The 144,179-nt window shown below is 39.3% G+C and overlaps 5 protein-coding genes and 1 pseudogene across 11 annotated transcripts in view; 1 reads left to right on the top strand and 5 right to left on the bottom strand.

The window, feature by feature from the left end:
* The window catches only part of CATSPER3 (cation channel sperm associated 3), a 22,047-nt gene extending 14,328 nt beyond the window's left edge, over positions 1–7,719 (bottom strand). The window contains exons 1-2 of the mRNA XM_019740351.2: positions 5,045–7,719; positions 3,427–3,580 (exon numbers count right to left, since the gene is read on the bottom strand). Coding sequence (XP_019595910.2) covers positions 3,427–3,580; positions 5,045–5,142 — 252 coding nt within the window. The 5' untranslated portion in view covers positions 5,143–7,719. The remainder of the gene's footprint in view (positions 1–3,426; positions 3,581–5,044) is intronic.
* A 2,195-nt stretch (positions 7,720–9,914) lies between these two features.
* PCBD2 (pterin-4 alpha-carbinolamine dehydratase 2) lies at positions 9,915–56,678 on the bottom strand. Of its 2 annotated transcripts, XM_074313533.1 has the most exons (4): positions 55,632–56,622; positions 52,685–52,816; positions 12,196–12,276; positions 9,915–10,163 (listed from the first exon to the last, which is right to left on the bottom strand). In XM_074313533.1, exons 1-4 carry the CDS (start codon positions 55,713–55,715, stop codon positions 10,068–10,070), a joined length of 393 nt encoding a protein of 130 aa, XP_074169634.1. In that variant the 5' UTR covers positions 55,716–56,622; the 3' UTR covers positions 9,915–10,067. The 2 variants fall into 2 exon arrangements, with proteins under 2 accessions (XP_074169634.1, XP_074169635.1); XM_074313534.1 differs by lacking the exon at positions 52,685–52,816 and having other exon boundaries at positions 55,632–56,678.
* A 3,160-nt stretch (positions 56,679–59,838) lies between these two features.
* On the bottom strand, positions 59,839–73,611 carry TXNDC15 (thioredoxin domain containing 15). 2 transcript variants are annotated; one of them, XM_019740377.2, is made up of 5 exons: positions 73,173–73,601; positions 65,859–66,346; positions 64,433–64,596; positions 62,181–62,311; positions 59,839–60,669 (listed from the first exon to the last, which is right to left on the bottom strand). In XM_019740377.2, the coding sequence occupies exons 1-5, from the start codon at positions 73,375–73,377 to the stop codon at positions 60,473–60,475; spliced, it is 1,185 nt and encodes a 394-aa protein (XP_019595936.1). In that variant the 5' UTR covers positions 73,378–73,601; the 3' UTR covers positions 59,839–60,472. The 2 variants fall into 2 exon arrangements, with proteins under 2 accessions (XP_019595936.1, XP_074169632.1); XM_074313531.1 differs by lacking the exon at positions 59,839–60,669 and adding an exon at positions 60,700–61,459 and having other exon boundaries at positions 73,173–73,611.
* Positions 73,612–84,745: 11,134 nt separating this feature from the next.
* Positions 84,746–100,589, bottom strand: LG10H5orf24 (linkage group 10 C5orf24 homolog). 4 transcript variants are annotated; one of them, XM_019740360.2, is made up of 4 exons: positions 93,879–94,164; positions 88,746–89,175; positions 87,042–87,113; positions 84,746–86,197 (listed from the first exon to the last, which is right to left on the bottom strand). In XM_019740360.2, exons 2-3 carry the CDS (start codon positions 89,170–89,172, stop codon positions 87,073–87,075), a joined length of 468 nt encoding a protein of 155 aa, XP_019595919.1. In that variant the 5' UTR covers positions 89,173–89,175; positions 93,879–94,164; the 3' UTR covers positions 84,746–86,197; positions 87,042–87,072. The 4 variants fall into 4 exon arrangements, with proteins under 4 accessions (XP_019595919.1, XP_019595917.1, XP_074169633.1 ...); XM_019740358.2 differs by having other exon boundaries at positions 84,746–87,113; XM_074313532.1 differs by lacking the exons at positions 84,746–86,197; positions 87,042–87,113; positions 93,879–94,164 and adding an exon at positions 100,454–100,589 and having other exon boundaries at positions 87,796–89,175.
* DDX46 (DEAD-box helicase 46) lies at positions 98,850–141,682 on the bottom strand. Of its 2 annotated transcripts, none has more exons than XM_019740343.2 (23): positions 141,421–141,682; positions 140,535–140,717; positions 139,024–139,167; positions 136,578–136,674; positions 133,917–134,082; positions 132,211–132,362; positions 131,328–131,441; positions 130,282–130,447; positions 129,455–129,575; positions 128,677–128,852; positions 127,633–127,754; positions 125,901–125,979; positions 124,093–124,175; positions 118,659–118,823; positions 117,994–118,156; positions 114,920–115,113; positions 113,135–113,272; positions 112,221–112,370; positions 108,953–109,129; positions 107,328–107,546; positions 106,868–107,012; positions 101,705–101,778; positions 98,850–100,659 (listed from the first exon to the last, which is right to left on the bottom strand). In XM_019740343.2, exons 1-23 carry the CDS (start codon positions 141,435–141,437, stop codon positions 100,612–100,614), a joined length of 3,093 nt encoding a protein of 1,030 aa, XP_019595902.1. In that variant the 5' UTR covers positions 141,438–141,682; the 3' UTR covers positions 98,850–100,611. The 2 variants fall into 2 exon arrangements, with proteins under 2 accessions (XP_019595902.1, XP_019595903.1); XM_019740344.2 differs by having other exon boundaries at positions 108,956–109,129.
* A 953-nt stretch (positions 141,683–142,635) lies between these two features.
* Positions 142,636–142,765, top strand: LOC141567388 (U4 spliceosomal RNA; annotated as a pseudogene).
* Positions 142,766–144,179: the final 1,414 nt, after the last annotated feature.

The following is a 144,179-nucleotide window of genomic DNA, read 5'->3' as shown; positions in this document are numbered from 1 at the left end:
ATGAAAAGAGTTCAGAAGTATTCCCTCCTATTTTTTGGAAGAGTTTGAGAAGGACTGGTGTTCTTTCTTCTTTAAATGCAAGGTAAAATTAACTAGTGAAGCAATCTGGTCCTGGGCATTTCTTTGTTGGGAGGTTTTTTATAATGACTCAATCTTTTTACTTGTTATAGGTCCGTTCCAATATGTCTGTTTTCTATTTCTTCTTGAGTGAGTTTGGTAGTTGGTTTATTTCTAGGAATTGACCATTTCATCTAGGTTATCTAATTTTTTTGCATACAATTGTTTATAGCCTTCTCCTATGATCCTTTTTATTTCTATAGGGTCAGCAATAATGTCCCAAATTTCATTTCTATTATTAATTAGAGTCTTCTTATTTTTATTAGTCAATCTAACTAAAGGCTTGCCAATTTTGTTGATCTTATCAAAGAACAAAATTTTGATTTTGTTGATTTTTCTCTATTGTTTCTATTTTTCCCCCTTCTTCCGCCTCACCCCCCCCCCCTCCAGTTCAAGACGTTGTTTCTCCTTCTAGTTGAGTAGGACACAGCTCCCTGGCCCATGCTGGTATTATGAGCCTTGTGCTGCCGCCCCTCCCCCCCCCAGTTGGTCTCCTCCAGTCATTGGTCGCCAGTCGTTGGTCAGCCGCTCATGGCAGCTCTCGCAGGCGGCTAGCCGCTCACTCTGGCTGCTGTTTACTCACATTGGCTGGCCACCAGCCACTCACAGCAGCACACAGTAGCCCACGGCAGTACACAGCAGCACGCAGCAGCACGTGGCAGCCTGCACCAACCTCCGGCTGCTCATGGCAGCCCAGCTCCAGGGAGAGCTGTTGTTCACAATCTTAGCTGTAGAGGGCGCATGTGGGCATCGAACCTGCAACTTCTGCATTAGGAGCATGGTGCTCCAACCACCTGGCGACCGGGCCAGCCCTCTATTGTTTCTCTAGTCTCTATTTTGTTTACCTCACTCTAATCTTTTTTATTTCCTCCCTTTTGGTAACTTTGCGTTTAGTTTGCTTTTCTGTTTCTAGTTCCTTAAAGTGTAAAGTTAGGTTATTAATTTGAGATTTCTTCTTTTCTAATGCAGGCACAGAGGGAAAAATTTCCCTCTGAGCATTGCTTCTGCTGCATCCTGCACATTTTATTATGCTGTGTTTTCATTTTCATTTGTCTTAAAATATTTTCTAATTTCCCTTGTGATTTCTTCTTTGACCTATTTGTTATTTAAAAGTGTGTTGTTTAATTTCCACATATTTGAAAATTTTTCCAGTTTTCCTGCTGTTACTGACTTCTAGTTTCATTTCATTGCTGTCAAAGAAGACGCTTTGTATGATTTCAATAGTTTTTAATTTATTGAGACTTGTTTTGTGGCCTAACATATGGTCTATACTGTAGAATGCCCCACATGTACTTGAGAAAAACTCGTATCTTTTTTATTTCTGGTGGGGGAAGGGGAACATTGGGGAACAGTGTGTTTCTCCAGGGCCCATCAGCTCCAAGTCGTTGTCCTTCAATCTAGTTGTGGAGAGTGCAGCTCAGCTCCAAGTCCAGCAGCCATTTTCAATCTTTAGTTGCAGGGGGTGCAGCCCACCATCCCATGCAGGAATTGAACCAGAAATCTTGTTGAGAGCTCATGCTCTAACCAACTGAGCCATCCGGCCGCCCCTCCGGAAGCTCAGTGCCAGGTCATTGTCTTCAATCTAGTAGTGGAGGGCGCAGCTCACTGGCCCATGTGGGAGAACCGGCAACCCTGTTGTTCAGAGCTCGCGCTCTAACTAACTGAGCCATCTGGCCACCCCCTCTTATACCTTCTTGATGAATTAATCCTTTTATCAATAATATAATGACCTTCTTTTCTCTTGTAACAGTGTTTGCCTTAATGTCTATTTTGTCTGATATTAGTATAGCCAACCCAGCTTTCTTTTGGTTTCTATTTGCATGGAATATCTTTTTTCATTCTTTCACTTTCAACTGATTTGCATCTTTGGATCACAAGTGACTGTCTTGTAGACAGCAAATATTTGGATGTTTTGGTGACCCATTCTGTCTTAATTGGAGAGTTTAATTCATTTATATTTAAGGTAATTACTGGTAAGGAAGAAAATACTTCTGCCATTTTGTTATTTATTTTATATTATATGTCACATCTTTTTTGTTCCTCAATTCTTCCATTACAATTTTCTTTTGTGTTTGATTTTTTTGTAGGGTACCATTTTGATTCCTTTCTCATTTATTTTTCTGTATACTTTTAGTTATTTTCTTGGTGGTTAACCTCAGATTACAATTAACCTCTTAAATTTATAACAACCTATTTAACTAATATAACTTTAGCTTCAGTAGTACAGAGGGTACCAAAAAAATGTATACACATTTTAAGAAAACTGTATTAAACTTGTAATAATATATACCAATAACAAAAGATGAATACAGGTCATGTTTGACTTCTGCAATTATAAGAGGTGCTCAAAGTGGTTACCATCAGCATTCAGACACTTCTTATTACAGCAAACTACTGCTTTAGCAACGTTGCCCAAAGTGTCCACTTGTATACATTTTTTTTGGCACCCCCGGTATATAACAATTCTATTCCTATACAGCTTCATCCACACTTTTATATTTTTGTTCTCACAAAATACATCTGTATAATTGCGTGTCCATTAATTATCTATAACTATTGTCCTATGCATTTATTTTTTAAACCATGTAGAAAAAAAAGGAGTTACAGACTAAAAATACAATAATACTGGCTTTCATATTTACCTATATAGTTATCTTTATCAATGTTCCTTATTTCTTCATATGGCTTAAATTATATTTCCACCTAAAAGAGACGATCTTTAGCATTTCTTGCAGAATAGTTCTACTAGCAACAAATTTCCTTCGCTTTTGTTTATCTAGGAATGTCTTAATTTTTCCTTCATTTTTTGAAGGATAGTTTTGCTGGATATAAAATTCTTGGTTACAATAATTTTTCTTTTGTACTTTAAATATGTCTTTTCACTGCCTTCTGCCCTCCAGAGTTTCTGAGGAGAAATCAGTTATTAATCTTAGTGAAGAGTCCTTGTATATGACAAGTTGCTTCTCTCTTACTGCTTCCTCTCCCACAGAGGCTAATATTATATAGTTGTGGCTCTTGGTAAGGATAACTTATTGACAAGTTTTGATGTAAATGCCACCTATGTGTTTTTGACTTTGCTATCTAGTTGCTCTATCTTTTTCAAAGAGGGGATTCGGGGAAATTAAAAAGCCATGTCACCATTCCTACTGCTGCCACCATCTTCTCAGATTTTAGAGTATATTTTAAAAGCCCTTAGAATTGTTTTACAGAAAAGTTTCTTGAACAAAATGCCTTTAAAAACCTTATAACATTTTCAGAATTAAAACAAGTGAAACAGGAAAAAAAAAAGGATCCCTTTTGTTTGCTTACCTCATAAAGTCTGAACAAGTTGTATCTTGTTTCATAATCAGTCCCCAAGACTACCAAAAAGGCATTCATTGAGATGGTGCTAATCATAATTATCTTAAAGAGACGACTCATTATGACTCTTTTCACAAATGCCCGACACTGAGTATCTTTCCTCCTGTCAAAAGTTAAATAAGCGGTACGATTATCTTACAACAGCACTAGATCCCCAAACAACACATACTTTTTCTTTTAAGGAGTAGTGTTTGCTTTCCCCATTCTGTGAATATAAGTTTATATATACTTTAAATTTCCAATGAAATGCTAACTGAATGACCAGTAATTCGGTATGTATGATGATATATGTATATGTATCATACATATGTATTAATATGTATGATTATTGAGTGGCTCTGTCCCTTAGTTTCTCAGTTATTTCTCTCTAGATCTCTGAAACAGAACAGTTATTACTCCTTCTCAAGCAAAACAAAGCATCATCTTCACTACAATTCAACTCTTTCATTACTCATTCAACAAGTTTTTATTCAGTGATGACTACATGCCAGACATTACAGTGGGCACTGAGGCTATAATGTAAGCAAAACTAAATATTATCAGCCTAGTAAGGAAAATGGATAATAATTAAATCATTACCCGGACAAGCACTTACAAATCAATGGTAAAAAAAAAAAAACACTCTAAGAAAAAAATGGGCAGAAACAGTCACCTCATGAAAGAAATACAAATGGCAATGAACTTTGCCTAAAATGTTCAGTAGCACTACTAATCAGGGAAATGGAAATTTCCCAAGTGTGTTTATCCCAGCATTATTTACAACAGTGAGAACTTGGAAACAATTTAAAAGTCAACCAAAAAAGACTAGTTAAGTAAATTATAGCACATCCATTTCATGGACTATTACGCAGACACTGAAAAAAGTCTGTGCATTTTTCATAATTTGGAAAAATGTTTATGATCCACTAGATAGCAAAACACAAAAACAAAACAAGATATAAAATTCTCTACTCAAAATTACTTCAACTGTGCAAAAACAGGTAGAAAAGTACTTGGCAGTAAATATGCTAAACTGTTGCTATTGGTGAGAGTATAGGTGATTGTTTTTCCTGTTAATTTATATGTATCTGTACTTTGCAATTTTTCTCAAAGAAAGAGTATTACTTTTTTCCCATTATATGTAACAAATGAACACATTCTCATGACAGTAAAAACAATAGAATGTATACACTTTTATAATCTATAAAAAGAAAATGTCTGATTTTTATTATCTGATTTGAGATAGGGTCTATTACAAAAAAAAAAAAAAAAGCCTTGAAATTATCTAACACAGTAACAAAAAAAGGCCAAAACAAAGTCGAACTAATCATTTAGTCTACAGGTCAAATAAGAGTGTGATTGAATGTTTGACTTAACCAGCCAGTTGTGATATTAAAGCCAAAGAAGCAAAATGTTTGGCTGAGCCTTCACTAACCTCAGTCAGAGAAATCAGATTAGCAAGGATGTGCACCTCAGTCTGAGAAGTGGATGGGTGCCTGTGGGAAGGGGCCGACAGAGCACTGGCACCCTGCCGCCACACTGCCATTGGCACATTTCCTAACAAGCAATAGAAGTAGATAATACGTACTGAAATGTCCTGAATCTTGCACATAACATCGACGATCCACTATCCAACAGTGAACTAGAAATGACTCTTGTGCGGGTCTGGTGATAAAATTGAGACATTTTCCAAATTTTCAGTTTTTATTCCTTTCTTTTATCATCCAACAGAAAATCTCTGCTTAGGGATTTCCTCGGCGTCTAGATTCCAGAAGCCACAGAGAAGAGTCCATGAGGGGAATGCTTGCTTTATGAGGTCACTATTGGGCATTCCAGTCCCTTACAAGCCCCTGGAGGGAAGAGTTATCCAGCTGATCAATGCACAGATCATCTTCCCAAGGAACTGAACATCTCAGTTCAGGAAAAGGGGTCATGAGCACCCGTGACTGTGAAGCTTCGGGTTACAACTGGGAGACACCAGAGATAAGCCAGATGGAAGCCCCTCCTTCTTCAAGAAATATCCTCACCTGACAGATAAAGGTCCTAATAATATGTTACAGTAAGTTAGGGACATAGAAGAGGGAAAAGCAAAGTTCTCTGGGGTTCTAAGAGCACACACTTAGGGCACGACACCAGAAACAGCTGGAAGGACAAGGAGAGATTGTGATGGGTTTGGAGCTAGAACACAAAAAACAGAAGGAACAGAGGTTACCTGTGCCCAACATTGGCCAATTGGGGGCATGGAATGTACACATATGAGCCACTTAAATAGAGTGTAAGGGATGAGCCCGTGGGGCAGAGATGTTTTAGGTACAAGAGCAATAGGGATTTTTGCTCTGCGCAGTTGTTGGGATTAATATATTCTCCTTCTCATAACCCCTTTGGCTTTCAAGGCAAATCAAAACAGAGGGATCTGGATAGCCCTGTGTTGTACTAAATATCTAGTCGCTAAATTGATCAAATTCCTGGAAACCTACTTTCTTGGGTCCTAGGAAAAGGAGGTAACCACCCACCACCACTGCTGTCCTGGGTGTTCTAAAACAATTGTGTATGACCATTCCTTGTAGGAAAATACTCTTGTAGGTAACCAATATACTGAACTGGGAAATGACACCTTGTTTACTCAGTTTCTCCATTTAAAATCATCAAATGCCACGCTGTAAGAATCACTTTGATTAATATCCCTAAGATTCAAACTTTAGTCTCATCTTCTCACTCTACATCCTCTCCCTCAGGGATCAGCTCCCTCTATATCTCCTACTGCTTCCTTTGCTCACATGCCCCCCAACACCTTCTGAGCGCCTGCACAATATCCTCCCAGTGGCCTCCGGGAGCAGCAGTTCAGACAGAGCGTGAATCAGTTCTCTGTTTCTGTTTCGGGCTGCCCCAAATATCGATGTGCCTAATCTCGCTTGGGGCACAGAGAAGGCTCCCAGTTAAGTGTGTGCTATATGAATATACACACGAATGGCACCAGGGATCCTTATGCTCAAGTAGTTGAGCACAATGGAATTCCATCTCCAGGATCCTCAGTGGTACACTTCTATGCTTTCCCTCTTTAAGCACCAAGGCATGCTTTTGGGGAGAAATGAAGAAGAGGTTAAGAATGTAAGGAATTTTCCACGAGGCCTGGAGGGGGGAGGATGGCCACTGAGAGCAGCAGAGGTTGTTCCTAGTGTCCAGTTGCCTGTGATTTCTGAAGTCCTTGAAGACATGTATTCTGGGAATGGCATTCTGGCTGGTGAGTGGACTCAGAGGTGCTGAGCTTATCCAGGGCCTACTGAAATCATCCAGACTGTCTCATGAAGAAGTGGGCATCCTGGGATGAGAAGCTAAAGGGGCATCTCCTCTGCCCTTCAGCAACAACTCACACTCTGGCCAGCTTGCCAGCACTACCTCAGCTGTACCCAGCTGGGAAGTCGGCAGTCAGCAGGTATGCATGGCAGCTTGGTGACTCAAGTCTTCTGGCCAAGAGTCATTCCTTACTGGTCCCAAGTAACTGGCACTGAAACACAAAGCTCACATATTACAGTCAAACCCTATTACTGTTCTTGCCATTTTGTAGGAAATTTTACAAAATTGAATGTTAACAGAGTTCAACTAATACATTTTTGAATGCTGGGTTAGAAAGTATACAGACTGCTTCATACCAACACTAGTAGTCTAATGCTTCAGTATACTTACGGAGGTCAGGTTTGTGTCCAAGTACAGTATACATGCTGCTTTTTGTCTAGAGCAAAACCATAAAACCATGCTGATTCTATGTATCCAAAGATTTCCTGAATCTTATGAATGTGAGAAAGTAACCATTATTTTCACAACTTTCATTAACTTCGCTTTAGAAAAGAACACTGTCAAACATGCTGGCCCTGGTTTGTTATCTATGGAGGTCATGCAATGGGTTATAGGTCATGTCTATTTAATTCCTCTCTACTCCAGTGATCACTCAGAAGGGAAATGGAGGGAAGCCAAAGCTTACCACATCAGAGACACCACTGCTATCACACAAAGATTTGGAACAGAGGGGAACTTGGGGGCCTTCAAACTTGCCAATGTCTCTTCTAAGTTGAAATGTCAGTTGCTCATTCTGTTGGAATTTACTACAATGAGTATTTCCATGGGCTTCTGATATGGGACCTTTGATTCTCTGTAGTAAAGTCTGTGAGTTCCAGCAGATGCAACGTCCCTTAACAGGGACCTTACGTCAAACCATCATGTAGATGTTACTTACCGTGTTTCCCTGAAAAGAAGACCTAGCTGGACAATCAGTTCTAATGCATCTTTTGGAGCAAAAATCAATATAAGACCCGGTCTTATTTTAATATAAGATCGGATATAATATAATATAATATAATACAATACAATACAATATAATAATACCGGGTCTTATATTAATTTTTGCTCCAAAAGATGCATTAGAGCTGATTGTCTGGTTAGGTCTTATTTTCGGGAAACACGGTAGCTACATTCTCAGGTCTTCGCCACTGCGATTATAAGCCATATCCTGCTTTGTTCTTTACTGCGCTATATGTGGTATATGCTACCACCCATCAAGTTTAGCCTCTCAGGCTTACATTCAATACAGGGGGAAGGTTTCCATCCTGGGTACATGAAACAAGATAAATGACGCCACAAGGGAGCAAAAAAAACAAATCCAGAAGGTGGAATATTCAAAAGGTCCGACCCAGTTTTTACAATTGATCAGTGACACAGGGGAAAAGGGAAGAAGGGAGGAGAACTTGCTTGCTCTACATTGAAAGATTAAAAAAATAACTGGATGTGATGGTTGGATCCTGATTAGAACAAAATTACAGTCCAAACACATTCTTCCCCTTCAGGGCAATTTGATGTTGCCTAGGTATTAGGTGGTAGCAAGAAATCATGGTTTATTTTGTTAGGTGTGATAATGGCCTTCTGGTTTACAAAAGAAAATCACCATGTTTTCTAGAGATGTTTACTAAAGGATGTCAGGGTAAAATGAAATGCTATCAGGGATTTGCTTTTAAACACTTTAGCAAAAAAAAAAAAAAAAATGTGGGATTATATGAAGTAACTGGGGCAAAACCTTGGTAATTGCTAAATCTAGGTTATCAGTACATAAGGGTCCAATGTACTATTCACTCTATTTTTAAAATATATTAAATTTTTCATGTTTAAAACCCATGTAAAAAATTGAAGCATTGAACTAAAAATCTTTGGTAATTAAGTGCATAAAAGTCCATCCAAATCTATAATATAAGAGATTAAAAAACACGTAGCTTTGCCTTTTCCTCTGAAAAACTTCTAAGAAGCACAAGTCCTGGTACTCAGGCTCTGGGTCTCCCTGCAGCCACAGAGCCTGGGGGGCTATTCTCTCTCTTCCCTCCCTGCACACTTCATACCCGCAGGGCAAATTGACCAGACCTGCCTCTCCCAGGCCAACAGAACCAGCCAGGAACGAGCTTCAGAGAACTCAGCCTCCTTGGCATGTTCCTACAGGGCTTCTCAGATTGGAGGCTGGGGTGACGTGAGGAGGGGAAGATTTGCTTGGCATAACACAGAATGGTTTTTCCAGCCTCTGAAGTGAGGTGGGTTACAAAGATGATCCCCATTAAATTCTACCACAGTAATGCTTCCGGGGATTAACACAGGTTCTTAGATGGAGATACACACACACACACACACACACACACACACACACACACACACACATTCTTTTAATTTACATTTTAAGCTCATTAACAAGTACATTCTTGAGTTCCTTCAAAGGACGCTGTTATCGCAATTTTTAAATAACAGATTACTTTATATTTCCTTTCACTCCTGTCAGTGATACACAGAGTAAACAGAGCTCATTACTGGATAATACCCAAGTAGCTTTTAGCTTAATGGCTAGAGACCTCCAGTTCAGGGGTCACAACATGTAAATGATGAAAAAAAATGACCCTTGGATCCTCCTTAACTCAGTAAGTCAAATAATGAATGACCTGGCAAGTTGGTCACTGTGACTGAGAATCCTGATATTGCCACACCTTGCAGGAAGCCAGGGACAAAATACTTGTCCTCGCCTCCAATTCTCTGTCTGAAAAGTAAGAATAAAACACAAGATAGCTCACCCAATTTTTGTCACTTTGTAATCTAATTACTTACATAATAACAGCAGCTAAAATCCAAATCATCTTTAGCTTCATAAGAATTGTTTAGACGGTTAAATTGTTTAGACGGTTAAAACCCTTTACCTACAGAGTTCGTCATTCTGTGTCGACCTTATAACTATTCTCCAACACAATGCATTTGTAAACTCACCATGATCACTTGAATTTCTTGGTTATAAAATGTGTGAATGCTCCCCTATCCCAATTTCTGGTCGTTGTAAGAATGCTATTTCTCTTTTTGAACACTGCATTATTAACATAATTCCTGGGTTGGGTTGCCTTACATATATGATTAGCTATAATGAAAAATATCTCAGGCTCAAATTTAAATCTTTGAATTTTGTATTTAAGCACTGATTTTATAAAATGTAGTACAGAGATGAACTAAATTTACAACTTAATTTGTTCATGCAAATCGCCTTCAAAATACATTGCATCTAAGATGCATATAAGATTTTACAGGCATTTTGGAAGAAGTCACACAGAAACAGCTATTTTTTCAATAAACTTGGCCAGTTTCACATCTCTTTTGGTCAGTCCACCAGTGTCATGCGAGGTGAGAGTTATCTGGACCTAAGAAAGAAAGAAAAGCAGTTTTTAAAATCCTGACCTGTGATTCATGGTATTCTCCTTTAGCGGTTCAAAAATCAATCTATTTATTTAACATTCATACTTGAGAATTGGGGAGATTAAATGTTTTAGAAAATACTGCATTATGAATAAGCACAGCATTTCCAAACCCAGTAAACTCCAGGGACACAGTCTGCTTCAGGCTGGGCCCAGCAGCTGCCCACAGATAAAAAGGTTCTCGCTTAAGAAGGGCAATTCAGCTGTCAGAATCTCAAATCTTGTCTCTTGAAAAAAAAAAGAGACTGAGGTTCCATTTGAACTCCTATCACTTTAATTACACCAACTATTTTCAGGCCCCTGAGAAAAACCAAGTTATCAAATATAGTATCTTAGCAACATTTAAAAAGTCCATTTCAACCCAGCAATTCCACTCTTAGGTATCTATCCAGAGAAATCCAAGACACTAATTCGAAAAAATACATGCACCCCTACGTTTACTGTAGCGCTATTTACAATAGCCAAGACTTGGAAACAACCAAAATACCCATCGGTAGACGACTGGATTAAGAAACTGTGGTACATTTATACAATGGAGTATGACTCGGCTATAAAGTAGAATGAAATCTCACCATTTGCAATGATATGGATGGACCTAGAGAACATTATGCTAAGTGAAATAAGTCAGACAGAGAAAGACAAATACCATTTGATCTCACTTATATGTGGAATCTAAAGAACTGAATAAATGAACAAACTAAACAGAAATAGTCTCAGATACAGAGGAAAAACTGATGGTTGCTAGAAGGGAGGGGCATGGGGATGAGAGAGAAGGGGAAGGGATGAGACAGCATAAACTGGTAACTACAATATTGCCACGGGGATATGAAAGACAGTTTGGGGAATATAATCAATAATGCTGTAAAGATTTTGTAGGGTGTCAGATGGGCACATGTCCTATTAGGGAGACCACTTCATGGACTGTGTAGATGCCTGACCACTGCACTGTACACCTGAAGCTGCAGCTGAATAATACTGTATGTCAACCATAATTTAATATATATAGTCACGGAATATGGAGTACAGCATAGGGAATAGAGTCAATGGAACTATAATAGATATATACGATGTCAGAGGGGCAATAGATTGGGGGAGGGGGATTATCACTGTGTGTGGGGTGAAATGTCTAACTATCACATTGTTTTGTACACCTGAAACTAATAGTTTTTTAAAAAAAAGTCCATTTCCAAATTAGAGAAGTGGTGTGGGGGTGGGATGGAGGAATACTCTTGCTTCTTGACAAATTGATAAAAATGGGCAAATAAAGGCAACCACGAAAGAAAAATTTATCATGGTATCTGCATGCTCTGAATTATTCCAAAAAAATCACAAGAATAGCATGACATTTTCTCTTTATTCAAAGTAGACTTTCAAAGAGAAAAGAACCCCATGGAAATCTAGATGATTAGACATTCCAAATGGCATGACCATAAATAAAGGCAGGGACACTTTTTGAGGGGCGGGGCATGAGTCTTCTCACTGCATCCCCTTAAAATTACTTAAGATTAAGTCTTTTCACTCTTTCTTTGTCTTAAGCAAGGTTAGCTCCCACTGAGGAGACAGCATTTAATAAATAGTTATTATTTAAACCACAGTTCTTGAGCAAATTTATCTCAATGAGATAAATAAGTCCCTACTTTTTATTTGCTACCATTTCTTTCAATGGTTTACCTTAAGAAGGTTTAAAAATTTATCTGCATGATATTCAAGTTTAATTCAGGAGCCTAATTGGCCCAACTTTCATATTAGTTTCAGTACAAGACAAGCATGAACATTAAGGGCTTAGTCACTGTTCTCTTGAGCAAATCTAAAAGTATGCTACTAATTTGCAATAATACACAGGATGCTGAGAGAAACAAACGAGAATACTTTCCGAAGCACCATGACACTTAGCTGCATGGATGACAAAGATGGAAGAATGAAATTGATTAAACTTCATAATTATGATGATCCCAAAAGAAGGCAATTTTGTTGTTACCTTGTTGTACACATTGAACCATTCTGGGTGATGATTCATCTTCTCTGCTTGTAGGGCAACTCGGGACATAAAGCCAAATGCCTGCATGAGATGAAGTGGAAAGTGATTACCAACACTGCCCTTTGCCCTGGGCCTGAGAGCCACCAGAGCAATCCAACCAGATCAAGACATAGATGGCTAGCATCCTTGGGGAAGCCTGGAAAAACCAAATATGAAAGGGATTGCTCTCCACAGAGCTGGGATAACAGTGTAGCAGGACCATGACCTTCTGCTTGATGGTGGAAAACAATCAGCCTCAAATAAACAAAGGAGGAAATTGGTCTCACCCAGTGACCTGTCTGGACTGCTTAATTGTCCTCAGGACTAGACTCCAAAACAGCACGGGAGTAATTTCCCGTCAACCCAGTGCCCTGGATCTCACTATCTGGCTCCAAATCCTGGGAGCCACTTTTCTTGCAGCACTTCTCTGTTTGTTTTAGGTGATTGGATTGCTAACAAGGCATCAACCACAAGACTATGGAAGAATGTCTTCTGAGCGTGTGCTAAGCCGAAGTACAGCCAGAAATGAACAGCTTTGCCATCCCATCTCTCAGGCTGGATAGGAGGGGACGAAAGACTATTTTCATTGACATCTAGAGCGAAACAGAAAAGACTGGTTGGCCCATTCGGTTGTATTACTGCCCAGCATTCCCAGCCACAGGTGTCAGTGTGGCCCCACAGGGCTGTCTTTATCCCACACAGAATGTGCAAACCTAATTTTGCTGAGCAGAAGGCAAATATATCCTGTGAGGAAAACAAACTCTTTTTTTTTTTTTGCTTGCTCTCAAATTTTTATGAGGGTAATTGCAACATCAGGAGTCTGTCTCTGTCGTGCCCAGAAAGCAGAAATACTTGGTAAGACTTTAAGGTGAGGGTACATTAATCACAAAGTTACAGTGGAATTCACAGGCCTGTCATACCCATTACAGCCACAGAAATAAATATTTAACTTCATTGCCCCTATCTAGAAAAAGCAATCTGATGTTAGCTGCGCTGGTTTTTAGATCACCAAATGACAAAAGAGCACATTTCCAAGTAACAGCAAGAAATATGGAAGCTGCCATTCCAAACAATTCTGTCATTTATAGTGGTTCCTATCTCAGAACCGACTTTATTTAGGATAAAAATTTCCATTTTGACATTTAAGGCCTAAAGATTTCCCCTGTTAGGAAAAAGAAGAAAATTCAAGCAAAACCCATTTAACCATGTATGGAATTATCAGTGGGAAAGCATATTCACTCTCCTACCCCTCTCCTTTCATACAGGAGTTCCCCCTTATCCAGTTTTGTTTTTTCATGGTGTCACTTACCCGTGGCCAACCATGGTTTGAAAATAGTAAAAGAATTCCAGAAATAAAAAATTTGTAAGTTTTAAAATGCGCACTGTTCTGAACAGTCTGATGAAATCTCACACTGTCCCGCTCCATTCCGCCCATGACGTGGATCACCCCTCCGTCCAGCGTCTCCACGCTATACATGCTACCCACCCATCAGTCACTTAGTAGCCCTCTTGTTTCAGATTGGTTATGAGAGAGAAAGAGCAAGAGAGAGAAACCACATTCACATAGCTTTTATTATAGTATATTATAATTGTTCTACTTTATTGTTAGTTATTGTTGTTAATCTCTTGTGCCTAATTTATAAACGTCATCAGAGTTATGTATGTATAGGAAAAACAGTATATACAGAGGGTGCCAAAAAATGTATACACATTTTAAGACAGGAAAAAACTGTATTAAAATTGTATTAATAATACTCAATACATACTGATAATAAAAGATGAATCTAAGTCATGTGTAAACATTATAGGGTTTGACACTATCTAGTTTCAGGCATCCACTGGAGGTCCTGGTATGTCTCCCCCACAGATAAGGAGGAAATACTATAATCTGACTCTCTAGATTGTGAGGGGAAGGGAAAAGTCAAATGTGAAAGTCCTTTAATTATTCAAACACAGAGATAACCTGTATTAAATGATGTATAATGAGAATTTTTACTCTTTCTATAATTCCTTATTCTGGTTTAGCTTTAGAAGACTTAGGAGACTAACTGCCAACCCTGAGAGACAGTTATACAGTCGTTAAGGACATGGGCTTTTGAGCCAGGGAGTCCTGGACTTAAATCCTAACTCTACTATTTAACTCTTATGTGAGTTAACTCTGAGCCTCAGTTTTCTTATCAATAAAATGGGGATAATAATAAAAAGCTCATGTAATCATTCTAATAAAAAATGAGATAAAGGATATAAAAGCACTTAGCACAGCACTAGGCACAGACTAAGAGATCCATAAGGGCACAGACTGCTACCACGAGTGCTTCTGGCCAAGCTGCATATGATAAGCCTCATAAAACATAATGGTAGGTGAAAAGCAGTTCCACAGCCGTGAGAATGTTACGATTCCACTGCTGCCTCCCAGAAGAATGGCCCCTTCCTTTTGCCACGTGCACTGACATAAGCCTGACAAATAGATAACATGCTGTGAAGTACCACTATGATGCACACTGACTGGGGAAAACAGCTTAATGACGAGGAATCAGGGGGGCACAGTCAGTCACTGCTCAAGTTCTTAAGCCCCGGGGCCACAATTTCTTTGAACCATGTTATCCCAAAATGTTCAAAGTGATACTTAGAATCCCTTCCCATTTCTCAAGAGCCAAATGGATCAAATGGAGGATTTGAATATGGTCAGAAGTGCTCCTCAAATCTTTGACTACCAGCATGCCATCAGCATAGCAGCAAATCCATTCCATCACAGATATGACTTAAAAAAGAACACCCATATCCTAAGAGGTATACTGATCAAAGAAAAAGCATCTACCACATCTACATACAATGTAAAAAGAGGGGGCACATCCAAAGACCTTCTAAATGTGTATTTTCCTCAGCCTTACATATTTCCCTTCAACTGCCACCTAATATTTGCATTTAATAAAATATCACAAAGCCTGATAAACCATTTACATAGGAGTTACTAATTCTTCCTTAGGGAAAGAACAGTCAAACTGCTCTGGGTACAAGGAGACAACTCCATAACCCTTCTTCTATATAACAGAACCAAATACTCCCCCCAAATATTTGTTTTTAAATTCACAGATTAAAAACATCCATAACAATACACATTCACATTAAAGTCAAAGAATTTCTGCAAGGAAGTTAGATGAGTGAGTAGGAGAAGGAAAAAGCAAAACTTCAAAGGGGAATTTTGATTATCTAGACTATAATAAAGAAGGAATATGACTAAACAGCAAACTTGGCAGATGGTGAAAAGCATCTGTTCCTTCTTTCTAAGATTTCTATTTTACAGCCCTGGGTACTTGTTCCCAGGATGCCACTTGGAATCTAAAGGCCTTAGACTAGCTAAACGTACAGGCCTTCTAAAACCATTCCATCAAAGAAAGCTGCACACAGACACCACTAAAAACCCAGTAAGAAGTTTAGAAGGCAGGACTGAGAAAAGGGGCAAAATGAAGTAGAAATCAATACGAGTTTATAAGAATTAGAAAATAATAAATACAGAAGACAAAGTAGATCTAACATATAGACAATTATTGTCAATAGGAGAACAAAAAAAAGGAAAAATTAGAGATGTATTAGGTTGGTGCAAAAGTAATTGTGGTTTAAAAGGTTAAAATTGCAAGAACTGCAATTACTTTTGTACCAACTTAATAATTCAAGAAAACTTTCTAGAAATAAAAGATTGAAATCTGTAGATGGTAAGAATTCAACCATGTCTACACATCCTAGTAAAGTTGGTGAACTTTGAAGAAAAAAAATCCTTTTGGCATCAAGTCAAAAAGTTCAATTCACCTATAAGAATGAAAAGAATCTGACTGACCTCAAACTTCCACACAGCAACATTCAACACGGAAATCAGAGGAGCAATGCTTATAAAGAATTTGGGAAATGAAAGTGCAAAAAATTTTATACCTAGCTAAACTGTTGTTCAAAATTAATGCAAGTGATATAATTTTTTTTAATGCAATAACTCAAGGAATAATTCCCATTCAACCTTCTTGAGGAAACTTTTATTAAAGGATGAAATATAAGTAACTAGGAGATGAGTGGAGAAACTATACCAAAGATATTGGCAGTGAGTAATAAGTTCACTCAGCTCTAGAAACACATTTAAAACAACGGTGGGGATTATAGTCAAATATTGAAATGTAAAAGTTAAAAACTATTAAAGGGGTTGAAGGAAAAGGGAAAGAAATGAGAAAGGTAAACAGAAGTTTTAAAAAATCTTGAAAGCTGAAAGATCAAATGTTAGAGATATTAAGTATATTTAAAGGTATAAAACGTATGTATTAGAACTAAAAAATATGAACTAAAATTGTATGGTGAGGGATAGAAGAAAGTAGAAGTATAATTTTGATAATGCTTAGTGGGGAGATCACTATATAAACAAATGTTATCTAAATGCTATCTAAAGAAATAAGAGAATTAAGTTTGCTATGTAAAATTATAAGTATAATAGTATCCACAAAAAGAACCAAAACAAAAATAGAAACATTCACAATTAAGTAAAGAAAAACACAATTAAAATGAAGCAAAGTAAACACAATCTGTGTTATGATTTAAATTAAGGGAGAAAAAAGTATATTGGTTCTGTCATGTTTTATAAAACCAAACATCTTTCCAATCAATACACCAAAGAGCCTAAATCCAACCAATTAAAAGAAAACTTTATAGTGCATCACAAAGCAAAATTTAACCACTGGAAAAAAAGGACATAGGCCAATGTAAAAAAAAAAAATTTAAGAAATTATAAGAGTAATTTACCATTATTAAGTATATCCACAATGAAGCTTGAATAATTGTGAATATCTATGTGTACTACAAATCACATAGCGTCAAAATCAATGAGGCAGAAATGACAGGAAATATAAGACAAATAGAAATATTTGTAGTTAGATACTTTAATTCACATCTCTTAATCCATGGCAGAGTAAGTGAACAAAAGTAAAAATATAGACTACTCAAGTACATAATTTATTATAAAATCTCACTGAGAAATAAAAATGATCAGAACTGACCACAGAAGAGGAAAAACATCTAAACAATTAAATAGAGAAATGTGTCTAAGAGTGACACCAAAAAGTAACAGTTCCCAATCATTTCACAGAGGAATTCTATCAAACCTTTAAGGAACAGTTAACTCTAATACTAATCAAACTGTTCCAGAGCATAGAAAAAGAACATTTCCAAATTACTTTTATAAACTATCATAACTGTCTCCAAATTCCCAGAGATAGCATATAATGAAACTACAAGTATAGATTGATCTCATATTAATTGAAATCTTAATAAACAAAACCTAGCAATACACTGAAAGAAAAAACACCATGAGCAAACAGGATTCAGTCTAAGAATGCAAGGATGGTTTAACATTAGGAAATATATTAATATAATTTATCATATTAATAAATCAAAAAATCATATAATGACTGCTATAAATTCTGAAAAGATATTTGATAAATTCAACATTTATTATGTATTACAACTCTTAATGAAATTAGAATATATGAACCCCTCCTTAAATGATAGAATATATTCTTGGTCCAAAAGGCAATATCATTCTTTTTTTTTTTAATAAAATGTATTTATTTTCTTAAACTTTATACCAATCTTAATAAAAAGTGGTAAAGTATATATTTTATATACATTTTATATATATATATATACACACACATATATACACATACACACACACACACACACACACACACACACCCCAAGATGATAAACTGGGCCTTTCTATTTTTTGTTTGTTTGTTTGTTTTATTTGTTTCAGGTACACAAAACAATGCAATAGCCAGACATTTCACCCCCACAAAGTGACAACCCCTCTCCCCCAATCAATCTACTGCCCCCCTGACATTGTACATATCTATTACAATTCCATTGACTTTATTCCCTATGATGAACTCTATATCCCGTGACTATATACATATATTAAATTATAGTTGGCATACAATATTATTCAGCTTCAGGTGTACAGTGCAGGGTCAGGCAGGCAATATCATTCTTAATAGGAAACTAGAAGAATTCCCATTAAAGTCAAAAATAAAACAAATAAGCCAAAAAAGTCAATAGCCTTTTTATACAAACAATAACTAATTAGAAAATATATTGGAAGAAAAGATCCCATCTAAAATGGCACCAAAAGGGGTGGCCAGTTGGCTCAGTTGGTTAGAGTGTGGTGCTAATAACACCAAGATTGCTGGTTCAATTCCGGCATGGGCCACTGTGAGTTGTGCCCTCCTTTAAAATTAATTAATTAAGTAAGTAAGTAAGTAAAATAAAATAAAATGGCACCAAAAATTATCTAGAAGTAAACTTAACAAGAAATGTATAAATTCCATATGCAGAAAATTTTAAACCACTACTAAAAAATAGATTGACTACATTAAAACCTTTCTCTGTATGGCAATAAAAATCAACAAAATTAAAAGACAAACAACAAACTGTATTTGCAGTACACATGTCCTGAGCACATAAAGAGCTCCTATAAATTAATAAGAAAAAGACCAACAACCCAATTTTTAAAAATAGGCAAAAGACATAATAAGTAATAGAAAAGAAATCAAATGGTACTTAAACATAAAAACTGCCCAGTCTCATACATGATAAGAGAAGCACAAATTAAAACTAAGATATATGTCATATCTCAATAAAGCTGGGGGGGAACTAAGTTAAACCTACCAGTTTGACAAAGATCAAAAAGGTTGATAATATTCTGTTGGATAATATTCTGTTGGTGAAGATACAGGAGAAAAAGCACTCTCGTACATTGTTGGTGAATATAAACTGATTAATAATCACTATGGAAGAGAATTTGACAATATCTATCAAAATTTAAAATGTTCATGACTATCTGCCAAACAATTCTACTTCTAGGAATTTTTCTGCAGACATACTCAAACATAAATTACAAGAATGGTCACTGCAGCACCTGGTAATAGCCATGGACTTGAGAGAGCCAAATGTCCATCAGTAGGGACCTGATTAAATATATTACGGTACATTTATACACTGGAATACTATGCAGCCATTAAGAAGAAAGAGGAAACTATCCTCTGACGTGGAAATACATTACACTCCAAGATACATTACTAAATGAAAAAAAAAAAATGTGTAACAATACTCTGTGAATTGTATGAAAAGGAAAAAGAAAACTACATGCATTAATATCTCTGGAACGATCCATAATGAACCACTAATAGTGAAAGCTGGGGGTGTGGAAGAGGGAACTGGGTGGTTGAAAATCAGGAACAGGAAGAGATACTCCTATACTCTTCGGAACCTTTGGAACTTTGTACCACATATATACCTGACCTATGTTTAACAATTAGTTTGGGGAAAAATGAAGAAAACATGCAAATAAAGGTCTCACTGTAAAGGCAGCTGAGATCCTACCATGTATGTAACCTGGTTCATATTAAAATATTTTGGCTCATGTTAACTTCTTAACATACCTGTTTAGGTGGGTTTTTAGTGCCAATTTACAGCATAGTTTGTCTATGAGCCATGTTCTGTTGAGCCACGGCCATTTCAAACAAACATATGGCCAACAAATAACATATAATGGCTGATAATAGTTTCAGTCTTTCCTCTACTGCAAATTACAAACATTTTATGAACAAGTCAATGAATGCATGATGAAGTATGACTTTTTAAGTCACTCTGCCATTTTAAGGAATGTAAGCATTACAATCACAGTAAATTGGGCCAATGAAGTTTGTCATTTGGAAATCTCCAAACCATCAGCAATTAAAAGATTTTTCCGTGAACCCCAAATCAAGTATTCTTTGGGAACTTTAATTTTTCTTCAAGTTCCCTTTGTTTCCTTTTATTCCGTGAAAATATGAAAGACTATCAGATGCACGAAACCAAAACAAAAATCCTGTATCAATCTGTGAAATGTTTAACAGCACCCTGAATTTAAAATGCAGCTTCGGCCAAATAACATGTATGATTTATTAAAGTTCTAGGACTTAACTTCTAGCACATAGTTACAATATAAATCTTTCATTACCCAGAGCAATCCTCTTTGATACATGTTCTTTAAATCAGCTGTCTTTTATATTTTGATTGTAGACTATTTTAATTATGCACTAAAAAGGAACATATCTCCCACTAAGAAAATGAGCACCAGCGACTCCAAAGTAATTTCCCCAGTACGATCTCCATTAAGCCTCTAAATACTTCCTTTACTAATTCAATGAATTAGAACTCTATTGTTTATGAATCACCTTTATGTTTGTAGGCCTATAACCCTTCTTTTATAAAACACAATTGCTATAGAAGGAAATGATATTTATGTCTGATTAGAAATGAAAACACTATTACATAAATCAGTTTGGGCATTTCTTCACGTTTTGAAACATGATCGGCAATTTAGTCTAATTGGTGATCAAGGAAACTATCTTGTGATCAATTAAAGTAATTACCAGATTCCGGCAACACAACCTACCTTAATTTCAGCTCGAGTCTGCACTTCTTCAACTTTAATTAAAAATAATGAAAATTATTAAGCAAAATGCACAGCAAGATCATTGCCAAGCACGCACATGTCACAGGACGGGGCCTTCCCTGGGTGTTGGTGACGGATCAATCACATAAACATTGCTTGATGCACCAAGGAAAGGCGTTCCTTGCTCCAGGATACGATTACACGTCTCACCATGACTTTCTCGTGGAAAGCAGTGTTAACTGTGCTGCCCATCACAGGGAACATCAGACCTTAATTCGCAGGCAGCAGAAAAATATTCTCGACTAGCAACATGAGAACTGCGAAGCACAGACCCGACCAAAGACATATTTGATCTACGCTTTTCTGTCTCCTAACTGCCCCCAGCAGTTTGAGCACAGTGGTCAACTGCAAAGACTTTGGGGACAGACCCCAGGTGCAGTCCTCGCTCTGCTGCTCACTAACTATGTGACTTCAGAGAAATCACTCAACATTTGAAATGAGCCCCTCATTTCGTCATATGTAAAAAGGGACTAGTTTATGTAACGTATTTTACAGGATACCAGGCAGTCTATTAGGCACTCAGTCAACACTTTAACATTATATGGCCTGGAGAGGAAGAATTCCTTTCCAAACCTAGTATAAAAACAATTGGAAGGCCAAAGAAATTCACTTTTGGAAGGTCGAGAAACATATTGAAAACTGTTTCTCTAAGTGGGTATCATCGCAGGAAGAGTTCCAACAGGACTCGCAATCTGTCCATGAGCATCCTAGCCACGCACGTGACTCACGTCTCCCTGAGAAGCCAGACTACGGGCCTCACCGGAGGACCATTCCCTGGCAGCCCACGGTGTGTGTCTGGGGGCAGACACAACCCCCACCAACCCAGGGCCACAGGTCGACCTGCTTTCTACTCGATCCACTGCAGAACACAACTTTCCGAGTAACTCGGGCCAAGAATATCCAGCTCTGTAACGGAAAACTGGCTTCCCAGGCACTTGAGACAATGTCCACAAGCTGCTGAAGGAGTAGCCTGCTCTGCAGAGCCTAGCACCTAGGAGAGAATTAGCGCTCCTCCAGCTGGTGATCAGAGCAGCACCTATAAGAGAACATGTACCTCTAAACATCACCTTCAAAAGCTGTACTCACAGAACCGTGACATTTTAGAGTCTTTAAAAAAAGTTCTTAAGTCACCATTTCTGGAAATTACCATAATACCCTAAATAACCATTTGGAAAAATAAGACAGCTCTTTTACCTAATTACATGGTACCATCTTCAAGATACACTGTTAAATGAAAAAGCAAGGGGCAAAAAGTTTTCCTTTGCAGAATCAGGATTTCTAATTCCATTAGTAAGTTCCTCCCGAATTCCCAGGCTAGGAAGACTACCCTTTGAGAGAGGTCTACTAGCATAAATCCACTCTTGTCCAGGCAGCAGTTTAACCAACATAAACAACCTCTACACACACAATTTTACCTAAGAGCTCTTCATTTCTGTCCCGTTTTTAGTGAAAGTTCTCTAACGAGACATTTCACACAGCTGATGCGTGCCAAAAAGGCATTCTGAGATTATCTTATCCCTGAAAAGACACTACTCATTTCCAAATTCCTCTAAACAGAAGTTTAAATTGCATTTCCCTATAACACCATCAGCTACTAGGGGACAGAGCAACAGCTGTTTGATTAGCTCCTTCCAGAATTTCTCATAATCCTTCAGTTTTGCAATCTTGATGAGCACATTTTACCGGCTTTCAATCCATACTTTCCCCCTAATGCAGACTAAAACACTGGTTTCAAAATCACCCCGAGAAATCCACCAGAGAAGCCATTTACCCAGAGTTCCCTAATGTCAAAAAACCTTCTGATGCCTCACTGTTCTCTGGGGCTGTTGTTCATTCTTGCCAATCAGTTGCTTCAAGAAATTTGTTGGCTTTTGGGAGTCTTAAGAAATAAGAAGTACTGCAAAGACTACTAAAGTTTTTTTTGTTTTAGTAACCCTTTAAAAATTAGAATTTACGCTCCTTGGTAATGTCATCATTGTAAAACTTATAGAAATTCAAATTTATATAGAAAAATATCCCTAGGCTTCAATTTCACGGATCCAAACCACTAAAATATATGGAGTATCTGGCCAAATACATTTTTAAAAATTGAGTAATATGCAAAATGGCACTCTACTCACTGCCTTTTCTTTATAATCAACTGGTTCCTTTTAAGAGATGCAACTACCACCATGTTCCCCCAAAAATAAGACCTAACCATAAAATAAGCCCTAGCATGATTTTTCAAGATGACATCCCCTGAACATAAGCCCTAATACGTTTTTTGGAGCAAAATTAATATAAGACCTGGTCTTATTTTCGGGGAAACAAGGTACTACTTACACTAATATAATTCCAGTTGATATCTGACATGAAACTGTCTTGCTCCATTATTGCAACAAAAAGAATCTATATGCAACTAATTTTAAAAAAAGAAAAGGCAAAAAGGCTTCTTTCTGCTCAAATTGGGACATGGTAAATTAAACTGAAAGTCAAGATCCTGTAACAATAACCAACAGGGTAGGAAGAGAACAAGGGCTCAGGGCAGAAAGAAAGTCTACTCCTCCACAACGGGAGTGGGGGGGCCTATCAAAAATGTTTTAAAGAAACAAAGTGATGCCTAATTTGGCTTAATGGTACAGTAAATACACTTTCTACAAGCAGTATACCTTCTTTAAAACAGTCTCATCCCACTCCATGCCAACAAAACATCTGATGGTACAAAAAGGTCTGTACAACATCAACAAATCATACTTACCCTTTCTTTTACTTATTTTTAAATGGAATCAGTTCTACTTTTAAGTACACTTTTGGCAACACGGCCGATATTTTCTGTAAGAGAAATACATCACCCAAATATTCAAACCCAAGTGGACATCCTGATAATTCCACAGAGGACCTCCAGTGACAGTCAGCTGCAACGCACCACAGGAAGAAAACAGGCTGCCAGACCTACTTCACAGAACATGGTGTCGATCCAGAAGAAGCCGGGTGAGGAAAGAGACCATCTCATCCGTCGTCTGTATTTACTTGTTTCAAAGTACACACTCAGGCTGTGAACTTGGAAAGGTCCCTGAACCTGTCAGTCTTCAGATACTGAGCTGAGGCAAACCACAATATATTCAGAATATACCCCCAACCTGCTATGATGAGGCTTAAGGAGAGATCTAGCCCTACCCTTCTAGAGTGAAACTACTTTCTTGTTTTTGTATTTTAAATGGTATTACTAAAGAAGAAAGAAAACTCTCAGGGCTGAAGGCACATAGAGAGTAAAATAAGCTTAGCACTTACCCTGTTTTTGGTGTCAAAAGACTCACAAGGTCTGGTGGGTGGTGTCATTGCATCCTGGAAAGTTCTAATCCCAGCTCTGTCTCATTCTATGCCTTGAGCGAATCCTAAAGTTCTCTCACCTCTCCTAGGCTCTGTAAATTGGAGGCTCTGTTACTTCTTAATTTCACTGTATGAGAAGGTCTCATAAAAACATGCAGAGTGCTTTGTACAGAAAACATGCTACTGTGGAACACTGAAAAGGTTCCAATTTGCCTGAATCCTACACAAAGTAATTTTATGCCATTTTTCTATTCTAGAAAATTTACTCTGCGTGGCCCAAATAAACTTAGTTGCATCCTGAATACAATGAAAAATTTTAAGTCTCTGTGTTAAAAATTCACAAATAAGGCCAATAACTGAAAAAAACAGGAATGAAGAGAGGAACCATTTTAAAAAATAAATGCTTACTTAAGTCAAATTTTTGTTTGCAATATTCCAATATAAATTACCTTAACTTGAGCTGTTGATCAGATAGGGTGTTTTTGGGTTTGGGTTGGTTCATTTTTAATAATTCACAAAATCTTGAAAGAAAAAAAATGGGTATCTTTCCTGAACAGATGTAAGTGGGAACGTTTGTTTTCTCCGCCTTAGAGCAGGCTCCCACGCAGTTCCACCACAGAGCTGGTGCCTTCTCTGGGCAGCTGAGGGCTGAGGGGCAGGCAGCACACAGCAAAGCCCCATGTCTGCACCAGGAGCTGCACAGCTCGCTCACAGCGCCAGCAGAGGAAAAGCACACACACAACAGGCTCTAAAACACTGGGACAAAGAAAGCACATAGGTATCAACGGAGGGGAAGTGCTCGGCCATTTGATGCAGTCACTAAAGAGAAATTCTTTCCTTTTGTTTTTAAAAGTTTATTATTTCATACCTTATGCAAATCATACTTTATATATTAGGCAATAATATTTGAGAAATACTCAAGTCAAATTAAAGGCTTCAATAGCCTTGCCAAAAGCACTGTGATTTTCCTATAAAAAAATTATTCCAATTTGTTGATCTTACATAGGATGAAACATACTGTAACAATCTTCATAATTTATGTCCTGTTGGGACACAATGATTTAAAGTAACATAATACAGAGCCGCATCACCGCTAATCTAAACCACCTGACCAGATAAACACCAGCTTCCCTTCTCTCTTCAGCAAGGGCATTTCTGTTTATTGTCATATCATTTCCTCATTCTAGGAACATGCAGAATAAATGCAGCCAACCTGCATTTCAGTGGGAGGCTGAGCTGGCCTTTCCTATGTCAGGAGGTTTGTGCGCACACAGGTACCAGTACAATGTCAAGGGCTTACGAGACAGAAAACAATCCCAGAATTCCACCCTCAAAATCATTTACAACGAAGCAAATATGGATTCATCCAGTACAATCTGGACCAGGTGTGGTGTTATAAACCACAATCTTTTGGAGATTTTTTTTTTATGTCACTGAAGAGGTAATTCTTTAAAACAAATTATGGGGCTTACTATGAGCCAAATTTTTATAAATCCTTCAATCATGCCTCTTTCCATGGTCACAGGCACTCATGATCTGATTAACCAAGCTGAAAAGCCCAAATTAACCAGCGTCTTTTGGAGTCAAGGAATCTTGGTAGAAGAGAAAGACAGAGTCCATATGGCACTAACCATGGCCATTTCTGGGACACAACTGCATACGCAGATTTCAAATTGCAAGGTTTCTCCAGGGTCCACATCTCTTCGCCCTCCTCATATATGCTAACCTTACCGGGCAGAGGGAGGTTTTTAGGGGGACTTAAGGGAAGGGTTTAAAGTTTCAGTTGTGAAAGGAAAAGTGCAGAAACACATGTGCATTCGGCAGATAACAATTCACTGAAAATATTTTAAATCAAAACAAAATGCCTGTCTGACCAAATTTTCATAAACTTGGTTGGGGAAGAAAAAAACAAACAATTGTTTAAGGGTGGTTTCAAATACTGCTTTCTGCTATTACTGAGAATTTTCAAAGCTCTTCATGCTCCATTGGAAACAGCTCTGCTTCACAAGCTGTTCTGGTCAGTCCTGCCAAAGAAATGGTCTGATACACTTTATTACAAGTTTATCGATCTGCTCACCCAGGCAAATATATGTAATTATCTTTGCCCATGGAGACCAGTGTAAAACAGGATCCCCCCACTGAAAGCAATGAGACCACTAAAGCACAATTTAAAAAGACAGGACTAGCAGATACTAGGCATCTGCAGCCCAACTCCAGCTCCCATGCTACATCCTAACTCAAGTCCCCCAGCCCCAGGATGAGCGGAACCCAAGCCAACTTGACCGCACCATTTTGCAGTCTCACAGGTATCTACAGGAATGGAGGCAGCAAGTAGTTACATTCTGTCACAACCTGGAGCCTTTCGATTGGGGATTTTTCAAGGGAAAAATCATTTTGAAGGATTTCTTTTTTCAGGCAATAGACGTTCAGTAACCTCGGTTTGAACCTAACGCTATGCACATACATTTGTAAAAATCTAAGGTAATACATGACAAACCTGCAGTATTGTTGGTGACATCCCAAGTCAGTGCTATTAACTGGACTGAGGCCCCACTGGCTAATTCACGTTTCCATGAGCTTCGCAGTTTCTGTACACCTTCCTAGATTTCCAGAACCACTTCAAAATTGGCTCACGTGGCTCTGAAGTCATGAGGGCTTAGGTCACGATGGGTTACTCTGGCGTCATGCATGCGTAGGGATCCTCTGATGACAACAAGTCTTGGCATCACTGCACTACCATGTGACTGTTCTCAAACCCTCACCTTCACTCCCAAGCCTTCATTTTTATTAATCTGTACACCAGAGGGTTATCCCCGCAATTCCATTTTCAGATCTATACCCTAAGGAAACTCTGACCCCCGTACACAAGGAGACCCAAGGATGCTTGTTACAGAACTGACAGTAATAATGAACATCAGAAAGAACCTAGATGTCCATCAATAGAGGAATGGATCAACTGTGGTTAACTTAAATTTTTACTTGATTTGCAGAAAAACAGACCATTTTAAAAACACACCTACTGTATCAGAGCAGAGTAATGGGATGGAAAGAGGATCAGCGTGGGAACCCGAAACCGGGACTACATCTCTTGGCTGGGTTGAGATGCCCACCTGGGTACAAGGAGATGACGTGGACCATTCGCACAGCCCGGTGCCCTCACACACACAGTGATGTTCAATGACAAAGAGCATCAGCTAATAATAGCAGCAGTAGCATCTAGTAGGCACAAGGAATTATTTCAGCATTAGCCATAAATTCTTTTATTATTTACATGGAATCACCTGAGAAGACTCTTTTCTGATCAAGTAGCACCATCTGAACATAATTGATTCTTTTTTTCTTCTTCTTTTTTTTAAGATTTTATTGGGGAAGGGAAACAGGACTTTATTGGGGAACAGTGTGTACTTCCAGGACTTTTTCCAAGTCAAGTTGTTGTCCTTTCAATCTTAGTTGTGGAGGGTGCCTTTCAGCTTCAAGTTGTTGTCCTTTCAGTCTTAGTTGTGGAGGGCTCAGCTCAGCTCCAGGTCCAGTTGCCGTTGCTAGTTGCAGGGGGTGCAGCCCACCATCCCTTGCAGGAGTCGAACTGGCAACCTTGTGGTTGAGAAGACGCGCTCCAAACAACTGAGCCATCCGGGAGCTCAGCGGCAGCTCAGCTCAAGGTGCCGTTTTCAATCCTAGTTGCAGCGGGCAGAGCCCACCATCCCTTGCGGGACTTGAGGAATTGAACTGGCAACCTTGTGGTTGAGAGCCCACTGGCCCATGTGGGAATCAAACCGGCAGCCTTTGGAGTTAGGAGCACGGAGCTCCAACCGCCTGAGCCACCAGGCCGGCGCTGAACATAATTGATTCTTGCTGACTATGGATCTTAGTGTATCTCAGGGCCTGAGGTATCACTGATTCTTATTGTTTCGTTCTGTGGGTGAAGAAGGAGAGGAGACAACACAATGGGCACTTGTGAAAATGACATGTCCAGTCCAGGCACTCACACCACCTCGTGGATAGGTCAATCGTGCCTGTTTTATAGAGGAGACGACTGATGCCCGAGAAGGTAAGTGACCTGCCCAGAGTTACACACCTCATAAAAAATGAGGCTGGGATTTGAATTCAAGTATATCCAACTCCAGAGTCCCCATATGTATGTTTAGGACAAATCCCTGATGTCAGAATATACTTTTTCCATTTATTTTTTTTACCCAAATGCTAGTTATAGCAAAAACCAGTCGCCCATAATTTTTATTTAAAAAATTTGATTACAAGAGGAAAATTAAGCATTATAGAAAGTTTAGAAAGAGAAAAAAAAATTACGTATTTTGTTTTTATTTTTTCCCCATTTTAACTGTCATGATAATACTCATTTCATGTGTATCCTGAAGCTTCTTGTAACGTTAAAACATCCTACTCATATTCCATGTGGCTCCTGGTCTTCTTTACTTATTTGCAGAAGCGACACAATCTCACATACAATGGGTAATTTTCTCTTTTAGAAACTATTTCACATAAATGGTTCAATCACGTAGAAGAGACACGAGCATACCAAATGTATCTTTTTAAGCCAGGCCTGCTGAACACAAAGATTTTTACATTCTCGACCAATATACACTGCTGAGTTTCAGCGGCAAAAGCAGAAGAGCAAGTGTATAATCGGGGTGTTGTGAAATAAATGAGATTAAATCCTTTTTTTTCAATGTCCAGTGAAAACATTAGATAATATGATAAAGTCCTCTTCAGCTGAGCACCTATTAAAACCACCAATTAGTTCAGGTATTAACAATCTGCTGTGCCGAAACCGTAACAAGTGAACCTGTTAGAACCTCCACCCACCGGACTTGAAACGACAGGGAGAGCCATCAAATTCTCTCATGTGCAGGCAGTGTGCCCTGTGGAAAGATGCCCACAGAATTCTCTGGGACCCCCGTTCTTATCCTCGAAGACTTCTCCCAGTCCCGTGTGTGACTGTGGGCATGCCACCCAACTGTCATCCTCAGCTGCCCTATTTGTCCAGGTAACGATCATTCACTGAGGGGCAGTAAGAAGGTAAAGGAAGCGAAAGAGCTTCATGTATTTCTGTCTTTAGTGCTTAGACAACAGAGCGCAGTCAGCCCTCCGTATCCACAGATTCAACCAACCACGGATCAAAAATATTAAAAAAAAAAAAATTCCCAGAAAGTTCCAAAAAGCAAAATTTGAATTTGCCACGCACCGAGCGGTACCCTGAATCCACACGGAGGAAGGATGTGTGGGCAGACCCTGTGGTAGCCTCCCGCCATGCACAGACCCTCTGTCACTCCAGCGCTCATTTGAACATTGTTCACCTCGCGTCTTGTTCACAGGCCACTTCCTATGAGAGACTTCAGCACCCCAGATTTGGGTATCCTCGAGGGGTCCTAAATCCAATCCCCCACAATACCAAGGGACAACTGTACTGCTCTGAAATGATCTGCATCTTACTTTTCAAAATTATGATATTGGTAGTTTAATAAAGAGGTCCAAGTCTCCATTACACTCTTGGTCTGCCTCATCTTCCTCAAGTACAAACTTGGAGGCCAAGCCCAGCCTGGTGTTCTGAGATGTATTCTTCGTTGCATCCTTGAGAATTAGGACCAGTTGCAAATCTAGGGTTATGATAAAACAAAAAAAATGCTGAGTTATGCCTATGGGAAGTGGGCATGAGGTCAGAAATAAATTGGGGGTGGTTCTGAAAGAAACAGACAATCTAGAGAGCCATGCTTCATGAGACCAACAGTGACTGCAGCAGTTACCTGGCCCAAATCCCTGAGGCTTGGAAAAGCATGCCTCACAATTTCTAGTTTGTATCCACTTTCTTTACAAAAGGGGTGTTCTGCCTTAACTTTAATCTCTCTGGGCCCATGAAGAATGCTATGGAAAAGCGCCCAAACAGTCCTGTGATACAGAAAGGCTGAGAAGGGAAAGTGCTTGGCGTACAGGCCTAGCACTCCCACCCCGGATTTCACTCCTCTCTCAGCCGTGGCTTCCTCACGATAGTAGGGTTCCTCCCACGGTGGGACTTGATGACCAGCATAGAGGTAAGTGCTGTGTTTCCTGGTGGTTAAAGAAAAAAACGATTCTTCTCAGAGCACAGACTGGGGTCTCCCTAAGCCAGCAATCATATTGTTTAAAAGTGACGGTTTTGATTTTCCTGGTAGTTAGGGAAGAATCTAGAGTTCTCTGTCTGGCATACATGACCTATTTGGGACCTCAGAAGTGTTTTTACAAGCTTCAGTAAAACTTTAAGGTAGTTAACTGTCCAATTTATCTTTGTTTCATATATTGTGAGAGCACACCCTAGTCACAAATGTCTGTCTCAGCCTTTTAGAAAGAGCACTTTTGAACCTTCTTATGTGTTTCATCTGTTGTCTTCCTTTAATGCAGTGATGGCTTTAGACCTAGAGACTGTGTCCACACAGGGTGGGTACTGCACAGGATTGTAGTGGTCTCTGTTTTCTTGCATAGATTCCGATTTCGGTAAAACCCCCTTCACTGATGATGAAGGTTCCTGTAACCCAGCAGATGGTCCACACATGTTACATGGGTATAACAGGTTATGAATACAAAGTTCTAGAAATTCCAAAATCTTAAAACACACACACACACAAAACAAACAAACAAACAAAAACAATAAAATATGAATATAAGAAAATCAACAAATACATTAATAAGCTTGTAATAAAGGTACAAATTCTGTCCAGCCACGTTGTTTGTGTACCACTTTCTAACAAGGCAGGCAGGGCAATACTGAATAATGACAGCTAAAAGAAACTCACATATGCCTAGTTTTACAAGGTTCCAAATTGGTGCTTTCTCTGAAAATTCTATTCTATTATTTTCTTTAAATACATTTCCTTTAAACAGTAAATATGATCATATTTAAAATATGATACTTTTAAAGACTAAAAACACTTACAGTAATGGATTTAAGAAAAATCTGTTCACAAATCTGACAATAGAGAAAAGAAGGTTAACCTAATATAGCTAGTATTTATATTCTTATATAGCTAGTATTTATATTTTATTCTACTTAAGTAAAGCCTTTGGATTTTGGAAGTATAGGTAGGCTCTAGTTTATTAAAAAGCTTAAAAATTATAACTAAATAAAGAGATTTTTTTTGGTGTGGCACCTTTCTTTTGCCACTTGTAATTTTATGAGTTAGTAATAAATGACTTTGGTGACGTCAAAATAAATGGGAAATGGTTTGGGTTTTAATGCAACTTTTTTAAGGGTGGTAATAAATTCCTTTAATAGCATTCTAAATATACATATTTTTTAAAGTAATTAAAATTTCTAAACTTAATGCTTGCATTTCAGACAGCACTCAAGCATTCCTAACTTCACAACCTCCTAACTATATTCCTTCCCCACCATCCCTAACACTACCTCAAGCACCAGCTTCCCAGCCTCTACTCTCTCACAAAATTAAGTCATAGGTTCATTTCCATTCTAAGTCAAACTCTAATCCAAATTCTCATTGTGTGTTCCCAAAGTACCCCACCCAACACACAAAACTACCATATAAACAGTCTCTTCTCCAAAGTGGGAGAACTCACAAAAGGTGATGACGCTTGACAGATAGTGACAATCAGCTACAAAACTCAAAAGTTCCACTGATAGACATAAAACGTTCCATATGATAGACATAAAATGGTTAGTCAGTGAAAAACCTACTTCCATGTATCTCTGCTGCCATTTCTTAGTGAGAAAATGACTTTTAAAAGCTAGTCAAAGAAACAAGAGAGGCAAAGCTAAGCTAGCCACTGCTGGCTTCACTTCTGGTACCCAAAGGCAATGGCAATAGTGATGGATGCTGAGACGCGCAGGATGATAAGTGCTGAAAAGCAGCGACATCACAGACATGGAGACTACAGGAACTGCAGACCAAGAATCAAACATTCGAACCCCCACACTCACAAAGCTAAAACGTTTCCTCGTGTGAGAAACAGAACCACCACTAACAATTTTTGGAAATAATATTTGAATCTTGACTCAACTGGATAATTTGGTTCTGCACCAAAAACAATTCTATTCAAATTCCCAAAGTCTACGGGCAGATTCATACTAATTTCAAGACATAGTTTCCTTCCAAATCCAATGAAATGAAAGGCAGAAACTAGTAAAAGAAAAAAAATTAAATAACATATATAAGATGGTTTGCCATTTTATGAAAAACAAATGAAGAATTACACTCACATTACACTGATAAGCTGAGAGGCTGCCAGTGGGTTTCAGGGCAGATGTAACATTTTAACAAATGTGATTGTTTGTGAACGAAATAATTCTGATCAAAAACTTAATTGCAGCCAAAGAGAGCCCTGGGCTGTGTCACCATAATCCATTCTGACAGGAAGCAGTGAGTGGAGATTCCTACTGTGAACGGAGCACATGTGAAAGGTCAGCTTTGGCCTGAAACTTCAAAACCGTTAACGTGTAAAACAGTGTGCATTAGAGCCCGGAACGGCTAACCACTGGATTAGCGGATGTCCGCTGCGTGGGTCTGATGTGCTTTTGGCAGGTAATGGTTAATTTGTAAATAGGCAATGTATTGTAACTTTCTTCTTTGCCTCTTCCCAATAGTTACCAGCAGAACCCATTCTTAATTATAGCCCCAGAATATTACAATATTATTTGTAACATGGTCTCATTATAACAAAGTTTCTTATTTTTTAAATAAAAGTTATTTTTCATAATTCAGTGAAGGAAAAGCTGCATGTATTTTAAAAATAAATGTTTGTTGATGTAATGAATGAAAATATTTTCATGTAAAATTAATATATTTGTTCATCTAACAGCAAATATAATAGCCAAAATTTACCAAATGAGGTTTTCATTAGAATAAATATATACTTTACTCATGTACCATAATCTAAAAAACAATTACACAATATTATTTTGCGTGGGCTAAAACAAAATTCTAAATAAAAATGCAGTTAATACCAGTTTTCATTTTTCAACAAGAGGTGTCACTTATGAAAGAACCAAGCTAAATATTATCTTATAAACTGAGGCCTACAAAAGTACTTTACATAAAGTAGTTATAGTACTTTAATGCTATAAAAATGGTCAATTTGGCTTTAAATTAGCCATTTCTCCTATATCTAAACCACTTAAGGTAAAAGGGCATTAATGAGTGATAAAAGCTGGCACTGTGTGCTTCGATTCAATGATTATTTTAGGGCTTAACTCATTACTGAGTTGAGGGAATAATAGTTCTCTCTGAAAATAAGCAGGTCTGCTAAAATAAGTTTCATTTGTTCTCAAAATCAGCCTTCTAAGGCTGTGTCTTTGGCCATTGGACACATGCAGCTCCTGGGCCCTGTGCAGACTGAACCCAGGGATCCTGCAGGTGGCTACATGGCAAGGGTAGCCTCACCGCCCGCAAACTCATGATTCCTATTCCCTCCAGAATATCAACTGACAGCTTTAGAAACAAAACCACACATGCGCTACCAAATGGAAGGGAAGACTGAGGAGAAAGAGCATGGTTGTCAGCAAAACAAGTTATCAATTTCTTAGGTTACTGCTTTCCATACAGGATCTGAAACCTTTCATGTTATTTGGAAGATTCAGAATCTCCCTGACAGTCTGCTCCTGAAAGCGTGGGATATATTTACCGGTCTGCTGCCCTGCACCAGGCACCTTCCTGGGCCCCAGACCCCAGGACACAGTCCCTGCCCCCAAGGAGCTTACAGTGTGGTGGGCAGGGCTGGAGAAAGGTCAGCCATGAAGGCCAGGTAAGAAGTCAAGGAGGCAGGGGAGGAAGCAATCAGGAAAGGTTGCGTGAGACGCTGTGCTGAGCACATCTATCTTGTACGTATTTTCACCTCTCCTCTCCAGAGGAGCTACTGCGGCAGCAATCCAGATTCACAAGTAGGGCATCGAAGTTACCCCAGGCACACAAATACAAAAGAGATGTCAGAATTCACACAAAAAAAATATTTTATAAGGCTCCAAATTGGTCATTAAGGTATTTTCTTATACCATTAAGTAATTAATTATACTTGGTAACACACTAAATATATATACTGTAATTTTAGCCTCGGTCCTAATCGTTTTTTCCATCACAACCTCTGCAGCGCAGTCATTCTTGGCTACCATTCCACTTCACGTTGGTGAGGCTCTGGCTCAAAGACGCTTACAAACTCGCCTCCCGAAACAGCCTCCACACCGAGTTCCCACTTAAAGTGGGTACCCTGCCCTCTCGGGGTGATGGGTCCTGTGCCGAGGGGCTGCCTGCTGCCCCATGGTGCCAACACATACTATGATTCCCTCACTCAGGGGCAAGATTATTGCTAAGGCAATTACAACTACTGATTATGAGAAGGGTGTTGCTTCCTTCTTAATTGGCTTATATTCGTTTACATGTCTTAAAATACTAAATGCCCTGAAGGTTGAACTTGTACTTTAATTCAGTTCTGGACTGAGTTACTTATCACAAAGGCACAGAACTATGTTGCCAGTTTCTTTCTAAGGAGCTGTGTTCAAATGGGAGGACACCAAAGAAATGAATCATTCAATTCTTATTTGTAGGAGCAGATTCTCTGTAACTTGTAAATTATCTTGATTTATGGTGAATCATTATTGTATTCATAACTGCTGGAAACCTGGTGAACAACATGATATAATGACACCCCAAAATAATTTTATAACTGCAGGTGTGCAAATCATAGCATGTGGGAGATGACTCAAAGGATAATGGGGGAATAAAACAGTTTAGGAAGGGTCATACAAAGGAGGGAAAGGGGCGAGGGCACGTACCCCCATTTTCCAAGATGGCTTTAAAAACAACTGCTCGTTTATAGGCAGATGCAGCCTAGCCGTCAGGCATGGGCAGCAGAGTCAACAGTTACGTTCAAACAAGAAAAGGCAAAATGCTCTGTAATTTACAACAACCCAATCACATTGCTCATTCTTTTGAGGTTAAATGCTACTGACATAAGCTACACCTGAATCCAATCAGTGCAGAGACGTTGAGAAGATTCACACGAAAGGACTAAATTTGTCACAAATGGGTTGGTTTCCGATCTTAATGTAGCCAAGTTGCTTTACTCTGACCTCCATTGAACAAATCAACTTAATGGGCACTAGGAGTGCTATAAAACTTAACAATGGAGTGATTTTTAACTTTTAAAATATAGTTATGAAGCAAAATGTTGGATAGCTTCTACAATACTGGAAATCAAATTAAATCTAGATGTTTTTTAACAGTCTTGACAGATATAATCCTAGTTACCATGTAAATTTATGGTAAGCTGCTGTGATATTAGCCACAGGTGCTACTTTTAATATATGAGCCGCATCTGGCTGGGAATAGAATTTCTCAGAGGACTGAAAATGACCTCACTATCAGACAATGGAAAGGGGAAAAAAAACAAGACCACTGTGGCATATAAAAAGCTGAAGATGTGGTCCACAACTAAATATTTCACATAAAATTCATTTTAACTCTGCAGTTGTAGGTTAGAGGATATTATACTTTCAATATTTAAGAGGCGTAGATATATTTCAACCAAATATCCAAAAGATTAAGAATGTAAGACAGTTATGAATAACCTGGCTATGTATATAATACTAGTTTTCTAACCTTTGATCAAGGTCGAAAAAAATGATGCACTAAGACTTGAAAAGAAAATTCTTTCCTGGTTCCCAAGCACACAACGTGATTAGACACCACCAAGCATACCAAGCCAAGACGTAACAATTACTGATCTCTAAGCAGCAGCCACTCTCCAGGCCTGGCCAGCGTCACTGCTTGTGGTTTTCAAGTTCTTTGGAGGCATTCAACACGCCCAAGGAAACATTCCCACTGGATGAAATTTTTTAAAAATCACGAGTAATTACCATTCTGAGTTTCAGAACCAGCAATACCTCCCATAGACAAACACAAAGAGTAAATACAACTTTCTGTTACCCATCCAATTCAAAAATAAAAAGATGAGTATGTATAAAACATAAAAGTATTTCCTTTTAAGAAACCTTTCCTGAACCGTTTGAAAGCCATCATTTGCCAGAGGACAGGCAAATGTGGAAATGAGGAGTTACAAAGATTTAATTTCCTATGAAATAACTCTTCCCGAATTAAACAAGCCCTCTTTATCTGAAAATACTCTCTAAAAGAGAAACATTTCTATGAAAATATTCCCTACACCACCTCACAAGCGTTAAGAACGGTAGCTACAAAGCTCTAGAACATAACATTTTCCTTCTGACCTTCTCAAGTAACTTGAAGGGCTTGATTTTGTAGCTTCAACAGGTAAGTTCAATCGAGGCAATAATTTCTGGGGGGTTTTGTGTGGTTTTTTTTTTTAACAAGTAATTGGATCTATGCTTGATCTCAGTGGGCATCAATATCCTGAGTACCTTTAGCAAGAAGAACCTGGTATGATTCCCTGTGTGATCAACTGACGGCATTTACATGGAGCATTTGGAAAAGGCAGGTTCACAAAGCCTCATCTGTGAAGATGGCTAGTTACTGTAGAAACACATTGGCTAAATTAAATATGGCTTTTCCATTCAATGGAATATTATATACATCCCACTATTAAAAATTATGAAGTAAAATATTTAGGGAAAAATGTTCACCATACACTAAGTGAAAAAGCAACTGAGCGAAAAAATCTACAATATGACCCCAAATTATATATATATATATATACTCACAAAACACACATTCACACATACTGTTTTTCAAGTGGGGGAGATTACAGGTATATTTTCCTTCTTTGTACTTTTCTATCTTTTCCATACTGTAAAACATATTATGCAATGAGGGGAAAAAAACAACAAAAAATGTATTTACTACCAAGCTGAACAGACCATATAAATGTAACCTGGTGATACCACCCCTGTAAGATTGAGCAGACCGGCTGACCTCTGTGGTGTATGAGTAATCCATAGACGTTAGACCCCTTCTAGTTAAAGCTTGCAGTTTTAAACCAATAGGAAGATACTCATTCTCGAGCTTAGATAACAATCATACTTTAAGACACTCAGAAGTACAATGGCCCTCTCTTCTACCCCTCTGTATCCGCAGAGGCGTAGAATGGTTAGTGGCTGTATGGTTAGTGGCTCAGAAAGCTGAGCTTTCACATCACAGGACAAGTTTACCTCCTCTGTGCAGAGTTCTCATTTGCCGAGTAAAGTTTTCAGCTGTTATTTGCAGACCTTCTATCTGGAAGTGAGTTCTCCCTCTAGATAGAAATTAAACGCCAATCTGTAATCAACTTAGGACAAATAACTGATCAAGTATTATAAACGAACACTTTCAGGGCAGGGCATGGGGAACCATGAAGCAATTTATAGGTCAAATTCCTATCAGTAGCTGGCTACCCTTTTCTTCAAAATAAGCAAAGAACACATATCCCCCTTTAAGTCCTCCAAAATAAACATTTTTTCCTAAACAGAACAAAGAAACAGACTCAATTTTGAACACAGAGTTGTTCACTCAAAGGTCTAGGACACTCCAAAACAGAACTGCAATCCACCTCCTGAAGCTTTCCACAACCCTTCAAAATACAGACTTGGGTTAGAGAAAAGCTGCGGCCTTCATGTAGGGAGGCTGGCCTTGGAAGGATGGCCACTGCCTGCTTCCTCTGTAAGTTTGTGCAGGTTCCTTAACTTCCCTCACCGTTTCCACTATCAGCAAACTGGACTTACTTCATAGGTCACCTAACAATGAGCTACTAACACCTCAAAGACACTCAGAACACTCATTAGTTCATTAAATACTTTGTGACTCTCCAAACTGTCATGAAGAAAACTGATTTGGCTGCATTTCAGGTAAAGAGTGCAACATTAAGAGTTACCTGTATACAGAATGACTTTAAAGCATTTTTACATCAAAATTTCTAAAAATATGGGGCCGGCCTGGTGGCTCAGGCAGTTGGAGCTCTGTGCTCCTAACTCCGAAGGCTGCCGGTTTTTCGATTCCCACATGGGCCAGTGGGCTCTCAACCACAAGGTTGCCAGTTCAACTCCTTGAGTCCCGCAAGGGATGGTGGGCAGCGCCCCCTGCAAGTAAGATTGAACACGGCACCTTGAGCTGAGCTGCCGCTGAGCTACCAGATGGCTCTGTTGGAGCACATCCTCTCAACCACAAGGTTGCCTGTTCGACTCCCGCAAGGGATGGTGGGCTGCGCCCCCTGCAACTAGCAACAGCAACTAGACCTGGAGCTGAGCTGTGCCCTCCACAACTAAGACTGAAAGAACAACAACTTGACTTGGAAAAAAGTCCTGGAAGTACACACTGTTTGTTCCCCAATAAAGTCCTGTTCCCCTTCCAAAAAAAAATCTTTAAAAAAAAAATTTTTTTTCTAAAAATAATTCCAAAAAATGTATCTAATAAATTGTTAAAGTTTTCTATCTGGAATGCCACCAAGTTATGATTTTAAAAGAAAAACCAGCCCAGAGCACTAGACCAGTGGTTACAGAAAAGGAAAAGGGGAAAAAGGGCCCTGAGATTAAAACAATTGTCCTGAAACAGAAATGAGTGCCTAATCCAACTGGCAGTCTCCCAGTGTGATACTTTGTGGAGTCTTGGTAGAATCTGCCATGGGACCTCAGGACAACGAGATTCACAAACGACTGGTTATGGGTAGCGGAAGCTGTGGAGCCAAAAGTACTGAGTAAATGCCAACCTCAGTCTCTCGTTTTTGGAGGCAATTTATCAGAGATGCCACAGGTGGCTCATTTCCTTCTTGGACACTTCAGTACTGCTTCAGAACAAAGCAATCAATGCTGCTCTTCTGGGAAGTGTGCTGTTGCACTACGGATGCTCCCGTCATACACAGCAACCTAGCGGCCAAATAAGCTGGTCACCATTCGGAACCACCTGCATCTGGGAGTAAGGAAATGAGGGAGAGGAGAAGTCCCGGAGGAGTACGGGTTTTAGGTAATAACCTGTAGGTGAGAAAAAGATGAAAAACACTATGTTCCCCTGGGGCTAAGGACACTGCCCAGGATCACCTAGGGGAATGCAATCAAAGGACCTCATGGACTAAAAACACACCTAGGTAACCCGGGGCTGCTACTGGGAGAGGTACACAAGCACAACCCAAGTCTCTGCCCTCCAGGTGCTTACATCATAGCTGGAGAGAGATAACAGGTTGAGTAGTTACGTTTCTTTGTTTCATGACCAAAGTTGCACTTAGTCACATCCTAATTCTGACACTGGTTCATTGTCACTTTACCTCTAGACCTTGGCTGCCTCTTCCCTTCTAGCTCTAATGTTCACAGGTTCATCAAAACAAGGCTGAAAGAACATCACAAACAGTAAGATGACTGTAGGGCTGAATTTTAAATGCAAAGAACAAACAACAGACTAATGTCTGTGGCTACAGGATGTGTGGCAGGCAAGTGAGCTGCACTTCCTCTCCAGGCCGGCCAGCACCCCCTCCCCACCCAAACCATCCTTGCTATGGTCACTGATGACCTTCCTGCTGTTTAATGCAGTGGTCATCCTTGTACTCATCTTACTTGGAGTCTCAGCAGAATCGATTCCTCCCTTCTTTTTAAAACACTACCTTCTTTTGGATTCTGTGATATAACTCTGGCCGGATTTTCCTCCACTGTCACTAATAAGTTTTTCTGTCTTCTGCCAGTAACTCCTTTTCTATCCAACCCCTAAATGGACCGAGTTCTGAGCCCTCTTCTCTGCTCACACCACAATTTCTGCCTGAATGATCTCATCTATTACCTTGGCTTTTTCCCATATACACCTATAACTCCCCAATTATCTCCAACCCAGATCTCTACTGAGTTCCTAACTCAGAAATAAAACTACCTTCTTGACGTTCACATGTGGATGTCTCACAGCAACTTACACTTAGCAACATCCAAATCAGAACTCTAGATCCCTGCACCCTAACCCTAGTCCTCCTCCCACAATTCCCCAGGTGAGTAAATGACACTTTCAAACACCCAGTTCTGGGATCATTCTTAACCACCTTCTTCCTCACAACCCATCACCACTCCTACCTAGAGAAACTTGGGTTTTCTCCTAAAGTTTGCATTTTCTATGCTTCCACTGGTTCCTACCCATTTTAAACTCTGAAGTATAGCTCCAATCTGTATACCTCTCTGCCTCCCCTGGCACTGCCCCAGTCTACAATCTCCTGTGTGCCCACCCTAGCAATAATGTCTCACCTGGATGAATGCAGCAGGCTCCTTACTATTCTCCCCATGAGACTTCTACCCCCTCCACTGTACCCTCTGAGTCCTCTGATCAGTTTTTAAGAAAATGCATCAGCCCTTCATCACCTCCTTCTACTAGGCAGTCTTTTTGGGGGGAACAGGGGAGCTTTGAAAGTCTAGCGACCGCCTGACCACTTCCCATAACACCACATGCTCGCCCCTCCCGTCCTCTTTCCGCCATCTCTCCATGTGGCCATAATGGTGCTCATGAATGTCCTGGAAGATGCTCTCAAGAGCACCAACAATGCTGAGAAGAGAGACAAACACCAGGTTCTTTTTAGACCGTGCTCCAAAGTCACTGTCTGGTTTCTAACTGTGATGATGGTCACACTGGTGGATTTGAAATCATGGACGATCACACAGCTGGGAAGTGTTGTGAACCTCAAGGGCAGGTTACACAAATGTGGAGCGATCAGCTTCAGATTTCGTGTTACTCAAAGATCTAGAACAAAGGCAGAATAACTTGCTCCCATCCCTTGTACTAACAACTTCAGCTGGAATCATGGACTAGGAAGAAGCAAGGCAACCATCGTGAGCTGCCACGGGCTGCTGTGTGCTGTCGGCAGCTACCGTGTGCTGCCATGAGCAGCCAGTGGCCAGTGTAAGCGGCTGGCAGCCGGCGACAGCTGCCGTGAGCTGCTGTGAGCGGCCAGCCGATGACTGGCGACCGACTGCCTCAGCCAGGGGGAGCGCAAGGCTCATAATCCAGCATGGGCCAGGGAGCTGTGTCCTACACAACTAGACTGAGAAACAACAGCTTGAACCGGAGTGGGGTGGGAGGAGGCGGGAGAAAGACGGGGGAGGAAGAAGCAAGGCAAAAACACGCAGGACAGAAAATCCTGAGCTTCGGGGCAGACGGGTGGCTCAGCTGGTTAGACTGAGCTCTGGGCAATGGGGCTGCCGGTTCCATTCCCACATGGGCCAGTGAGCTGCGCCGTCCGCCAGAGCTGCTGCTCAGCAACTGGGTGGCCAGATGGCTCAGGTGGTTGGAGCGCGGGCTCTCAACCACAAGGTTGTCGGTTCAGTTCCTCAACTCCCGCAAGGGATGGTGGGCTGTTCCGCCTGCAACAAACAACAGCAACTGGACCTGGAGCTGAGCTGCGCCCTCCACAGCTCAGATTGAAAGGACAACAACTTGACTTGGAAAATTACTGGAAGTACACACTGTCCCCCAATAAAGTCATGTTCCCCTTTAAAAACAGAAAAAAAAAGAATATCCTGAGATTCTTTTCCTACGGATGTAATACATATGTGCGAATAAAAGCCTTAATGGGCAAAAAGAAAAAAAAAGTGCATCAGCTTATCGCTTCCTTAGAGAGGCCTTCCCAGACCACTCTCCTCAAACTGAATTTGGTCATCCCTCTCACGACACCCTTCTGTTGAAGAGGAGGTATCCATGCTGGGAAGATAGGGATTGGGTTGCCTGCAGTCAAATCCTGACTCCACTGCATAGTAGCAGTGGGGCCTTGGGCAAGTCACTTAATCTGAACCTCGGTTTCCTCATCTGTAAAATGAAGGAAATATCATCTACTTCACAGGATTTTATGAGGATTAAATGAATAAATACATGTAGAGTCCTTACAATATGCCCAGCTCACAGTTTGAGTGTTCATTAAATATTAGCTATTAGGATTTTCCTTCATGGCACTTATGATAATTTGCAATTACCGCATTTTGCTGTGTGTAATGCGCACTTTTTTGCCCAAATTTGTGAGGGGGAAAATAAGGATGCACATTATACATAGTACTGTTTCCCTGGAAGTTTGGGCCAAAAACATGGGTGCACATTATACACAGCAAAATACGGTATATATTCATTGTTTTCTTTGTTTATGCTCTCCCTCCCCTACTATACTGTAAGCTCCATGAAAATGAGCTTTGCTCGCACTGCACCTCCAGTGTCTAGCACAGTAGCTAGCCTACAGCACATGTGTAATAATTGTTTATTAGTGTTGAGTGCATAAGAGTCAGGAGAACCTTCTAGAAGTGGGTGCAATGAGACAGATGGGGGTAGGATGGGTGGGATGGAGCATAGGAAGGTGAAGAACAGTTTGCATAAAGTAGGAAAGAATTGAACTGAGTTGCTGGGGGTCTGGGCTCCAGCTCCAGCATGGCCGCTAATACTCTGTGCTCTCCCTGTCTGAGCCTCAGTCTCCCCACTTCTTCAGTAAGGGGAAGGACTAGGTGACTTAGAGTTCTAATCTCTAACAGAGTAAAGAGGCCTCTTGTAGAGAAATAGTGAGTGGTAGGATTAGGGCCAGACTGTGGGCAGCTTTGAAAACCTCTGAGAGGATGGTATCTTATAAGATTTAATAAGAAGGAACTGGGATTTTCTGAGCAGAGACCAACTTGGTCACAACAAAGCAGCTTGCAGGCTACTGGAGGCAGAGGTGAAAGGTGAAAGGGCGTCAGGAAGCTCCTACAGCAACTCAAACAGCAGGGGACGTGTACCCAACCAGGAGCACAGTCTTGGTAAAAGACACTAAAGGAAGACTGACCAGGTCTCGGTGACTGATCACCAAGGTAATTCTTCAGTTTCAGGTCTGTGTGTTGAAAGGATGGTACAGCTGAGATAAACAAGCAAGTTGGAGGAAAGAGAAAAACAAGTGTTGGCTTATGGGGACGGCCGGTTAGCTCAGCTGATTAGAGCATGGTGCTCTTAACACCAAGGTTGTCGGTTCGATCCCCACATGGGCCACTGTGAGCTGCGCCCCCCCACAACTAGATTGAAACAACTACGTGACTTGGAGCTGATGGGTCCTGAAAAACACACTTAAATAAATAAAAGTTTAAAAAAAAAAGAAAAGAAAACAGAGTTGGCTTTTGGATACACTAAACCTGAGGCAACGCTAAATCCAGAGACAGAACACAAAGGACCCTTGCTCCCAACACATTATAAATCAGGTGTGCCTTCTTCCTCCCTTTCCTTGACCAATGGCACCTGCTGACCCCTCCCTTAGCTCCTTCCCTCAAAAACACCTATCAAACTTTGTGGACCAACTCAAACTCCCCTTTCTCCAGGTAGCCATCCTAGACTATACCTCCTTCAGCTTATTACTATTAATACTTCACGTGTTAGCGCCTGGTTAACATGGCAACTTTAAAAAGCAATTATCTTGTACAATTCAGATGTGCCGCCTCCCCAACAAAAATGGGAGTTTTTCTGGGTGGAAACGGAATCATGTTCTTCTTTTGCATCTTCCTCCTTCCTCGCCTTGGGCCCAAAGCGGTGCTAGCCCCTCCGTGGTTGCCAGCTCAAGGACTTCATGCACTACCGATCCCCATGGAGCTAGGGTCGCTGGCTCCTGGTGGAGACCCGCGGCACCCAGCCCAGCCCTGACTGGGTCTGCTGCAGATGTCTGGTGCATGTCCATAGCCAGGGCTGCAACGGCGAGGACGGGGCATATGAAGTCAGTCTGATGAATAGTATGGGAGAAGGCCACGCTCCTGCCCTGCAGTCCGAGAGCACAGAAGCAAACAGATTCATGAGCCGTGTTTGCTGTTTCGATGGCAGTGATTTGAATGATACAATTAAATGACCTCTGATGGCTCAACAGTGATACCTCGCTTACTCCTAAACAAGTACAGCTTTGTTCGTTTTAGCTGGTAAATACCTTTCTCAGGGAAGTATGGTCAAACCCAGTTAAGGTAGAAAAGTAATCCAACAGATAGTCCTTGGAAAATCAGATATCTCCTAGAAAAGAAAACAAAAATAAAAGCAAAAATACCTTTCTGCATCACAGTAGGATCTAAAAATATGACTGCTGGAATCAGAGATGTGAGTCTGGCACCTACTATGACATGACCCAGTGTGACCACAAGCAATCCCAGGGTCTCGATTCCTTAGGTAAAATTCAGTGAATTAGTTCGAATGGCTCATTCCAGCCTAGATCAGAAGGGCAATATGATGGTAAATGGTCTGCAAAACAGGTGAGAGGATGTAGTGCTTTGTTTTGTTGAAAAGGATGTAGAAAAAGAGAAGAACAGAGATGTCAGAGCCAGGCAAGAAGACCCTCCCCTACCTGTCCACACCACTGGGCTGAAAGCTACCAGCTGGAGACAGAGGGCAACTGGTCACCACCCAGAGACAGAAACATGAGTGCAGCATTGTATTTGCTGCTAGGAAGAGCTGACTAGCTGATAAGGCCATTCCATCAGGCACCCAATGTCTGATATTTTAAAACAGCTGAATACAAGTTTCTATATCACAGCCCTAATGCATCAAAACTCTACCGACAACACTTGCTGTGCAAACCTGAACACTATTGACAATGGCTGTATTGAAGCAATGGGCCGGCTTACCCAAGAAAAACAGAAAAGAACAAGACCAAAATACTTCTAAGTCATTATTTAAGGTCTCCTGTAAATTATTTTCTATAATTATTGAGCCAGCAGTCCATTGTTATTAATTCATATTCAACCTATTTAAGCGGTACCAGCAATGCAGGCTGAAAACAAATGCCTCAGTAATTCCCTAATTTTTGAGTGTTATTTTCTTGTCAGTTAAATTTAAAGCAACCCATTTGTGACCACATTATACCAAGTTAATCTCATCTAAAGTGCTTCACAAACCCTAACAGCTACACTAAGGTTTTATACTAATGAAGGCAATTTACATAAATGAAATTTATGTCAATGCATTTCATGACAAATTTTTTATTTTATAATGATTATAGTACTTATATGATAACATCTGTTGATATTCACAGTCTAAACCTGGCAAAGATTTAGAACCCACAACATTTTCCATGCATCATGTACATTATCTGTGAAAAGCAATAAAAAAAAAAGCAATAATGCATTAATCATACCAATATCATCTGCAAAGCATAAATCTGAAATACCTTTCACGTCAGCTCAAACTGCTTTTTATTTTTTACACACCTGATTTTATGCCATCTGTAAAAGGGCAAGACAAAGACTGTTGAGGAAATTATATTTCTTGGCTGTTTGACTTTTACAAAATACTCAGGCTAAGTTCCGTACACAGAAGACTTACTCTATGGCTAAGAAAAAAATGATGCAGTCAAAAGTCCATTTTTATTAAAGGACGGTGTAATGACCACAGCATTTTCACACTGCCATGTGCTGTCATATTTGCATTTTTGACACCTGTTTTACATTTCCCCTCGTCCATCTATTGCATGTGTTTTTACAAATACACATCAGGGCTAAGCCTATTGTATAACATAAACAGCAGAAGCAAGACTCCAAATGATAGCATTTTGGACCCTAATTTCCCGGGTGGACACCAACACTGAAGTCCCAGCGACCACCTGCCTGCCTGGGGCTCCGTGGAACTCACTCCAAAGTGAGCCCCCACAGGAATGTATCACCCGGAGATTTTTAATAGCATCTGCAATCTTAAAGAAAGTTTGCTAAAATGTGAGTGTCTCCATTCTCCATGACAATGACAACTAAGGACACTTTCTCAGATTTCTAGGTGGCTGTGGTTATCGTGGGCACATGCTAAGTAGAAGCCACCATGTGTGCTAACCATACAAGTGCTCACTTTCCCTGGCTCCCAGACACACACACATCAGCCTGTACTTTAAAAGCAAAATGACACTGTCTAATCTATAGGATGTCTAAGCCTTGGGACCCTCCTCTCCGGGAGTGCTCCCCGACTCTCACCAGGCAGAGTGAGTATTCACTTTCAAGAGTGTTCGGATGTGACATGTACATTATTGCATCACTGATCCATAACTCTGATCGCATCCAATGATGGTGCACAACAATGAACAATAAAACCTGTACTGATCCGTTCACAGGAAGAGCTTGGAGACCTCCACCCACGTCCTGCAGAGGACTGTTAAGATCTTCATTGACAGTTGTCTTTCTTCTGATGTCATCAAGCCTTTGACGTCACTAAGTGTTTCAAAACGTTAACCATAGCCTATTATCAAATTTCTCAATAAAACACTTTTATAAAGTAAGCCAGCAACAGTCACTTCCAACTGCTCTACAGTAGGAGCTCTGGGCACTGGAAGAAAAACACTTCACAAATCCCAACCTCACATATGGTGCTACTGCTACTAAATGTAGAGAACCACCCCACCACCATTACTGTCACCACCATGGACGAGGACATTCTTTGCCCACTCCAGCTCTAAAAATCTTTTAATGGCAGCAGTTACAATAACCAAAATGTGATAAATGAGATATGGAACAAATAAAGCCTGGACCTTGCTCTGCAACAGATACTACAACCTGACAAGCTATCAGATTGAACCATGTAAAACTGCCATTTCGTAGGTCTGACTGAATCTAACAAAACTGAATGCACTACAGGCAGGCCCACCTAAGAAAGTACAGGCAAGATACAGAAGCTTCTCCAGGAAGGCAGCGAATTACAGGGCTTTCTCACAAAACTCGGTCCCTTTCTCCTGAATCAAAGGAGCTCTCCATTCTCAACTGGAAACGCCTTATATCCTCCGCCCAGAATTCTTCATTCACCCAAAAGGTACCAAACCAGGTGAGGTGCCTGGCCACCACTGCTGATCTATTCTTGACACTAAGCGTGTTTCCATGCTGAAAAAGGCGGCCCCAGGCCCCAGGAGTGAGACTGAGGTTGTGTTGCCGCCTGGCCACTTGGGGCTCCTGTCCTAGAGGGCTCCACCTGCTGGCATCTGGAGTAGCTGTTTCCTGGGTTCCAAAGACCGCCCTTCTGCACCTACTTGTACAGTTTAAAATTTCCTCTGATTTTGTAAGCTTCCTGCTTGTTCCCATACATGACAACGCATAAAAACATTTATCTTTATGGGATACTCATATTTCTGACATTTCGTTCTTTCAAATGCAAACGCCCTGCAGAAGCCACACACGTAAGAATAACTTTCTATGTCCCTTCGAGACCTCTCCCTCCTTATGTCCACATGCAAAGAGAAAAAGGAAAACAAATGCCAACCCCACCCTGAGTCTGAGCACTCCAAGTATGGAAACTACCTGCCTCGAGTCCTGGCACTGCCAGGCTCTGACTGCTTATAGCCGCTCTGTCGCTGTCACACCACCCACCCACCCAGGACATCCGGCAGGTACACCGCCACCACGAAGACAGTGGGCCAACAACAGCTGAAACCTGCGGCCACTTTACCCACCTACACTATTAGATCGCTTAGGAATTTTCATATTTATAATCTCTCAGTATTGGCACCCATTCTGAGCTATCAAATGCACGTGGACTGTTTGGAACCAATCATATCCTGGAATAAAACCTTAATTAGAAAAAAAGTTCAAATGTATTTTGCTGGCTATTTATTATTATAGCAAAACCTAGAATAACCCAAAGCTTTGAGAAATAGGTTTTTCACCCAGAGTCACTGAAAATGTTTCTAAAATGTGTGGTTCACTTTCTACAGAAATAAAAGCAATGAATTCTAAAGCAAACTTGTGATTCCATCTTACACACACTGCATGAGCAAACCATTTAAAAAGGGTAACACCTGGTTAGGTCAATTGGTTAGACCTTGGTATTCTTAACAACAAGGTTGCCAGTTCGATCCCCACATGGGCAACTGTGAGCTGCGCCCTCCACAACTAGATTGAAACAACTACTTGACTTGGAGCTGATGGGTCCTGGAAAAACACACTTAAAATAAATAAAAGTTTTAAAAATAAAATAAAATAAAATAAAAAGGGTAACACCCAACCAAGTATAATCTTACTGCTGAAGGTTTATTGTAAGTAAAATAAAAAGACTACATAAAGACCTGAAAAATGTTCATAACCTATTGAATTAATGAAACTACATTTTTTACATATATGTTCAGCAAAGATTAAATATACATAGATTATATTAAATATATATCTATATAGAGAGAGATAGATATATACGTATACACACACATACATATATACTAAAACCCAGTGTGGGCTGAATTCTCTTAAGAGAGAGGGGACCAGCTGTGAGGGTGGCTCCCTCCAGTTTACAGACTTGAGCCCAGAAGAGACGCTGCCACTGCCAGGAGCACATGGAGCACAGTGGGCCCCCCTGACCTGCCAAGGGCAGGGTTGCAGAAGGGAGGCATGGTCTTCCCAAGGTGTGCATGTAAACATGGAAATGCCTGCTCCCAATAGAAGATTTAGGCCCACCAGGCTATAATGGACATTCTCACATATCCATTTTGCATGCCTACAGGACTGTATCTAGAAGGTAAATTTCTAGGTTAGGACAATGGGTCTGTGCGTTTTAAAAGTTGACAGACATTGCACAATTGGCCTCCAAAAAGATTATATGAAACAACACTCCCACGTCTTCACTCTCCGTCTCCACATCACAGCTGCACTTCCCTTCTCACCAGCTTAGACTCCAAGGTCCCATATTTTAATCTCTCTCTTGCCCCTTGTTCTTCCATTGCACGCATTTGGCAAAAGTTCAGCCCTTGTTAAGCCCAACTCTGCACCTACTCTGAGCCTGTGCCCAACAGCTGAGCATGGCTGGACAAAACACACAAAATCTTCACTTTAAATGTCCAACCATACAATTCTAGGCACACTGAGAACTACCCCGCAATTGACCACATTTCCCTCATTAGCTCAGTGTCACAGTCCCCATCTCCAACATGACTGTTCCATTCCTTTTTCCTGTCTTCCCAGATCTCCAACACTCCTCCCTCTCACCCCTGCTCATTCTCAATTGATGAGCTCACTAAAACAATAGGAACAATCAGAAGAGAATTATCTTTTCTCCCAGGACAAGTGTAGCAACCTACGGCTTCTATACCCATATACTCCGCCCTCTTACTCCAATGCACACACCAGGCCCTGCACCTCCACCTGCCCATTCCATCCTGTCCTCCCATGTTGATTAAGCACTGTGCTCTCACAATTATCCCCACTGACACTCTTAAACAGGTATCTCCAGCCGGCACTCCAACCTCATATATCAAACTGCTGTCCCAATAGTCACTTGGGTGTCCAATAAGTATCTCAAACCTGACATGTACCAAACAGGATTCTTACCTAATGCCGAACCCTGCCCTTCATGCCATCTTCCTCAGACCAGTAAATGACACCAATGGTGCCACCCTTCACCCTATAGCGTGAATTAAAACCTTGGGATCACCCTTGGCCCTCCCCTTCAGCCTCCCCCCCACCACATCCAATCTAACAGCAAGTCTTGATCATCCTGCCTTCAAAATATCTGAGAAATCCCACGTTTCTGTCCACTCCACTGCTACCTCCATAGTCTCCCATCACCCCGTGCCTAGCCTACTGCAACGGCATACAGCCTGTCTGCCTCCACTCTTTACCCCCTACTGTCTACTCTCGGCAGAACAGCCAGAGTGATCTTTTTAGAACGTAAACTAAATCACGGCACTTCTCTGCTTAAAATCCTCCCATAGCTTTCCTTCACTGAATAAAATCCAGACTCCTCCTCATGTGGACAAGGCTCCAGGGCTCTCTTCAGCCTCATCTCCCACCAGTCTTGTCTCCTTCTGGCACTCCAGAACGGTGGCCTTCTCCATCATGCTAAGATCACTCCTGCTTCAGGAAGTTCGCACGTGCTGTGCTCGCCCTCGGGACTGCTCTTCCTTGGGTTGTTACACGCTGAGCTCCTTCATATTATTCAGGCCTCAGACGTCCCCTCCCCAAAGAGGTCTTTCCAGACCACTCCATCTTAAATTTAAATAGTGTGCTCACCCCTCTGCCACTCCCCATTCCAATATCCTACTTTATTCTTCTTCATGGCCCTTATCACTACCTGCAATCACGTTATCTATTCATTTATTTATTGTCTATCTTCCCCACTAGAATGGAAGCTACAAATATGAGCTTATAGCCTGGCACAGAGCAAGTGCTTAATAAATATCTGTTGAGCTAATGAATACTACTTTTACAATAAAAATTAAACTAACTTAAAAATTTTCACTGCATGTACCACTGCCACATTGTGACTAAACTATACCTATGGAGAAAGAACAGAACAGAATAGAATAGGAAAAAAAGATGAAAGTATTTACAATGGGAATTTTTTTAGTTATACCAACCTACTGTAACGTCTTATGCTATTGTTTTATAATTTTAAAAACTAGACTTTTCCTAAATAAAAGAGAAGTAAGGCTCTGTCAGTGCCACAGGGTCAGCACTCGCGGCATCAATGGTGAGAAAGAGAAAAGCAGCGCTGACACCTGGGAGCTGACCTAGACCTTGGTTGCCAGGAGCCGGCCTGGCTCTCATACCAGGCCTTGGTGTTGAACATAAACACCAGTGTTAGACAATGCCACTCTCCTGGAGGCCACCAGGACCCAGCAGACCCCCCAGAGACAGTCGCAGGGGTTCCAGATGGGGCCTCGGGCCACATGTCACCACCAACCTTTACCTTTACTTGATCAAATCCTGTGCTGTGTGGGAGGTGACCAGGTGGCCTCTAGGACATTAAGACAAAAACAAGACTACTCTGTGATGATATCTGAATATAGACAAACCGTAAACAAAATACTAAACACCCCCCTCTCCCAGATAATGAGTAACTATTGCTTTTCACCAATTTCTGCTTTAGTCTGTTCTCCCTATTGATAGGATTTATTAAAATACTGAGTTATATGTACACCTGAAACTAATACAACTACTATAGTATGTATACCAACTACACTTAAATAAAAAAAATTTTTAAAAAGCACTTCAATTTAAGAAAAAAAACTGAATTATAGAATTACCCATTTTCTGAGAGCATCCACTCCAGAGCAAAGCGCTAATTCCTTAAAAAGTCTCCCAAATCACTAAGACAAACCCAAATCCTGTAATAAGTGTGACTCTGTCTTCCTGCGATGCCCCACCGTTCCCTATGCTATGTGTTCTCCCTCGCTTCAACAAGCATAAGCCCAGCTTGTTCAACTGCTGGTGCGTTCCTGGTGGCCTTTGGCTGGTGGGCACTGACAAGCCACTGTACATGCAGAAGTCACAAAAGCCTGGCGAGAACCCTGACGCCGGGATGGTTCTCTGAACACGGTCCCTGACATCAGCTGATTTTCTTGTCATCTGCCTCTTTCTCCTAAAAGCTGAATGAAAGGGGCGGGGAAGGGAATCTAGCTTATTAAATGTCCTGGTGAATAATGTTACAATTCATCAAGGATGCGCCGGACAGTGTCCCTTCCCTCATTTCCGAAAGTCACCCCGGCATAAGGCTCGAGTGGGGCTGGACGACTGACTCATGGGCAGAGCCTGAGGCAACACTACTCAAGTACTTTAAGCCACATGTTCAAGCCCAATAAATTAGCTCAGGCTTAAAGAAGTCAAGCTGTACACATGTAAGAATTTTAATAAGCTTGGAAAATGCTACCTAGAGCTTATGCACAAGCTTACTGTACCAATGGGATTCCCTGCCACCAGCCACAGAGTGCTAAGCCCCTGACAAGAGCTTCTGAGCACATGGGGCAGCCGGGACGGGCAGTCGGCTCAGTCCCAGTTTCCTCAGGAGTTGGAGACTCACAGCAAAGCCTGGCAGGCAGAAGGATGGAGAGCAGAACAGGGCATGCAGCTCAGTGGAGCCAAAGGCATTTACTAGGAAAACATGTTGAAGCTTTCTTTGGTGGAAATCTGGTCCTCACACACCCTTCCAGAACTAGCAAACACTGTAATCAATGTTTGCATTTATCAAATGCCTGTTTGTACCCAGAACTGTGTTAGGTACAATAGAGAGTTATTTAAGCAAACATGGTCTCTGCCTTCTAGATGCTGACACCTAATATAAATAAAAACAATAAATCTGTCCAGAGGATTACCAAACTAACTGAACAAACATGAAAGAGTCCACAGCATTGAGTTGCATGAATGCAATGGAGTAACAACTGAAGGGTAAGTCATGGGAGATGACTCTCTAAACAGGGTGGGACCCTAAAGGGACAGGTACCTTAGTCAGGCTGAGTCTCCACAGGGAGGTCAGCTATTAACAGAAGCTTCAAGAGCTGGCTACTGGGCTTGGGGAAAAGGAGCCCAGGGTGCGGGCTGGGCAATGATTTAGAGACAGAAATACAATGACAAGGAGAAAGAAAACTTGACAATCGTCCAAGAAAATTACAGGAAATCAGTCAAGCTGGTGTGTGTTTCTCAACTGTTTTTACTCATTCCCCCTTCTGTTCAACATAAAAAGCTCACACTCTCTTACTGTGTTATTTAAAAATTGAGAGGAAACTAAATCTCCTAAACAGCACCAAATTAAAGCAATAATGGTTTCAGAATTTGATTTTCCAAATGACACAAACCACCCCCTTCCCCCAGAGCTGAGAATGACCCACTCGAGTGGTAGCAGCGTCAACGCGGATGGAGTGCTATCACTGATTTCTTAAGGAAGAGAGGATCTGGACCCTGGGTCCACATGGGACCAGACAACCAGCAGTATTGGAAAGAATTACAGCCTAAGGTGACAAAAACAGACCATGGCACTAGCAAGAATACGTAGTAATTACCTGATTAAAATTTTTGAAGGAGAACTCTTTGTAGATGGCATCTCTCTCACTTAATTCCAACCATCCTGCTGCTTTAAGGTCAAGTATAACTTGTTTCCTCTCCTCAGCTGTCAACAAGTGGGCATCTGCTGACTATGAAAAAAACACATGTAATATCTGAAATGTAGAGGTTTAAACTCAAATAACCTTATAGTTATTTTCCTTATGTAGAGATGCAGAAAAATCTTAAGGACAATTTCTAACCATCTTTGGTTCCTTTGTTCTCAAAATACAAAGTTCTCAAAACATAGATAAAAACAAGGCTCGCTCTGTACAACCTAAGCTGCCTCCACAGTATGACGTCTCACCCTCCCTCATTGCTGCCGCAACTTCACAATTCAGCTTCTCTTTATTACCACTATAACTAAGATTAACCATTACCACTGGGCTTCTTACCAATGACCATTACCAATGGCCAGCATTCCAGGCCTTAGGAAAATGAGGTAAACACACCCACCCAAGAAAACCCTGCTAATCCACTGGCAAGGCCAGGATTAGAACTCAGGGCTCTACACGCCTGGTCTACCCCTCGTTATATGGTCCCACACCGCCTTAGTAGCCTTCATGGCTTACTCACATGGGTCTTAACTACCTGGGTTCATTATCCCCAGGTCTGATGAAAACCAACCCTACACAGGAAAAAACAAATGCTTCTTTACATAGGATTTTATATAATAACTTGGAGGGGCCCACAGACCCTCTGGACTACAGGTATAAAGCCATTTGCCTTAGTGGAGTAAGATCACCAGTAAGACAAACTCCCTCCCCTGTGTGGCCAGAGCACGGCCCAGTCCAAAGCACTTGTGTGCCTTCCCCACTTTGCTCCTACTCACCCTGCTGGTGAAATTCGCAAGCCCAGAGTTCTGTTGGTTAATAGCCCCACACTTCCCATACTATTTGTTTTCTAACTGAAAAAACTACACATCATGGCCAGAGAGAGAAGAGAAGGGCACTGCAGTAGAAGTCAGAAGAGCTTCATTCTCATTCTGGCGTAAGTGCCAACCAATACAATACTCCTATCTTACCTATTTGCAGGGTTACTGCAGGCTCCGGTGAGAGACAGACTATCACCCACACAGACTGGTTCCTCATCAAAGGGTAACTAGGAGCTGAGCTAGATCCACCACCACGAAACTGCAACTCCTTCCCCCTTCAGAAATCCTAAAACCTTTATCACTGACATTTATGTAATTGAGAGCAAAATCAGTGAGCTTACTTTAAGAAAACTAATTCTATGAAGAATAGAAAAGGATACTAATGAACCAATTTTCCAGATTCTCTTCCTTGCTAGGTCAGCTACCCTTTCCCTCAACAAAAGAGAAAAAAAATGTAAATACCTCTTAATTCGATAAAAACATTCAAAGGCTTGTTATCAAAAAACATTTACTATTAAGAACCAAAATATCTATTCATTCGTTTTAAATGACAGTTTCTGAACTTTTTCACACAAAGACCCACTATAGGAAATAATCTAAAATTCTTATTAAACATTTAAATATTTTAAGTCAACTCAGAGTATTTTGGAAAAGAAATGGACTTATTGGTGTCCACACTGAGTAGCTGCAAAGTAAACTATCAACCACATTTTAGGTAACGCAGCACACTCTCTGAGCAGTTTTGCTGTCTGCCATCCACGTCCCCACTGAGGTCAACAGTCTTCACTCTGTGCTCATCACAGAGCCTTCATGTCCAGGACTGTGAAATGGAGCCACCTCATCTACATAACACCAATCCCCGCCTTGGTGACACACCTTCTGCAGAACCCTTTGTGGTAGCTTCATTTTTTTTCTAGGGGAGTTGGGGGAGGGACAAGGAAAAGAGTAGGATTTGAAGAGCATAAACTTGATTTAAGTCCTAGCTTTGTTGCTTTTAGTTGTAGGATGCTGAACAAATCACGTAGCCTCGCTGAATACCAGTATCCTCGCGTCTAGTGGGGATGTTACAGTATCTACCTGCCAAGAGATTTGTCAAAGGCTTAAATTAAAGCGATCTTGAAGGTGAAGGCACCCAACATAGAGCCTGGCACGTGGCAGCCACTTAAATTGTGTCTGTTTATTCATTCTTCCCGGAACACACTAATTGTACTTAATCGCCAGCACCTTGGTGAGAGGTATATGCCTGGAGACATGCCTAGGTCGCAGTAAGCACTCAACTTGTGTTCTCACCTTAACGGCCTCGAAGCAGGGAGCTTACCTTCCTTCATCCCCAAGATATTTTAACTTCTTGTATTAAAACATTTCGAACTGCCAAATGGGCTCTATCTAACAAAGCAACTTAAGAAAATGAAATTATGAGTTTAATGCAACATTTTCCCACTAGGTGGTGCTGCACGTTAAAACTTTCTCTCAAGTTAATTTAGCCCCAATATATTAGTTTCTAGGAAACTAGAAAAAAGCAGGAAAACTGAACGGAGCCCCTTGGAAAAGGAAAGAAGAATCGATGTGTCACCAAAAAGATAATTTATTAACAATTCTTCCAAAAATAACACCAAAACGAATAATTCAACATTTGGTCACCCGTTTACAGCGAGCGCGCTGTGATGGAGTCCCTGCTCTCACCGAGCTTACAACCTAGGGGACCGAACAGCGCCTTTAGTCACGTCAAGTGACTCTAACCATCAAATATTTTTACAACTACTTTTATATTTTTTAAAACGAAAGTCGTCCTCGTCTGTTTTCAGGTTGGCAATTTCGTAGACTATGACGGGATGTGTAAGCCAAGGGAAAACTACCGGGGGCAGCGGTGTCTCCGGTCAGCACGCTGGGCAGGTGCCCGGCGCCCAAACATGGCTCCCCCAAGTCCGTGCGCGAAGGCCGGGCCCACTCTGGGGCCTGTCCGGGTCCCTCCCACCTCAGCCGGTGCCACCGGGCCTCGCCCTCCTCCCGCACCGCGGGCCCTCCGCACTCACCATGGCCGCGAGACCCGCGGTCGGGCCCGTCAGCGCCGCCAGCAAGCGCCGCGTCGCCCCCCGCAGCCCCAGAGCCGCCGCCATGCCTCCCTCCGAGGGCTGCCCGGCGCACTGCCTGCCCGCCGCCCACAAGTCCGGCCGCCGGTCTGCGGACAGCGCCCAGCCGCCGGCCAGGCCGCCCCACACAGCCCGGCCCCGCCGCGCAGGCCCAGGCGCGACCCGGCCCCGAAAGGCCCCAGGAGCCTCACTGCTGACTCTGCTGGCAGCGGGGGGAGCGGCGCGCCAGGCCCCCGCAGGCCCCCCGCAGGCCCCCGCAGGCCCGGCCGCTCTCAGATCCCACTCTGCGGCCGGACCGCGTCTTCCCTGCCCGGGTGCCGGGTTTCACGCCGGTGTGGGGGAGACGGGCGGCTGACGCGACGCTGGGCTTAGGCTTGACCGCCGGTTCTGCTCTTCGGTGACCGGCCTCGCGTCGCCGCACACTCGCGAACGGTCTGAACGTGCTGGGCTCCCTCCGGGACGGTGGTGCGAACAGTCGGCGCCGGCGGGAGGATGTTTCGGGCGGAGGCAGAAGAGATGAGCTGCGGGTGGGTGGGTGCTCGCGGTGGGCAGTGAACCATAGTGATTCCGGACAGGCAGCCGTAGGTTCACATCGAAGCTCTCCTTCGTGGTTCCTTCCCTGTCAAGGCTCTGGCAAGCTGGCTCATCTGTTTTTGCCTAGATAAAATAATCTAGAAAGCCTAGCTCACAGTGCTGTCAATAACGTGCCACAGGCGAAACACACACATAGGTATTCTGGAGATACATATTGACAGATTTTGACAAGTTTTCTCATATCTTTGGTTTGGAAAAGAGCGGCATTCTTTTATATATGTGTGTGCATTTATTAATATTCTCATCTTTTTTTGCCTTTTGTCTTTTTTGAGAGTAATTCACATAAGAAAAATTCACCCTTTAAAGTGTGCAATTCAGTGGTTTTTAGCATATTCGCTTGTATATTTTACTAAATAAGCAAATTAATAATATAAGGAATTTTGCAGACATAGCAATACACTTAAGAATTTGTTTTTAAAGAATGAGTCCATTTAAGTTCAACTTAGCAGTTAGTCTTATTTCCCATATGGACTTGGAAAAAAGCCTCAAAAATAGCCTAAAATTCAGACTTACTGCCCCACCGACCTTCTTCACTTTTGCCCACTTCCTTGAAAACTCAGGGAAGGAATCTCGCTGGAGACCCTAACCAAATGCCGCTGGTCTCAAAGCATTTATCTAAGATACTCTGGTTTCTTTTCATGATGCCTCAGGTGGGCTGAAACTAGGAGTGGAATTAAAAGTTGTATTTCCCATATTTACCAGTGGCAACTGAAAAATGAACTGGTAGGTGTGAAATATTAGGTTGGTGCAAAAGTAATTATGGAGTAAAAGTTTAAAAATAATTGCAAAAACCGCAATTAACTTTTCACCAACCTAATATCAAGTTAGAGTCCTATGATATCATGATTTATAATAAATATATATTTGGTCTTCTCAAAGTGTTGAGTGGTAAAGGTGTCTTTGTTATGTTAATGAGATGACTTTTGGAATGCACCTGTGGATGGAAGCTGGTGACTGATGGAGCCAATCACTTGATTAGAGGGTTGGAACTTTCAGTCCTGCCCCCTGACCTCTGCAGAGGGAAGAGGGGCTGGAGGTTGAATCAATTGCCAATGGACAATAACTTAGTCAATCATGACTATGTAATGAAGCCTCCATAAAAACCCCAAAGGACAGCTCATCACCTTATCTGGAGTTTCCATGCTAGGGAACCAGACCGCCTCCATGTACCACCATATGGGGCTTGCCCAAGTTCCATGAGGACAGAAGCTCCATTGTTCAGGACCTCGCCTTATCTGTCTCTTCATTTGGCTGTTGATTCATATCTTTAATTATCATTTGTAATAAACTTGTAATCTAGTGAGTAAACAGGTTTTCCTGAGCTCTGTGATCATTCTAGGAAATTAATTGAACCCAACACAGGGGTCATAAGAACCTCTGATTTATAGCCAGTCTGTCAGAAGCACAGGTTAACAACCTGGGCTTGTGACTGGAATCTAGAGTGTATGTGTGTGTGTGTGTGTGTGTGTGTGTGTGTGTGTGTGTATGTGTGTGTATGTGTGGTGGGGGTGGGGGGCAGTCTTGTGTTACTGAACCCATAACCTGTGGAGCCTGATACTATGTCTGGATAGCGTATCAGAAGAGTTGACTTCTTGGACACCTTGTTGGTGTGAATGAATTGTTTCTTGGTGAGGGAAACCCCAGCATCACTACATCAGAAATTATGCCTGGGAACTCCTTCCAAATCCCCTCCTCATTTTTGGTAAGTTTACTTTATAATCATTTTCCTTTCTTAACACACACTGTATGAGACTGGCATCTCAGCCGCAATCATGAAAGCGGCAGCAGGATGCTGGTAGGGTCCAGAGTGAGTGATGACCACCCACAGGGGCTATGAATGCTCTGCTTTCATGAAGCTCTCCAATTAATAGGATTTAAGTACCTTAGTAAAGATTTTCTGGGCACAGCCCCTGTCGTAGACACGTTGGGAAAGGCAGTCTCCTGTCTTTCAACCCCTGCTAGGCCACATAAGAATGAGCATCAGGCCTGGAACACTTTCTTACCAATAGGGGAAGAGCCCACACAGCCTGTGACAGGCTCATCGCTTGTGTGGGAATATCCTGCCCCATTTCAGACTCGATGTGCGCTCCTTTATTCTGCTTAAGCATGTTCAAGGAATGACAATGAAGTTCGAGAACTCCTCCTAGAAAAAGTGCTACATACCTCATTGCTGAATACCACTACAGTCACCTTCGAAGTCCTCCCCTTGGGAAGCTATGCACCAACACCAGCGTCTAGTCCACCCTTCAATGCAATTTTGGAACTCTTGCTGGAATGGCCATCAGAGTTGTCATCGTATTACACTTGATGTCCTGAATGTCATCAAAATGTCTTCCTTTCAATATTTCCTTTATCCTCAGATAAAGAAAGACGTCACTGGGGGCCAGAGCAGATGCGTAGGGAGGGTGTTCCAATACACTTATTTGTTTACTGGCTAAAAACTCCCTCACAGACAGTGCCCTGTGAGTTGGTGCATTGTCGTAATGCAAGAGCCGTGAATTGGTGAGAAGTTCAGGTCGTCTGACTTTTTCATGCAGCCTTTTCAGCACTTCCAAATAGTAAACTTGGTTAACTGTCCAGTTGGTACAAATTCATAATTCATAACCTTGTCTCATATCAGACAAGGTTAGCAACATCATTGCAACAAGTTCACAAACTTAATTGTGGAGCTCATATGTCAATGGCCTGGGGGATGCCCCTAGCTTCCGGTATTTCAGACTCCATTGGGGGGCAGTGGAGTCCCTTCTGCTGCAGCACTACAGAGCTATGCAATGGTAGGTAGTTATCTGCTGGGGGCACCCACTAGACATGCACGGCTGATGTGCACTATTGGAGCAGATCTTGCTCTCCTTTCTATAATATGTAAAAACTTTGTTCCATGCAGAGCTTACCCTCAACACCAATGCTTCCTGCTGACCCTCTACACCTGAAATTCCTCTGGGGGAACCCATGTAGCCTCCCTCAGCTAGGTATGGATCTGTTGGTCATCCTAGGAGCCTTTCACACCCCCCAGACCAGACTAGGGCTCCATTACATATCAAAAGGCATGAAAATTCCTATATCTTTAATAGGATAACTCGCACTCTGGGAATCTGCCCCAAGGAAATGAGAGGCAGGGCAGGGTACCATGCCATTTATGCTTAGATCTGGCACTGGGTCCCACCACTGCAAGCAGCGTGACCAAGAGCAAGTTATTTGGGGCCTCTTATGTAAAATGAGGGTATTGAATAGAGAGATTTTCAAAAAATGTATGTAAATTACACATTGGATCTTTTCTACATGTGTCCTAAAACTAGAGTAGAATCAACCTGTGGGCAAGAACAGTGTTTTATGTTTCTTTTGGCTCTCACTAAACCTAGCCCAGTGCTAGCAATACTTTAAGGTTCAGTTAATGTATGAACCTTGGTTGGATAACACTAAAATTTAAGTTATACTTGAGCACAGAACTGATAAGAAGCTTTAGTTATGATCATATTTTTCTCCTAACATCTGCCTTACCCAAAAACAACTTCTTAAACCACTTCAAATTCTTTCAGTGAAATTAGAGATCAAAACACCAAGGTATTTGACTTTTATTTTCCCATCAGTTGATACTTGTAAGGTCACACTTATCAATTCTAGTTATTTTTCCCACAACACTTTCCTGCTTATAGACTCTGAGAGAGAAACTACAAATGAATAGAAAACCTTCTTAGACATATATAAGGAATCAAGTTTTCTAAAACTATAATCTGAAAGTCTTTCTGCCTCCTGTACAATAAGCATACTGTCATTCTACCCCACTATTCCACCAGAATACTTCTTCACATTTCAAACTGGATTACTGCCTTAAAATATTGGATTATGTTCAAGTAGTAAAAACAAGAATGGTAAATTCTATTGAATATTTTTGCATGTGCTTATTGCAACACTAGTTAAAACACCAATTTATAATTTTTTTACACATTCCACAGTCCAACAAACGCACATGATTCTTTTTTTTTTTTTTGTAGGTATAATTTTTGAAGTTTAATTTGAACACTAAGGGGCAGAATTTTGGGAGTTACATATGTAAGGGGGCAGTGTCACAGCACATGATTCTTTTAATCTGAAGTTGTAAGTCAACATTTCACTGGAGAAAATGAAAATGCAGCATTAATTTCTGAAATGAAGGATTGAAATTCCTCTTTCCAACTTCTTTCAGTTCATCCCTACTCCGCATGCTCCTGCTCTTGTCCTGGAATTAGCCACCGAATACTCTCAGTTCGAATGGTAGCATACATAATAAAACTAATTAAAAAGAATAAAGAAAATACAAGCAACCAGTCCACGCTTTTTATCAAAGTGCTGGGAAGAGGGCCTATTTGGTCAGCTTGAGTTACCACCACATTTTTCTTGGCTTCTATACCTGAAAGAGAAATCAATTGTTTCAAATCAGACACAGCTCTTTCTGAAGTAGTTTGCATGGCATGCAAACTGACATGCAGGCGTAACACCCCTGCGAACATATCTGGGATGGGTTTCACTTGCCTGGAGGTGTAATTTGTAACTTGCCTTTCTCCCCACTACATCAAAGGAACAAGAATCCATGCAGCTACTGAAAGCTAAAACACTAGAATTTCTGTGAACTCATCAGAGGGGCCTTAGTGCACTATAATAAGAGTTGTCTTTTGTTCTCTTTTGAGAACAAAGTTCAACAGGTAGCCAGAAAAGCTACTTGCAGGAGTCTATAGGGTGTTTTCAAAGGTTAAGTAATGCTCAATTCAAAATGATTTTAAATAAATCTACTAAAAGAATTGTTACAACTAACATCACTGGGATGGTGATTACCAAAGATGCAGTGACTCCTACGTTTCATTTGTGTCCTAGGTTTTCTTGCAGCGTTGAACAAAATGGCTCCTTCTCTCCATATCAATCTGAGTGACAAGGCTTGGAATAGCTAATCAGCTGGAAACAAGCCGGTTACTCCTTTGAGGTAACTCAGCTCTTTGTTCTTTTGTGTTAGGTATAAGTGATCACATGCATCTTAACATATAGGTAAGGTATGTTTTAATTTGTATTTATTTCAAGTGAATACACTTCAGGAGGAGGAAGGGTGCTCATAATGGGTGTTCCAGCTTTTGAGGGTTGGACTTTTGCAATGAAGATTTCTTCAGCATACCGTGCTCAAACTCTTCAAGAGTAAAAAGTGAGGCCATCTGGTTTGGCAAATATTAAGGAATTAGAATAACATCTGCAAATGGATCAATAAACAAAATACTATACAGCAACAAAAGACAAAACACAACCATACGCAACAATGCCGACGAGTCCCCCAGATATAATGGTGAGTGAAATAAGCCAGACACAAACAATCCATACTTTGTCTCCATTAATATGAAGTTCAAAAACGGGTAACACTATGGGGCTTGACTGGGGGCATTTGTGTTCTGCTGAGTGGCCATGGGTTAGGAGTCATGATGGAGGTCGTCCTTGGGGAGGGCAGGGGCATAGTGCCGGAGGAGGGCTGGTAACATTCTCTTTCTGGATCTGAGTACTGGTTACCCAAGGTGTTTACTTTGTGAAAATTCATCACCCAGTTCAGTAATGACTGATGCATATTTCTGTGTAAATAATATACTTAGATGAAAAATGTATGTAAAAAGGTATCCACAGGAGTATGGTATGTGAATTATAGCTCAATAAAGTTTTTTTTAAAAAAAGGTATCTTGAATCATATTAAAATTACCTATCCGTGTTATGCTTGCTACTGATTGGGAGACATTTAACAGGCTCATAACAGTTCATTAGAAAATAAGTTTTACATCTCAAAGCTATCTTGAATCCTTCGTTTGAGGATAATAGCAGATTGGAACCCACAGAATGCACATACCCCTAGCAATAAAATGTCTTCTTCTACAGCGTATTATTTCTACATACCTGTCTGGTTAAAAATGAAGATTTTCAGTGTTTCCAATGTTCGGTCTGTATGATTAAATCTAGCCATTGGTTTAGCTCCTTGAAATAACAAGATATTGGGAACGGCTACGGTGCCAAACCTAGTAGAAAGGCTACAAAAGAAAGTAAAGAAACCCGAATTAACAGTGGCTTTCTCAAATAATTACCATCTCCCAATGGGTGACAATAAATGAGAAACGATCTGTTTCGTGTGACCTACGAAGGTTTCTGATATTCAAACTGTAGGCTTGCCGTTTCTGACCTCCCTCCTAGGGGTCATGGTTGGGGGCACTTCTGTTCTGCTGAGTTGCTTTCTATTACAACATGGAACTACTCATGACCCAATTATTCCACTACTTACGTTTCTAACTGCCAAAACAGACCAGACCAGAAAATTCTAACTCATGGACAAAGCACATGTGTCAACTGACTTGACAGAAGACATGTCAAACACTCCAGAATGTACATCTCCATCCCTCATAAAAGATTCAACTCATGGTAAGCAATGACCTTGGTAAATGGGCACAAAGGAGGCTATGACCTAACAAACACACCAGGAAATTCACCATTAGGGCAGGGTGATTCGGAAGTACTACGACCTGAGCAGTTTGCTTTCACCTTAACATAATACAGAGCCGTGGTATAAGCTCCAGGTCAAAACACTCTGGGTTCAAGCCTAACTTTGGGCAGATTACTTAACCTCCTGAAGCCTCAGTTTCCCCTATTAGTAAAATGGTAATAATGGATAATCAGGGCTTTTTCTTTTATAAACATGCTGTAGTTTAAGTATTAACATATGAGGCAAACACATGTCCCACGCCATAAGTAAGAACAAATATCCCCTATTCTTCATAATTAAGGCCATACCAGGCACGGAGAAGGATGCGTGGAACAAAGCAGATGATGGAATCCTGGTGGGAGTGAGGGGTGGAAGTGGAGGTGCCAGTACCAGACTCAAAACCAAAGAGTGCTGAGCAGGTGCTGGGAGCCTGCCCTGCTGGCTTGGGGGCAGTGGAAGCTCAGTCAACGCTGGACATTGATCTGAAATGTCCTTTCCATCAGTCTGTTCCCTTAGGCCAGGCCACTTAGATATTTCCTTGAAGCCCTTGTGAGAATTACTAACTTGTTGGGCAATTTTTCTTCATAAAGTTTCAGGTAAACTCGGGCAGTTACCTTACCCACACGAAAAATCAGTGGAGCACAAATGAATACAGTTTTACTCATCTTCATGTTTTACCACCAACTTGACCATCATCCTGACTTTCAAAATTCATTCACACACACCTTACTGTGACCTCCTAAGGAGCCTCTGATTTAGATAGAGGAAGGGAGAACACAGTTTATAGCCCAGGCACAGGCATAGCACTTAGGGGAAATACGTAATATCTGAACGAAGATCTCAGTAACTGATCTTATTAAACATTTAAAAAAGACAAACGCCCACTAAACAGTGTAAAGGAAATATAAAACGAGGGTTAATGTCATTTTAAATGGCTAAATTCATACATTAAATTAATTTATTAAATGTCGACTAAGGAATATTCATGCAAGAATAAATGTAAGAAACAAGGAAAGGGAAAAGGAAGGAAATAAAAATAAGTAAAAGAAGAAAGAAATCCTAAGTATACACAAAAAGGCGGCTGCTGAGTTAGGCTGCCAGGTGTGGGGACCTAAACTGCAGATGAAAGTCACAAAGGAAGATCCTAGTCATGATACTAATTTTGCAAGGACCCTAGAAAGTTCTCTGGCCCCTCCCCTGCCATCAGGCAGGACCACCTTTAAATTCCACCACTCAGAGAACAGTCCTTTCTTTCTTTCTTTGTTTTTTTAAAATTTTTATTGGGGAACAGTGTGTTTTTCCAGGACTCATCAGCTCCAAGTCAAGTCGTCAAGTCGTTGTTTTCAATCTAGTTGTGGAGGACGCAGCTCACTGGCCCATGTGGGGATCAAACTGGCAACCTTGGTGTTAAAAGCACTGCACTCTAACCAACTAAGCCAACCAGCCACCCCGTCCCATCCTCTTCCTTCTTAAGGGGCCTCCAGAAAGTGAGCCATCAGCTTCCTCAGGCTTTGACACGCCTCACTACTTGCTCATACCTGCCTTTCCCTCCTTTCAAGCCCGTTGTGAAGCTCATGCCCACCTCCTTTGCTTTTCACTTAATGATTTAGGACCTCCAAATAACTGCCACCATCATCCCAAAAGATGAGATGAAAACCCCCCAAAGGAAAGATACCTGCTGTGCTGAGATGCATCCAGTGCCAAAAAATGAAGAGCTGGAAATGCCCGGGGCAGAGAATTAAAATGAGGGGCCAAAGTGGCAGAGAACCGGCACCACGGGGTGTAGAACAGAACTAGCGCGCAGTCACTACCGTTGGGGTTGAGGAAATCCATAAGGTCCTGTGGTAAAAGAAACAGGTATTCAAGTCAGCAGTAAGTGTACAGTCTTCCGGAAGCAAACCCAAAAAAGAGGAAACACTGCTGCCTCCAGAAGAGGTGGGGGGCAGGGGTAGGAGGAGACTGTAGTGTATCCCCTTAAGAACCTTTTGGATTTTGAACTATATGAATCCCCCCTTCAGCAGAAAAGTACTATCAAATGACAAGTTATAAACTTTCTTCTAAGCTTGCTTAATGTTACTATAGAGCAATTTTCATTATTTTTCATAATGTATCCATTCAAATGCTAGGTACTCACAGGGCACAGGCCACTGTCCCATCCTCGGACTTGTGCCTCTCATACAATCTAATGGCTTATTAAAGCAGGGTGATCTCAGGCCCCCAACTATCATCTCAGTAGATCCAAGTCCGTACTAAGCAGTCAGATCAATGGATTTGGCCAAAGGTTAGTTGCACTCAAAGGTGCACCCTGCCTGCCATCACCCTAACTCAGACTGCTTCCTTACACTGCCCTCTCCTGATCACGCATGCGGTATGTGTGAGGCACGTCCCACAGAGCTGAGGCATGGTGTTGCCCAGACATCGGGGGAGGGTGTGAGGTCAACGCCCACCCTGCACGTACCACACATGCCACCGTTTAAGCAATCACAGCTTTCAGAGCTTGGATTCCTCCTCTCACACAAGAAGCCTGCATTCATCTTGCTATCCGGCTTAACGATCCTACAGAAACTGTTCGTCATTATCCCGGCATTCTCTATGGAGTCACCATTTTGTCCAGCTAGCTGGAAAAGCATGGCAGGGTCTGGGACAATTGTCTCAGCCGTCACTCCAGAGTAAACACTGGATTCACGCTCTTTGGAGGAAAGAAACTTCACATCAATATAGTGTGCTTCCCTAAGCATTACATTGTCTAAACGATGCTAAATTACCATTTGAGTAAATCAAATACTTTTACATGGCTTCTGGTACGATTCCGATGCCAAGCATCTATCTATTCGCTGGCATTTTTACCCTGAGGCTCGGTGGTGAGATTACCCCAAGGACGATTAGGTAGAAGTTGCCCCCAAAGCATAATGGACACCAGTTATATCTGCCTTTCCCTGCAAACATCGCAGAGAGCAAAGTCCATTTTCACTGAGGCAGCCATTGAACGCGGTTTCACGTACAATATGATGAAGATCAGACCCTCCATCTGAAAGGTGATTATTAAATCATAAAATCAATGTGCTGAAAAGGAGAAAAGCATTAACTCATTTTTTTCTTACCTGTGACACATTTAAAATTTTCAGGGTGAAATTTTCCAGTCCCGTGACGTTCCTCTCCTCGCAGTTCACCTTGGGCGATTTCTGGCTGTCGGTGTGATTGGAGTCCTCGGTGGGCGCCGGGTCCGATTCCGCCACTTCGGGCTCCGTGTACTCCTCCTCTTCTCTATCCCGGAAGCTCACTCCAGCGCTGGCCAGAGAGAAGAGGCCCTCTCTGAGGTCACACCGCGAGTCCTCGTCCCCTCCAGCCCCGCAGGTGCCGCCGCTGGGCTCGGAGCTCAGTTTGTCCTCGGCTTCCCCAGGGATCACAGACAACATCACCATGTGGTCGCCTTCATTGTCCAGCCCCAACCCTGCGCCGGCCTCTTCCGCTGCCGCGTCCTGGCCCATCGGGCCATGGGAAGGCTCCTCGTCGCTCAGGTACGCAGCCCCCACCTGGAGAGGGCGAGCAGGCTGCTCCCCTGACCACAAGTGACCACTTTCCTCTGCAACTAGAACATGCCAGCATATTCAGTCATGTTTGACTTCCAAATCAACAAACCCCAAAGAATTACAGTCCTCCCCAAACACGAAATTTTCCCCTACAGAGAAAAATGTTATCCTCCCCCTTAAACTATCACAGAGTCACCCATGATTCTTCAGGTCACAAAGAAGGTCACAAGGGGATACTAAATTAATGAATAACAAATACGTAAGTGGAAACATACAGAGTTTCAAGCGAAACCCGCTGCTTGCCATGTATAATAGATTATAAGAAAAACATTCCTGTGCAGACATCCAACTGAGAAAATATAATATAAACATTTTAACGTGCTCACTTGTTTGATGGGAATATCCAAGAAAATAATGGCTTTAAGGAAGAGTCTACTATGGCAAAGCATCTTTGCACACATTATAACCGTTCTATGAAAAGGGCAGGACAAGGGTTATCACTCCCACTTAATAGATGACCAAGCTGAGGCACAGAGAGGTTCAGCGTAATGCCCAATGGCACACAGCTAGCAAGCAGCAAAGCCAGGTCTAGGAGCGCCCAGCAGTGCAGGAGCAGTAGCAGGGAGAAAAGAAGGACTCTCCTCCCACTTTGGAGCCACTAGTTCGGGCTTAGGCAAAATGCTCAGATAAGGGAGGAGTCCTAGGCAGTCTCCTATGTCCATTTAGCAATCTCCACTCACCTCTGTAACAAAGACTCCTGCCCTCCAACTCTCAACTCAACAGCTGTCAGACTCCGCCAGGCACTGACGAGAGGAAACTAATGAGCCCAGCTGCACTCACACCAGCTCACCATGTGGCTGGGGAGCCAACAGCTGAGTAATGAACAACTCTACCACGCCACCAGCATGTCATCAGAGCATGAATGACCAACTAGCTTCAGAGTTGGGAAGGGGTCTGGGAGCTTCATAAGGTATGCACATTCATATAAGGTCTCAAAGAATATGCCCACAGAGATCTGCAGATTGATTCAGCAATTCAAAAACTTTCTCTGGGAATTCTGCTTCTGGCTAAGATGGAGTAACAATGACCAGATTTACCCTCCCTTCTAAAACAAACCAAAATACAGCCAGTTGTGTAAAACAACAGATTCAGGAGACTAGCTGTCAGGCAGTGAAGGACAGTGATCCCTGAGAAACAGCGAGCAAACGACAAGAGCCCTACAAGTGCTCTAGCTGAGGGAGTTTGCACTGTGGCTGGGGCGGGGGAACCCAGGCCGAGCCCAGCAGACTCAACAAGTTGAGGAGATGGAGCTGAGAGTTCAGGGAGACCAAGGAAGCTAGAATTTGCAGAACATAATATGGGAGATAGGAGAGCTATAGAGCAAGGACACCAGAGATTTGCAGAGGGGCCCCCATCAAGTATACTAGTCAGCACATGATCGTGAGTAAATACCCAAAGCCAGGGAAAGAACTCCCCAGAAGGATTAGAGGCAATGGTATCCAACAGTACCCACGCACACAGAACTGAAAATAGTACCTGTTCCCACCAGCTAGACAGGAAAACCTCATATTTTGCGAGGCACTGGGTACAGTACACAAAAAGGACTTGCCCCAGTAATGGGGCAAAATTAACCCTGGAGTAAGTATAGCTCTGCTCCCAGCTGGCAAACCTTAAAAGGATCACATTGTTTTCAGCAGTTTAACTTTCAGTGGTTGAACTTAACAGTATCCCACAACAGAGTGCAAGAATATTTATAGGAATATTAAAATATCCAGCAGTCATTGAGGTAAGATTTATGTCTGGCATCCAATCAAAGCTCTACAGGCATGCAAAGAAAATATGCAGGAAAATATGACCCATAGTGAGGAGAATAATCAAACTAATTGAAACTGAGCAGAATTTGCACAAATGTCAGAATTATTAGAAAAGGATATTAAAACAGTAATCATAACCACATTAACATGTTCAAAAAGTTAAGTAGATATAGAAACATAAGATATATTTTTAAAAGATCCAAATTGTATTTCTAGTGATGAAAACCACAATGTCTGAAATGAAAACTGCACTGGATGGGATTAATGACAGATTAAACATTACAGAAGAAAAGAGTAGTGAACTTGAAGGCATAGCAATAAAAACTATCCAAAATGAAACATACAATGAAAAAAGTATCCAAAAAAATTAAGAGCATCAGTGAGCTGTGGGACAATTTCAAGTGGCCTAAAGTACAGATTATTGTAGTATCCAAAAGAGAGTAAAAAAAAAGGGGGCGGGGGACAGAAAAAGTATTTAAAGAAGTAACTGAAAACTTTCCAAATTTGATGAAAACTATAAATCTATAGCTCCAAGAAGCTCAACAAATCCCAGGCTCAATGAACTACGCCATCGCACATCATAAACAAACAAATTGCTGAAAACCAGTGATAAAATCTTAAAAGCAGCCAGAGAAAAAAGACACATTGTGTACAGAGGAACAAAGATAAGGATGACGGCAGATTTCCTGTTGGAAACAATGCAAGCAAGAAGAGCAGCTTTAAAATACTAGAAGGAAAAAACTATAAACCTAGAATTCTATACCCAGCAAAAACAATGGCAAAATAAATACTTTCTTAGACATACAAAAGTGGAAAGAATTCACCACCAAGCAGACCCACATGACAAGAATTTTATAGGAACTCCTCAGGCAGAAGAAAAATGATACCAGATGAAAATATGAATCCACACAAAAGAATGAAAAACACAGAAATGATTAAATATATGGATAAATATACACAATACTTTCTGAAATTCTACCTATGAAAAAGACAACAAAAATGGGGTACTTGCTATGGGGTACTTGCAAAGGGCTAAGGGAGGTTTCTGTTTTGGCTTTTAGGACATAGGAGAAACTTAAGCATTCGTAAAGCTGATAGGAAAGCAGATAAGGAGAGAGAAGTGACAATATGTCAGATATGGCAGAGTACAGGGCAGGGGCAGCAAGGTGAGTCCTTGACAGAAGAGGGTCAAGCATTTCTGTGACTATGACCTAGAGAAGGGGCTGGATGCCTGGGCAGAGAGCTCTGCCAATTTGGTGGAGGTAGGAACACATTGCAGGTCTTTCTGTAGCCTTTGGTTGATGAGCATGTGCTAAAAAACAAATGTTTTCTGGGCCGTCCTCAAGACAGAGCAGGAAATGAAGTCAGAGAGGCTAGAAGTCTGGAGAAGAACAAAGGGTGCCAGGTTTGGGAGCCAACCCTACTCCCAAATGCCCCAGTTCCACAGAGATCTACGCTCTCAGAACCTAATGAACATTCTAGGGTGAGTAAGTAAAAGGATAAAGCTAATATCCTAGAGGAGTCTCAGGAGGAAAAAAACCGGGGCACAAATTAGAATCTGCTTCTCTCTGATCACCCTCATGCAACAATGGATGGATGTCCCCCACAAACAAAGTCAAAAGGAAGTCTGAGTGATGCAGAGAGCTGGTATTTTAAATTCAGGAGTGTAGATTTTCCCTCCTATGAAGATATTTAAGTAGACAGTACAGATTAGGAACAAAAAAATTCATATGGCCTCAGGTACCATTGCTTTCATTTAGGTATTGGGAAGAAAAAAAACTTGGAATTATCCCACACTAAGATAGAAATGACCTACCACATGAGAGCCACTGAAACCTCCCACAGTAATGCATCTTTTAAAAGAGATTGCTTCTTAACCTAAACAAACTGATTAGCACTTGAGCCACACAGAAAGTGAAAACTATTGCATTATTGGCAACAAGGAAGATGTCTGGAGAACAAGGGTGGGAGCGCCATGCCAACTCTGACACGGAGCCCTGACCTGGGTCAGCTCCGTCACACCATTCCAGTTTTTCTCAGAAACCTCTCTACCAGCCTCAGGTGTTTTCACAATGGCTTCTGTGGCAGGGGAACCAAATGCAGAAGAACCAAAAAACAGCCAGGGGTTGGAGGGGGCCGCAACTCAAACTTTCCATAGGAAATACTCTGTGTGCTCATCTAACAAGTGGAGAAAATACCACTGAACTGCAGAAATTCACAGGGCTACTGTGCAGATTAAATGAGAAAAGATGTGTATGGTCCCTGGCACCTAGTAGCCTTCCATTAATGGCTGCAGTGATGGTGATGACGACGATGATAATGGTAATGATATGACTGATGTTTATAATTTTAAGAGATGAAGGGGCACCACAACCAAGTTCTATTAATTCCTCTGCTAAATACATTCTGGATCCATCCACTTCTCCTAGCCCCACTCACACCCCTTAGCCCAGGCCACAGCCATCTCTGACCTGGACAATTGTTGTAGCCACCTAACTGGTCTCCCTGGTTGGCCCTCTATTTCAACCGCCACCCCCCAGCCCTGCTCCTCACAGCAACCCAAGTGCAACTGAAAGTTAAAGGCAAATCTGATCATGTCACTTCTCTGCTGAAACCCGTTCAGTGGCCTCCCGCGGCCCTATGAATGAGTCTGCATTCTGATGCATGGATACCAGGCCCCTCGTGATGTGGCATCTGCCCACACTCTCTACTGGTGCCACCAGACATTTCTGGTCCTGATCACTCGTGCTCTCCTCCACTTACCTCAGAGCTGTCCTGAGGGATGTTTCTCCTCCCTCCACCCCTCTTCTTCTGGCTAATCTGACTCACCCTTCAGATCTCACCCTCATCTTCACCTCTGTAAGGTGAACTTCACCTTCTCTGACCCTCAGACCAGAGGTGCCTCCCATTACAGCATCCAGTAATGCCTGGGAACTCTCCTGAAGCATTTTCCACTCTTGTAATTGACTTAATTATTTGTAGTCATTTAATGCCTGCTTTCCCCCTCAGACAGGAGGGCCAGCCTGTCTTTCTGTCTGGCTCTCCACTGTACCATCAGTGCCCAGCACAAGGTATGGCATATGATGGACGCTCGGTACAAATCTGCTAGTTGACTGGCTAGTGAGGATGGGCATGAGGGCGTTGAAACCAGGAATTGGTTCCTGTTCCTTGAGCCCTGGACAGCACTGCCACCTCTGGTTGCTAATCTGCCAGTGGTGTCCTCTGCAGACAAAAAAGTCTTGGATTTTCAGGCATCCTGAAAAGGAAGCAGCTGGTGAAGGTTCCTCTGTCCTCACCCCATTCATGGCCTGGTTATGATGACCAATGATCCACGCCCTGTGGCTGGTGTTAGTCTCAGGTCTGCATGAATGTGACGCTGACTGCCAGGTAGACTCACACTGACTGCAACAAGTCCATTTCCTGAATCAGCCGGGAAACAGCACATTCAACTTGGGCAATCCGAGGAGAGCTTAATAAAAGGGACCACCAACCGGTGGGCTAGGTGTAGAGAACACAAAAGCAATAGAAAGGCACTCCAGGGCCAGTAACAGCAGAGGGCCAGCCAAGGACCATTCACAGACCTTAAGAGTCCAGAGGCAGAAACAGTCACAGAATCTTGAAACAGAGGACAGCCTCCTAATAGCTGTGACTTTCAGTGGAGGGACACAGCCAACCTGTGATAACCCCAGGGAGGCAGCTGAAAATATCAATACCCTGACCTCACTCTCCCCTCATTCCAACCCACACGAAACCAGAAGGCAGGAGAGCCCGTTGTTACTCCATACAAGACAGCCACTCAGGGCAGAGCAGGGTGGAGAAGGTTTGAGAATAATCTGGGAGACAAACAGAAATATCCAGTACCTGCTGTCCCCTCTCTGAGACTGGTGGTTAAGTGTAGTGACCAAAGTGGAGTACAGAGGTTTGACTGTGAAAGCAGGCAGACATGGGGTTGATCCTGGCCCCTCAGCTTCTGGCTATTTGACATTGGCCAAAGACTTTTTGATGCTGCGACTCAGTTTACTCATCTATAAATATAGTGACGATGACGACATCTACTTCATCAGCACTTAAAGAGTAAATAAGACGATGCTCGTAAAGCACTAAGCACAGCACCTGGCACACAGTGAGTGCTTTCATTAATGGTAGAGTGTTTCAATTCCTCAGCCGTCTCCCTGCTCTGCAGACCTGCCTTCCTTCCAGGGCACCCAAGGAAAGGAAAGCCCTGCCTATTCCTGTTCTCAATGACAAGCAAGACCAAAGGGTGTGACTTTAATAGGACTGTGAGATGTGGGGTGAAGGAGCATTGAGAACAAGGTCTCCTCCACTCCTGGACCCAGCCTTGCCTCCTGGGGGGCTGCTTTCGGCACCTGAGGGGGGCTCTGAGAGCATGCCCTGGCAGGCAGCGGGTTACCCTGGGGGTCTCCTGTGTTTCTCTCATCTGTCCTACATACAGGCATCTGAGCAAGAGTGGCCTTCTTAAGAAAGTGGTCCCGCCGGGTGCAAAGTAAAGCATGGGCTTTTAAGTCACAGAGACAGACTCTGCCATTTTCCAGAAGGGCGAACTCAGGCAGTAGATACGTAGCCTCTCTGAGCTCAGCATCTTCACCTGTAAAAGGGAGGTACTGCTGGAACCTACTTCATAGGACCGGTGGGAGGACTGTATGAGATAAGGATGAAAGTGCCACCCACAGTTCCTAGCACCTAATAAGGGCAGCATAAATGTCTGCTATTTGTTATTATTACCATTAATAACAAAGTGCTCACCATAGTAACAAAGTGCCGCACTGAGGGCTAATACACAGTCACTCCCCGTCTGACAAGTCGCCTGCTGAGGGGGCCTTAAAGTGGCCGGGCCATCCTCGGGGCTCCCCGTCCCCAAGCGCGGACCACGAGTGGGGACCACCAAGGGAAAGAGGTCGGGACAACGCGGAGAGAGATACCAGCAAGCGGCGAGGCGCGCGACGCGGGCCTTCGCGCAGGTAAAAGCGTTGCCCGGGTGGACCTCCACGTCGCCCGGTCAATTCGCACACTGCCGCCCGCCGCCCCAGCCAGGGTCGCAGCCCGCACTCACCTTCCAGGCCGCGGACGGGAGGCCCCAGCACCCACAGCAGTACCTGCCACCAGCGGAGGAGCCACATGGCGCGGCGCGGGAGGCGGCCGGGACCACCACCCCGGCCAGAAAGCAACCGGTGCAGGGCGACGCAAATCGCGCTTCCAGCCGGAGGAAGACTGGAGACTACAGCCGGGAAGCGCGAGCACCGCCCCCACGTCGCCATCTTAGCAGCTGGCAGCCGCCGCGGGCGCCATCTTGGAGTCGGGCAAACTGTCTCTGGCCTGCGGCCTCCGCCGTGTTTGGGGCACTTTAGGAGCCAAGAGCCGGATATTTCAGATCATTTCAAAATTTCCTGAAGCCCAAATCTTGGACGGGGTTCCAGCCGAGACCCGTGGACCTCCTTCACGCAAGAGTCGGAGCCTGGGTGCTGGCAGCACCCTGCATAGGGCTGTCGCTTGATTCCCGGGTCAGAAAGGCACAAAGGCTCCTCCTTCCAGGGACCCATCCTGGTGCAAATCTTCGAAGCTCCTGCCTTACCCATGCTTCCCTACCTAGGGTTGCTCAAAGAAATACAGGATTCCAGTTCAATTTTAATTTCAAGAAACAACGAATAGGTTTTTACTGTAAAAGACATCAAAATTCAAATTCAAGTGCCCTGTAATTTTACTTGCTACATGTGGCTGTCCTAACCCTACTCAGGGCAGGGAGGTGTTGGTTTTTTGGTTTTAACTAACAGGGCAATCTCTCCTCCCTAACCCACCTCTCCAAGGCTGGGTCCTGGAGGGGATGAAGCCCCTGATGAAGCCCCTAGAGCATAAAACTAGGAAAGGGCCCAGAATGAAGAAAGCATGGATGGGAGGGAGGTATGCAGCTGTGAACATGAGCTCTGCATTCGAGAGCAAAAGCATGCAGGTGGGTATCTGTCACACGGAGCAGAGTGCGGGGTCTCTAATCTCCCTCCCCACATAAGAACGCAGGACCTGGTGAGGCCAAAAAGGAACACCCATGGAGCCATAGATAGGAGAGTCATACCACTATAGTCTCACTGGTGGCTGGGTTGGAGACACAGGAAGCAGGAGCCACATTATCCGCAACCCGCCGTCCACTTGTCTCTGCCAACCAACCTCACTTGCTAGCTGCAATCCGCTCTTGCTAGCTCAGCCACCATCTTCTTGCTAGCCCCCATTTCCTGCTAGCATAGCTACAGCAGTTATATTAGTGGCCAGTGGCTCACTGGTTACAACTGATGGCCAACTAGCCACAGCTGATGGCCCTCTAATCACAGTAGATGGCCATTTACTACCTGAGCCAGCACCTTTCCACGTGAGGCCAAGAACCTGGAAAAAGCACTCCTGGCTCTGTCCCTACAGTATCTAATAGAAGATTCTCAGAGGAAATGAAAAGGATGAACTTCCTTGGGAGCAGTTAGAGGGGAGGGCCCCATAAAAAATAAAGCAAGTTTTGAGCAGCTACTAATGCTAAATCAGTGTGGAGAGTGCAGCTTTCCAACTTATTTTTAGAGGTTGAAAAAAATAGAAATAAATTTCAAAGATTTTTATTATCAAGCCACTGGTAAATATAGCAACGTTAAGAGGGCTTTTTGGTCATGTGGTTAATCCAGGCTCCACCATTTATAATAGTATATGGTCAATCAGGTTATGTAACTTCTTAAAATTCAGTTTCTTTATTTGTAAAATGGGAATGGATGTTACCTAAAATAGCTATGTGGATTAAAGGAGGTGTAAAGGGATGAGCAGTGCCTGATGGACAGTAAGCACTTCAAAGTGGTAGCCATTACTATTTGGATGTGATTCTAGTGGACCAACCATAGACCACTTGTGCGCATCACAGATTGTTAGACCAGAAAGATCAATTGTCAATCTGACCATCTGGATGATTCTTATATTCTAAATAGGCTGTCATGATTTTGCTGTAATAAATTCTCAAGCAAGTCCAGACGAATCTGGGACAACGGATAACATGGGTGAGTGTCCACAGCTCTGGCGTTGTCACTACCTCCCTCCCTTACCCCCAACTGTAATAGCAAACTTTTCCTTCCTTAACTTATTCTTTCCCCATACCCTCCATACCGGATTTGAAGGTGCATAAAAATCCAATAGGGGCCGGCCCGGTGGCTCAGGCGGTTAGAGCTCCATGCTCCTAACTCCGAAGGCTGCCGGTTCGATTCCCACATGGGCCAGTGGGCTCTGAACCACAAGGTTGCCAGTTCGATTCCTCGAGTCCCGCAAGGGATGGTGGGCAGCGCCCCCTGCAACTAAGATTGAACACGGCACCTTGAGCTGAGCTGCCTCCCAAATAGCTCAGTTGGTTGGAGCACGTCCTCTCAACCACAAGGTTGCCACTTCGATTCCCACAAGGGATGGTGGGCTGTGCCCCCTGCAACTAGAAACGGCAACTGGACCTGGAGCTGAGCTGCGCCTCCACAACTAAGATTGAAAGGACAACTTGACTTGGAAAAAACGCTTGGAAGTACACACTGTTCCCCAATAAAGTCCTGTTCCCCTTCCCCAATAAAATCTTAAAAAAAAAAAAAAATCCAATAGGACAGAGGACAGGGGATTTAGTATTCATGAAAAGGAGACTGATTTGACTCATCTGAACTCTCCAACGTGGATGTCCTGTGGTTGCTACTACTCCTTTTTTATTATGTCCTTTCCCTCTCTGTTTGTGCTGTGGCTGTTTTTTGGAGAGATCCACTTATCCATGTTAGAATTGTTGTCTTTTGATAAATACTATATATACTCTAATGACAATTCAATAAATGCAGTCAACAGGATAGAATACACATTTGACTATCTTACCACCAGGTGGCACATGCACTTATTTTCGGTGAGAAAATTGCCTTCAGGTTTGTCTTGAAACTGATTTTATTTTCGTTGGGGGGTTGGGGAGCTGGCATCATCCTCTTCCTTTGGCTGAAATGAACTCTGCACCAACACTGTAATGCCAGGGATTGTTTATACAAGAGTCTGATAATAACTGGTATTGTTACACAGTTACACACCTGCAGTCCTCGTGGTTAGTTTGTCCCCCCCCCCATAGGTTTGCCTAGATTATGTTGATCTAATGAGTTATGAGGACCTCTTGTCTTTCTCTCGCCTTCCCTCTCATCAACAGACAAGTATTTACGTTCATTTGGATCACTGTGGCAAAGTGTATTTTCCAAAGATTGCCACAATGCCCATCCCGCATGCTGTTCTACAAGTAATTTTGCTACTGCCCCATCAATAGGTGGAATCTAATTCCCCTCCCCTAGGCGGATCTGTGATGCACATATAACCAACAGAAGGCAGCAGTGTATGAAGTGATCCTGTATGACTTGAGGCTACACGGCTTTGTACTTTTTTGCTGGAAAATGTGCACTGGAGCCCTGGGACACAAAGTAGTTGGGCTAAGTCTGCGATGCTCTGAGGAAATTCAAACTAGTTTGCAGAAATGCCCAGTATGAGCTCTTCCCAAATTCCTGACCCACAGAAACAGAAATTTAAAAATTGTTATTTTAAATCACTAAGTTTTGGGTGATTTTTTAATAGGGTAACTTCATTTTATTTTGTAATGGATTAACTTTAAAGAGACTATTTCAAGTAATTTAACAAATCAGTGATTTGGGCACCTATTCATATAGTTTTCTTCCAAGCTCCTTTTCCATTCTTATCTTTTTAATGTTGTGTTTTGATGGACTTAAGTTGACCCAATACACTCATTTCATCAATACCGGATATTCTTTGCAGTTATAACAAAAGATCAACCTCAGCCCCTTCAATAATTCAGTATCCTCCCAACATACTTAAGAGCTGTCCTGAAGCTCAAGGTGATCAGAACAATGTAGTTAAGAAAAACTCTAAAAAAGTATCACAGGCTCTCTTTCCCAATCTTGTCTGCTCAGGACATACACCCTAAATTTCATTCCTAATCAAAAATCATGCTTTACTTTGATATAAGTGAGATGCTACCCGGTATAATCACAAGTATAAACCTCAACTGTAAGAGAAAGAGACGCTTGCATTATTATACTGGGTACTAAAAGCTTGGCCTTTATGCTTTCACTCAGATGATTTTCTCCCAAAGATATCATTTGTATTTGACTCATTAGGAAAGTCAAGCACTAGAAAATGGCTATGTGTCATATAGGGAGTTTCTGACAGAGCTAAGGCTAGAATACCAATTTGAATTCAAGACTTTTTATAGCATTGTACACAATCAATAACCCATTTTAAATGCTGCTGCACTGTTAATACTTCTGGAACAGCTTATGCAGATAAATGTGAGATTTCAATAAGTTGCTTGTATTTAAAAGCTAATCAGAAGGATCCTGTAGGAAGAGGTTTAAGTTACAAGAAAGAGGATAATCTCTAAGAAGAAAGTGGAGAGAGGGAGACAGGGAAAAACTTGAGATAGGACTACCTCCTCCACTGACATAGGAGCAAAGGATGAATGCAGTTAAGCTCCTTTCTCCGTCAGGAAGAAGGTGATCTGCTGAGAGCCTGTGGTAGTATTTAAGTATCTAAGGACAGCGGAGAGTGGAAATCTGAAATAACCTAAATGAAGAATGACATGAGAGCTAATACAAAAGAATTTCCTGGTAGCGCTGGGGATCCAGCTGTGGTTGCAAAGCAATTTATAGTGGCAACCGGCACAGGTAAGCATTTTTCTCCAATAGCATTTAGCAGCAGCACAGGAGTTAATGGTAGCCTAAATTAGCCCAGGGTTAGTGTTTTACCCGGCTTGTGTGATGGCAAGACCAGCGGGCAAGTTAGCTGAAAATAATGAGTTGCTAAAGTCTTTATCAGTATAACATTATTTTGAAAGGGAAATTTCATGAGTTGGCCATTTCTTAGTACATGAGTATTTAGTACTCATGAGTACTTAGTATAACCTACCATGTTTCCCTGAAAATAAGACCTAGCCGGACAATCAGCTCTAATGAGTCTTTTGGAGCAAAAATTAATACAAGACTCGGTCTTATTTTACTGTAACACTGGCTATATGATACAATATATGATATAATACCGGGTCTTATATTTTTGTTCCAAAAGACGCATTAGAGCTGATTGTCCGGCTAGATCTTATTTTCGGGGAAACACGGTTAACGATCATTTATAATCAGTGTATTAGTTATCTATTGCTGCATAACAAATTACCCTCAAACTTTGTCAGAGAACCGTAATAATCTTTATTATCTCATGTCATTTATAGAGGTCAGGAATTCAGGAGTGGCTTAGCTAGGTGGTTCTGGCTCAGGGATTCTCATGAGATTGCAATCAAGATGTTGGCTGGGGCTAGTCATTTGAAGGCTTAACTGGGGTTGGAAGAGCTGCTTCCAAGATGGCAAGTTGACGCTGACCCTTGGCAGCAAGGCTCAGTTCTTAACCATGCGGGTCTCTCCATACGACTGTTTGTTGTGTTCTCGTGACACAACAGATGGCTTTCCCCACACCAAGTGATCCAAGAGAACAATACTAATGTTGCATTATCTTTTATGGCCTAGCCTCAGACATTTGCACTACCTTACTGGTTACACAGGTCATGTACAGTGTAGGAGGGGACTACCCAAGGACATAAATGCCAGGAAGTGAGGATCATCAGGACCGTATTGGAGGCTGGCTTAACACACATTAAGACTTGGATGCCTATAATATTAACTGTTTCATATTAGACATAATATGAAAATAACATTAAAAAAACACCTCTCCAAGCCATTACCTAATGGTCAATTACCTACTTATCTAATATGTTCTTCCTTTCCTTTTCAATTTGTCAGATCTGATTTTTCTGAGAAGCACTTGAGCTTACAACAGGATTTCAGAAGTTCTATTTAAGAATTGCAAAATCCTCAAGTAATAAATAAATCCCTAAATAATGATTCAACTTACTGTGTTTGATAGTGTATTCAGTGTAGCATTTGGAGACAGATGCACTCATCCTACCTATGAAATATTAAAATTGACATTAAAGGGTAAATGACATACAATTCTCAAGATAAAATCACCCAAGTGTTGGAAGTACCCTTACAGCCAAGCTTTCTAGTAAGAATAACTGCATCAGTTGACATTCCTCTTCTTTCCCTACCCCACCCCCACTCCAGATAACCTTCAGATATCTTGACAGTTAAAAGAGAATCTCTGGTGATAATGCCTGCTGTTCTACTAATACTGATACCCCAATGCCCAAATAAATGGACAAACTTTACAAATTAACAAAAATTCAGCCTCTGTTTTCAATTAAGATACTTTGTTAAATATCTTTTTGAATGTATAATAACAAAACTAAAATTATCATACAAACATATGCCAAGTGTTGGAGTAAGTATTTTAGTTTGGCTATATATCCCATAAAATTCTTGCAATAGCCCTGCATAGATATATTACACATTTTACAAGTGAAGAAAACAAAAAAATTCGCTTAAAGTCCCGCATTAAATGGCAGAGCTTGAATTTGAACCCAAATGCAAACTCTGTCAATATCCCAAATTACCCATATGCATTATTCTCAGTTAATTCTCAGAAACCCATTTCTAAAGCTTAGAAAAATTAAGCAGCAACTTGAGAAAGGTCATAAGCCAGTGAGTGACTGTGCAAGGACTCAAATGTAGATCCATCTCTAAATCCAATGTGTGTTGCTATGAACATAGAAATGAAAAGTAGTGTATTACAAATACCGAATTAGGAAGATGAACCAAACAGGCTACTGGATCAGGCAGTGAGTGCCCTGGAACCACACTTTACAAGGACTGAATATATCTATTAGGTATCAGTATTCAAACATTTGATGAAGGCTAAATCAATACCTAGCTTCATATAAGTAAACTGCAATAATATTACGTTATCAAATGCCATGAAAAGAACAAATCTTTATTCAAATGCTTCTTGTTCTCAATGGAAAGCTGCCGTCGGGTGCTGTGGCAGGGGTGAACGGAGAGAGAAAAAAAACTTAGTGGATGCTTTATCAGAGCAGGAAACTTAACATAGGTAAGATGTGTGCAGGAAAGGACTATAATTTGAAAACAAAAGGAATATGCTTAGCAATATCTTATACTAAGATATCTATACTAAGAATATAGATCTCAGACTGCATATATAGCACTTCAGACTAGTGACTTTTTGTTTTACTTTCCTTATCTGACCTTTCTTTAAATATATTTTGTTTACAATTTTTTTTTTTAAATATAGTGTCATTGTAAGGATTCTTTCAAACAGTTTCAGTACTTTGTAAAACAGCAATTCTAGAAAATGGAGGGAAATTCTTCTAAAACCCATACACCCTAAAATTCAAGACAGAGCACACTGCTTCCCTAAATTGCCTTGCTGTCATAAGACTTTTTTGAGTCTGGACATCTTGTCATACTAGGGTTTATGTCAAAATGAATGAGGATCCAAACTGGCCTTTACTAGCAAAAGATGGAAGTATTTGTGCATACAAATGAATAATTTCAATAGACGGAGATACATCACATGTTAGAATCCATGAGGTCATACTGATACAAATTTTATTTCAGGGTAACCAAATCTTTGATGAGGGGAAGTTTCGTATAGAGACATTTGGCCTAATTGATAAACAATAAAATTAAAAATTGCTATTTTGCAGCCCCAAGTGAAACAAGATAGGCTAAAATCATCAAAGGCTACTGCCATGGTTAATTTTCTGTGTGAATTTGACTGGGCTAACGATGCCCAGATAGCTGGTAAAACATTATTTCTGGGTGTGTTTCTGGAAGAGATTAGCATTTGATTCATTAGATTGAGTAAAGATGTAGGGGGCATCATACAATCTGTTGAGGGTCTGACTAGAACAAAAAGGTGGGGATAGGGCGAATCCGCTTTTTAGCTTGAGCTGGCACATGCATCTTCTTGTCGTCAGACACTGGCATTCCTGGGACGCAGGCCTTTGGACTCAGTCTGAATGATATCATCAGCTTTCCTGGTTCTCCTGCTTGCAGACAGCAGGTCATAGGACTTCTAGGCTTCCTTAATGTCATGTAATAAATCTTCTCATATCTACCCATCTACCTATTATCTATATTCTATTGGTTCTTTTTCTCTGGAGAACCCTAATACACCTACTAAAGCCATTGAGTAAAAAGCGGAAGAGGAATTTTACAATGTATGAATCAGGCTAAAATCACCTGAACCCAAAGATCAACTTTAGTATCACAGTAAGAGACAACCAGTTATTATGGGCAAATTAAATGATGTAATAAATAGGAAGTGCAAAACACTACCTGAAGATGACCCAAAAAATCAAATTGGAATCTCATCACCTTTAGATCTCACTACCAGTTTTACAGAAAATACAGGGGTTGGAGAATTTAAAATAACACCATGGGGATGAAATCAACAAAAGCCACTATTTTTGGGAAAATGACCTATTTCTTCAACAAATAAATTACAAGGGGAGAAAAGAGATGGAATTCCCAAGTGAGAATTAAGAGACGTATCAATAGCATGCAACTGGGGACCTTGTTTGGATGTTGATTCAAACATTTATGTGACAAAAATTCTTAAGAAAATATTAACAAACCAAATATAGCAATATATAAAAGGAATCATACAACGTGACAAGAAGTTTATCCTAGGAATGCAACAGTGGCTGAACATCCATAAATCTATTATTTATGTAATGTAATTATGTAATATACCATATTTACATAATAAACCATTTGTAGAATGCAGAATAAACCATATGATCAATAGATACTGGAAAAACATTTTACAAAATACAAACCCATCCATGATTTAAAAAACAAAAAACAAAAAACAAAAAAAAACTCAAAAGACTAGGAACAAAAGGGAACTTCCTCAATCTGTTAAGAGGATCTACCATAAACATGTAACTAACATCATACTTAATGATGAAAGACTGACTGAATGAATGAATGCCCCTACCATCAGGAACAGGCAATGATACCCATTTTGACTATTTCTATTTAATATTGTATTGACAGTTCTAGCCAGTGCAACAAGAAATAAACAGAAATTAAAGGTGTATAGTTTGGAAGGAAAGAACAACTGTCTTTATTCACAGATAACATGATCGTGTACATACAGACTCCTATGGAAACTACAAAAAAACAAAAAAAAACTACCAGCATAAGAGACTTTAGTAAGGTTGCCAGACACAAGAAAGATAAATATACAAAAATGGACTGCATTTCTATATACTAGCAACTAACAATACCAAAGTGAAATAAAGAAAGCAAAACCATTCGCAATATCATGAAAAATAATAAAATACTTTGGAATACATTCAACAAAAGAAAGTCCAAGTTCTGTACACCGAAATCTGTAAAATATTGCTGAGAGAAATCAAGGAAGATCTAAACAGATGGATATGCCATGATCATGAACTGGAATATTGTTATTGTGCCAAATCTCTCCAAATTGATCTACTGATACAATACAATCTCTAACAAAATCACAGGGCTTTTGTAGATACTGACACACTTATCCAGAAGTCTATATGGAAACACAAAGGCTGAAAGAGACAAAACAATTCTGAGAAAGAAAAACCAAATAGGAAGACATACATTACCTGATTTCAAAACCTATTAGAAAACTACAGAAATTAAGACAGTGTAGTATTGGCATAGAGGGTGGCAAAAAAATGTATACACATTTTAAAAAAGGAAAACTGTATTCAAATTGTAATACTCAATATGTACCAATAACAAAAGATGAATACAAGTCACGTTTGACTTCTGCAATTACAAGAGGTGCTCAAAGTGGTTACCATCAGCATCCAGACACTTCTGATTACGGTGAACTAATGCTTGAGCAATGCTGACCAAAGTGTCTACCTGTATACATTTTTTGGCACTCCCAGTAGATCAATGAGACAGACAATGAGTCCAGATATAAATATACACAATTATGGTCAACTGATTTTCAATAAACATGCCAAGGTAATTCAATGGGGGAAAGGATAGGCTTTTAAAGAAATGGTGATGATATAACTAGACAAAATAAAACTGTATACTTATAATGGGTGAGATTTTTTGTTATGCAAATGATAATGCTTCAATAAAGAGATATAACAAACCAAAGTTGTTTTTATCATTATGGGACAATCAGGACAGTTTTAACACTGTATACTTGATTATACTTAGGAATTATTACTTTTTAAAAGTATAATAGTATGCTAATATGTTTTAGAAAGTCTTTAGTTTTGGATATATGTATTGAAATATTTTAGGATGACATGATTTGGAAAATTTTGCTTCAAAATAATTAAGGGGACAAAGAGTAGGTGAGGACACAGACAAAAAAAGATCTTGAATTTTTAATTACTAAAGCTTGATGATGGTCAATGGAGAGTCATTACACTCTATATTTACTAAATTTTAATGTTTGAAATTTCTAAACTAAAATAATATTTTAAACAGAATTTTCACTGAGATTTTTTTTGGGGGCGGTGGTATTTTGGTCAGTCCTATACATACTTAATAAAAAAAAATCATTATCAGTTTTAGTCATCAGCCATTCCATTCCGTACCTGGCAGACTGAAGAAACATAAGACCTATTTGTTCCTTTATGTGACAGAAAAAGCACAGCAGCCACATAAGTAGCTCTAAACATGATTTAAAAGCCAGCGTCATCACAATTTACGAGTGATCTCTTACCTGATATTTCTGAGCTTACACAGAATAAGCACAATAACCAGTTTAATGGTGAAATTTTCCTAAAAACTAGCCAGTAGTTTCACTGGCTCTGTGTTAAAATTAATTAGCTAATTTGTTGAATTTATTAGGCCAGTTGAATGCTTAGGAAAATTACTAATTAAAATGTTTTTTCATTTAAATAATAAACTCTCTACATTCAAGAGTAGTTCCAACACCTATTAGAATGGTTATCATCAAAAGAAGAAATAACAAGAAAGGGCTGGCCAGGTGGCTCAGGCGGTTAGAGCTCCATGCTCCTAACTCTGAAGGCTGCTGGTTCGATTCCCACATGGGCCAGTGGGCTCTCAACCACAAGGTTGCCAGTTCAATTCCCAAGGGATGGTGGGCAGCGCCCCCTGCAACTAAAACTGAACACCGCCCCTTGAGCTGAGCTGCCTCTGAGCTCCCAGATGGCTCAGTTGGTTGGAGCACGGGCTCTCAACCACAAGGCTGCCGGTTTCGACTCCAGCAAGGGATGCAACTAGCAACAGCAACTGGACCTGGAGCTGAGCTTCACCCTCCACAACTAAGACTGAAAGGACAACCTGAAGCTGAATGGCACCCTCTACAACTAAGACTGAAAGGACAACAACTTGACTTGAAAAAAAAAGGCCTGGAAGTACACACTGTTCCCCAATAAAGTCCTGTTCCCCTTCCCCAATAAAATCTTTAAAAAAAAAAAAAAGAAAGAACAAGAAAATGCAAAGAAAATAAGATACATTTATAAGTTAGAGTTTTAAATTACAAATCTATAAATATTACTATTTTGAGAAAAACAAGAGTACAGAGGGGCAGATTTCAGAAAGCACAATCCAAGAAAAATATAAGATCCACAGTGGTCATAGAAAAAAAAGGTTTATAATTTATCATTTCCCTACTTGAAAAATACTCTAAGAAACAAAGTAGCAAACACAGTTGGTTTTAAAGGAATGACTTTATTAATAAATATACATCCATATGATGATGTAGATACAAATCATGAACACTACTCTCTATTCCCATACACATAATTGCACACGAGTAGCTCAAGTTCATGGACATAAAAACATACACAGTATCTATTCCGACTTTTTACAGCAGAGGACAGCGTGCTTATATCAGTTAATTGGTAATTATTTTCTCTGTAATTATCTGTGGAAAAAGGAAACTGTGAAACTTAAAGAATCAAAGTGGTCTGATTACTATAAATCACACACTTGATTTAGTATAGCATTAAGTTTTCCAAAAATTAAATAGATTATATGTGAGAGCATAGATTTTTCTAGTTGGGGGTGGAGAGGGAAAAGCAAAGGAAAGATTTAGATACATCCTAGAGTTTAATAGGATATAGTTAAGCTATAATAAAAACAGAAACCTAATAGCATCAAAATATTTTATGTCCAAGGAAAAAATGTTTTGAACAACTGTTGTGAATTCTTATATTCTACTACAAAGGGATCATAAAGTTTTACTGCATATAGAGACAATGACAGAGTAGCAGTTATCAATCATCAGCAGCCCCTGAATTGTTCTTTTAAAGCTTCTTAGAATATAAAAGGGTTTTTTTCCCTTTAGCTCATACACTGGTTTTTCTTAACACTGGACGGATAACCTTTAACCTAATAAATGGATTCAGATAATTTTTCCTCCTTAACACAAACTCTATTCGTATTTCATGAAAATATACATGCAAATTCACACAAACATCAGTTTGGAATGAATATTACTTTTATTACTTTAACAGATGTTTCTTTTAAAAAGTAAATAAAAAATATAAAGAATTTTTAGTCTAATTGAAACACTGATTTTAAAAATGTCCCCAAATATTAAAAATTAAGCAGATACTTTTCTAATACAATGTACCAGTATGCTTTAATATCCAGTGCAAAACTCCAAAGATAGTATCAAAATCATCCCATACTAAAGATTAGTTATGCAAGGCATATTTGTCAAAAAATGAAAATTTCATCTGCTTTAGCTCCTTATTTGTTAATATAAGAGTAATAAATAAGGCATGTTAAGATATTTTTTAAAAGAAAAAAGTAAAGCAAACTTACTTGAACAGCAGATCATTTTCTGACCAACAGTTTTAATATAGAATAGTGAAACCTATTTTGTGAAGAGAATTACACAATATAAAATTAGCAATTTACCTTTAAAGGATCATACAGTGGGAAGAAAAGGCCAGTTTTTCCCAATTGATTATATTATATTAAAGTATAGGCATTTGTTTAACATGCTATTTCAGTGTTTACCATGACAAGAGACAATGTTACAAAAGATGCACAATGTAGTCTTTAGATTATAGAGAAGTAAAAATATTTTATATTTTAAGACTTCATGTTATCACTTAGATGTCTTTCTCTTCTTCAGCATGGCACCAATAAACTGTTCACAAGGAGAAAAGGAACTGAATCAGGAGATGCTCACCAGCATACAAATCTTAATACTCCAGGTAACTGCTCACGTGAGCATAAAATTCAGTTTTTTAAACGATGTTATCTGCCACAACTGTAGCCCTCTGCCTGTTTTTATCCCTGGGACATAACTCCTGATAGTAATAAACACTATTATGAACATACTTCCTTTAGTTGATTTCACCATTTCATTAACATGTATACAAACTTCATTATACAATAATACATCTGCTTTATCTTCTGACACACAGCACAGCACCACTAAGTAGATGTGCTGGAGGATGGGGAAAAGGAGAGGGGAATAAATGTAGGCAAGGGCAGGGAGAAAGGGAAGGTTATGTATAACAAAATCAGGACTCAAAATAAACTGAATGGGCAATGTCAAATGGACATACTGAAAAACACAACATGCAACCAAGTCCTAAACAGTGGTATATATTATTCTACGGTAGAACATTTCATTAAACAACTATTTCAGGAACTCAAAAGAGGATTTCAAAGCAGCCAACTGCTGAACATCATTTTGAGAAACAGCTAAATGACAGATACATAATAAAAGTGGCTAAACATGTAAATAAAGATGTAAGGTTTTGTGTGTGTCAGAAGTGATACTGTTCTGAGTAAATTATTAAAATTTTATATTTTACGCTTCTGCAAGAAGAAACTTTTATAGCAATTTAGCTGCCAGAATGTTACAACTGATTATGTAGTCTTCCAACATTGTTCTCTACGGTTTGTGCAAAGCTAAAATTGTTGAGGTCACTGTCTTAGATGCCAGTGCACACAGTTCCCACATACAATGCAACACCTCTTACTGTAAAGAGCAGCATAAATCCAGCTCATGTGTCAGGCATCACTGGAACACCTGAAGGCTTGCTGCTTTTTTCCTGATAAAAAAGGTATGAAACATGACATCCATTTGCAATCAGCGTTTGCATTAACTGAGAGCAAGCCCAAACAACACAATATGCGCCTTTTTAAACTTTTAATTATTTTAAAAGTTTTTGGGTCCTGCGAATCTACGTTATAATCTCAAAGGCATTTAAAATCACAAATACAGACATTGTAACTTTAAAGTTCAGTGGAATCTTTTTCAAATTCAAAGATAATAATAGTTTATTTTATTTAGAACAAACTCAGAATAAATAAAATGTATATTAACAAAGAATATTATTTTCAGAAATGGGGGAAGAGAGATTTCCCTCTGTCCCTCCTATACATATCTACCCAATACTTTTTTTCTTTTCTATCTATCTTGCTTCTAAAGCAAGCAGTGTTTCATGCATAGATGGATCCTATATATTTCTTAATACTTGTGTTCTGACAGTCAGAAAACTGCATTTTGTTTATACCAGTTCTACAGTCTACCATTCAATTTGTGTCCTTTGGTAGATATAAACCTGAAACCACAGTTAAGTGCTAATGCAATAGGACAATTTCTCAGAAAAAACTAAAAAACATTCTGAATAAATGAACAACAGTAATAAATGTTTTAACCATAATGCTTTAAAACTAAGTATATGAAAGGCAAAATGTAGTGACTATAGCTACATGCAAACCTTAAGAATGTTTCTTTTTCTATTATATTAAATATGCTATTCTCAGAATGCACTGTGTCACCAAAATTGTAATGTGCAATTTTTATAAAAAAGTTTAATTTTTTTGTAAATATGAATTGTTCGTAGTGTTTGGTATATATGCTCTTGGTATACAGGCAATTAAAAAATACGCAACCTATCATTGTTGAAAGGCAAACACTAAAGAATTCCTTTAGGAACAATGGTTAAATCAATAAATGTCATTTAGATCAATAAATAAGAAGCTGCTTAAACCTAGAACATTAAAAATAAGATTTTTAACATCTGAAGTCTATGTAAATACCAAAGCATACAAATATCTATGTACTGTCTCCTGAAATAAATGTTACAAAAACTCACAGCCATACCTCAAATAATCCTGAATCATTAGTTTGCTTTGTTCCATCGGTTAAAAATACCTTAGATATTCTCTTTATTATACTGTAGGCTTACTCCACAAACTAACAGGTATGATGGTTTCAGTTGCTTAGCACATAAACCATCTATTTAGAATGGCCCAAAAGTAGTAATGAAATATAAGACACAACCATAACGCTAAAGAAAAAGCAAAAATGATTTAGTTAGGTGTTACACTTGAACCTATGTACAAATTCAATGCCACTGCTCATGCCCTGAGTGCATCTGTCAGCATATGGCGGTTTCTGAGCAAAAGCAGGGAAAAAAACAAACAGGAAAACAAAATTGGAAAGCCCAGGCCATAAAATATGTCAAAATAAAACCAAGAAGCTTTGGGATTATTCACAACCTTCCTTCTTAACCTGGCCCTCCTTTCCTGCCTCACTCACTCATTGGGTGGCTTGACTTCACTGCTGGTTTCCTCTACCCCGTGAACTGCTCTGCCATGCATCATAGGGTAAGGAAAAGCAGCAGTGCCACAGCCATAACCAAGATCGGCAAGACGGGATAGAGCTTTAATGCTACCTGGAGGTCTCCCTGGGCTGACTTTGTATCCCGCAGCTTTGGTTGTACCCAAAGGTCTGCCTGGACTTGTCTTAAATCCAGCCGCTTTGGTAGTTCCCAGGGGTCTGCCTGTGCTGGTCCGGTATCCTGCTGATTTGGTGGTTCCCGAAGGCCGGCCACGCTTACCAGATCGATTGAGATTTTTCTTTTTCTTTAGTTCATCTTTTATCTCTATGCTTCTACCACTTGTAGTCTGCAAATGCGTTTCATTTAACGGGTCTTGCCTCTGACAAGCCATTGGTTTGTGGCTGACTGGGTGGCTGTATTTGCTTTGCTGGGAGGAATATATGTCAAAGTGATCAGCAGCTCTCATGGCATCTTCATTGAGGCAGGAAGGCTTGCCAGGCCCACAGAAAGCAGGATTACTGCTAGCAACGGGATGCATCATTTTCTACCAAAAATAAAAGATAAGTATGCATAAATATACAAATATACATCTGTATACCAGCACTTAGTGGGAAAATAAGTCTGTCTTCCAACAACTATGCAGGCTTACCTAAAATTAGGCTAACAGGCAGGACTCCAGACCACTTATAAACAAACACACTTCAGCAGATTCAAAGACTTATTTTTCTCAATGTAATCATGGGTAGGGACAAACGCCATACAAACTCAACTATAATACTAATTTACTAGCCATAATGTTCTCTGCTTAGGAACTGCAAAAGTGTATAGGTAGAAAATAAATCTGTTCTATTTTGTAGGCTCTTTTCTTCTAGATCACTAACCCCAAAGGATCACAATAAAGACAAGAACTCTTATTAACACAATTCTTTTTTTTTCAGTTTGCCTAACATTCTTAGAATGTCTCCCTTTGGCCTTTTATTACATGTCTCACATGTATACTTCTGATCTGGTCGCAGTTTCCACAAGGTGGACACTTCATCATTACTATAATTGATTACTTATATAGAATCCTGAGTGTATGTTACACTTTATAAAAGATGGAATGTGACAAGCAAAGAACACAATTTCTTGGCTCAAGGTATTGACTCCCTTCAAGCTACTCTATCCAAACAGGAGGCAGTACCAATATAAAGAGTAAACAAAGGTTAAAAATGGGTAAACATTTATACAAACAATTGAGACTTATACTACAAAAACATAGGTAACAACCATAGTAAAATGCTCCTTATTTTGAAAGTATGGTTGAACGTACAACACTGCTTTCTCCCTTGGTCATAAATATGACATGGATCTTTTTTTCCTTACAAGAGCCCTGTGACTTATTAACAAACAGTCCAAAGTTTCTTTTTGTCTGTGAGGACATCTCTGTGATATTTTTTTCTCTTTATAAAAGATGTATTACAACTACCACCATAACAAGCCAGCCCTAAACAACAGTATCATTTAGACACACAATAAACGAAAGTTTATATAGAATACAGGATTATATTTATATTTCAATGAGGTAAAAAAGATAATTCAGATTTAGAATCTATATTAAATCTATATTAAAGCCTAGCCCCAAGTTGTCAGATGTTTCGCTATACCTTTCACACATGCAAAACTACACCAAAACCTCACGAAAATAGTTATTCCAAGAGGCTAAGAATAGATAATGTGAGCCAAAACCACTGTAAATTTATTTCAGTTTATAAAGGCAAAAGGAAATGGGGATGAAGTCACAGAACGGAATTCTGCTAAATTACTAAATATTTGCTGAGAATCAACAGATATAGAGCTGTTGGCCAGCTGTCTTAGTCTTAACTATGAAGGAAAAACATCTACAATGAGAAGCTACTTTTTTAAGGCAGAAACCTATGACTAAAGAACATAAAACAAGACTGAACTAAACACATATATTACAAAGGAATAATTCTTCACTCATTCCCTAAGGATGTAACGAGAACTAGGTTATTATCATTAAGTTAAATTCTAATTTCAGATGAGAAACAAGGAGAGATCAAGATGTGTTCCAAATATAGTAACATTAGCTGAAAGTGAACAGTTTTTGAGCATTTTCTATGCGTCAAGTAATGAGTTTGCACATTGTCTGATTTAATCATCACAACTCTATGAGGAACATACGATTATCAACTCTGTTTTACAAAAACTGAGGAAGACTTTAAGCAACTTGCCAAGGTCACACATTAGGAAATGGTAAAGCCAAACTCGAATTCAGAGAATCTGACTTCAGAATCAACACTATCAGTGTAGGTCATATCTACACCAGGGTTTCTCAACAGTAGCACTATTATTTGGGTCAGATAATTCTTTGTTGTGGACGGTTGTCCTGTGCATTGTAAGACGCTTAGCAGCACCAACCCATAGGTGTCAGTAGCTAACCCCCCTCTCAATCAGTGACAACCAAAACTTTCTCCAGACATTGCCAAACAATCCCTGGGGGGCAAAATCCACTTCCCAGGATGAGAATCACTCAGCTAGACTAAAATGAAAACACAGGCTCAGTGGGTTAGAGCAGGAGCTCTTAACAACAAGGTTGCTGGTTCAATTCCCACATGGGATGGTGGGCTGCGCCCCCTGCAACTAAGATGGAAAACAGCAACTGGGCTTGGAGCTGAGCTGGGCCCTCCACAACTAGATTGAAGGACAACAACTTGACTTGGAGCTGATAGATCCTGGAAAAACACTGTTCCCCAATATTTCCCAATTAAAAAAAAACCACAGGACCCAATTTAAATTATTCCTATTTAAGTTTTTATTCACCTCTTTAGCTCCTACCTCTCCAAACATCCACAAAACCTTTCTGTTGACAACACCTACAAAGTCAAATAGATTTGTTTTCCAAATGGAAGAAAAGCCAATGTTGGGATTTGTGAAGGGACCAATCACATTCCTCTCCCCTTCAAGTTATAAACTGATTGAGAAATATAGACAGGAATTAAATAGGAATCAAAACACTAGTTTATTTCCAATAAAGTTGGACTCGAGACCAATTGCAAAACAAGGAGAAACACAAACCTTTGAGCAGAAGATTATGAGAAAAAGTGACTCCTTTTTTAATTGTATTATTCAGAAATCACCATGTTGGAAAGCTGTAGTAAAGAGGTAGAAAGGTCCAAGTTTTCTTCCACAAGTAGCACAGTCAGTAAAGGGAGAAAATTTTCTTCCTACAACATATTTTCACTGCTTTATAGTTCATGCCTTTTAAGTTCCTATCACTAACTTACCAAAACCTTCCCTCCCTTAACTTACTTCCCTTAACTTCATTTTCTCTATATCAGAACATTCACCATCTATTAGCACTCAGGATATACAGGATCTCAGCTTACACTATATTAGGCTTTTAAAGGCAAGATGCTGCCATATATCCTTTACTCAGATACCAATCAACATCGAAAAACACACACCATTCAAAAAGTAGACCTGCAATTTAAAATAAAAATGCATCCATCTCCAATTCCTTTAATCTGTTCCACGAATTTATGCATTTGGTTTTGTATTATATTAACTTACTTCTTTGTTAGTGTTGTGTATGGCGTTGGCCCTCAATAAACGAGCCACATTTATTGAGGGCCAACGCCATACACAACACTATTCTAAGCACTAGAAGACAAAATAGACAGGAGTGAAGCTGTTGATCCCCATGGAAAGACAACTTAAAGAACATTTCTAAAGGACAAGTCTCCTACGTATTCTATATTCTCCTTCCCTGCTACTGCCAAGAAATCAGTACAGTATTCTGCTTACTCAATAACTGAGGAACAAGAAATTTATTTTGACAACTACCCACATAAACAGTTAACTAAAAATGGAAATAGAGCTAAAACGAATCCTTTTCTACTTCCAGATTTCAACCTGTTAAGATGGGACTCAGCACCATTAGATACTTGTGTGCATAAACTTTTTGTATATATTTACAGGCAGCATTTACATATACAAGTGTTAATCTTACACTTAGTGCTTCCCTACTCCTACTTCAGGCCTTGCCAAGTGAACTGTTCTTTCTTCAAAGGGCACATTTCTTAAGAGCCAGAATGAACACATTTGTAGAAAGTTTGAACTGAATGAAAGCCAAGAGTTACAGAACAGGCAGGCTGTGGAGACTACCAAAGGTTAATTATCGTTTAAAATGGTTCACCGAATACAAGGGAGTCAACTAAAGAGCTTCTATATTTTTAACTATGACTAAATTAGAATTTTTAAAGCATATACTAAAACTTGCCATCCCTGAAGTTGTTTTACTGTGTTTACCTACTAAAATCTTTTAGTGAGCCATTCTTTAGGAAGTCATTCCTTTCGTTTTCTTGAACGTGGCAGTCAGTCATTACTGCCAACATGAAGAACTATTACTTTTTTTAGTAACTGCACAAAACATTCATGAAGCCTTCTAAACACGGAGAAAATCTTCAAGAATTCCAAGTTCTGTTCTCTTCCAAAGATCAAACATCACACAATTCTCATATTTCAGGTCATTTGGCGCCTGACAATTATATAGAAACAGAGATGATTTTTATCATTCTAAATGAATGTCCATTTGTGACCCGCCTCAATCACTCAGAAAGTCTATTCAGCAAAGACGAAAACAAATGCCAGTAGCCGCGCATCCTGCCCCACCTCGGAGTTTGGATACTAGGACAGAACATAAATAACGGCCTTCTTTGTCTTCTTTCTACTCCTTAATTGTGCCCCACAGGGCAGGTTCCCCAGTGCCAGAATCCTGAGTTGACATGAAGCGTTTAGAAATGTATTACCTGTTGTGCCCGAAAGTGATTATTAATGTATTAGCAATAACAACTTTGCAGACGATACACGCCCACACCAGAGAGAAAGAGCTGTATACCCTCTAACCAGCAAAATTCGTAGCCGGCTGTCCGTGCACTCGGGAGTTCTGCAAGCTGCAGAGCGAGGACCGCTGATTTTGACCTCGCAAAGAAAGGGTGGCCCCTCCCCTCCCCGCCCGCCACAAGAGGAATTTCCCCCCAATAATGGCTCCAAGTCTAAGGAAGAGCAGGCGACGTCCGGGGCCCCTCCTCTCGCTCCCGGCTAGGCCAGAGCTCCTTCTCAGGCGTGGGTCGGAGACCTTTCCTCACCAGCTAACAGGCCCCCGTTCTTGCCGCCTCCTCCACGAGCGCCCGCCGCCCGGCCTCTGCGCCCAACAAGCTGACAAACCCCCGCACGCCCACCTACCTCAGCCGCTAGTAGCCCGGCCCCTCAGCGCGCCCAGGGGCTGCCCATCGGCTGGGAATCTCACGCTGGCGCCGCTCCCTTCCCAGCCCACCGCCTCTTCACTGAGCGGAGAAGAGCCCGACAGAGGGGCAGGCAGCGAGGGCGGCGGCGGCGAGGTGGACGCTAGCTCCCAGCTCCGGCCGCGGCCACCGCTCAGGGTCCTGCCCCCGACGCAAGAGGAAGAGGCAGCCACAGCCCCGTCCTGCGAGGAGTGGCGTGCGCGAACTCGCGAGGATCGCGCACGCGCACGCACACGCACATCGCGAGATCTAATCTCCCGCCGACCAGCACGCAAGTCCGGGGAAAGTAGCCCGGGAAGCCCGGCTGCGCTTGCGCGTCGTGAAGACCGGCAGGAGGCGTGGTTTAGACCCGAGCTTCTCAGGCCGTAGTGCAGACCGTGCGCTGCAGCTGGGCTGGAGAGACCACCGAAAGGGAACTAACTTCCTTATGTGGGTTGATTTTCACCCAAATTTTGTGATGCTGGAACTACTACTGACTTCATTTCTCAGATTACAGGGGTAATAAATGGTGGTCAGGATTGGAACCCAGCAGTCTTGTTCCAGGAAACTGCTATTAATTGCTGGTGGAACAAAAGATCTATTGTTTTATTGTGGCAGGTGCTGCCCAAAGCATGTTAAAAGGACTCAGCCTCTGCCCTTTAGTTGCTTATGGATGAGTAGGGTAAGACCTCCTGCTGTAAACAAAATGGGGAATATCCAAATAGGTGTTTGGACCTTCAGACCTAGGATCATGTGATAATGAAAAGCCTCACCCTGTATTTTACATCCATGACCTCAGAATTGCCATATTCTTCATTCCACCATCACAGGAAGGATGGGACAAGAAGTAATTTGCTTGCTTACAAACACTTTTATGGGGCTATTGTGAGACTTCCGGCGTATCAGTCACCCCATAGAAGCCACTTAGTAGAAGTATTCCCCAGTTCTTCCATGAATTCGAAGATGTCAGAAAGAGTATTCAGAATTAGGAAGGCTGCTGAGAGGAAGACACTTTATTAGAAGTGCGAAGAGGCTAGAGGCCGGTGCCTGTCCTTTTTGCCCAAGCAATGAAGAATGTTTGAGGAGATAATTCTTAGCACTGAGTAAGTTCTACCACGAGCACAGTTCTTGGCCAGGTTCTGCTGCCAGTAGGAAAAACAGGACGAGCAACAACTTTTCTTTCTAGAACACACAAGCCAGGACGGAAACCAAATTCAGTACATAAAACAGGTTACCCATTCATTTTCTGACAGGCAGTGTTTCGTAACTTGATTCTAAATCTCATTCTAACTACTCCTACAAAATGCTAGAAAACAGTACCGACCATACTAATATTGTTTGTATGTAACAGGAAAATACCAATATATAAAACAGTTCAAAAGCATACACATATTTGAGGGCATATTAAATAGCCTTTGAAAAACTTCTTTAAGTTTTCTCTAAGCAAAGTTTTTTACTCTTTGAAGTGGAATTTGAGAATGCATTGTAGTACTCCCATATCTTATTGTGACTATTCCAGATCCCTATGTCTAAACTTATCTGAAATGGCATTCGTACATAAAACCACTTATACAGAAACTTTTGTACTAATAAGGTCAAATTATTTGCAGCCCCCTTGAAGTAGCCAGAGTAACAGAAGTCAGATGTTCTTGGGTTTGCTTTTTTGTCATTTGTCTCCTATAGTACCGTGGGTACGTCACTGCTCTTTCCAAAAGTTTCTATATGTGTGGAATGAAGATAATGTCCTCCTTGTAAGGCTGTGAAATTAAATGAGCTAATAGGTGAAGATCCGAATTTAAATCCTAGGTTTACCACTTACTAGCTGTGTGACTGTGGAGAAGTGACTAGTCAATTCAACATATATGTATTGAATGCAAAGTACTGGGGATGCAGGACAGACAGGGTCCCTAACCTCAGGAAGTTCACATTTGGTGAGGTAGACAAAAATTCAGATAATCAGAATACAGTGTTAAATGTAATGATCTGGTGTTTTCTGATAATTATCTCAGGATGATCTTAATGAGGTGCTATACTACACACAACACCGGTACAATGACTAGTGCTGAATGTAGAGGCTTTTTTAAGAGCACAGGCATTTATCACTTCAACTGCAACAAGCACACCTTTACATGTCACACTATTTTTCTCATCTCTCATTTCTTCCTCAAAAGTGTATATCCTTGGAATACAATATGGATTCAATCCAACATTTTTTATTCCTTCTCCAACAGCTTTAGCATGGCCCAGATCATATGGACAGATCACCAGTTAATAAGGTTTTTGAATGATAAACGGTGATTATATAATATGAAGGGAAGGCCAATAAAAGGAATTTGTCTAGAGCTGGGAGCTGGCTGCCTTTAACGACCTTTCAATTGAGGCAACAAGTCTTAAATAATTTCATTTGAACTGAAAGATATGCGTAGAAAAAAATTAATCTCACTTTCCAGATTTTGGTTTATCAGTAGCCCTTGGTTGTCCTTGCTAGGTATGCAGCTTATAGCAATAATGAACGGTAAAGCAATATAGAAAGATAGCATAAGAAAGCCCACTTCCATTCACCCATTAGTACCAATACTTATTGAATGTTCACCATGTGTCTTTATATGCTTTAAGGCTTTCTATGTATTATTTCACCTCATCTTCACAACAACCCTGAGAGATAAGTATTATCATATTCCATTTCATATATGAAAAAACTAAGACGTTTTAAAGCATTTAAGCAACTTTGCTAAGGTTGTCCAAGTAACCCCCAATGTATGTGAATTCATTTTTAACTGTATACCAATATTGCAGTACTATATTACATACAACATGTCATGTAACATATAAAACCTACAAAGTTTAAAGGATGAGATTTTAAAATAAATACAAATGGAAGCTATATTCTTCTTCCCAACAGCCTGCTGTACACATACCCCACTTTGGAGACCACCGCTTTGTATCACAGGAAGTCAAAATCCAAGAGCAAAAGAAATGGAAGATTATCAGTGGTTTTCAAACTTGAATGTGTCCCACAGAATCATTACCACCCCAGACACACTTACAATAGCAACCCCAGACCAATAAAAAGTTACAGAGGAACTTGGGCTCTCTTTGAAGCTACAGGCATTCACTCCCCTGCTCTTTGCACCGAGCTGTGCAAATTTAAAACTTGGGCTCTGTGCTGGCTTTGGGGATGGAGAGGTGACTATCAGGTATTTTCATGTATTAAAAACAATTAGGATTTTTAAAATTATGGAACTCTATAGCTTTTATAATAATGCTAATAACGTCTGAGAGAGTAACTGAGTTACAGTTCTCCAAAAGGGTTAAAACCTTCTTTTTCATTTCATACTTTTTCCCTCCCCAACAGAACCAGGTTAATGCAAAGTTAGAATTTCTTGTAAAAGGCTTCAGCTTCAAAATCATGAACTCCTATAAGCTGATGCCATATTTGGAAGAGAACGTCAAGAAAAATAATCAAAAGAAAATTCCTCACCAGTCATGTGATCTGACAGTATGTACTTACATATACTACAAACCAGCTAAGCCACAAGGCACTAAAAAGGTGAGACCATGGATATTGCGGAAATTTTGTAATGAATATACATTTGTTTACACTTTTCCTTCACAATTCTACTTGGACTCCTGGCTGAGGAAGATTTAAGTTGATAGAGAACTTATAATCTTTTGTCAAATATCTGCAATTAGTAACATATCAGGGAATCTTTTTACCAAGTGAGGGAAATACAGCCACCTTTAGCTCCAGAGAGCTGGCTTAAGAGCAGAACGTGTTTCATTAAACAATGTGTACGAAGATGTTATACTCTGAGTTAAATGCCCTACTCCAGTGACATTTTTATTAAGGTTTTCTGATGGTTACAACAGCTAAACTGAATAAAAAGTTAAGCCAGCCCCTCTACCTCTCACACATATTCATTCTTTCTCTCTTTATATTTACTCACACATCTTTTTTAAACATTAACTTCAGCTTTTCATGCCAGAAGCAGAAGGTATTAAGAAAATGCCAGTAGATTCCAATTCTTATATAAAACTACATACCAAAATGTGAAAAACTGGCAGCCCCAGACTCAAATCTAAGGGGACGAGTATTCTCATGGACATTGGCTAGCCACTCAGAACTCCTGCCTGCTCTAAGAATTTAGCACCATCGTCTATAAAGCACCAAAATGGAGCCTTTTACTAAACCAAGGGTAGCTTTTTACCCTAGATTTCATTTTAACTACCATTTTCCCCAGCTCTTATCTGAACAAGCACGATGTTAGCTGATAGTTTTATAAAGCAAAGCGAGGCAGCATAGGGAAAAGTGCTCATACACAGCCAAGTTACAGCTTTGGAGGCTTGGCTTTCTAGCTTGTGATTCTTAAGATGCTGATGTGTTACTCAGAAGCAGACCCCACAGCTGGTTTCATGGGATTTATAAATCCCAGGTACGTAAGAGCTGGCTCTGTTCAAACAAAAACCTTTTTACACATAGGGGCTGCCTGCCTTGAAAGAAGCCCTGCAGTCACAAGTGCACTGTGACTACCAGTTGAACACCATGTGTACACCTCTAAGGCTGAAAAGACATGAAATATATCAAATAATAAAGTGTCTAAAAGGAGCTGGAGAGCACTTAGCCATTATCATTTAATTCTCTACTTTTAATTCTATGCTAAAAATGAGTGTCACTGTGGTAAACGCCAACTGGCACATGAACCTATTATTTCACCTACCACCGATCTGTCTTATGCCAAATACAAACACCATCAAAGACTAAGAGGGCTCTTCAAGAAGATATTTTGGATAGAATTGTATATTTTGGGTAGTAAGTTGCTAGAATTGTAAAATAAATATACAGAGAGTACAATACTTTGCTCACATGCCTACTGATATAAACATATTTACATAAACAGCAGAAAACATTTCAGGAAAGATAATTTTAGGAAAATGCAGATTGAATTACTTTTATTTTATAAGGAATTTAGAAAACATGAGCAAATATTGATATTGCATTAGAAAACAAATTAGTCTGTACATCATTCAAATTTTAAAAATCAATGAGTCAATGTGACACTAAAAAAAGTAATAACAGAGAAATGTTTCATTTTGGAACAAAATACTATCAGTGGTTTATTACAACTAGATACACAAACATAAAGGCAGTTAATGCTAAAAATGATATAAAACTCTGAAAATCAAAGTGATCCAGCAGGCTGAGGGGAGCACCAATTGTCACCAATGTGGGATTGCCACATATTCTATCAAAGGAATCAAACCATCACTAGGTAATAAAAATAAGCAAATAAATAAACTGAAGGAAAAAAAGGAGCCCAAGATGCCTGGAATTTTATAGTAAAGAGTTTGTCTGGTTCTATTGTTATATATGTTTTACCTGTTTTCTTCCTCTAAGAAAGAGAGTGGATAGATGAGGGATCCAAGAATATTTCCCAGTTATATCTTAGTTTTTCAGTATGGGTAACTTGATTTTGAAGAAATGATTGATACTCCTTGCCATTTTAGTCAATTAATGTATTGTTAAAATGATTTCTTTTTTAACAGTTATAGTATGCTTTGATTTTTTTTGTCTTTTCTAAAACTCCACATCAAGAATATTCAAAGGAACTTCTATGTCTCTTAATTTAAGAAATATATCCTGAAAATCTTTTGTCCAGAGTTGACAACAACAATATGAAATTCTAATATATCAGTGGTCTGAAAAGAGTATTAGGTGATCCAATTATAACAATTTAAATTAGAACATTCAGAAAATATATCTGAGGGCTCAAAAATATAACTTATGATTCCTTGTGAACTAAATGTCACTGAGAGATGCTTATGTCTAAGTCTAAAACATAGGTATCATTATGTCTGAAAAATTTTAAGAAAATTCACAACCTACTCAATAATCCTAAAGAAAAATCTAGTAAGGTGTTTATATGTTCAGATGTAGAAACAAACATTTTCAAGGGAAAACTGGAATCACATTAATATTTACAGGCTACAAATCACTTTCTTTTAAGAAAGATTAGAAAAGAGTTAGTAGCTAGATGTAGAGCCAGAAGTTGTGAGGGGAACCTAAAAGCAGTAAATACTAAAACTCTTTGCAGTGTAAAGAAATGCAAAAGATTTTTATACTACAAATCTTTAATATTACAAAACCCAAAGCAGTGAAACTATTGTCCATTTACGATGATAAAAATTGAAACAAAAACTCTGAATCCATTTTGTAAAAATTCTATTATAACATTCTTAAATCCAGTTCACATTGTTCCACTGAGTTAAGTAAGATTTAAGCTCAAGAGGGACACAAAATTAGACAAAGATTTTTATCTTTTCTGAAGAGATGATCACAATTTCAATACAAGAGGATAAGATAAGGTGAACAGCCTCTTAGCAACTTGTGCACTTTATTACCTTCAATAGAAAGTGCAAATATTTCCATTTTTTTTAACTTCTGGACTATTATCCGAATATTTAAACTGCTAATGTTTAAACTTTAAAGGACATCGTACTCTGCTTTAAATAAAATTTGATAATCCTGGGAGTACTTACTGAAAGAAGCTTTCTTTAGCAAATACTGGTATCTTCTATTTAAAAAATCAGCAAGACAGAATTTTAGAAATCTTAATTTACAATACATTATAAACTGCAGACAACAAATGCCACACGTTTCACGACCAGCACAGGTAAAAAGTTTTTTTCCAGATGTTTTATAAGACTTTGTATCTTCCTTTATTTGTTGGTTGGTATGAATTTTGCTATAATAGAAAATAAAAGATACATGGTCAGAAAAAGCAAAAAAAGAAAAAGGAAAGAAAAGAAACACAAATTAAGGTAATTTCTTTTACAAATGTATAAAACTATCAGATATTTAAAATAAAAAATGTTAATATTATATGGAAGAAAAAAGAACAGTTCGGTCAATAGCTAGTAATTTCTCTGTGTTCACTGGACTCCTTGACAACTGTTTTGAACCAACTTAATGGTGGTGGCATCAAGGTTCTTCTTCTATTTTTGGTGAAATAGTCTTAAGCACTTGATTTACAGGTTGTTTTTCTTCTTCCCCTTTGTTTTGTGTACCTCCTATTCTTTAAACTTTTTATCCCCCCAAAAGAACATTCTGTAAGAGGAATTTTAGAAAAGCCCTCAAAAACACATTCTTAGAAAAAGGATCAAGTTTCCATTCAAAGGCCGCTCACCCCAATGTACACAGTAAGTACAGTTTACAAGCTTCAACTGGCACTAAAGATACAGAGATGTGTCTGCCTCTTTTGGAAAGGTGGTCTATGAAAGGTGGTTTTCCAAAATCAAATTAACTCCTTACCCAAATTTAAAAACACTAACAATACCTGTATTGGTAAAAATATAGAAAAACTGGAATTTTCATACAACACTGGAAGGAATGTAAATTGGTATAACCACTTTGGAAAACTATTCAGCAATACCAACTTAAAGCTCAACTACATATACTTTATAATTAGCAATACTCCAAGGCATATACCCAAGAGAAAAGCACAATAATGTGTATCAAAGAGACATGAAATAATGTTTACAAAAGTGTTATTCATAAAAACCAAAAACTAAAATAACCCCAAAGCCCAATATATAAGTTGTGTGGTGTAGTCACGTAATTAAATACTACAAAGCCATGAAAAAGAATAGTGATCACGTCAGTGTGCTTGTTACTTTGTGAAAATTCATCGAGCTATATGGTTATGATTTGTATATTTTTTCTGTATTTATATTATATCTAATAAAACATTTATTAAGACAAATAAATAAGTCCTTGAGGCTTTCACTCACCAGCCGGATCAGTTCTTCTTTTATGAGCCTGGTGATTTCTGCCTTTGCTTTCTGTACAGCCAGTTCGTTGGCACCTGGTGAGCGAGTGGAAAACACTGTTCATACTACTAGAATTACACTGGATGTTTATCCATGTCATAGGGATCCAGCAGGAATACTAAGAGTGACTTTCAGGAACACCGTACTGCCTGCCAAGATAGCCTTTCAATACCTGGTGAGACATCATCCACATATGTAATGGCTGCTTATTATTCTCATTACTTTTAGAGCTTCAAATGTAACCAATGAGGTCATATTACTTGTACTACCAAGAGTTCCTGGTATGTTGATTAAAAAGAGTAGAAAAAAGACTAGCAATTTGTCCAAAAGAGAATAAGAAAAAGTTAAAGGGAAATATAACTTCCTTGGTTCATTTACTTAACAAATATTTACTGGACGTTTATTATGTTCTTCAAAATCGGCGAATGTTTCAGAAAGGTGTCATCTGAGCAATCTTAAAGATGAATAATGGAGGGAGAAGAGATGACATGGAGAGTATTTTACAGAGGGAATCACCTGTGTAATGGTATAAATTAAGAAAGGCATGCTTAATTACTGAGGAGTAAAAAAGCATATCGTGCTTGGGAAAAAAGAGTGTGAGAGAACACAGGAAGATAGCCAAGCGGGTGAAGCAGGCTGGAGACATTCATTCATAGTTATTAATTCAAGAGACATTAAGCACCAACCATGTATGATACATTGTGACAGAATCATTATACAAAGAACTCGTTCCTGCTCTTTATGATCTTGTAGACTACTATAAAAACAAACTTGTAAAGATATCACAACAGGATGAGTAGCTGGGAAGCAGTCTACCAGAATAACTTTGAAATATTACATCTTCCAAGCAGCTTTCCCCAATTTCTCCAAGCAATTAAGTATTTTTTCCTCAGTGCTCTCACTGGATTGTGTTCCTACCACCATGAAAGCACATTTTTTAGGTAGAATGGACAAAATTTTTTCTGGCTAGATGTAAAAAGTGAAGAAGAGGTACAAAGTATGATGCTAAGAGTTGAGTAAGCAAGTAAAGTAAGAAGTAATAAAGAAGACACTGAATCCAAATGGAAGAACAGGTGTTAGCAGCAGTAATGGTGGGTAAATTTCAATTCTGAGATCACTGTACTTGGTGTTCTTCTGGGACACCTAGTCAATAAGGCCAATGGAAATACGGACCAGAAGTTCAGGAGAGATGGAGATTAGGGAGCCATGAAGGGGACGTATGGAGGAATCTGAAGCCAGAGAACAATGCCAGGGAGTACAGGGCACACTAAGAGGAAGCAAACTGGACCAAAGAAATAGACTAGAGAGTAAGGACTAGGAGTGAAATGTCAAAGAATAAAAGGACAACTGGGGTTGCGGGGTGGAGGACTACATTTTAATCATTCTCTATAGGAAAACCAAATGAAGAAAACAATTCACAAGAAATGGGGAAAATTTCCCCCAGACAACGGAAAGGAAGGGTGGAGGGGAGAGCATGGGGAGGAAAAGGAGGAAGAGGGAGAGGAAACAGTTTAACAATAGGAAAGAAAGGGCCATGAGTATGGCTGTGAATTCTAAGTCCTGCAGCTCCACCAGCCACCAACCACAACATTTTAAAATGGTGGGTGCTGGAAGGGAAAAGAGGTGGATGAGAGTGAAGGCGAGGGTAGAATCAAGAGCCAAACCACACTGAAAATTACAACCAAAATGAAATTCGGGAGGAAAATATGCTAGTTGGCATGAGTTGATGTGAAACTTGTTGATATTCTGTGCTATTTTAAAAAGAAGGAAAATGACACTCTCACCTAGATCCAAGTGGAAGAGTGACTTTTCTACTTTAGGTAGAGCCTGACCATTTGGACCAGTTTAAATTTTTGACTTACACAGCTTCTTTAGGTAATAGGTTACATATGTTTATAAGCTACCATGAAAAAGAGGCATTTCCTTTCATTGGTCCTAAAACAACTCTGGCTGCTTTTAAGGGATTCTCCACTAGTAAAAAGAGGGTCACAAAACAGGCTATAAATTATACAGGGTGGCTAGGCACGCAAGTCCTTCCTGTTCTCCTTCCCGCTGCCTGGTGGGAGGCCTGGAGCTGCTGAGCCATACAGAGCCTCCAAGGAGCCAGGCAGTGGGGTCCCTCCAATTACAGAACTAGAAACAGATGACATTAGGCTCCTTCCAACACCTGTTTTCATCCTATTAGTGTTCAGTTGATTTGGTTGGAGTTTCAAACACTAAAAGATCCTTTAAAATCTAATCATCTATGAAAATTTCTAAAGATTTAGATCATTTTAATTTCTAATCTCCAGCTTTTATTCAGCATCCTATGTCTCTAGAATTTAAGATTTTTTTTTTGACAAGGTTATCTTTTCAATGGGGTGGGGCGGGGGGAGGGGGTTTGTTTAGATTATAAAAATCAGACATTAGTTCCTGAGTACAAGTTGACAGTGTAGAGAAGTGACCAGAACCACTCTAGGTGGATGGAAAAGTCAGCAGAAGCTGTAGGCTTCTCACTTCACTTTGTAGTACAAGAGGTATATTCTGATCAAGTTATATGTACACTGAACTTTGATACATTAATTAGACAATACTAAACAAGCATAATTACCTTTAAATTAATAAATTACATAGAGGGTCCATCTTCAAAACAGTCATGTCTCTTGATTTACCTCTTTATAAGGCAGGAATTTAAAATACTGCTTTTGCTTAAATGATAACCATGACATTCAAGCTGGGGTTAAAAGCTGACTCCATGTATACCAAGTTTTATCATCAGATTCCACTGGATGACACTGTGTCTCCATCCTGTATGGCCTAATGAACAGAGTAGTAAAGGAGACTTGTCCGGTCCTCGGTGCAGACAGATAATGTAATTTTCTCTCCTTAAAGATCTGGGTGCCAACAATCCCCATATTACTATGCTAAGGAACACTGTCACATGATTTAGAAACTCAGAGTCACTAGCAGACCAAAAGTCTTTCAGGATACATAAAAGGGTGCCATTGAAAAACCTGACTTGAAATAGGTATGAGTCAGTTTCTCAAAGTCACAATCACAAACAAAAAAACGCAATTTGCCTAGTTCTGGACCCACATCCTTCGTACACCATTTAGAAACATGTATGAATCTTATTATACAGTAGTGGTAGACTGGCAATAACATGGAAAATATAAAGGCTGTAGTGGAGTTTTACCTTTGCCACAATTCATCATTATTAATTTTTAAAAAGTCCAATAGTGAGAGAGACATTGGTGAAAATGGCAGAGCAGAGAACTCCAAAAGCCTGTCCCTCCACAAAAGCAGCAAATAAACTTGCAAAAACTATTAAAATCAACTTTATCGGAACTCTGGAAACTAATCAAAAGTTTATAGCAACCAGGCAAACACTTATTAAAAAAAAAAAAAAAAAACCATCTGAATCTTGGTAACAGAACTTTTCAGTGTTTTAACTTACTCTGACCCCATCAGGCATTTTTGGCCAGGAAACAATTTCTATTTAGCGGTAAATGGGATGCACACTGAACACATGTGTTTCTCTTACTGTAGTCTTTATACTAAGAAGCCACATAAAAACAATTTGAGGTCACCAATTAAAAGGAAAATGACTAAATAGGCACAGTACTAATTTACTTTCTGTGAAATTCTTTGTTTTTGCTAGGAAAGAATCAGATCCTAAAAATAATTCCTAACATATAATTAAATCATTTTTAGTTTACATTTTATTTCACTAAGAATATTACTTAAAATTACAAAATCTTCACAAAAATCAAAGGAATGCCAAAATACACAAGAAAAAATTAACTACCCTTCATATAATATACTTTTTCAGTAGATCTAAATAACCTTCCATTGACTTTTCCAACAACAAACAATGGAGCTGAGCTATCCAGTGCAGTCGCCACCAGCCAGGTGGTTACTGAAATTTAAATTAATAAAAATTAAACAATGTTTAGAAATTCTCAGTGACAATGGCCATATTTCAAGTGCTCCACAGCCATCACAGTGAGTTCTCTTGGGTAGTGCTGCTTTAGCGAGATCAAATGGATACGCCCATCAAATGCTCTGTGTCCTGAAGACAAGCGACTGGCTATAGGGCTTAACCAGATGCGATTTTCAATTACCAAGTGTCTACCATGTGCCAGGTAGTGGGAATACAGCAGGTAACAGTCACTGCATTTTTGAGGGGAGACACAACAAGTAAAAACATACAATAATTTCCATGTGATGAATACTGTGAAGAAAAACAAAGCAAGGAAAGAGCTACAGAGCAGTGAAGTGGGATCAGGTAAGGCCTCCTTGTTAGAAATGATGTACATGATTCAAAGTTCTAGACTGGTGTCTGAGATGATACAAAGTGTGGGAGCAGCTCCTTTGCAGCCATCTAAGCCATTTAAGTACTAGATATGCAGACTCTGGGTTTACATGACACATAGAGGAAACGTCTCCACAGCTCCCACAACAGTATCCAACAAATAGTTCATCAAATAGATGAAATGGGTCTGGCTGGTCTACACTTTAAAAGTCTCAAAGAGACTGTTCAGGTTAAATATAAACGAAGGGAGGCAGGTTAACCTACTATGTAGTGGAATAACACATTAGGAAAATAAATCAAAATGGTAACTTTTTTGAATTTATGAAATAAGGTTAAAAAGCAAACCAGAGCATTCTGAGATAATGCATTACTTAATATCCTTTGAGTTATGGTGTTAATTGTCCTCTTGTTATTTTTTAAAGGTATGCATTAATTTTTATGGGCATAATTTCAGAGGCAATATTTGCTTAAACATTCATTAAGTGGACTATTAATATAGTGGATTTACTTTCTAACCTAAACTTCGGCCAAAATGTTCTACTTACTAGAAGCGTAAACAGATCAATCCTTATTAAAAGAAAATCCCTTTTCTTTTAGAGTTTTCAAATTTGACTGAATTGTCAAAACTAAAAGAGTCCCAAACACAGATCATTCACCTTTGTGTACATACCAACGTTCTAAAGAAAGTCCTCAAATAATATATGAAACTATTTTATAGGTATTCCGTATTTTCAGTCCTCTCTAGAACTGACCTCACATTCTTTGTCTATTAGAATGTGAATTAGAGTGTCTGTCTACATTAACCTTGAAACAAAACCAACAGTACATACTTTCAATTGCCAAGTAAATTTTCCGCTCTCCTTCCTTGGGTTCTTTGCCAGGCGGGAAGTATGTGCCTCTGATTGTAATTGCAGCTTCAGAATATTCACTGATTCTCTGCAGAGCTTCCTTAGAGGTAACTTTCCACCTAGCAGTCTATGAAAGAAAGGATGGGGGATAAAAATCACTTCGTAACAGGATTAAAAAACCTGGTGTATGACAAAGAATAGGTTGTCTAAATCACATTATGGTCAATAGTAAGATTATAATTGACACCAGTATACATTCATTTAGATCCTAATGTACCTAGAACATTTTCATAAAAATGACATTTCTGTTATGTCTCCCCCATCTAGATAAAAAGTGAAGTAGCTCTTAAAATGTTCATGGGTTTTTAAAGAGGGATTTTCACTCCTCAAGAAGCAAGAGTTTCTACTCCAAAACAGAAAAAGGTTTAAATTTGTTACTTGCCTGTGGGAAGTCATTGATCTCTAATTCTTCCTCATATCTCTTAAAAGATTCATTCTGTCCACCATCCTGTCTCTCCTCTTCTTGTTTCTCCAAAGGCACATAATTGAGCTTGGCATTGATCTTTTCAGCAAGTTGCTCTGCAATGGTTTTTGCAGATACAGTGGGAGCCAGGATGGTGCCACCTCTGAGAATTGCATTGGTGGCCTGTTGCATTACATCCTACAGTTAAAGAAGACCTACAGTCAAATCTCAAATGAAGGCAGAGACAAGATCAGGGACCCCACCCCAAATTATTCTCTGGAAAGGTACTAACTAAAAGCGTCTTTCTAATGTAGAATCCCACATATGTGCAATTTAGCAGTGTATATTTAATATTGATAATGCGACATTTTTTCCTTACTTGGATGACGAAAGAACCTTCAACTCTGCATTAAAAGTTCTACTGAACATAGATAATTAGGTAACTCTTGATATCAAATATCAATATTCCTAAAACCATTTCTATGCTTTGTGGCTTCCAGGAGTTTTAGAATTAGAATCTTTGTCCACTACCACCAAGGTCCTCCTCTCTCCATGGCTCAACCCAATATTCAATAAATTATAGTAAATGACTTACTCAAAACCGTTTTGTTTTTTAATTTGAACTTAACTTTACTATATGCCTAACAGTGACAGAATTATTCTGTGGGTCGTACATGACTCATACCTCAAGCTTTTCCAACAACAGTGAAAAGTTACAGCTATTTGATTTCCCCAATAAACAGTTATTAACAGTAATAATCCCAGAGAATATTAGGTTAGGTACTGGACTCCCTGTTCTCAGAGGTGGCACAGGCTTGGGTACAGTAAACAGTTCATGATAACTTACTGGCTAAACAAAATAGATGCAGAGACCTGAGGCTCCGAGCCCTGGTTCTGGCTGCCTCACTCAATTAGTCTACTAGCCTCTGGCTTGGTCAGCCCAGCTTAGGTGCTACAGACCTGAACCTGTACAGCCGACTGGACAGAGGGCCTTACAGGTCCCCAAACTGTAAAAATCTTCAAAATGCTGTCAAAAATGTGCAAACTATGCTTTGGAAATGCTATGAAAATTTACCCTTAGTTAGAAATTAAGTTAAACGCCTGAAACTAATAATAAAATTTTAAAAAAATAAGTTAGGAAAAAGGCTCCAAGAGAAAGGTAACATGTAAAAATATTTAACACATTTTTCTACTGTTTTTAAAATCATATTAGTTTGAGTCATGTAACTGGGTGTTTGTACTTCTAAGGAACTGCTTGTGTGCCCAATACCCCACCCAAAAAAAGCACACCGAGAGAGAAAAAGAGAGCTATTTCTTTAAGATTCTGGTAAGCACAATCAGAATAGTACTTTATAAACTTCTCCGTGGCTAACATGCTTAACGTTAGGCCTTCCAGAACAGGCATTAAGACCTCAGTTAACCATACTAGAGACACCGTCCAAATCCAAGAATCAAATAATTCTGTATTCAGAATGATGTTCAACTCTCACTAACTCAGTGTCTAGTGAACTTGTTATTCACTTGTGCCGACGTAATTCCTGAAAAGCATTTAAATCAAAGAACTTATAGAAAGTACTAATTAAAACTCGGAACAAATTACTTAATACCTGAGACTCAATGCCCAAGTTCTTCTGAGCATTGATTCTAAGAGCCAGTCTCTTAGCGATTTCTAATTTCTCAGCATTTCCTGCAGTGGGAGCAGGAACACTCGATGTTCCAGGAGCAGCCATATCCTTCACTCTCTTCTTTGAATTAAACATGCTTTCAATTTGCTCGTCAATCTAAACAAGGAAAAAAAAATTTATTAAAAATACCAATTTAGGTTTGTCTACAAAAACTACTAAAGAATATTTCTACCAAAATTCTAGAATCATAGTTACATTTATGTTAATTCAACCGCACGGATCAATAGGAAAATATATGAGCTATTCATTAAGGGTGACATATTTTATTTTTTTAAAAATCAGTTGTCTATGGTGTTAAAAAAAAAAAGGAAACAGAGATACAGTGTTGTATGAACCACTCATGCAGGCTCCTGCGTGGTCCAGAAAATACATCCCAGTTCATCAATGGGGAACATGTGCTATCAAGACAGAGCAGCCAACATGATGCAGCTAAGATGCTCCAGAATTCAGGTCTTGAGGCCAAATTACACTGCAATGAAAGAGGCCGAAGGGGCAATAACTCAAGACCAGTGGACAATTAAAACAATAATCAATGATTCTCAGGGGGAATGGTACATGTTCCTAAGACAAGGCTCCCAAAATTCTCAACTCCTAAAATACAAGCGGATTTGCCTGAAAAACTGGGCAACAGAATCAGAAAAGATGGCTTTACTGCTTTATTCCTTTGAACCAAGAAAGGAAAAAAAGGAAGGCTGTTCCCCATCAAAGTAAGAGCAATGCTGAAAGCCTCTGCTCCCCAGGAATCGCGAGTCCTACTGTGACTGTGTAATCCCCAGGTTTGCCACATCTACCTCGTAAACCATTTGCATTTCCTTTCAAAGATGCCTTTTGCCCAACAATGACGACTGATATTGCCAAATAAAGAGATGCAAACCCCTTCATATACTCAAATTAGGCTAAAAAGGCCTTATCTTCTAAATCTCAAAAGCAAAGGAAATTTTGTTCAGGATTTAAAATTAATTAGGTTAACTTAAAAAGACCTTTTACTGAAGTAGAAATAATCAACTTAGCTTCTTTTAAAACCTGTTATCTAATAAGGGGTTTTAGTTATCAACTACTTTTAAATTTAACATTTAACTGGGTAAAACTGTTTTAAATTAAACAGCATATGTGGCATTAAAATCCAAAACAAATGCATAAAATCAGAAATGGGGAATATGTATGGTGCTAGCTGACAGGGGTAACTTTACTTTTGACTTTATTCACTTCAGTTCTGTTCTGATTTTTTATCAAAATCATGCACTATTTTAACAACCAGGGAAACAACCAACATATGGCACTGTGAGACTTTAAAAAAATGTTCAAAGTAACAACAAAAAAAAACCTGAGATGATTTAAAAACATGGCCACAAATACTTTTCCCTTCAAGAGATGAAGCCTGTCCTTGAGTATGGGATGGACTTAGTGACTTGCTTCTAAGACAGAATAAAGTGGAGGTGCTAGTGTGTGAATTCATAGACGAGTATTAAAAGGCACTAAGTTTTCCTCTTTGCTCTCTCGGGTCACTCGCACTGGGGGAAGGCTGCTGCCATGTTATGAGGACACACAGGCAGAGCAGTAAAGGGCAGAAGCATTCTGCCAACATCAAAGTGAGGGAGCCACCTTGGAAGAAGATGGTCCTGCATCAGTCAAGCCTTCGGATGACAGCAGCCCGGGACAACAGCTTAACTGCAACCTCATGAGACCCTAAGCCAGAACTACCTGGCTAAACTGCTCCTGATTCCTGACCCTCCGGAACTGTGAGATAATAAATGTTTTAATCTACTAAGTTGGATTGATTTCTTACACCCTAACAGATAACCAAAATATTGATTGAGTTTTAAGCCAGTCTGGTATACTAGAAAAAATAGGCTCGGGTCAATAGGAGACTGGGGTTCTGGGCCTGGCTGTACTTAACAGCCAGCGTGGTTGTGGGCCAAATACTTTTCCTGGGCCTCGGTGTCCTCAAATGACAAGATCAGATTAAATTCTTGATTTCCAAAATTGTGTTCTAAGCTAAGGTTTAATAGGGTATGTCAAAAACATGTTATGTGATCTAAGATCAAATATGTTGGAGGATTCCTGGGTTAAACAAAATTAAACAAGTTTCTTTAATTAAGGACTTTTCACATCCTTTGATATGCTAATACCACTAGTGGTACATACTAGGCAGATTTTCCAAAATTATTTTATAATGAAAACATCTTTTTCTAAACCTCAAGCTCCTGGGGGTTTAGGGTTCCAACGAATACTCTGTAAAACCTTCAGCTTGCTAAGTCCTCAGGGTCCCTCTTCACAAATAATTCCATGAGCTAAGAACACGGACTCTGAAATAATGGAATGGGTACAGATCCCAGCTCTTCCCCATAATCACTGTATAAATCTGAAAAGGTTATTATTTCTTTAAGACTCAGTCTCAATTATAAAATGGGAATATTCTTGAGTTTCTACCTCATATGGCTATTGTAAGGAATAGAATAATCCCTGTGAAACACTTGCCACAGTACATGGCATTTAGTAGCACTCAATAAATGTTGACTATTATTATCAATAATAGTACCCTATAATGATTAAATTTAAAAAGATGAACAACAACATTTGTACTAATGTTGTTACAGATATGGGGAGTCAGGCACTCTTACACAGCACTAGAGTGCAAATTGGTATACTCACCTTGTTGGAGGACAATCTGATAATGTTAAGACCAAATTAGATACACCCTTTGGCCTAGGATTTCCTTTTACATACTTATCCTCATGACTGAATCTGATGAATGTGCACAGTTAAATGTGCAAGGATGAGCAATGAAGTATAGCTTATGATAGTAAAGTACAGTATATTCCAAATGATATATAGAAACAACCCATATATTCAAAAACAAGGGTTTGATTCATTAAATGGTGGAACAGCCATATAATGAAATATTATGTGGCCACCAAGAATAATGTACTGAAATGGGAAGATTTCAACATAAGACAATTGCTGTAAAGGAAGTTATAAAGCAGCCTGATCTCATTTTTATGAAAATGAGAGACATAAATACGGACACATGTGAACATATGTATGTATATACACAGAAAAAGGTTGGGAAGGGTACACCAAGGTTTCCACTAATTGGTTATCTCAACAAGCATATGGTAAGAACTCCAGTACAAAAGGAACCACTGCTTCAATTGGCAAGAACGAAGCTTAGAACGACAATACTTACATCGACTGCAGCATCCTCATCATCTGAATCTTGCAGACCAAGAGCTGCTTTTTGTAATTTCTTCCTCTCATTAGCCAAAGCTTGTTCTGTTTCATCAAACTTGAATCCCTTACCAGAGAACCCACTACTCTTCTTAATTATTTTCCCTTCCTTTCAAGAAAAAACAAAAAAACGTTAACTTCATAGTACAAAATTTCAATATGGCAATTAAATATTTTTCAAGAAATTTATGAAAATTAAATACTTTTCAAGGTGGTATATGCTAATGTAATAAATACACTTCATCTGCCATGTGAGAAAAAAATAACTCTATGTAGACTACTCAAAATACTAAACTGAAGTACAAGGAAGGATTTTGTTTTCATTCCTTTTTTCCCCCCCTCTCCCTAAAGGGATAAATGAAAATAATCCCTTTAAGGTCTACAAGTATTAAATATGGAACACAATAATGATTTGCATAAAAATGGGAGTTAAAATGCGACAACATGGATGGACCTGGAAGGTATTATGCTAAGCAAAATCAGTCAAATAAGAAATAACATGTGGTCTTACTTATATGTGGAATCTAAAGAACAAAATAAATGAACATACAAAACAGAAACAGACTCATAGAGAACAAAGTGATGGTTGCTGGATGGGAGGGGGACTGAAGGGGATGGGTAGAAAAGGTGATGGAATTAAGAAGTACAAATCAGTAGTTACAAAATAGTCACGATGTAAAGCATAGGGAATATAGTCAATAACACTGCAATAACTATGTATAGTGCCAGGTGGGTACTAGACTACTTGGGGGAATTCACTTCGTATATAAACATCCACCCACTATGCTGTACACCTGAAACTAATATAAAATAATTTTGAATGTCAACTGTAATTGAAAATAAATTTTTTAAAATGGGATTTAAAAAACTCACAGCTTTCTGTTGATCTTTGAAATCACTCCAAAGTTTCTCTAGATCAGGAGGCACTGCAGTCCCCGACAATTCAAGAGCTTTAATGATGTCACCAGCATAGCGAGCTTGATCTTCTGTGATAAAAGTATATGCGTAACCCTAATGAATGATAAAAGTGGATCTATTAGACACTAATAAGATGAATCCTATTTAGATCACAAACAAGATAAAATCGAAACCACCCAATAAATCCTCTTAAGACTAACTCCATTGTTAAAGAATTTTAAAAACTTTAAGAGTCCTACTAAATTCTTTAATGATTCAAAGTAAAATATTTAGGCTTAATATTTAAAAATGAAATAAGCAAAACCAGAAAATTTCTAATTTCTTATGCATAAGTAGAAATATGTATTTTACATAAATGCACAATTGCGTTGTCACACATATTAATGTCCTTTAATATAGTATTTTTATCTTTCCCTTTTTTGCTGGCATTCCCTTTCTCCACTGCCTACTGCACCACTTTAACCCAGCTAACCTGCATCAACTTCTTAAAATGTAGCTTTCCATATTTAAGACCAATAAAAGATATAAAAACATGTGTGTAACCATCTTGCAACATGAAGTCAGCTATATCACCTCCTTGGGATTCTCTAAAGCCTAAGACTTCACATGTCCTTAGCAGCTTTGATTCAGGCAAGAGAAAGACTGGAGTTAGAAGTACAGGAATAGCAAACCACAATCAGCTTGCCAGCTTCACCAAATACTCTGCTCCTACCATTAAACTGTTATAAATTTTAAAACATGGTTTAATACTTCACTTCAGAACTATCTAGTCACCAGATTTGACCTATGGTCTGCTTCTGTACTGCCCATGAGCTAAGAATGGTATTATGTCATTTGTAAGGTTGTGTACATGTACATAAACACACACAGATGCGCGCGCACACACACACGACAGAGACCACACGTGACTCCAAAAGGCTACAATTTTTACTAGCTGGCCCTTTACACAGAAAGTTTCCTGAATCCACAGAATACTCGGGTTAAAAGAATAAATGCCACCACTACTTAATTAACTGTGTAAGCTTGGGCAAATAACTTAACTTCTACATGCCTAAACTTTTCTCATCTATTAAATGGGGGGGATATTATCCACTTCAAAGGGAACTTGTGAGGATGAAATGAGATGATATATGTAAATCATTTCTATATCTGACACTTAATCAGTACTCCATAAATATAACCTATTACTATTAATACTATTATTGCTTCAGTATGCAGAAATGTCTAGGGTTGGAGTTTCAAGTATATCATCATCAAATGTCTCCAACAACAGAACATTCTGCTGCCTTCAAAAAGAATAAATTAGACCTATATACTTACCAGAATACACGAGTCAAAAAAGTAGGTTAATATATATGTGTTGAGGGCCAGGGAGAGGGCAGAGGTGATAGATGTGGGTGTAAGTACAGTTTATGATTCCATATTTTTCCCATAAAAGAGCAATGAAAGATCCTGAACTATATACATGGATGTATGTTACATACATAGAAATTTTTAGGCAGGGAAAAAAATACCTAATGGGACTCAAACAGTTAACCATCTGCCTATACAGAACAGCTAGGTATCTGATAATTTTAACAATACCTAGACATGCATATGAACAGAAATGATGAACAGCAACTATTCCCCATAATCTGATGATTGAGGATTTTCAAAATGTCCCCATAACTCCTACTATCTACTCCTTAAAATACTAAAGCAACACGTATACAAATCAAAATTTTGAAAAATTCTTTTTACTTTGTTGCCTGCTCTTCCAGTCCGTCCTGCTCTGTGCACATAATCCTCGTAATGGTTGGGACAGCTGTAATTTACTACAAGAATCAGATGTTTCACATCTAGACCTCGAGCAGCAACAGAGGTGGCCACGAGAAGTTTGCAAGTCCCATTCTTGAAGTCATTTATGATGCTATCTCTGTCATATTGATCAATACCTGAAAGTAAAGTAAACGTAAGAGTTGTAAAAGCACATATTCAAATTAACCTTTCCATTGCCTCTGACGCTCAGAGCAAGAAGTTAAACACTGAGTAAAGAACAAATCCAACTTATACTGACCACACATCCAACTACAGTATAGAAAATAAAACACTAAGGAAATGTAACAGCAAGATCAAAGGTTACTGCTATTAACTCATTTATGAATCTTCCCAATCTACCCGTGTTTGTCGCCTTTCTTGTATGTAAATAAGGCTTGAAATTGCAGAAGCCCAATCTCAGAATCACTAACTTAAACCTGTTTTGGGAGCAATGACAGGCAGGTACATTCAGCCTATACTAAGAAATGAGATCTTTCTCCTTCTTCTGTAGGTTATTTAAAGCCTTTATACTCAGTTTTGTCCAATGACCAGAAGCAGCATCACATGGGAGCTTGATGGAAATGCAGAATTTCAGACCCTATCCCAAACTACTGAATCAGATTCTGCATTTTAACAAGATACTTAGGTGATTATATAAGCACATTAAAGTTTGAGGTGCACTGGTTAAATTTACCCAATGGGATCTCTCTTAAATATGTTACCCAAAGAGCCTCAGACTGACTGACAAAACAGAGCATAAAAAGCCAAAATGTTCTATTACAAGATGTGCCCAGGGCACAAATATATTTGATGATGGGGTACTCAGGAATCTCTAGTAATCAGAGAAAGGAATGGGATGAATTCTCAAACCTTAAAACTTATTTATGCAGCAGGAGATACTCTAAGATTTCATAGAAAATCTAATTTTAACATACACAAAATATTTAGCATCTATATATTTATTTTCATTTATATTACTTAAAATTTTAAATGTATTCTATAAAGACTGAATTAAACAAAGTATTTGGATCTTGTATCAAAGAAACTAGGACCGAACACTGTACTCAAAAATCTCGTAAGAAAAATTAATGGAACTAATACCAATAGAAATTTAACTTTATAATTAAAAGATACCAAAACTTGTACTTTAGCCTGAGGTGTCCCAACTACTAACCCAACTGCACATATTTTATTCCATAGAATTCAATATACTAACTGAAGTATATGGGATACCTGCCCAGCAACCATTAACCCTCTTCTTTTTTAACATAACCCCAATTTTGTTCACATATTCAGCCAACACGTGGTCACATATATCAAATCAGAGATAAGCCTAATTCTCAGTCTTAGGAGGTAAATTAGGATTAGTGTAAAACAAGCCTTCTCAAACTTTCTGTGTTTAGAAAGCTTGAGATGGCTTGGTTTACACTAATACTCTTATACTCTTAATTAAATTACCCTATACTCTTAAATAAATTAATAAAGACAAGACCCAGAGAGCTTCAGTTTATTACAGGTCATCTCTATCAACAGTTAATGTATTAGAAACTAGAACTGAGAAAATTTTTAAATACTTATTATTTAAAAATAATAAAGCAATTACTTGTTAAAATAAAAGACATTTTTATGAAAAATAGCTTTTCCAAAACAATAAAAAATAGTTTATTAAGAGATAAATGGAATTGTTTTATAATTTTGCAAATTTCTTTAATGTCTGCCTTAATAGAAGACAGTTGGAATCACATGTCTTCCACACACAATTTGTTTCAATATGAAATGCCATGCAGTCTCTAGAAAACTACACTATACACTCACGAGAGAATGAGAGTTTAAAAGGCAAATAACATCGTGGAGTTATTACAGAAATTCCTTTGACTTCATGAACCCCCTGAAAGTGTAAGAGACCTTCAGGGGTCCCAGGACAATACTTTTTTTAATTTTTATGAGTTTATTTAACCCAGGCCAACACTTTAAAAACCATTAATCATGCCCCTCGCCTACAAATGATTAAGGCATAAGCATGTGATGCAATTTTGACATAAGAGATAAAAGTACAAACAGGGGATTATGGGAAAACACTTCCATGCTTATATAAAAAACACACATGTCCACTAATGTAGTTGAAGGTCTTATTTGACCAACCCTCCTCCAGATAACAACTATGAATTGTGGACAAAATATCAAAAACAACTACCTAAAGGCACTAGAGAGTGACTAAAAGCAGACAGAAACTGGAAAGGAATTGACACTGGAAAGAACGTAAACTGGTTGAGTTTACAGGATTTTATTTATTTATTTAAAATTTCAAGATCTGAAATACTCAGGTAGGGAAGTCAAAACTTGAGTAGAAACAGTCTTACTGACAAGAAACAGAAGAGAGAGTTCAGGACAAACTCAGGACCAAAAAAGAAAAGATGTAACCTGGAAGAACAGAGCAGGCACACTCGACTGCACATAAAAATGCTGCTCAAATATCTGATCCCTAAACTGCATACGCATGAAGAAGAACCCAAGCACCCCAGCTATGGCTAAAATAAATTATCAGATGTTGCCCATTGCAAAAAAGACCGGGTTTGGAATATGTGTCCAGCCACGCTAACGTCCTATTTAAAAAACAAAACAAAACTCCCACATATACAAGTCCCATATATAGCATTTAACAATGGTGATGTTACAAAGAAATTAAAATGTTACTTTAACATTTCAATTAAAGCTCTAACATGAAATCATAAAAATCTCTAGGTAAGGTGCTATCATGGAAGAGAATATAACATGAATCAGAAAATTTCAAGTTTAACTCCTACATTGGAATTTGGTCAAACCAATGTATTTGTTTTCTTATTTTATCTCTAAGATGGAGTAATGCTTCCCCCCACAGAGCTGTTGTGAACAAAAACTAAGATAGATGATATAAAATTTAACTTTAAATTAAGAATACAAAGTAAATAGCATAATTCAGAATACAGCCCAGTACTTGGCCAAGTTAAGTACTTGATAGATATTTCATTAAACATTACCTCCGTGAAGAGACATGCAAGGATAAGATGCTCTCATTAAATCTTTCAGAAGACCATCAGCATGTTCCTGCTTATCCACAAATATAATGACAGATCCTGCTTCTTGATAATGGCCCAGAAGCTCAAGTAACTTCAAGAATTTCTTTTCTTCTTCAATCACAATCTGAAAACACCAAATTCCATCAAATTAATAGAATGAAAATGCAAATACATCTCTTGAACAAAAATATTCATTTTATTTGTGGCAAATGTATATAAATGACAACATCTTGCTGCATAGTATATATCATTAGGAAGCAGGAAAATGTTGATTTTAATTAGTAAACCAATAATGCAAAAAAAATTTTGTAACTTTCAGAGAACAGAAGACGTGCAAATGTGGACAAATGATCATCTGCTCTCTCTGCCTTTTAACTTCACAACTTATCAACCAAAGAGTAAGATAGCTATGTGACATTTCTATCTACTGGCCCATCACTTACGGTGAAAGAAACTAAAAGAGCATTTTAAACAGTTCCAGGGAATAGTATGTTCAAGCGTTTCTGGTAAAATATTAAAGGCTATTTAATTTTAGAAATTATCTGCCTACATCACAATGATCCCAAAAGGCTCACACACTGCGTAAGCATCCAGAGAATTAAGGATTCCCTAAGGATTGTACACACCACTTGTTGCTCCACATCCGAGCAAACCACACTCCTGCCTCCAACCTGCACTTCAATAGGTTTATTCAGGATTCTGCGAGCCAAAGCCTCCATCGCTCTGGGAAAAGTAGCTGAAAACATAACTGTCTGTCGATCAGGACGGACATTATCCACAATGCGCATGACCTGAGAAAACATTAGAAATCAATATGGTGAGTGTAGTCTCCAAAAATCATACGATGTTAAAATTACCAAGTAGAAGGAACTTTGAGAACATCTATTCAGTGACTTTTAACCTTGTTACCTAAGAATATTACAATTGATTTTACCCAATAATTTGCTCCTCTTATAATTTCCCTCTCCCAAGAAAGGACAACTCTAGTCACCCACGTGTTTAGGCAAAAAATCTAGGAGGCATCTTCGACTACGCATGCTCTTACTCATCTCACACCCCAGATATCAACAAATTCAGTAGTCTTGATCTTCAAACCGTATCTAGGACACAACCACTCTCCATTTGGTATCACTTTTTTTCCTTCACTTATTCAACACTTATTCACTTTTTACTGAGCAACCATTATGTGCCAGGCATTGTTCTAAGTGCTTGAAATATACAATAAAAATAGACAAAACCTTGTCTTCTCAGAGTATATATTCTAAAGAGGTAGATAAATGTATTATGTGTCAAATGGCAGTAAGAACTACAGAAACAAACAGAACAATGAACACAGACATCCTGTTGAGGGGGTGGGATGCAGGTACCAATTGCTTCCGTGTCTATGGAGCCACAGAGGAATCAGGGATTCCTAGGATTCTTGTGGTGACTGGTATAAACAAGAAAAAAAAAGACGAAATAATGGTTTCAAGGTAGGTTGTGGTGAGTGGTTAGAAACTGGGAAGGGTGAAGAACTTTCCAAGAATATAAAGAATTCTAGGACCACATTTTCACTCTAATCAATGATGATGTGAATTCTGAGAAAGGGACAGTCCTACTCAAGGCACTTGGAAATCCTGGGTTCCTGGCCCACACGCAACAGTATCACATCTGGTTTATTTCAACTGTCTCCTAACAGGTCTCCTGCCCAATGTGAAATCTATTCTCCACCCACCAGCCAGAATGATTGCTTTAAAACATACGCCAGTGCTTTCAGTTAAAGACTATTGGTCGAACACATGAATTTACTTCTCTTCCTTTGAAAACGCCTGTAAAAATGTAACAATACAGGGATTGTTTTTAAAAATTGTACAAACCAACAAAGACAAAATAAGACAGAAGGTAGCAACAACATTTTGATTAAGTGGTACCTGACTTAGCAGACCCAAGAAAACTAAATACTAAAGTGAGAACAAACTAGATTTTCGAGGGTCACTCTTTACCACCTGACCTCTACATAAATTTGAGTCAATTTAGGTCCTCTTTAACGTTTTTAGTAAAGTTCCATAATTTTCTCGATATATCTTACACATCTTTTATCAAGGTTTAGTTTTTTTATGCTTTTATAAATCATATGTTTCGTTTTTTTAATTCTTGCCATTCAGGCATCTTTTCCCCCATCATGTTTTTTGTTTTGTTTTTTTTTAAGATTTTATTGGGGAAGGGGAACAGGACTTTATTGGGGAACAGTGTGTACTTCCAGGCCTTTTTTTCCAAGTCAAGTTGTTGTCCTCTCAATCTTAGTTGTGGAGGGCGCAGCTCAGCTCCAGGTCCAGTTGCCGTTTCTAGTTGCAGGGGGCACAGCCCACCATCCCTTGCAGGAGTCGAACCGGCAACCTTGTGGTTGAGAGGACGCACTCCAACCAACTGAGCCATCCAGGAGGAAGCTCAGCTCAAGGTGCGGAGTTCAATCTTAGTTGCAGGGGGCGGAGCCCACCATCCCTTGCGGGACTCGAGGAGTTGAACCGGCAACCTTGTGGTTGAGAGCCCACTGGCCCATGTGAGAATCGAACCGGCAGCCTTCGGAGTTAGGAGCATGGAGCTCTAACCGCCTGGGCCACCGGGCCAGCCCTTCATGTTTTTTAAAATACATTTTCTAACTTACTAGGAGAAAGAATGTAGTAAATTATTTTGTTTACTGACTTTGTGTCCAGAACTTCACTAGTCTCTTATAAATTCTGATTATTTTGAGTCTTCTACAAAGATAATCATATCACCTACAGATAACAGATGTTTCTTCCTTTCCAAACACTATACCCTTTACTTGCTTACTGTGCTAGAACATCCTGTAAAATGCTGAACCAGTGTTAAGTATTTCACTTTGTTTCTTATGTTAATAGTTTCAAAATTTCACCAGCGAGTAAGTTTTCTATAGGCTTTTTTGGTGGAGACTCTTTATTAGATAAGAGAGGTTCCTGACGAATCTTAGTGTGTTGAATTTTTAAATCATGAAATTTTATCAAATGCCCTTTCTACATCATTGGAGATAACGGTATAGTTTTTTCCTCCATTCTAATATTAGGATGGATTATATTACTTGATTTTTCGAACGTTAAACCAGGCTTACATCCAAAGATACTAACTTCAATATGATTTATTATCTATTTTAAGCATTGCTATATTTGGTTTCCCAATGTATTTTTTAGGGTTTTTGCATCGTTGTACATAAAAAGTATCTTAACTTGATGTTAGTATCAGTATTATATTGACTATAAAGTGGAATAGCAACTATGGGAAAATTTAAGTTTCTTAAAAAGTTAAGCAGAAATTACAATCAAATACACCAATTCTACACCTTGGTATCTACCCAAGGGAAATGAAGACATAAGCCCTCGCAAAGACTTGTATGGAAATGTTCACAGCAGCATTATTCATAATAGCCAAAAAGTGGAATAATACAAATGTTCATCAAGTGGTTAACGGATAAACAAAATATGACATGTATCCAAATGATGGAATACTAACTACTCAGCAATAAAAGGAATTAAATATTGGCACATGCTATGACATGGATGAACCTCAATCACATTATGCTAAGGGAAATAAGCGAGATGTATACAGCACAATTCCATTTATATGACAGTCCAGAAAAGGCAAATCTATAAAGACAGAAAGCAGATTAGTGGCGGCCTTGGGCTGGGGTGGAAACAGGAAATGATTGCAGATGGGCGCAAGGCATCTTTCTGATGATGGAAATGTTCTAAAACTGGGTTGTGGTGATGGCTGCACAAATCTGTTTGTATACTAACAACTAGGTGAAGTGTATGGTACATAATTAGACCTTAATAGAGCTCTTTTAAAAATAAAAGATTACAATGACCTTATAAATTGGTGAGTATTCCTTTTTTTCTATACTTTGAAATAAGGTGTGACTAGGAATCTAATTATTCATTCCTTGAATGCCTGGTAGAACTTGCTAGTGAAAAATAGGAACTAGTGTTTTCCTTGATTTCTTTAATAAATGTAAGACTATTTTAGTGTTCTCATCCTTGGGTCTGTTTAAAGCTTTCAAATACACTGGAAAAGAAACATGGAGAAAACAGACTTTGCAAGGAGATGAAAATTTTAAGAAACTACTATCACTATGCAGAGAAACTTAAGAAATTTCTGCATCTATGAAACAAGAACAGGATGCCACTTAAAATTAATATTCAGAGGAAAGAAAAGACATTTTAGAAATCAATACTATAAAAGCAGAATTCAAAAATTCAATAGAAAAGTTAAAAGCTTAGTTTAGAAAATCTGGAGGAATAATGCTGCCTGCAAACTTTTCTTGAGATAAAAGTGTGTAGATTGGATTCACATGGGAGTGCCTTTACTTGCTAAACATCTATAAATATAGTGCTCCATTGGGGCAGCCAGTTAGCTCAGTTGGTTAGAGCGTGGTGCTCTTAACAACAAGGTTGCCAGTTCGATCCCCACATGGGCCACTGTGAGCTGTGCCCTCCGCAACTAGATTGAAACAACTACTTGACTTGGAGCTGATGGGTCCTGGAAAAACACACTTGAAAGAAATTAAAAAGTTAAAAAATAATAATAATGGTGCTCCATGGCACTGAACCCACACCCAGCATTTTTCTAATCGCCTCTATAGCTCACAAAATAATCATTAATCTACAATTTCTTCTCTTCAACAGGTTTTCAGTGATTAATAAATTACTGAGTATTTTTCCCTCTTGTACTCATGTATTATGTAGATGCATGTACTTAGAGCAAGGGATAATTCATACTTGGCTATCAATAGGAAATGTTTTGACCTCATTCTGGAAATACTTATCTGACTTACCAGAGAGGTCCTATCAGACCTATATAGAGGTATAAGTAGGCTCTATACCTACCTTAAGCAGTATCATAAAATCTAAGATTTTCCATGACTGGGAGGACATTAAAGGGCACCTAGTTCCACCTTCCATCTGATTCTTAAAATTCCCTCTACTCTTTCCACATAATGGACCCCTTCCCTCTATTCGAACACAACTATGAAGAGCATATTCAGTATCTTCCCCCACCCACAAAGTAACCTGTTCCATTTCCAAATAATGCTTATCTAGTCCTTTTAGAAATTATGCTCAGATCAAGCTCCCTGTATCTTCCCCACTGGGTCCCAGTTCTACTCCTTCGGACCCAAAGGATAAATTTGATGCTTCTTTCAAGTGAGAGACTTTTTTCAAAGTATTAAAGGATGCTATTATCAAGTCCTCTACTACAAGCTAAATACTCCTCACCCCTTTAACTGTTTCTCACATGGTTCAAGTGTTACCATAATCCTGTTTACTTTCTTTTGAGCTCCTCTCTCATTTAGAATGTAATCCTTTAAACACAGTACATACACTATTATATGACAGGCAATACATTTTTGGAGAATACACAAATAACTGAAAAGAATAAACACGACTTTAATCTTATCCCTTTCCAATACCTCATTTCTACTACTGTAGCTCGCAACAAAAAAAGTTTTTTGGACATCCACAGCACATTAACAACTCAATTCACATTGTTCTTGTTAAGAAAAATTTCTACCACCTTTTAACATGTGTTTCTCTACGTTTACATCACTGAAATTTTGTATTTGAGTAAATAGCATGTATGAGGAATATAAAAGTCTAAGCTAGCCAATTGCTTTGGGCTTCAGTTTTTCTATTTGGAGAATATAAACAACCTGTGTATCTAGATCATGACCTCCGTATTGTTTCATAAAGGCATGAATTAAAGCAATTTATTTGGAAGTACAAGAAAACTACAAAATAATGAAAAGCTCAAGCTTCTATTATTAGCATTCCAAATCTACTTTTACCAATGATGGGTTTAGATGGCTAAGGAAAGCCTGCACAAGTAACTCCTGAGTAAGTTTTATGGGGAAGTAAAAACATAAATACCTATTTCAATTCCATATGCCCCCAAACTGCTATATCATCACACAACAGAATTGTGAGAATTTCAGAAACCACACAAATATTTCAATCTCATGGCAGTTACAAGGTCTATTTTACAGTACAAAACACTAATGAATTTAATGATTACCTGTGGTTCAAAACCCATGTCAAACATTCTGTCTGCTTCATCTAAAACAACATACGTCACTCGTCGAAGATTTGTGACCCGACCTAAGATGAGGGGAAAAAACAGACAGAAAAGAAAACTAAAAATCAGTCACAATTCATTTTATGGCTACCAAGAACATTAAAAAACTGTAAAGGGAACTAAAATGCCTGACTTAACCAGAGGGGTAAGTTAGGTATCTTTAAACAGTGAAAAGAAATTTTGGTCTATAATGTCTTAATCTAATGGCAAATACTTTCTGACAATGGGTATAATGAGGCCCTTTAGTTTGTCAAACTCGTCTCTTGCATACCATCATAGGGCCTGAAGAACCTGTAAAATTCAGAAAACAGCCCTCTCCAAAACACATCATAAAACTAAGACTGAGATGAAGCATCGAGCCACATCAGCCATTATCTGACAGCAACACCTAGGAAAAAACATATTAGAGATTACAGCGTATGTGTGGAAAGCAAGTTCCAGTGCTAACTATTTCAGATGCAGAAAACCTCTTTATATTACTTAATAACCTACTTCCATATACATAAAAACTTCTAATTAGGCATGTCAGAACATTAATGAGAGGCTATGCAACATCATTAGGTAACATATTACACAAAAACTAAATACCAAATGTATTACGTAGATACATTTTCTATACAAAGATACAAATCCAATTTTATTAAGTGCTCCCACAGGTTTAAATAAATACAACAGGCTTCTTAGCCAGTGAAAATTAAATATATACACAGGAAACCCTTTCTAAAGAATTAACACAAGCATTTCTACCAACTGTTGAATCAATCACCTGGCAAAAACAGGTACAGTTATTAAATATAAACCAAAAAGACAGGTAAGGAAAAAAGATAAAATTAATCAAGATGAGTTTCAGGAGGAGACTTAATGCAGCATTGAGAAAAAGCAAGGGATTATTTCATCAATATTCAACCCAAATTTTTTCATATGCTATACAAGCACAATTACTTAAACAATTTCGATGTCACTTTACCAACTTCATGTAGAATTAGAAATAAATACAGAAATTCAAGCAGAATGCTATTAGAAACATGCATTATTCATAGTTTTTAATACTCCATTATGTATATACTGACTACTACAATGGAAACCTTTGAAAGCATTTTCTTCAAAAAATAGAAATAAGCCCAAATAAATGTTTTCTAATATTTAAGTATTCCATACTAACATTTGCAGCTCCAAGTAATTTTGCAAGGTTGGGAACAGCATTAAATTACCTACCTTTGATGGTTTAAGTCTCGGAAGCCCAGTTCTATAAATCTTGAAGGGCCTTTCTCCACAGAAGTTAAATAATGTCAACAGTTTAGTAACAGTTTTGATAATAATAATTTAACAAAGCACACAGTTGAGCTAAAAATACGCAGTACTACAAAAGATAAAATTTCTTGAAGCTGCAATATCTTAATTTATTCAGTACTATAAGAAAATACCAGCACCTGTGGAAAGTCTAAATTTTACAGTAAAAAAAGATTATCTCCCCACTATATTAAAAGGAAAATTACGCCAAAAGTGGATTAAAAATCCAGGTAAGGCACTAAAAAGATCAGGTGGAGTTACTTCTGAAAAGAAATTTTAATTTAAAATGCAAAACTATTATGAACACTTGTAACAAGCTTGTTACAATACAAATTTTAAGATATTACAGCTTTAAAAAGAAACGTAGAAAACCTTTGGTGGTTTCTTGTATCTGCTTTAACAAAAATGAACAAAATTTCAAAAGGAGAAAAGAAAACAAAAAAGTACCCCAGACTTACCACTGTTAGCTGCTAACATGTCAATCATTCGACCAGGTGTACAAACAATAATTTCAGCACCTCTTTTCAGCTCAGCAATCTAATGAAAAAGAGGAAATTTTATAGTCTATTTGTCAGTAGTGCTTATTTAAAGAGATTTGAAAATAATGACTGCATGGGGTCCTTGCACAGCTCCATAAAGTAAGACAGTGAGATCTGATTAGAAGACTCCAAAACGTCCTGCTTAATTCTTTGGAATGCTGGAGCACTACTAAAGAAATACGTAGTGGCAACATGGTGCTGTAACTTAAAAATCAATGAAAACCAAAGATTTTTACCAATTTTAATTTGACACAATCCCTCAAAACCAAGAAAGAATGTGAGAGAGCAATAAATGAAGTAATTATAGGATCAGTGTTTTGCAAAATGAGAATTGTTTCCATTAGTAAATTATGAAATCAGTAAGTAACAACCAACATTTTTAAAATGAAAGAGAATGAAAAATATTAGAATAGGTTAGGCATCATAAAACTTTTGTTTGGTTTCTATATAAAAATATTATGCATGCATGTACCAGGTTATTTTGCAAACGAATTTCTGACTCTAGGCTATGGTCAAAAAAATTGACAAAGATAAAGTTAGAAAACTAAGTTCAAGTGTTTAAAATAGGATTGGAATAACAAAAGCATATTACTAAAGTGTATTCTAGAAACTAAGAACACTAGTCCTCAGAATGGGTACTGTGATGAAATAAGTTCAGAAAATACCATTTAATTTATCCCATTTTTCTAGCATCACAATATACATTGGCTTATTAAAGACTAAGAAGTCTTGCAGGAAAGAAACCTGTTTTAACTTTGTATAATCTAACATTTCCAAAATTTATTTGATGATAGAACCCAGTTTTTTTCCTTCTACTTAAAGCAAAATATCCAATGACTATCACTCTTCAAAAGACACTTGGAGATATGTCAAACTAAAGAGAGTGAATAAAGGTATGTTTAAACAATTCTTGCTAAAAGTATTTAACAATACAGATGAAACTCTGAAATTAATGCATTTCATTCATCTCCACCTTTCAAAGATGTCACATGGATTAGAGAAAATAAATGCTGGTCCAGGAATCAGAAGACCTAGGCTCTAGGACAAACGACATCTTGTTAACCTAAAGACTTCGGTCAACTTACTTAACCTTTCTGAACATTTCCTTATCGTAAAATGGAAAAAAATATCTGCCTTCCTTGAGTAAAGAAAGACAAAGAGGAACAGGAAAGCCAAGGTATAAGAATGACAAAAATTCCAAAATGTGACGTTTACATAATTCATTCTTACTATTATTTTCATACCTCATATTTTTTAAGATTTTAGAAGCAATCACTATACAAAACACTAAAATAAAAAGTCACTTTTACATTATTAAATTACTCAGTTTAAGAATTAAAAAACTGGGGCAGCCAGATGGCTCAGTTGGTTAGAGCGTGAGCTCTGAACAGCAGAGCAGGTTGCCAGTTCGATTCCCACGTGGGCCAGTGGGCTGCACCCTCCACAACTAGATTGAAGGACAACTGCTTGGAGTTGATGGGCCCTGGAGAAACACACTATTCCCCAATATTCCCCAATTAAAAAAAGAAAATAATTTAAAAACTGGGGGGCAGCCAGTTGGCTCAGTTGGTTAGAGCGCAGTGCTCATAACACCAAGGTCGCCAGTTCAAAAAAAAAGAATTAAAAAGCTGGATGTTCCTTTTATAAATACCTGCTCACTGATTCCTGTTCCTCCATAAACACAGACCACTCTAAGTCCCAAGGTCTTCGAAAACTTCTTACATTCTTTAGTAATCTGTAAAGCCAGTTCTCGAGTTGGAGTCATGATGACAGCTGAAAAGATAAATATGTCAAAAGCCTAACCACCAAAATTCTTGAGACTATGCTTTAAAGTGTTAAATTTAACCTCTGCAATACAGTTTAGATCTCTTAGTCTAATTTTTGTTTTGTTTTCTGCACCTCTGAAAACCCTATTTCAAAAGCTTTCTAATAGTAGAGACTGTGGTGAAGGACAATTTTTAAATAGACTTTAAGAACATGCTATAGGAAGATAAATCAGAGTTAAATGCCTACTCAACCATCAAGAAAATACTTGGTTGAAAAGAATGCAAATCATTCTCAACTGCAAATCACAGAGCAAAGATAATCAAGCGACTCACTGTGCTGATGAGCCATTCCACTGCTTCCGGAAACAACCTTGGTCTGAGGGGCACAGACAGAGGAGAAATATACTGTGCCCTCCACTGCCAAGAGAGGAGCTGGCAACAACTTTTCAAAACCCTATTCAAATTTGCAGAACAGATCTCTGCCAAATGAATGATGAAATCTGAATCTGAAGACCTAATCCTGAATGAAATGCTGGCACTATAGCCTTTTAAGGCCAAAAAACGGAAAATAAATTTCCCTACAATCCTCTATGTTGAGTTTATAGATCCACTGATACTGGTATAAGAACAAACCTCAACATAAATAGATAGATGCACAAGGAGTCTACCTGCCGAGTCAGAGTTTAAAAATTGAGCTGTGCCAGGAGAGGCTGTTTTTGTACTTCTGAGATGTCACTCCAGAGCTCTGAAGATTCTCACTCCACCTGCTGGTAAGGGGAAATCAGCCCCAAAGTGCCAAATTGATAGAGGAAATGTACATAAAGACATCTTTATTGTTATAATAAGAACAATATAAAGTATCAGGTCTTTCTGATTAACTGACAACAAAATTGTTATCTGTAAAAATAGTTTAATGAAAGGAATTGTACCTATTGGCCCCTCTCCTTCTTCTAATGACCTCTGATCCATGATGTGTCTAAACATGGGCAACAGAAAAGCAATGGTCTTTCCACTTCCTGTCTTGGCAATACCAATCAAATCTCGTCCAGACATTATAGCAGGAATCGCCTGGGTTTGGATTGGTGTGGGCTTTTCATAGCCATGCCTTAAAAAGCAAACCAAAAAAAGACAAGGTAAAAGTTGAGATCTCTGGAGCTCTCAAAGTTCCAGAAGAATAAGGTTTTCCAAAATGTGGTGTATCCATACAGTGAAATACTATTTGGCAAAAAGGAAAAAAGGAATAAAGTACTGAGACATTCTATATCATTGATGAACTTTGAAAATATTGTGCCAAGTAACAGTTAGTCACAAAAGACTACACTTACATTTATAAATGTAAATATGAAATATCCCATTTATATGAAATGTCCAGAATAGACAAATCTATACACAATAGAGTAGTGGTTACTTAGGGTAAGAAGAAGGGAGAAGAATGACTACTAATGGATATAGGTCTCTTCCGGGGATAATGAAAAAGTTCCAAAATTAGATTATGGTGAGAATTGTATAACTTCATGAATACACTAAAAAATCATTGGGTGGTACACCTTAAAAGGGTAAATTTTACGCTATTATATAAATTTTCTCAATAAAGCTGTTTAAGAAAAAATATACAAGTTTTTTTATTAGAGTAAAAATATACCAAGGGAGAAATTTGTGTGAAAGTAGCAAGACTTTGAAAAATGTGGACATTCACTACCCACTTACTTTTTGAGAGAATTTAAGATCTTCATGGAAATTCCACACTGGACCCAAGATTTAATTGGTTTGGGGCAACCTTTTCCCTTGACAATAATGCCCTCCATTTCCAACCGAAATACATTCACCTCTACAAAACAAAATTCAGATTAAAAATTCTTAATAGTTGTTATATTAGCGCTTTCTACTTTTCAATTAGGCATGGTAAGGTTAACAATCTTCAAATCTTTTTTTTTTTTGTGCTACCAAAGATTATTTCATAGAAAAGCTATAGGAGAAACCATTCAACAGCTCAGATAGTTAAAGCGATTACTGTTGTAACCAACTGAGAACAAAAAGCAGTATCCCAATTTCTATAATTTGACTTTTATTTTGTCTTAAATTGCAATAGCAATAAAAGAACAATGATTGACAAGTACTATAACCACTTCTTCTCCAAGTAAGAGTTGCCCAGATTTTCTTATTCTACCATTACACAGGTTCACATTGGTTCCTAACTCTCCAATCCCAGAAGGAAAAGGCTAACAATATTTTATTTGCTAACTTCACATGAAGAATATTTTCAACCCTAAAAAATATCAACTACATGAAACAAACTAATTTTTGCTTATTCTTTTAGTATTAATACTTCCAAAAACACACCGATTCCTCACATCTCTGAATCTCTGCAGATTATTTTCCCACTCTCTAGAATGACTTCTCACCTTCCAGGTCCCTCTCCAGGCAAATTCGCCCTACTCCAGCATCAACTCACATGCCTATGCACGTTCCTCCCAAAGAGAAGTGTATCCTCCTCTGTTCTCACAATACCCAATAAATGAATAAAAGAATTTTACCCTCTTGAGACATTTTGGCTAGTTCTGGAACTTCAACATAAAAGTTTTTCCTGAATGGTTCATATTCAATTTTTCCATGATCTACTGGTTCTAGAAGCTTTCTCTGTTTGGTCTGATAGCCTGTAAGGGCTGTCTGAAGATCAACTTCTTCCTCCTCTGAAGAATACTATAATTAAAAAAAAAAAAAAAAAAAAGAAGAAAAAAGGAAAAAAGCAAAGAGCTAAATCCATTACTATTTTCTCTTTATGGGAAGCAATATTCCTGAATTTTAAGATCACCCTCACCTAGAAAATATGCTTTGACTTTTACTTTTTTTTTAATTAAATTTGTTGGGGTGAAAATTGTTAGTAAAATTACATAGATTTCAGGTGTAAAATTCTGTATTGCATCATCTATAAATCCCATTGTGTGTTCATCACCCAGAGTCAGTTCTCCTTCCATCACCATATATTTGATCCCCCTTACCTTCATCTCCCACCCCCCACCTCCATTACCCTCTGGTAACCACTAAACTATTGTCTGTGTCTATGAGTTTCTGTTTCTCATTTGTTTGTCTTGTTATTTTGTTGTTTTTGGTTTATATACCACATATCAGTGAAATCACATGGTTTACTTTTTTACTTTATGAATTTTTTAACTCAGTTTTTTTTCTTTTCCCTTACAGAAAGTTATGATAATATAAAGTTCAAAGAATAATTCTAATATGGCTTTCATGAAGTTTCGCTATAGTTCTTGCTACTGAAATCGTTACAATGCATGTTAACAAGAAATTTAATTCATTCTGTCACTTCATTCTTCTCTCCCTATTTAATGTCTCACATGAGCTGGTGAAGGCCAAGGGGAATCAAAAAGGGGGCATACAGCAAGAGATCAAAAATGTAAGAATGTTCTACCAACTGGATATTCAAACACAAAGCTGTTGAGAATAGCAAGAATTCCTCCTAACAGTAGTTTGCATAACTGAAAAGCACATCTCCATTAATGCTTTCTAAAAAAATACTTCTAGGGTAGTATCATGAACAAAGTCAAAATTAATGAAGCATTACCTCCATGGCATCCTGGTCATTCTCCATCAGCTCACCTTTCTTCTTATCAGAATCTACGACTGCTTTTTTGGTTGTCACGACAGTGACAACTTTTGTGACCGTTGGCCCAGATTTCTAAAATAAAAAATATAAAATATTTTGCAAAGGTGAAATACAAATTCTATGCCAACTGACACACCATGATAACTGTCACAATTTATAATTCTAATTAACTTACTTATTAGTGGCAACTTAATTAACGAAAACACAAAAAGTCTACTTTCTCTGTTTAAATTGTAAAATGTAATACAATCACAGTATTTCATAATACATTAACATATGTAGTTTATTGTATAATATGTAATTTTATATAACATTATGCAATATAATTTATTTTAAAAACACTACTAAATAGTACTTTTCACTCATTTGACAGGCCAGACACTGTTCTGGGAGCGCAGGATAAATCAACAATCAAAATAGGTAAAGGTCACTGCTCTTGAGGAGCTTTTATTTTAGGAGAGAGAAGGGACAAACAATAAACATGAGAAAAAATTAAATTATATAATTTGTCAAAAGGTAATAGATGTTTTTAAAAAACAGACTAGAGTAAAAGGGATAGGAGTATGAAAGATGAAAGTGCTAGAGAAGTTCGGAGAGGACCTATTGAGAAAGCAACAAGCAAGCAAAGCTACTGAACAAAAATAATGATGGTAAGGTTGACTTTTGAAAGAACGTTTACAGTTAAAATACACTAGCATTTCTGGTACTCAGAAAAGGTATTGGCATTTCTGAGATGGGGAGGAAACAAAAACATTAAAAAGTCACGCAAGTAGTAGGTCAATGCACAATGAAATCAAGTTATCCAATTAGGAATATAAATCTTTAAAACAAAATTCCATACCTTTTCATTTCCCCCACCACCTTTTACACTTCTCATATTAAACTTTTTTACTTCCTCTTTTACTTCTTCCATGTAAGCATCTAATGGATCTAACTCCTCATCCTCCATTTCATTTCCTTCCTTTTCAGCTTCTCCAGGATCATCTTCATCATCTAAAATATTAGAAAACATTTTCTTTCTATATGTTTCAAAAGAAAACATTTCACAATCAGACCACACCCCACCATTCTAATCTTTTCTCACTATCCAAACACCCTCCTTTCCAATTAACCCAGGCACAATGCAGCTCAAATACTTACACTTGGAAGTTTTTAAATGAAGCATGTATTAGTTTTAAATAATAATGATACAAGAAACAAGTTATAATACATTATAAATCATTAAATTGAAAAGAGGTGGAAAGGTTAATTATGCCTAAAAAATGGATGTCCAGTATTAAATCTTACACTACTAGAAGTAGAACTAAAAACTTTGCTAAATTTATTTTTCTTTCAATTACTTTTCTTTAAATCCCAGAAAAAAGATAACAGGAAAAAGATAACACATTTTTAATTCAAGACAATCTTATCTTTTTTTACAAAAGACGTCATTACCAATTAGATACAATCCAATTCATCTATTTAACTACTCTGGAGCATTCTGTGATTTCACAGAAATTTTCTCAAAAAATGGAGCAAAATTCCATTTTCTTATAAAACTCCACATTCCTCCTCTTTACTAAAACCTCAAAAGTCAAAATCAGATATGGAAAATGTTTCTGTTGTAAGTCATTTAAAAAAAAAAATCAGAGGAAAGACCTGAAAACATGCCTTTAATTTACCCTCATTACTAACATTCTTACTTGTAGTAAAAACTAAAAAGCTATTTACCAACTATGCCCATAAGCACCCAACTCTCCAGTCTAAACTCAGTAATCCTTACTAAACACTACTCTACAATTTTAACATAAATATTAAAAGGGACATTTAAAACCCCCATATGAATCCAGCAATTCCAGTCCTAGGTATACACCCAAAAGAACTAAAAGCAGGGACTCAGATCCTTCCACAGCAATATTCACAGCAACATTACTTACAATAGCCAAAAGGTGTAAACAACCCATATATCCAACCACAGATGAATAGGTAAATAAAATGTGGTATATGCATACAATGGAATATTATTTAGCCCTAAAAAGAAATGAATTCTAATACATGCTACAACACGGATGAACCTTGAAGACATTAAGCTAAACACAAAAGGACAAATAAGCTAAAAAAGAAGCTAAAAAGGAAATAAGAATAAGCTAAAAAGGAAATAACCTAAACACAAAAGGACAAATATTGTTTGATTCCACTTTCATGAAGTATCTAAAATAAGCAAATTCATAGAGGAAGAAAGCAGAATAGAAGTAACCAACGATGGGGGGGTGAGGGGGAACAACCATAGGATGGGGAATTATTATTTAATGGGTATAGAGTTTCTGTTTGGGATGATGAGAAAAAGTTCTGGAAATGGATGGTGGTGATGGTTGCACAACACTGTGAATGTACTTAATGCCACTAAATTGTTCACTTAAAAACAATTAAAATGGTAAACATTATGTTATGTATATTTTTTCCTACAATAAAAAGGGGCGTTAAAATCCCAATAAGAAATATTACTGATAATTCTAGAATATTCTACACATGAATTGTTATTAGACTTAGTCTAACAAATGAATATACCATCATCATCTTCTAAACTCCATTTTTTCCCTTGTTTCATCTCTTCAATTTCCTTTTTCAGTTCCCCTATGTTTTCCATGGCCTTTTTGCGTTGCTCTTCTCGCCATTTTTCTACTCTTTCTTTTCGTTTTCTCATTTCTTCTTCTAGCTTATTTTGGTCAAAGTTCTTGGGGGAGAAAAAACAGAGAGGAAAACAAGGGTTAACAATTTTACTCCAAGTGACATTTCAAACAATTTCTCCAAAGTATAAAAAAGGGGGAAAAAATAGATGTATATGCAAACTCCTCTATTTAGACCAGATTAAGATCACACATCGTTTAACTATATCCACAAATATACCAGCAAAACGAAATTACAAAAATAGCTTCAACTAAGAAAATAGGAAGACAGACTTCAAACTCCAAAAATTAATCTTTTAGTTACAAGCAATATGCACACATGAATTCCATTTCTTCCTCAAAGCAGAAACTAAATGATCAAGCAAAGTTCCCTAGTTATTAGTTATTCTCAACTTTAAATCCTCAAAACTCCTCCAAGATTGCCTCAATGAAAACCAATTTTTCAACACGACTAAGAGGTTTTGCTCTTCCAACCTTTATGTCTAAGTTTCTTAGAAACAGCCAATCTAAAGCCTTGATCAATATTTATTAATAATACTCTTAAGAGGAGATAGCAAATCATTTTCACAATAATCAGGGACTTAAAGATTAAGCATTACAGAAATCAAAAGTTTACATGCTACCATTATAGATACGAATGGCAATATACATGTAAAAACAGTCAAAGAAAGTATTACAAAATTGTAATGATGATGGTGTTTTAGGCACCTGGGATTATAGAGAATTATTTCTGACTTCCCAAACATCTTATTATATGGTTATATGATGCATGTATTTTAAAAATAAGTTTATTTCTTAAACAAAAAAGCTTTGCTCCTGAATTTATATTCTTTATAATTCCATCCTCTGTAAAGATGAGCTTATGTGCTTTTCTTTTTTTCCAGAAAGCTTATGTGCTTTTCTCAAAGTCATCAAGTCATTCAATAGAAAAAATTGGATCAGAATCCAGACCCCCCCTCAGACTTCTCCTGCTGTATCTTTTCCTAGCTACCCGGCTCAGCAAGCAGGTCCCTTAAAAATAAAAAATACTAAAAAATAGAACACAGAATAAAACAAGAAGTAACACTACAATGCATTCTAAAATAGGCAAAAGACATGAGTAGGCAATTCAAAAAAAGTGCGAATAGTAAATAAACTTAAAATACATTATGTATATATGAATTTATATTATGTTCACAGCATTTGAAACCATTCATTTAAAGACATGCAACTCAAAATAACAAGATACCAATTACCTCCTATTATATTGGTAAAAGTTAAATTTTGAAATTTTCATGTTGGCAAGTATGGAAACAGACATTTTCATATGTCTATATCTTAAGTCAATATATACAACTTTCTGGGAGGACAATTTGATACTATTTATCAAAATGTTAAATATTCATATACATACCCACTGATAAAGCCATTTCACTGATACCAATTTACCTTATGCTATATTCACAAAGGCATGTGTACAGGACTAATGCACCACTGTTTATAACTGCAGACTGGAAACAACCTAAATATCCATCAAAGGTGATCTTTCTACCTTGTTTCAACAGAACATATGCAGACATTAAAAATAATGAGCTTGGGCCGGCCCGGTGGCTCAGGCGGTTAGAGCTCCGTGCTCCTAACTCCAAAGGCTGCCGGTTCAATTCCCACATGGGCCAGTGGGCTCTCAACCACAAGGTTGCCAGTTCAAGTCCTCGAGTCCCGCAAGGGATAGTGGGCTCTGCCCCCTGCAACTAAGATTGAACATGGCACCTTGAGCTGAGCTGCCTCCCAGATGGCTCAGTTGTTGGTTGGAGCGCGGGCTCTCAACCACAAGGTTGCCAGTTCAATTCCTGGAGTCCCGCAAGGGATGGTGGATAGTGCCCCCTGCAACTAAAATTGAACACGGCACCTTGAGCTGAGCTGCCGCTGAGCTCCCAGATGGCTCAGTTGGTTGGAGCATGTCCTCTCAACCACAAGGTTGCCGGTTTGACTCCCGCAAGGGATGGTGGGCTGTGCCCCCTACAACTAGCAACGGCAACTGGACCTGGAGCTGAGCTGCGCCCTCCACAACTAAGACTGGAAGGACAACAACTTGAAGCTGAACAGAACCCTCCACAACTAAGATTGAAATGACAACAACTTGACTTGGAAAAAAGTCCTGGAAGCACACACTGTTCCCCAATAAAGTCCTGTTCCCCTTCCCCAATAAAAAATATTTAAAAAAAAAAAAAGTTAGTAAAAAATAAAAAAGGATAATGAGCTTTATCTATATATACAGCAATAGAAAGATATCTAATATATAACAAATGAAAACAGCAAGGTGTTCTATTTTTAAGTTGGATGGTATACTGCTGCTTATTATTCTTAAAACCTTATATATTGATAAAATAATTTATAATTTAAAAATGAACAAAAGCAAGGTGCAGAATGGTGCCTACGGTAAGTTCATATTTTGTAAGTAAAAACAGATAATGTGTATAGATATGCAACTTTTTTTTGGAAGAAAATTTTCTCATGGGGACAACTTATTATTTTATAAGATTATTTATCTTAGTAAACATACGCCAGCATCTTTTTCTTTTTCATCCTCCTTGTCATCTTTGTCTTTTTTCTTCTCTTTAGAACTTTCCCCACTATCTGTTTTCTCTTTGGACTTAGACCTACCAAAAAAGAGAGAAAAAGAAAGACATCATCTATTTGGGCTTGGAAACATTCATTTTAAAATACTTTTATGGACTTACACTTTACGTTTTAGGTAAAAAATAAACTTCTAAGAGTCAACTGCATTTTTATATTCCACTAATAAACACTGTGAAAATATAATGAAAAATTAATGCCATGACACTAATTGCAAATATTAAACATTAGGAAATTCACCTCCAAAAACTGGACACATCCTATAAAAATTACAAAATTTAAAGAGAAGAGGTAAAATGCAACAAATGAAGAAATATACCAAGACGTTAATATTCTACAAGATAATTTCTACATGTAATATTTGAAATCCCAATAGGCTTGTATTGTTGACCCTACTTACGGTTTCTTAGAATTAATAAAATTTAATTTTAATGCAATTAAATGAGTCGATCTTTTTTTCCCCTTAATGATCAGTGCTCTTTAAAGTACCTTAGGAATTCTTCCAGATTTGAAGAAAATAACCAGAGGTAAATAAAATATTCTCTAGTATAAACTTGTAAAAGGTTTACAGTTTCACCATCTAATTTGGTCTTTAATCTGCACGGCAATGGTTTTTGTGCACAGGATGAGACAGGCCGTCTGATTTCATTGTAAGATACCAAATGTCTGTGGCACCATTTGAAAAAACCTTTTCCCACGGATTATAATGTCACCACTGTCTTTTAAGAAATGACCATATATATATATATATATATATATGTATGTGTGTGTGGATCTGTTTCTGGGCTCTCTATGTGGTTCCACTAATCTATTTGTCTATCCCTACATTAAAACCACACTATCTTAATTTCTGTAACTTTATACAAGTGTTGGTAACTTGTTCTTCAAGAGTGTTTATGTCCTTTGCATTTTAAATTTTATAATCACTTTGTCAAACACTTTTCTATTCATGCCTGCTAAGAACTTCTAAACATGAATGTATGTTGAATAAAATAACCATGATTTTTCTCCTTTAATCTTATTAATATAGAGTATTACACAATACTGATTTTCTAATGTTAAACCAATCTTCCATTCCTGGAATAAATCCAACTAGCTCATGACTGTTATCTTTTTTATATGTTGTTGGAGTCAGTATGCTAATCTTTATGTTTAGACTGAATATATATATATATGTATATATTCAGAAAAGTGAATAAACATAAACATGTAAAATACCCAATGGGTATTTTACACTGACCTTGGTAAAACAAAAATAAAATTTATAAAGTAAAATAAACAACCTAGGGAAAATACCCATGACTAACATGAAGACTAGACAGAAAACAGATACAAGTCGATATATCAACAATCCTATGACACCACTTTAAAAACAAAGGCAAAGAACAAATCACTGACAAGAGAAATATAAAGAGTAAACATTTCTAACAGACATAAATAATATCTCAAATAGAAAAGTACATTTAACTTACACAAGCAAAGTTCACCCATCCAGAATAGCCATTCAGCAATGTACACCAAGAGTTAAAGTTATTTGTCAGTCAATGTAAGAAATACTAAAAAGGGGCCAGCCCGGTGGCTCAGGCGGTTAGAGCTCCATGCTCCTAAACACAGAAGGCTGCAGGTTCGATTCCCACATGGGCCAGTGGGCTCTCAACTACAAGGTTGCCAGTTTAATTCCTCGAGTCCCGCAAGGGATGGTGGGCAGAGCCCCCTGCAACTAAGATTGAACACGGCACTTTGAGCTGAGCTGCCACTGAGCTCCCGGATGGCTCAGTTGGTTGGAGTGCGTTCTCTCAACCACAAGGTTACCGGTTCGACTCCCGCATGGGATGGTGGGCTGTGCCCCTGCAACTAGAAAACGGCAACTGGACCTGTAGCTGAGCTGCGCCCTCCACACTAAGACTAAAAGGACAACTTGAAGATGAACGGCACCCTCCACAACTAAGATTGAAAGGACAACAACTTGACTTGGAAAAAATGCCTGGTAGTACACACTGTTCCCCAATAAAGTCCTGTTCCCCTTCCCCAATAAAATCTTAAAAAAAAAAAAAAAAAATACTAAAAAAATAAATTCAAAGGAAAAAACATAGTTCCTACAGAGATGTTTATAAAATATATTTGTGACCATTAACAAAAGGTATTAAGTAACAGAACAATGCATTATGAGTGTTAAAACTAGCAAAATCTAGTGTTTTCCAATTGAACTGTAAGTTTTAAAATCTATTAAAATAAAATTCAGCCAAGAGTTCATGGTAGAGGCCAAATTCAGTAAATATTTTTAAAGATTTTTTTTTTTTTTTTTTAATAAATGGAAGGAATGGAAGATAGTTCCCACCCTGCGTGGCAGATACACCCAATGGTAACAGTACCTGTTTTCAGCTTTCTTGCTTTTGTTGCCAGGACTCGAGGACCGGGATCGCCGGCCCCGGCTTCTGCTCCTAGAGCGTCTCCTGTCTCGACTTCGAGATCTTCTCCGCTCTCGACTTCTGTCTCTCTCTCTACTTCTGGAACGCCTGAAAGACGGACACTTTTCATAAATTCTATGATCAAGGGGAACTATTTCAGATCATGGTTCTGTTCCATGTTGAAAGAAGCTTCTTACGTTTCACCATTATGAAAGGCAGAGATTTCAATTAACTATCAAATCAGCCAAAGAGGGAACAAATAATACCAATTCTTACCAGCGGTCAATGAAAAAAAAATGAAGATACTAATTTCAAAATGATGTTTATTGAAAAACACAGCAAATGTGTAATGATAGCTATTTTAAATCCACAGCTTATAGTAGAAAATCTAAATTTCAAAGGTAGCCTAAAACTAAGTATGAGCACGGACAAAATGGGGCTGTGGAACGATCAGAGAAGAAGATGAGGAGACAAGAATATCAATCCTGACCCTGCTAACTAGTGGCATGACATAAAGCAGATCAACTCTGGGTCTCAGTATCCTCATCTATAAAACATGGACACTTCATGAGATAATCTCAACATCCTTCTTGCCCTAAAATTTTGTGATTCTATTTTCACACCAAAAAAGTCAAAGAACAAATATTAAAAGAACAATTTCAGTTGTTAAAAGTACTTAACTGAACAGTACGAAACTGTTCCTGGGACCACATAATATGAAATTGAGTAAGTTAGCACTGTCCACGTTGTCAAGGGTCAGTATTTTCCCTGACTACTGTTTTACAATACTTTTGCAATCTCTCCTTCCAATGTTTGAAAAAAATAAAGTCAAAGTTCTTTCTGTGATCAGTTCACAGCAACTGTACAACTTTGACTTCTTTCCTATTTTAATGAGAAACTGTATTAGCAAATTTTTTTGGTGTGGGAGGATAATTTGAAGACTGTTTTTCACCCCCAGAAAGGTTATAGCTGCTTCACTAGTGCAAGAACTAGGTAACCAAGTAAAAGTAAAATAAAAATTAGGGTGTTCTTTGGTTTAAACCTAAAACAGTTCTTTAAAGTAGTTTCAAACAGTAAGCAGGGATTGGAGATGGCTCTGCCCTGTTTCCTTGTCCGCTTCAGTGGCTGCTCTGAACACAGTGGTCAGCTCTCTTGGGACAGAATTAGAATAGAATCCCCCTGGTGGCAATATTACCTTACCTTTTGCTTCTTTTTTTTAACCTATCTCGGGGGGGGGCTTCAAGGGTTCTCTTTGGATTACAGAAAAGACACCCTAAAGTTTCCAAACTTGAAATAATGTTTGAGGGTCTTTGTTCTAGGCAAATCACTTCTGGACCTAATCAAACAAGCTGGAGTTAAAGCAGAGGGACTGCAAAGGGACCACTAAATTCTAGTCCAAACCACACTTTTGAAGAAGCCCAATTTAGCTCAGAAGGCTCAATTTATCATGGGTCCTTTGGAGACTAATATCTTACCTCAGACGCTTCCTGTCTCTTGACCGAGATCTCCTTTTATCCCTGCTACGAGATCTCTCTCTCCTTCTATCTCTGCTTCTAGATCGTCTGTCATCTCCACGTTTACTTCTTTTGTCTGAGGGTGAGCGACTTCTAGATCGACTTCCAGAGCGTCCCCGAGATGCTGACCGCTTCCGATAGTGGCTACAAAATTAAATTAAAGATTAAGCTTGGCAAACAGCTTCTACTATATTTTACTACATTTTTCAAAAATAAATCTCAGCAAACACTTAAAGCACTTTTTAGACATAAACTTTTTTAAATTAAGGGGAATGAACCTTTCTGCTATAGCACATGCAGAGGGGGAAAACCTGTCTTGAAAGGGAAGCAAGGACCGTAAACAAAACAGATCAAGCTCCCGCCTTTGGGCCCAAGTAGCTTGCATTCTGTAAAGGAAGAGATGACAGACAAGTAAAACAATAAATATGCAATATGCTATGTGGCGCTATGGAGAAAACAGATGAGAGTAAAGGAAAGAGAATTCTAAGTAGAAGGCTTGCTATTTTATACTAGAGCAGTAAGGGGAAAAAACTATAGTCCATATTCAATCTAAACATAAAGATTAGCATACCGACCCCAACGACAGATAAAAAAAGTAACACAATCATGAACTAGTCTAGGGGCTCGAACAGGCCGATGGCAGTGCGGAGGCAGAACCCTGCGCCCGTCACCAGCCCAAGTACAGCCACTTCTTCACCAGGGTCCCCCAGCCCCTCCAGTGGAGTCGGGTAGAGCTGGCCGCACGGGGGACTGGGCCAGGCCTGGTCCGGCGGCCCCCTCAACTCCCGCCTCTCCCCCCACTCCAAGGAAGCCGCTGGCCCGTGGCCCGCTCGCCGCGCCGCCTCACCGTGACTCCCGGCCCATGCTGCCGGCCGCGGGAAAGCGGCGCCCTTCCGGACGACACGCAGCAGAAACGTACAACGGAGAGGGCCGTGCTGCCCTCCGCCTCCGTGCTGCCCTCCGCCTGTTGGGCGAGTAGTAGGACTAAGTGGTGGCAGCAGTTGCTGCAGCACTGGCAGCACTGGCAGCAGCGGCAGCAGCGGAAGCAGCGGAAGCAGGGGCAGCAGCAGCAATCCGAGGGCGGCCAACGAAAACAGGACGTGCTGGCGCCGGCGGCAGAAGAAAGGAAAAGGCGCGCCGGAAACTGCTGCCTCCTCACAGCGCCGCCTCTCGGCTGGAGGCCGCCCCGCGCCGGCCGCGCCGAAACGAAGATGCGATGCCGGGGTTTTTCCAGCTCCGCCACTGCAGGCCCTGCACGTCGGTGCGGTGGGGGGCGGTGCCTCACCCTCCGAGGCGCTGGGAGGATCTTTCCTGCAACGTCCACCGAAGGGCCACGTGCATCCCCAGGCTGTCTCAGGACGTGTACTGAAGTCCACCTTAACCTGCGCTAAGTGATGATACAAACATCTCTGGTTACTTTCATTCATCCATTCATTCATTCATTTATATATGTTAGTATGTGTCGAGCATGTGCTAATTCCCAGCAAGCTACCGTCTAGTGGGGGACATAGACATTACTAAAAGCACAAGCAGATGTAATACAACAAGAGTCCACAGTAGGAGGGGTTCAGAAAAGGAGTTCCCTGAGGAAGTGACTTTGAGGGGAGATTTGAAGACTGAGTACTAGTAACTTGGTGGAGAAAAGGAAGAACTGAAAATACATTTGCAAGATTATAATGGTTGTTAACATTACCTGAGCTTGGAAGCTTTAAAAATACAGATGTGTGAGTTCCATCCTGATATTCTGATTTAATTGCTCTAGAGTGCTGCCTGTGCATTGGAAATTTTCAAGCTTCCCAGGTGATTCTGAAATATACTCAAGGTTGAGAACAACTCACCTAGTGGGACATACACTGAAATGTTTAGTTCTAGCAGAAAGCTATAATGGAGTTGGGGAGAGGCTCTCATTTACTTTACGTACCTACATACTTTGACTTTCTTACACCTAAGGATGATAGAAAGGTTCTTGATTCTGACAGTCGTTGCCTGGATCTATATATATTGTCAAAATGCATTGAACTGTTTACTTTAAAATGGTGTGTTTTACTCTATGTAAAATTTAAGCTTTGCGCAGTGGCAGTATCGTAGCCAATGAGGTTTATCCGAGGCGCAATTATTACTAATTAAAATTTACCTCAATACCTTTGACTTTTAGAAAAATGAAACCAAGAAGTTAAGACTCCAAGATGAGTTCCTGCTCTTCCTCTGTGGCAGCCTGTGGCAGTAATGCCATCTATGCTGCAAGTAAGGAAGGCTTCAGCTATTATGTGACAGAATGGACACCAGTGAGGGTCAGGTATCTGAGCCACTGTAAATTGCTTGTTTGTAGGCTAAAGATAAGGCATGTGGGTTTCAGTCTAAAAGAAATAAGAAACCACTAGTGACAAGCAGTGGAGATACTGAAAGGTGGTCAGATTCTAGATCTATTCCAGAGGTATCTCTCCAAACACTAATTATTAAATTGGATGTGAACTGTGAGGGAAAGGGAGGAATAAAGATGACTCCCCGGTTTTGAACATTAACTACTGTGGATTGTGCTGAATTTGTAGAGATGAGAAATGCGTGGGAGCCAGATTTGAAGGGGGAAGGAGAGAAAACCAGTGGTTTTGTATCCGTGATGTAATGTTTGAGACGCCTACTAGATATCCAGGAGATAAAGGCTACATGAGGGGATATATGAGTCTGGAGTTCAAGGGAGAAATAAAGGTTGGAGAGACAAGGGTCATAGCATTTTACAGAATGTATAATAATACAAGGTATTTGAAGCCATGAAACTGGATGAGGCCATGCCGGTTAGTTACAGCTGGAACAGATTTTAAAATCACTTATCTTGAAGTGAAAAAAACTGAGACTCGGGAAACAAATTTAATCCTAGATCACTAATCTTTTTGGAATCTATGCTGGAACCAGAACCCAGGCATCTGATAGGCTGCCCAGGGCCAAGATACATTGTTTCTAACTCCCCTTTAAGAGAAAACATTGAAGTGACAATTCAGACTGGCTTTTTATATCTATAATATATTTATGGTAAGTTCACAGTACTTCTATGTCCTGGAAAAAGCAGCTTTTATCTATTAGCACAAGGGAAAGAAGTACAGGCATACCTCGTTTTACTGCGTTTTGCTCCACTGTGCTTCATAGATAATGCGTTTTACAAATTGAAGGTTTGTAGCAACCCTGTGTCAAGCAAATCTATCAGCACCATTTTTCCACCAGGCTCAGGTGATGATTCGATTTTTTTACTATATTATTTAATTAAGGTATGTACTTTTTTTTAGACATAATGCTACTGCACACTTAATAGACTACAGTGTAGTGTAAACATAACTTTTATGTGCAGTGAGAAACTGAAAAATTGTGACTTGCTTTCTGGATATTCACTTTACTGGTGTGATCTAGAACTGAATGTGCAGTATCTGAGATATGCCTGTAATTATACCACTGTGTCTCTAATGCATCACTTTTAGCAAACTGTCCTGGCTTCCAAAGCAGATTTTGACTCTAATTAACCCAGTTCTGAGTATCTCATAACTCTCTTGCTGTTTTTAGTACCAACTGTGATGCACACATGTCCATTTAGACAACTAATTAGACAAAAAAATAGCT

The sequence above is a fragment of the Rhinolophus sinicus genome, linkage group LG10 (genome assembly GCF_036562045.2).
Source record: "Rhinolophus sinicus isolate RSC01 linkage group LG10, ASM3656204v1, whole genome shotgun sequence".
In the NCBI taxonomy this organism is placed as follows: Eukaryota; Metazoa; Chordata; class Mammalia; order Chiroptera; family Rhinolophidae; genus Rhinolophus; species Rhinolophus sinicus.
The sequence above is the reverse complement of the archived record's forward strand: the minus strand, read 5'-3'. Positions and strand labels throughout refer to the sequence as shown.

What these genes read in the sequence shown, in the direction of transcription:
- PCBD2 (XM_074313533.1), bottom strand. Translation starts at nt 55,715, where the DNA reads ATGGCGGCGGCTCTGGGGCTGCGGGGGGCGACGCGGCGCTTGCTGGCG. An exon ending in CCTTCAAAAATTTTAATCAG is followed by an intron (nt 12,277 to 52,684) that starts GTAATTACTACG and finishes CATCTCATGCAG; the next exon opens with GCATTTGGCTTTATGTCCCG. An exon ending in GGTTCAATGTGTACAACAAG is followed by an intron (nt 10,164 to 12,195) that starts GTAACAACAAAA and finishes TTTCTTTCTTAG; the next exon opens with GTCCAGATAACTCTCACCTC.
- TXNDC15 (XM_019740377.2), bottom strand. Translation starts at nt 73,377, where the DNA reads ATGGCGACGTGGGGGCGGTGCTCGCGCTTCCCGGCTGTAGTCTCCAGT. An exon ending in TCCCGTCCGCGGCCTGGAAG is followed by an intron (nt 66,347 to 73,172) that starts GTGAGTGCGGGC and finishes GGCATGTTCTAG; the next exon opens with TTGCAGAGGAAAGTGGTCAC. An exon ending in GATGCATCTCAGCACAGCAG is followed by an intron (nt 62,312 to 64,432) that starts GTATCTTTCCTT and finishes TTTCTTTTGTAG; the next exon opens with CCTTTCTACTAGGTTTGGCA.
- LG10H5orf24 (XM_074313532.1), bottom strand. Translation starts at nt 89,172, where the DNA reads ATGATGCATCCCGTTGCTAGCAGTAATCCTGCTTTCTGTGGGCCTGGC.
- DDX46 (XM_019740343.2), bottom strand. An exon ending in GAACAGGAATCAGTGAGCAG is followed by an intron (nt 125,980 to 127,632) that starts GTATTTATAAAA and finishes CTTTTTCATTAG; the next exon opens with ATTGCTGAGCTGAAAAGAGG. An exon ending in CGGATGTGGAGCAACAAGTG is followed by an intron (nt 118,157 to 118,658) that starts GTGTGTACAATC and finishes TGGTGTTTTCAG; the next exon opens with ATTGTGATTGAAGAAGAAAA.